The sequence below is a fragment of the Capsicum annuum genome, chromosome 1 (genome assembly GCF_002878395.1).
Source record: "Capsicum annuum cultivar UCD-10X-F1 chromosome 1, UCD10Xv1.1, whole genome shotgun sequence".
Taxonomy (NCBI): domain Eukaryota; kingdom Viridiplantae; phylum Streptophyta; class Magnoliopsida; order Solanales; family Solanaceae; genus Capsicum; species Capsicum annuum.
This window is the reverse complement of record NC_061111.1, coordinates 118,605,893-118,750,071: the sequence shown is the minus strand read 5'-3', so window position 1 is coordinate 118,750,071 and position 144,179 is coordinate 118,605,893. Positions and strand designations below refer to the sequence as shown.

General features: G+C 35.3%; 1 long non-coding RNA gene across 1 annotated transcript; it reads right to left on the bottom strand.

The window, feature by feature from the left end:
* Positions 1 to 44,200: 44,200 nt before the first annotated feature.
* LOC107878006 lies at positions 44,201 to 90,758 on the bottom strand. Its single transcript, XR_007052424.1, has 2 exons — positions 90,093 to 90,758; positions 44,201 to 44,489 (listed from the first exon to the last, which is right to left on the bottom strand). It is a non-coding gene; the product is annotated as an uncharacterized LOC107878006 (long non-coding RNA).
* Between the last annotated feature and the right edge of the window lie 53,421 nt (positions 90,759 to 144,179).

Sequence of the window (144,179 nt, the reverse complement as noted above, 5' to 3'; positions counted from 1 at the left end):
AAATCTCTCCTATGACTCACAAATATAAATAAGATGATAGAAAAAAGTTAATTATAATATTGACCCTAAGTGGGTCGGAGGGGGTAACTTTTAACCCCGAAAGTCCTTTCTAAGGCAATTTCTACCCCAAATTAGATTAAGGTACCAACTTTCTCGCTACAAGGTGCTAATTAAGTCTCATTATGTCCGAACGTAGCAATTAAACCTAAGGAATGGGTAGTTAGGTCAAATCCACCTAAATACGACTTACTAATCGGCTAAATAATATAAAAATTTTCTATATAAACAATCAAGTCATAATTTCTCAACAAATGACTAGAATAATATCAAATTCATTATGCCTAGGTACCTTACCTTGCAAACCAACCACATTTACCTTTTTTCTATAGCTGCTAAAAATTGTTTAGTGAATAGACCAATCTTAGTCTTCAGCCGTGCCACATCTTAAGCTACTAACTTATCTAATACTCTCTAATCTTTGGATTATCTAATTGCATAAATGCCTGTGGTTATTTTCGTTTCTTGAGTATACTAATATTTATTGGTTTTGGTGATTTGATCTAAAATCTTAGAAGCATGCTCCCCCATATAGACTCATGAATTCCCCACTAGTGATTGTGCTTGCTAAAACCTTGGTGTTTGAATTCAAGGCTCTATAGTAGTTTTCAAGCAAGTTTCTACCAGTCATCCTATTATTTGGAACATTCTATAGCTTCTTTTTGAACCTCAACCAAGTGTCATATCATACTTCCAAATGTACTACCTGAATTTATAAATTTCATAGTTCAACTAAAATATTTTGGAAGGTGGAAAAAATCTATCCAAGAACAAAGTCCTCAACTCATTCCAAGTGGTGAGCCTCTCCCGTCAGAGTGAAAAGGAACAGTCGTAGTCTAATCATCTCTTGGTCACTCCAAGTAGATTATAAGATGTTAAAACCTTCCCAAATTTCATCCAATGTATTTTTTCATCATAAGTAGGTAGGCCTGAGAATACCTCTTTCAAATTCAATAAGTATATCATAACACTGTGGCATCAAACTTAGTTTCAAAAGTAAATTATATTGGAATAATAACACCTATTTCAATCAGCTCCAAATAATCTCAATCAACTTTTGCATTCTTATAATGACAGAGATATTACTAAAGAGGCCACTGCCCCTATTATATTATGCCTTTCTTACTCATCAAGTTGGAAGCTTCTTTCCTAGAATTATCCTAATCCATTAATCTAGTAGTAATCTGCTTTATAGTGTCTTGACTATCATGCTGATGCACTGGCTGATCTAATATTGTTGCATCATTATGAATTCCCTAGAGAAGGGTTCCTTAATTATGAACTCTTTTGTTAACCATCCATCCTTTATTTAGCTCTCAGTGTTCTCAAATATCTCATATAAAAAGGAATTAGGGAACTATCTGGACTCTAATTATAGGCATATACCAATGTGTACCCTAGAAAATAATTAAAAAGTAAAATTATTAAAAAGAAAAATTAGGAAACAACAACCAACAAACCAAAAAACACAATCAATCAACTCCATAATCGTATTACCCGACAATGGTGCCATAATATGGTGTTGCATGAATTACACATATAAATAAATTATAATGTTTTAGCTGGTCAATTTAGAACCAATCTTGGTTGGGGCTGATCCCATAGGGAATAGGTGAAAATATCAATCAAGATGTATGTCGAGGCAATCAATAACAATCTCCAGTAAAAGAAAGGATTTTGTAAATAAAGAATTTAGTAGTAATAATTATTTATTTGTTGGATTTGAAATAAGTATTAGAGAGGCACTAGGACTATGATCCTCAGTAACTTCATAACTCAGTAGGTTTTTTGTACTTTGAAATCTCTCCCGGTGTTTGGTATGCAGAATCGATAGGTTATATATACTTAGAACTACTTTTTTCTCTTGTCAATGAAATATCCTTAACCATGTTCATTCTTCCCCTAAGTTTAAGCTACTAACCCCAATCGTGGATTCCAGATTATCTATCTCGATATCTTGGCTCAAGCTATTAAGAAGAGGTTGGTAGCTCCAAGTCTGTTCATTCCCTTATTCCTATCCATTGATCATCCTTTCGTACAAATCAAATAAAAGGTGAGTTACAATGTTGTACACCATTGAAAAGTAATTAAACCCAAGGAAACAATAATACATGTATTAACACGGTTGAAAAACACTTCATACTATGAATCCTATTACATTAATCCATCAGGGTTCTCACAACCTAGTTATGGTGTTTAGATACTTAGAATTTCAATCATACAATAAGAATTCTTGGAATAAAACACAATTATGAACTTAAAAGAATAAGATGAAAACAACTCCAAAATATCACTTTTAATTAAAACACTATAAATTGACTTTTGTAATTCCTAGACCAAGTATATGTGCCTTAGAACATTACAATAATGTGATAGAACACAACCTAATACAAAAGACCAAATAGAAGTATTTATAGAAAAAATAAAAACCTATCCTACACACACATTTTTTTGAGTTGTTTCCTAAAATGAATGAAAGGTATGATCGTGGTTTGATTCAATGATCATCCCTGGTGCTCATAGATTTGACCTGGATTTTTTCATCTTATAGATCTGGTTGGTATGAAGATTAGTATGAGCTTATGGCTTCTAGGTATGACTGTGCAATATTGTTATTTGATCCTCTTGCACTTCAACTTATGCAAACTTTAAATATAAACCTTCCTCGTACGAAACCATGCTATGATAGTGACTTTGAGGTACGGTCATAGTAGGTACTTGTCTGATTTTCTTCACATACCATCAACAACATTATTTCCATGTTATCTTCCCATGATAATGTTGTACGATCATAAGATCATTGTATGATCTTGGGAAATTCATCTATTTTTCACCTGGGAGCTCATCCTCTGGTTTATTTTACAAGTACTTGGTACGATAAAGGTCAGGTCCCTCAATTGTGGAATCGGTTTGTCTGATGCCCTCTTTTTTTTCAAAATTCAACACCTCACTTCCTTAGACTGCTTGGGCATGAAAATACCCAAAAACATATCTTATCCATATAAAAGTACCTTCGAACTTACAAATATCTATCATTTTAAGCATCTAAAGTGTCATAAGTTCATGGAGCATCAACCCTCCTTCATGTTTCTGGCATAGCCCTCACATTTCTTCCTAAAGATTTTTATTGATATTTTTGCAATTGACCTTACAAACCTTATCCTGGTTTCTATATATCTTTTGGTAACTATTTATCATGACATACACTTTCATTAGGTTATCTCTTAAGTAGTCCTGCCCATGTATTTTCGCTCATAGGTTACCTTAAACTCTTTTTAACTACTATTAATCCCCACTCCATATTTATGTTTTATTAACCTTTCTCACTGTAAGATTATCTATTCAATTCACCAAGAGCACCCTCTATCACATCGTATCTTAATACTACTCTCTTTTTAACCATACCTAACCCTCACCACACTTATGAGCCACTATATTCATTTATCTATTCAAGATTCTCATAGAGTTTGACTCATTCCATGACATGAATATCACAAAAAAAGATCCAACCAATTTACTACATTATTAATGCCTAACCAAATTTTTATCATTCTCATCCTTCTAAACACCGTGCTCGAAATCCTAATGTATGAGAACTATCGGCATTACTATTAATGCTTTATTAACTTATCCAAAGTCTAATTGCTACAATAAATAAACCATAACCTACTTCATAGAAGAAATATGATTCTATTGAGTGGAGAGAGTTGTCCCACAAGTACTATGCATCTTCCCACGCCAGGTTCCCACTTACTTTGCCTTGAAAATTCACTCATAAAGCTTTACCTTTGGAATCTCAAAACTATAGAGGTGAGGCTTTTTCTAGGCATTTTTAGGTAAAAGGGAAACTAGGGAGGGTTAAAATAAAATAAGTTTAAAATATCCCAAGCTGGTTACTTTCGGGTTCTGCTTCAACAATTATTTTACCATTGCACAGGTAGGTCATAGACCAACCCAGTTCCCTTTTTGGGCCTTTTGGCCCAATGAATTCGGGCATTATTTTTCTCCTTAAGATAATTTTCCCTGGATCCATTTGAGCATTTTATTTATTAAAAAATATTTTTAAGGTGTTTTCACATGTAACAACATTTTAAGTTGTTTCATTAGATACCAAATTACCCACAATTCATCCCTTAATAGCCATGGGTTAGAGTTAAGAGAATTCAACACAAATGTACAAGGAATTTCCAGCCTACATCACGTTAAATGAGAGACCATCTTCATTTCGCGCTAGTCCGATTAGCCACCCCCATAGCAATTATAATGGGACTAACCTACTATCTAATTCATCATGTTAATTGTTGTTTGTGTGAGTTCATTTTTTTCTTACCTTACCTCCAAAGACCATAAAAGGAATTGAAAAAATATTACATCCCAATAATTTAAAACGTTTGGATGTCATATAATACTGCAACACATAGGAAGTTAGGATGAAAACTAACACTTAGAAAGGTTACCGATGTAGTAGTAACTTACTGTAGTAGTGGTTCACAATAGTTCAAATATGGGGAACTGTTTTATTTTCCCCATTTTCACTCCCACACTCAAATTATCTCACCCCTCAAGTGCAATATCCCTCTGATGATGAAATTAAGGTAATTTTCTTTACTTCTACTACTTACTTGAGTTATTTCTCATTGTTGGATTGTAGAAACTTTTTTAAAATAAAGGATTTTTGATTGGTTTCTAGGTGCATTTTTTGAAATTTCAATTTAGTGGTGTTCTTGAACAAAATGATAAACATTTTAGGACCTCTTATTTATTCAACACTTAAATTATTTGGTAGGTAAGATTGACATAGTTCATGAATGATTTTGACCATGGGAGGGGTGAATGATAGAGGGTCATCTTCCCCAATGAGTTTGGGTGAATAAATGGCTAATTCAAGTGTTTTACACTCCTATTTTAGTGTAAAATGGTTAATAAAAACTTAATTAAGCCTGATTAACCCTTTATTTTAAAAATACATAGAGATTTCAAATGTCTTCCAAAAGAGAGAAGGTTGGAGGGTTGGGACAATAGACCATTGCATTGGTACGTTTATGTCGCAGTGGTACCACTGTAGTATTAATTAACTACTGTGGCAGTACCTAGCTGTAGCATCCTAAGGTTTTTGTTTTCTTAAAATTTCAAATTTCTTCTCCCTTCCCTTGTGGCACCTTGATATGTTTTCTACACTAGTTTTTGTGGAGTTATTGGGCTAGCCCAATAACTCCACTACCATGTACTGTCAAACATTGAATGTGTTGACCATTATAAGGAAGGACTATATAGTAAGGGTTTTCTTTTTGAGCAGGATGTGGCTATGAATAATGTGGAGGAAAAGTGGCTAGATTTTCATAACCAACTAAAACTCTTTAGGTGGGAGATGTTGACTGAGGCAATCACATAATAAAACATGGGTATTGATGGGGAGTTTTATGCTAATCTCTTAACTGTGGAACAGATGGTGCCCCTCCCTACTATTTACATACAAAGAAAGAAGGTTTTGGAGGATGGTCCCACCATCAAAGACGTTTTAGGGGTCCTGAACCCCCCTAATTCCACTTTTGAGGAAGAGATTCGGGAGTTTAACTTAGAGTGGGAAGCTATAGTCTTAGAAACGGATATCATATCCATATAAAAATACCTGCATACTTTCTAATATCAATCATTTTAAGTGTCTAAAGTTCCATAAGTTCATGACACGACAACCCTTGTTCATGTTTCCAACATAATCCTCACATTTCTTCGTAAATACTTGTATTGTGATTCTCGTATTTGACCTTACGAACCTTACCCTGGATATTTTATGCCTTTTATCAACTACCTATCATGACATATACTATCACAAGGTTCGGTCCTACCCCATTATTTATGCTCAGAGGTCACCTAAAACTCTTTTAAACTACTATTTACCCCTACTCCACATTTATGTTTGATTAACCTTCCTCATTTCAAGATGTAACTATCAATTAACCAAGAGCACCCTCTATCATATCCTAGCTTAATAATATTCCCCTTTTTACCATACCTAGCCCCTACTTCACTTACGAGCCATGCTATTTATTCAACTATTTAATATTCCCATATATTTTAACTCATTCCACGCCAAGAATATCACATCATTAGTGTGGAACCATAATTTACCACATTATTAAAGCTTAACAAATTTTTTATTCTATTTATCCTTCGAAACTCTTTGCTTGAAAGATATACCCGGACATTACTATCAATGTTATATGAATTTATACCAAGTCTAGTTTCTACAATAAATAAATAATAACCAACCTCGTAGATGAAAAATGATTCTATTGAATGAAGAGACTTGTCCCATGAGAACTAAGAAACTTCCCATGTCGGGTTCTCTCCGAGTGTGCCTAGAAACCACCCTAATAAAGCTTCGCCTTTAGAATCTCATAATTATAGAGGTGGGGTTTATTCTAAGGTTTTAAGGGGAAAGGGAAGTTTTGGAGGGTTAAAACAAAAGTGGTTTAAAATATCCTAGGCTGGTTACTATGGGGTTCTACTGCAACAGTTATTTTATTATCGTAGCAGCAGGGCGTTGCTTGCTCAGTTCCATTTTGGGATTTTGGCCCAATAAATTTGGGTCTTGTTATTCTCGATGAAATAATTTTCCTCGGATCCATTTAGAGCATTTTATTTGCCGTAAAATATTCCTGAGGTGTTTTCACATGTTATAACATTTTAGGGCATTACAAAATCCTACCCTACTAACAGATTTACATGTTTTACTATTTAATAAGCTTCGAAAAACAATTTCAATTTCAACAAGTTAATTTTGATAAACTTAAAAACCCATTGAATCACAATAAGAATACTTATCTTAAAGTTTCGTTACCTCCTACTCTAGCTAAAGGACCGGAATTTCCATTCCTTCTAGAAAGAAGAGCAAGAGATCTTTTTAGCTAAAAAAATATTTTATTCATAAACAATGTGTAAAAAATGGGGAAGACTAGAATTAATTCTAAGATTTCTTCGAACTATGACCTATCTCCCTTTATATAGGAATAGGAAACCTAATAAATACAAATCTCAAAATAAAAATAATACCTTATATGACACAACATTATAATAATAGCAATGGATTATCCTATATAAAAGAGTAAATCTCTATATGGGCATACAATTTTATCCTAAATAATACAAAGACGTGGCACATTATTTTACAAACCAATACCTGCATACGTGTGAAAAAGCCTAATAAAATAGAAGACATGTATAACTAAACAAGACCATGCATATGCAAACATTTGAAAGATACAATATTTACATGGTGAGACATATGGAAGCATGTGATTGTATGGTCCATAATTTAGCTTCTTTTAGAAAGGATGTGTGAGTAGGTGGATAAGCTATTTGTTGGCAAGTGTGTAGGCATTTTACAAGTAGGTAGGTAAGATACTTGGAAATAATTTGCAATTAGGTGTATAAGCATCTTGTATGCATGTGGGTAGGAAAACTAAGGATTTTGTCTTGGCTTGAGTGAAATTTTTTTCCAGAAAGATATTTTTTTAGTTGGGTAGTTTACATAGGTGGGTTATTGTATTGAGTCAAAGGAAGGTGATGGTGATGGTAATTTTAAAGGTAGTAGTTAACCTTTTAAACATGTCATCAATTATAATTGGATGGTATTTGATGGCGAGATTGCGTATACTTCTTCCATCAACTAATGTACTACGTGCTTCCTTTTGAAGTGCTATTTATTTTGCCAAGCTTCTCTTCAGTGATACGATAAAATAGCTCTTTTTGGCATACGATCCTATTGCATTGTTCTCATGACCCGAACCAAGGTCTGGCCGTGATGGGTATCTCAAGTCCACTGAGGACTGGAGACCACCCCAGTAAAACAGAACGCAACACACCTAGCAGAAGATGAGTTCCAAACATATAACAAGATAGATAAACAGTAATAAGAATGTAGTAAGAAATCACAATACCAATTCCCATCCACGGAATCTGAAAAGCCTCTAGACAAGGCCAACATCAATATAAGTTGGGAAATGCCCTCGATGATAGCCAAAATGAGTCCTAAAAGAAAATAGGCTATGACATAGTAAACTAGAAAGTAAAGGGACTTCTGGAAGAAAGAGACTCACCATTTCAAGATTAAACAAACAACCCTGAGATCACCCATCACTATGCAAGAAAATTAGATGATCATTCAAACCCTTTATTGCATGGGGTAAGCGCTAGCATGTTACTCAGGGAGGGAATAAAATAATGCAAAGTCAAAATTCAATTCAAAACCATGCACATATTTTCATATACATACATAAATAACATGCCGGAATAGGGAACAAGGTTTACCATGATAGTAAAACATTATCCCAGACTATGTAGATCACCCCGACCCCACGTCAATCCTAGATACAAATATATCGATAGTGTGAGTGATGCACACAGTCATTAAAAACAACCCTTATGTTGGCAAACATGAGTTTCTAGTATCAGTTATTTAGGACTTACACCTTCATGTCTTTGCTACATAACCTCCATTAAGAAGAATTAAAATAAATTTCACATAACCCATTCATTAAACAAGGAATTATACATTAAGGCATATCACAGGTCTCATCATACCATTTAACTTTTTAGCTCATAATTATGCCATCACAATTTCATTAACTTTGTGGAATCCCTCGACCCCCTTTGTTTATTAAATCAAGTTGGAGGAATGCCTCGGCCTCCTTTAATTTATCAAATTTGATTGGGGAAACGCCTCAACCCTCTTTGTTTATTAATTCAAAACATAGCCAACAAGGCTTTTAAAATCCATGTTCATTGGTTAACCATTTATGCAATTCACTAGTGTAGGAGAGTAAGTCAAACCAAGGAACAATTCCACAATTCAAAGCCATTTACATAGGTGAGTTGAGGGAACACAATCATTCAAAACCAATTCCAAGTTCAAAACATCAATTTGGGGGAATACCATGACCCCAATTCCCATCCCCACACCCATGCTCTCCATTAGTAGATGTAATTCAATTCAAAGCATGAACAACTCATAAAAACCATGGAAAAACAATTCAAGGATCATCCATTCCAAAACCCTCGACCCATATCAAAACCCATATTCAAATCCATATATATAAACATTTTAAAACACATGTTTTTCATAAAATAAAATTTGAGGAAGAGTAGCATGCTTGAGATATAAAGATTTATGGAGAAAAATCAACCTTTGAAAGATATTGAAGAAAATTTCTTAAAACCCTAGCTTGTTCTTGATCTAGGGATTTGAGAGAGTTTGAAAAGTATATTTGATGTGATAAAAAATGAGAAATAACCCCTTCTTCGTTGTTTTATGAAAGTGGGTTCTAAGTAGGGAAAAAAGGAAAATAACCAGAATTCCTCAATAAATAGACTGAAAATTAACTGTCCAGCCTCTACGGGTCACATAATGACTCGTAATGACTTTCTATGAGTCGTCCATTAGACTCATAATCTAGATAGTATCATGGGGCATTCACACTAGTCACACTATGAGTCGTACCCTACATCTCGTACTCAACCCTTACGACTCATATAGTATAGTCATTGTCAAAGCATAAATATTTGGGCACCAACCTGGTTAGGCTACAAAAATTACTTTACAATTCATTTAGAGTCTTGATGACTCGTTGAGTCTAGCCGTACTAAGAACAGACACATTGGGCAACCTCACTGGTCACCCTACTATTTGGCTTCCAATGACCCGTAATAACACCCTACGACTCATAAGGAGAGTAATAGTCATGTCAGTAAAATAAAAGGTCAAAAAATTATCAGGGACTAGAAATCTAGGGTGTTACAATTGTGTTCTATTCTTTGATGAAACTCTTGTGCTACATGTCTAACCTTTTCTTAGTTGGGATGATTGTCATGTAGTTCTATCACACCCATACTTCTTGGATTATTTATTTAGGGATGCATTGGTTTTGTTAGATGATAAATATTTGCGCTTCATAGCATTTGTCTTCTAAAGATAGAATTAAGATAGGAAATTTCTAGTATAATGAAATTTCTGACTGATCTTTGACCTTGTTGTAACACCCAAAAAGTTTCCCATGCTTAAACTCATACTTCGACTAGAATACTAGCTAAAATCATAGTTTTCAAACTTTTAAGACTAATCGTGTAAGTGTTACCATAAGATAACGAGTTGTACAAAGACTCCTGGTAAGCTTCCAGTCGCCACGATTGAAGACCATGAGTCGTGGTATAAAAGTTTGAGCCATAGAATGACACATACTAATTAGGACTTAGAGAGATAAAAATGTCTCTTAGGGATCCCAAATCTAGACTGTGATAAAGGATCAGGGGATGCACCAGTTGATAACAACCTAACAAAGGCAAGCTCCAAAAATCCTTTGAACAAACCCTGCGAATTTATTTCGGACCCCAAAGAAATAATTTGATTATGATACTAGGATAACTTGGATGTTCCAAACTCAAAAGAATCATTGGAGTTTTGAAAATAGATCAACTAGAATAAATTTGCCACTAGGACCATATTTAAGCTATTTTAACTAATTTTTGTTGAAACACTCAAAACAAAATATCACAACTCGAGACCGAACTAACTATGCTACTAACTAAAAATCGACATTCTAGATCCAATGTAACTGACAAAATCACCATCTAATGATCGAATCAAAAAATATTGACCAAAGTCAAGCGAATCACTTTTGAAATCTCTAAAAACCGTAAACTCAATCAAACCACTCCTAAATGCTCCAAGAACTATGCCAACCATCCCCTCAACTCATAAATAACATGTAGCAATCATAGGAAAGGGATAAATGGTCCAACACAACAATATTTTAAAATCTGAACAGTTGTTATTATATCATACACGACTAAAACACAAGTTTGTCCTCAAATAAGAAAATAGATAAGTATTTGAATCGATAATAATATAGGGGTATCTACACCTCATATCTAATATAACCTCCCAAGTATCCTCCTTAATAGAGTGATGTCTCTGTTGGACCATCCTTGAATCAATAATCTTAGACCTTAACATCCTCGTCTACCTATCTAGGATGACAACATGCTCCAATTCGAAGGACAAGTCATACTCTAAAGAAATCAAAATCCCACCAGATCATATGTGAATTATCTGGATGGTATCTTTTCAACATAAAAAAATGGAAAGTCGTATGAACAACTGACATGTGTGGAGGCAAAGCTAGCCTATAAGTAACAAATCCATACTTCTCAAGGATATTAAAATGGCCCATAACCTCGAGCTAATCTTTCTTTTATTTGCAAATGTCATCATACCCTTCATAGGTGATACCTTTAACAAACCCACTCTCCAATAATGAATACAAAATCATGAGCTCAAAAGTTGGTATAACTCTGCTTCCTACTTTGGGCAGCCACTATCCTCTATTGACTTATTCTCACATGATCCTTTGAATCTCTAAACAAATTCATTACCTAAGGCCTAAAATCGTATAAATCAAACTATCTGATAGGCGATCTCTACCTTTGCTCATACATATACTCAAAATGAACCATTGGAATACTAGTATGGTAATTGTTGTTATAGGGAAACTCTACTAAGGGAATGAATTATTCCCAATGACCACCAAAATACATAACACACACTCGAAGAATATCCTATATCACCTAAATATTCCTCTTCGACTAACCATCTATCTGAAGATGAAAAGTTGTGGTTAAATCAAGCGGAGTACCCAACTAACTCTACATAGAACTATAAAAATTTGAGGTAAACTAAGTACCTCTATTATAAAAAATAGAGATAGGTACACAATGCAATCAATAATCTCACAAATTTATATCTTGACCAACTTCTCCACATTATAATTTTCGCTCATAGTTACAACATGTGCTGATTTAGTTAATCTATCCATAATCACCTAAATGGATTCAACTTTCCCAAACTGAGGGTAGGTCAACTACAAAATCCATGGTGATCCACTTTCACTTCTACTCAGGAATGGACATCAGCTACATCATACCATTGGGTTGATGATGCTCATACTTCATATTCTAGAAATTCAATATTTTTTGCCATAAGATCCAAAATGTCTTTAATCATACCACCCCACCAATAGTGTTGCTTTAAGTCATGGTATATCTTAGCCACCCATGGATGAATAGAATACCTTGAACAATGAACCTTCTCCAGGACCAATCTAATCCAAGAGATACTGATTTTGCCTCACCACTCAACAATTTATCACGAATTACCCTCAATATATCATGGTCAAACTAATGATCTTGAATCTGCTCTATCAATGAAGAACTAGCCTTATACCCAAGTGTCAAAATATTGAGTCTAACCTATTGGTTAGCTGAAGAATAAACCTATAAGGTAAATTGTAACTATTGAGTAAAACCTTGAGCAGAACTCCCCATAGTCACTACCTTCTAGTTTAAGGTATCTACACCATATTAGCCTTGCCTGGATGATAAATAATACTGAGATCATAATCCTTAAGCAACTCAAGCCTTTGATGTTGTCTTAACATAAGGTGTCATTAGGTGAAGAAGTAATAAATGCTATGATGATTGGAGAAATCGCACAATGAACTCCATACTAGTATCGCCACAACTTCAATAGAAACACCACCCCGTACAAATCTAAGTCATTTGTAGGGTAGTTCTTCTTTTACGGCTTCAACTATCAAGAAACATAATTAATCACCTTTCCTTTATGTATTTATACACCATCCAAGACAACTATGATAGCATCACAAAACATGGTAAAGCCCACACCTACTTTAGGCAAAGTTAAGATAGGAACCAACATCAACAACTTTTAGATCTTTTGAAAGCTCTCCTTATAAGCATCTAACCATAAAAAAGGATATTTTTTAAGTCAACTTGGTCAAATGAGCTTTAAAAGATGAGAAGCCCCGCATAAAGCATTGATATTGGCCTTCAAACCCCATAAAACTAGAAATCTTAGTGGGAGAAGTAGGTCTAGCCTAGTCATGAATTACAGCAATCTTGGCTGGATGAACCATAATATCATCCTTTATCAGTACATGACCCAAGAAAGAGAATGAATCCAATTAATACCCATGTATGGAGAACTTGGCATACAACTTCTTATCTTGAAATATCTGAAGTATATCCCTCAAATGCCTCACATAGTCATCCTCATACTTGGAATAAACCAAGATATCATTGATGAACACAATCACAATGGAATGAAGATAAAGCTGAAATATTCAATTCATCGACTCCATGAATGCTACTGGGGCATTGGTTAGCTTAAAAGGCATAACGAAGAACTCATAATGACTATACTCTATTCAAAATGATGCTTCAAAACATTCAAAGATTTAATTAATAATTAATGATAACCAGATCTCAAGTCATCTAAGAAAACATCAAGGCACCTTAAATCTGATCAAATGATTCATAAATGCGAGGAAGAGAATAATTGTTCTTGATTGTCACTTTGTTTTATTATCAATTATCAATACATTTATTTATTGTTCCATTTTTTTCTTCATAAATAATACAAGATCACTCTAAAGAGATATACTCAGTCTAATTTAACATTTACCCAAGACATCTTACAATTACTCCTTCAATTCCTTTAACAATATTGAGGTCATTCAATAAAGAGAGATAGAAATGGGTATAATGTCCGGCACAACATCAATAGAAAAATCAATATCCATCTCTGGAGGCACACCAGGTAAGTATATCGGAAGCAAATCTTGAAAATCTCTAATAACTTGAACAAAACCCAAAGAAGGTGGTGAAGCAACACTATATCACGTACATCGCCTAAATAGGAAAGAAGCCCATTTTCTACCATGCAATGGATGTAGAAATGATATAACTCACTTCGTACCCAATATAGGAGTACCCTTCAAAGCTAACCTTGGCACACCTGGAGTAGCTAAAGTCACAATCTTGGAAACATAATCGAAAACTACATGATAAGGAGCTAACTAATCCATACCCAAATTAACAACAAAATAAACCATCCTATGGAATCAAGTCTACCTAAGTCTCATGCCCCACAAGGTCACCACAAAAAATTAGTACACCTTATTTACCACTAAAGAATCATCTAATAGGGTTGAAATATGAATAGACATACAGAAGGACTCACATGGAACATCGACATCTATAGCAAACTAAATGGTTATATAAGAGAATGTAGACCTAAGGTCTAGTACCACAAAAGTAGAATTATGGGAAACTGGGATGATACCTGTGATAACCAGATCAGAGGCCTCAGACTTAGTTTTCCCAAGAAAAGCATTACACTAACCATGGTTGGTAACACACTAAGCAACCCCGTACCCACTACTATAAGCACCTTGAGTTCCATATTTAGTACCTCTTACAACCTTATGTACTACCTCTAACTGTAGATACTAGAGTAAGACCTAGCTAAAGATGATAACTAAGGTAGGGAGGAATCATAACATGTCATGAGCAATCCCTTACTAGGTGACTGAACTCAACGCACCCATAATAACCTCTAATTGTAAAATTATGCTGAAAGGGCCCAAAAAATCATAACAACCTTTATAATCCAATAAACAATAATGGGACCCATGATCTACACAAACATAGATCTTCCTACTTAAAACCTCAAAAACTATTGACCTACTACTCAAACTCTATAAGGCTACTTGAATTGGTTGGCCATGACAACTAAACAAACTTCTACTACAGAAATCCTTACCTTAGAATAGATGACTACTGAACTTATTAGGATGATGTATCATCTTGGAACCACCACTATAGGTTCCCTGAAAAATAGTCTTAATCAATTTAGGATAATGACAAGAATCGACCAGGGGCCTTGTCTTAATGGGACCAACCCCATTACACTACCCAACATCCAGTCGCCTTTCCTGAGTTGGCTGAATTTCGAGCATATAAAAAGATAGTGTAATAGCTCACATGAAGACTCTAGGATAGTATCGCAACCATGACCGGCCTAACCGAGTCCAACTATTCCACAACAATCGCCCAACAATACCAAACCATTTCAAAGGCCATAAACTAGGCCATAACCAAATAAATTCTAAAACATAATATAATTAATACCAATTTAAAGTATGATGGATCGACCAACAATCCCATCGACTGGTGTCAGCCGTAATGTCAATATCAATACCAAGGCTGACACCAATACCGATCCCATCCATTCCCAACTATAGAAGTACCACAAATCCTTTAACCAAAAGAGTAATAAAATCCAATTGGAATATGACCCTAACCATGGAGAAAACTAATATCAAAAATAAAATTAAAGTGTCTAGAAATATCCATACTATGAAATGGAGCCTTCCAAAAGGATGATAGCTCACCACTTTAGTCCAAATTATGATCCCTGAGTTAATCACTATATAGGAGGAGTACAATGGTTAGTTCCTGCATAACCTGGGTATACAACCTCCAGTAGAAGGGTTAGCGAGTGATCGCTAGCATGAACTCAGGATAAGGATAAAATAGTGCAATTTATAAAGCCAAGTAAAACCATCCATATGCACACAACCATACACACACATATATATATAAAGATATAACCATGCTAGAAAAGGAGATCGGGTTTAGCATGCATTTAAAACCTTTACATGGGTTGTGTAACTTTACTATCCTAAACCACCTATAGGCTATATGGGTTCATCTGCCCCTACCGAAAGGCCCTAGTGCATAAAGCCGTATGACCAGGGAAGAAAATCTTTGATGACTAGTACATCCCCTAAAATATAGTTTGGCATTATACACACGGTCACCAAGACCAAACCTCACATCAACAAATATGAGTTTCCAATTTTGGCCCCCTGGGAACTCCACCTTCCATGACTTTTCTACTTATCCTGCCAATATTGCACAATTAAAACCATTACCAAGAAACCAAACAATCTATTTACCATTTATTAACTAAGGATATTTAGTTATGGTATCGTCATACCGACCATACCTGTAAGTACTATCTATTACCAACCATATATAGGTTTAAGGGGAATTCCAAGTGCCATTCCATTTACCATATTAAACAACTTGGGGAATTCCATGTATCCCAAAAGCATAACTAGTTAGCCATTTACATTTCCAAGCAATTTAAACCATGCATAATCCCTTTATTATGTTTTAAAATAGACAAGAGTTCCACTAAAAGTACTTAATGCAATGAAAACATTATTGTAGGCATTTTGTAAAACACATTAGGGGCATAATGACATGCCTCAAAATTTGGCTATGTCGTAGGGGCACCTCAAGCCCACATGAACTGAAGGTCGCCCCGATAACCCAGCCTAATCATTATCACAATAACCACAAGAGTCGAGAAATCTCGACCTTGATATAAAATAGGGAAAGCATAAGGCTAAAAGTCAAAACTTAAAAAATATCTAATATTTCATTAATGTCACAATATAGCCAATATACCAAAGTCCACAGTAATCTATGAAAACCTCTACGAATCTGATGTCTAAACGTGTCAGGACATGCCCCCGATAATAGCCAAATACCAAGTGTATACAAGTCTATGACTTAAAGTAAAAGACTATGAAATGTATGCCTCCCAAAGAATGGAAGCTCACCACTTCAACGCCAATGCCCGAACAGCTCGAACACCTGATCACTGTGTAGAAGAGGAAGAACAAGCTTCGACCTCAATGTCGCATAAAAACATAGCATCTGGAGACGATTAGTCGGTGGAGCGCTTGCATATAACTCAGGGATAAGGATTAAATAATACATTTATTAAATTCATGTCAAACCATCATATGCAATCATATTTACATTAGGATAAGCATATATGAAAACACATATACATATGTTTATAGATCACACCAAATTATGGAGGAAGTCATAGCAATCATTCTTAAAGTATTCATTCATGAGACATGGAGTTAAGGACTTTCAACTTTCCACCTTACAAATTTTTGAACCCAAAACTTCTCTGTTATATTAGTTAATGGGATTTGAACATCAAACCAACTCAACAAATTTAACTAATTTAACTAATTCATTAGTCAAGGGACATGATCCACATACACAATCAATTAGGCATGAGACTCTAACCACATTCTCACACATTCAATTTGACATAGAATTCTAATCGCATGTTCATATATTCTATTGGGCATGAAACTCTAATCACATTCTCACACATTCATCAATTCTTTGAAATCTAATCGCATGATCACACATTCAATTGGGTATTAAACTCTAATCGGATGCTCATACATTCAGTTGGTCATGGAGCTCTAATTGCATGCTCAGACATTAGGCAAGGAACTGTAACCACAAGCCATTTCATTAGGCGAGGTATTTTAACCTCAAGATATCTTTTTAAGCAATGAACTCCAACCACAAGCCATTAGACAAGGGACATTAACCACAAGTCATTAGATGAAGGACTTTAACCACAAGTCATTAGACGAGGGACTTTAACCACAACTCATCTTATGACTATCATTAGTCAACATTTGAACTCTTAACCCATTAGTTCATGCATTAGCATCCATATAATGCATTTTGACAACTAAGGGTTGAACCCATTTTCGTGATTCTTTCCACCAAGGCTACATATCAACACCATAGATGACCACATGGTCTTCTTCGACCTAATTAGCCATTAATCATATCGATAGGACCAAGGCGTTAGTTCACAACACGATGCAATTTCATTTATGGTCATTGAGACCTCCACGATCAATCATTCCTCATTACTATTCTTACACACACCTTTCATTCAAGCACAATTCCAGTTTATGTTTTTAAGGACCATGTCCTATTTAGCCTATAAACTACCAAAGACGTTCACTAACTCCTTACATGGTTAACAAGGCTTTAGGAAACCATTTACCAAACATTCACATACATTAAAAACATCTTACCTCATTCATTTTCACTAGACAAATACCATAAATACACCTTGGCCTCTGTATAATTATTTGACCACTAATTACATCAATGGACAGAATGCCTTAATTCAATTGGTCTCTAAATTCAATTTATGGTCATCAAGACCCACATAACTATTCATATTTCATTAGAAATCTTATATCGCATTATCACCACATTTTAGCTCAACACATTATTCAAATTCAATTTTGTGATTAGATACTTTAATCACTTATTAGCCAACTACGAACAAGGTCATAAATTATATAATACATGGCTCGCAATACCTTCACGATATCATTAATCAATCATTCATTTTTATTGGGCCATTCCCCTGATTCAAAACATCATCAACATATGACTAGACAATTCACTTAGACATTTTCACAAACACCTTCTGTGCATACCTTTATTAAAGCTATTTTCATGGTAGAAATCATCAAGATTAGGGTTACTCAAAACCCTCATGTTAAATCATACACAAAAATAACATAAATATAAAAATCATCATCAATAACGTTTATAAACATAAGTCTAAGCAAGAATGAACATTATTCATCATTAGGTAACAAAACCTCTTTAATTTGATTAGAAAATCACCATGTACACTTAATAATCTAAGTGTAAAATACATGGGTTTAGAGTTATTTAACAAGGGGAAGAGTTACATGCCTTATACAAGTTGATTCAATGAAGGACTTGACACCTCTCTTTTCTCTAGATGAACCCTCTTCAAACCCTAGCCAGTAATCTTGTTACAAGACATTTGAGAGAGTTTTGGTATGTTTGATCAACCACACTAGTGTTATGAAAGGATAAGATGACTTATATAGTGAGGGGACTTAGGGTTTTGGGAATAGGAAATGATCACAAGGGCCTTAGTTAAAAGATGTCAAATGAACCCGTGCATGGGTAAGACTTACCTTACGAACCGTACCCTAACTAATACCGTAGGTTTCTCCTAGGTCATCTACACTGTTAAAGGGTAAAACCACACACACTTGAGTTGTATAGAAAGGGTACTCAACCCTTAACTCGTATACACCACCTTAACCCAAAACAGTCAATTCAAGCTTGGACTTCCCTTTATACGATCATATTGGGTACGACTTGTATACTTAGGGTATGATTCAGGAGGGGGTCAATTGTACCTAGGATAGTGAGTAACCCTCACCTCACTTCCTAGGATACGATAGGGGAGTGGAAGATGGAAATGACTCATATCCTAGGGGTATGAGTGACACACCTAAGTTGTATCATAGACAGTATGTCCAAAGATTAAAAATTTTTGCAAGGCTAAGATATTGGGTGTTTCATTCTCCCCCACTTTGGATCATTCATCCACAAATGAGGGTTAACACAAGCATATACACTAGTTAAAACATAAATGCACATTAAACCAACCTTTAAAAAAGATAGAACAAACCATACTACATGGACACAACTCAACACATCTCATGATCATTATCAATCAACCACTTTATTTCATTGTCCTTGGGACTCAAACCCTTTACTTATCAAAACACCTATTCAATTAACAACTTATGGACTTAAACCTATTACTATGGGGGTACACATAATTTCAAAGCATTAGAGACTTGTACCCACGGTTTCACAATACATAAATCAATTCAAATCTTAAGGTATTAAACCCATCGACTTTCAAGTATATAGGACAACTCAAGAATTGGGAACTTTAATCCCTTTTCCAACAAAGACATGAATCAATCCTAAGCATTGGGGATTTTAAATCATCATTTTTTTAAAGTCGAAAACCAAGTTAGGCACACCAACACAAATCTCAAGCGTGAGTTTTTGAAATAAAAAAATAAATGCGGGTACTTGGACTTCATATCCTCCTCCAGCTCCTAAGTAGCTTTCTCGTACTATTGGTCACTCTATAGAACCTTTACTGAAGCCACCTCTATCATTCAAAACCAGGAAACATGCTGATCCAAGATCCTTACCGGGATACCTCTATAGGTCAAGGAGTCTGAACTACCAACACCCTCTAAGGGAACAATCAACAAAGGGTCACCTACGCATCCTTGAAATATAGAGACATGGAAAATAAGTTCAATCAAGAAGGCAACTCCACTCATAGGCAACATTGCTAATCTTTTTCTAGACCAAATAGGGACTAACATAATGGGGACTAAGCTTCTTTTGTTTATCGATTTGGATTGCTTCCTTCATGGGAGACACTTTCAAAAATACCCAATCCCCAACACTAAACTTTAAAATCCTACGCCGCAGGTCCATATAGGACTTTTGTCAACTTTGAGAGGTTTTCAATATATCATGAATCACCTTCACCTTTCCTAAGGCTTGGTGAACTATATTGGGCCAAACAACTTACCCTTGCCAATATCGTACAACCAAATAGGAGATCGACATCTCCTACCTTACAATATCTTAAAAGGTGCCATACCAAAGGTAGAGAGAGTCTAATTTAACTTAGAGTTTATCGAGACATAGCACCATGAGAGTTTGAGTCTAGCCATGCACCACTTGTATATTTGAGCCTATCCAAGACATCAAGATATATTCCTCACATCTATCCCGAACAGTACTCTGTCCCATTACCTTTATAATGTGAAAACCATGAGTAGATGACATGGAAAAACTATAACCATTCATTATAGCCAAACTCACCAACATATGCTTAAAACCCAAAACCGTAACACAACTATGCCATAAAATAATTCATACACATGTCGTCCAAAACCTTTTAGGTACCCAACATAAGATGGGTCATGGAGGAACTAAAGCACAAGAACCACTCACGCCACTCAAGAAAAGACCCTCAGTAGAGACACGAAACTATCGGTAAGTATTTCATAGCTATCACGTAGGTCATATAATACACATGCTAAAACAACACGCTAAAGGAGAAGTCCTTAGGAAAGGGAACCAAAAGACACACCATCACATGCCTTTTGGAGGACTACCATGATCCCTTCACTAGAGTTAAATAACATGACCAATAAAAGCTACAGCTTTCAACCAAAGTGCACAATTGGAGAACTTAACATACAAATGTTGTTTTTTCAAAGCTTGAAATAGCGCACGGAGGTGATCGACATGATTTGCCTGACTATTAGAATAGACTAAGATGTCATTAATGAAGACAATGACAAATATGTCCAAAAATAGATAGAAAACCTTATTAATCAAGTCCATGAATGCCGCCAGGGCATTAGTCATCCAAAAGGACATGATAAGAAACTCCTAGTGACCACACTGGAAAGATCATCGTAAAACACCTCGAGAAACTTTTTACGCACAAGAACAGATTCTAGTGAAGTATCTTCTGAGTTAGAATCTTTAACTCAAACAGAATGATACAAATACCCCTTTAAAATAAACTTTTGGGATTTTAGATAAGAAATGAACCTTTCCTTAGGCTATAAGGAACTACCTTCCCATTTAATGACCGGCTCATTAGGAAATTTAAACATGACCCTATGGGTCCAACAATCTAAGGAAGCATAATGTGAATGCAACCAATCCATATCAAGAATTATATCAAAATCAACTATGTTAAACTCTATCAAGTCTACAAGTGTTTTCTTACCACTAATAGATACCACACACACCCTATATCCACTTTTAACAACCACAAAGTTTCCTATTGGGATAGAAATACAAAAAGAAATCGATAGACTCTCGGTACCACAATCAAGATGCACAGTGACATATGGGGTTACATAAGAAAGAGTTTACCATGGGTCAAGCAAACAACACACATCATGAGAGAAAAGTTTCAAGATACCTACATCAACATTCGATGGTGCTTCTAGGTCCTGAGAGATAGTAAGAGCATTGAGATGGTCCTGACCAATGTCTGAGCATGAAGCGGCACCTTTCTGTATAAATTCTAGAGAAGTGACAACCGACACTATTTGTGCCCATGTGACAATCATTATGGGACACTCCCAGTGTATGTAACCCAATTGACTATATTTAAAACACAAATTCTTTCATTCCTCCCAACAACCACGGTGTAGCCGATAGCAAAACTAATAAGTAGGATAGGAGGGCATAGATTGGGCCCCTCTAACCTGATGTTGGGCATCTTGTGCCCTACAAGTATTACAATTTAAAAATACCCACCTCAAAATAGTTTCGGGGAGGGAGCACTAGCCACGGAATAGAGGATAAGACCCACCAAATATTTTTTCTTAAAGCGCTTCCCACCAACCTAAGCCAATAGAGCAAATGAGCAATGGAATCCAGCATTGTGAGGTAATTAAGAAGAAGTTTTGCCTATAAAAGTCAGGTTAGTAGGAACAGGTTAAACCCTTCAAGGATAGTTAGATGCCACGACCCTTGACCGGGTCTAAATCCAAAAAATTAGACGAGCTTTGTCTATATTCCGCTTAGTCAGGACATAGAGCTCACTTGTACATCCGATCTTTTTTTATACATGATCTAAAAAATGAGAAAACAAAAATTAGAGGAATCCAAGACCTTAGACTCTATATAGCTTGAGATTGAAACATATGAAAGGGAAACCTTCCTAAATGTCTTATAGCCCATCCTTTATAAGTGTGGCGCATTACACACTTATAAAAGGATTCTCTACTTTACACGACCTTATGGACTCTCAACTGACCACAAACCTAGGCTTTGATATCAACTTGACAAACCCCAAACTCAGGCCATATCATAGGGGCACCTCAAGCCCACATGAACTGGAGGTCGCGCCGATAACCCAACTTAACCTTCATCACATCAACCACAAGAGTTAGAGAATCCTAACTTATTATACTATAGCAGAAGTATAAGGCTAAAAGTCAAAACTTAAGCAACATCTAATATTTGATTAATTTTCATAGTCTAATCAATATACCCAAGTCCACAGTCATCCACGAAATCCTGTATGAATCTGTTGTTTAAATATAATGGGACATGCTCTCTACAATAGCCAAATACCAAGTCTATACAAATCTATGACTTAAAGTAAAACACGGTTAAATGTATGTCATACGGAGAATGGAAGCTCACTACTTCAATGTCAATGCTCAAACCGCTCGAACACATGGTCACTCTGTAGAAGAGCAAGAACAAGCTCTGACGCCTATGTCTCATGGGGTCATACTGTCCAGAGATGATTAATAATTGGAGCACTAGCACATAACTCAAGGATATGGATAAAATATTTCATTTATTCAATCCAAGTAAAACTATTATATGAAATTATATTTACATTAGGATAAGAATATATGAAAATAGATATACATATCTTTATAGAGCATGCCAAATTATGGAGAAAGTCATAGCAATCATTCTTAAAGTATTCATTCATGACACATGGAGTGAAGAACTTTCAATCTTCAAACTTAAAAATTTTAGAACCCAAAATTTCTCCGTTAAATTAGTCAAGGAGATCCGAACCTCAAACAAACTCAACTAATTTAACCAATTTAACCAATTCATTAGTCAAGGGACTTGATCCATACACACAATCAATTAGGCATGGGACTCTAACCATATGCTCATACTTTAAATTTGGCATGAAACTCTAATTGCATCATCACACATTATTTTAGGAATCAAACTCTAATCACTTGTTCATACATTCAATTGGGCATGGAACTTTAATCGCATGCTCACACATTTAATTAGGCATTGAACTCTAATCTCATGCTAACACATTACGCGAGGGACTAAAACCATAAGCGATTAAATATGCGAGGTATTTAACCTCAAGAGATCTCTTTAAGCAAGGAACTCCAATCATAAGCCATTAGACGTAGGACTATAACCATAAGTCATTAGATGAGGGACTTTAACCACAAGTAATTTGATGAGGGACTTAACCACAAGTCATCTTATCACCATATTAGTTGATATTTGAACTCTTAACCTATTAGTTCACGCATTAACATCAATATAGTTTATGTTAACATTTAAGGGATTGAACTCATTTAGGTAATTCTAGCCACCAAGGCTACATATCAACACCATAGATGACCACATGGTCTTTGTTGATCTAATTAGACATTAATAATATCAATAGGCCCAAGGCCTTAGTGCATAACATAATATAAGTTCATTTATGGTCATCGAGACATCTACAACCAATCATTCCTCATTGCTATTCTTACAAACACCTTTCATTCAAGCACAATTCAAGTTCATATTTCTATGGACCATATCCCATTACAAACTACCAAGGACATACACTTACTCCTTACATTACAACAAGGCCTTTAGCAACCATTTACCAAAAATTCACATACATTAACAAAATCTTACCTCTTTCATTTCCACTATACCAATACCATAGATACACATTGGCCTTCGTACAATCATTTGACCACTAATCACGTCAATGGACTAAATTCTTTAATTTAATTCATCATTTAATTCAATTTACGATCATCATGGCCGTCACAACTATTCATATTTCATTAGAAAGCTTATACTACATTCTTACCACATTTTTGTTCAACACACTATTCAAATTAAATTTTATAATTAGGAACTTTAATCCATTATTATCCATCTACCAAAATGGTTATCAATTATATAATACATGGGTTACAATACCTTCACGATATCATTTATCAATCATTCATGCATATTCGGCCATTGCTGTAATTCAAACTATCAACAACATAAAACTAGACAATTCACCTTGATATTTTCACAAACACCTTGTGTGCATACCTTTAACAAGGCTATTTTCATAGTAGAAATAATCAAGATTAGTGTTACTCAAGACCCTCATGTTAAACCATAAACAACAGCCACACACATATTCAAATCATCATCAATTAAATGTATGAACATATGTCTAAGCAAGAATAAACATTACACATTATTAGGCTACAAAATGCCTTTTATTTGATTTCAAAATCACTAAGTACACTTACTAATCAAAGTGTAAAATACACGAGTTTAGAGTTATTTAACAAGGGGAAGAGTTACATGTCTTATACAAGTTAATTCAATGAAGGACTTGATTCCTCTCTTGCCTCTAGATGAACACTCTTCAAAGCGTAGCCACTAATCTTGTTTGTAGAAACTTTTAGAGAGTTTTGTAATCTTTGATCCACCACACAAGTGTTATGAGAGGCTAGGACGACTAATATAGTAAGGGGACTTATGGGTTTAGGCATAGGAAATGACCACAAGTCCTTTAGTTTAAAGATGTAAAATAAAACTGTGCATAGGCATGACTCACCTTACGAACCAAAACCTAAGGTATCAGTGGTACCCTAACTTTCACCCTAGGCTTCTCTTAGGGCATTTATAGTATTATGTTAACAACGACACACCCTTGAGTCATATCCAAAGGGTAAGAGTCAACTCGAAACTCATATACACCACCCGTACCCAAAATAGTCTAATGAAGCTATGACTTCCCTCTATACAATCATGTTAGGTATGACTCATACACTTAGAGTAAGATTGAGGAGGGGTTCACTCATTCCAAGGGAAGTGAGTGACCCTTACCACATTGCCTAGGAAACGGTAAGGGATGGGAAGGAGGATAGGACGCGCATCCAAGGAGTACGAGTGATATTCCCAAGTTGTATCATGGATAGTATGTCCAAGATCAAAAAATTTTGCACGGCCAAGATCTTAGGTGTTTCATTCTCTCCCATTTAGGATCATTCGTCCTAGAACGAGGGGTAAGAAAAGAATATACACTAGTTAACACATCAAATAAACCTTTAAATAAGTTAGAACAAACCATACTATGAGGATACAACACAATGCATCGGATGATCATCATCAATCAACCACTTCATTTCATTGACCTTGGGGCTCAAACCTATTACTTATCAAAACACCTATTCAATTCATAAGTTAGACACTTAAACCTATTACAATGAGGGTACACATAATTTCAAAGTATTAGTGACTTGTACCCATGGTCTAACAAAAATAAATCAATTCAAACCTTTGGGGCTTAAACCCATCAACTTTCAAGGATATAAGATAACTCAAGCATTGGGAACTTTAATCCCTTGTCTAACAAAGACATGAATCAATCCTAATCATTGGGGATTTTAACTAATCATTTTTTTGAAGTTGATAACCAAGTTAGGAACACCAACACACATCTTAAGCATGAGTTTTTTGATCAGAAAAATTAATGGGAGTAGTTTGACTTCATCTCCTCCCCCGCCTCCCTAGTAGCTTCTTCAGACTATTGGTCTTTCCATAGAACCTTCACCAAAGCTATTCCTACCATGCGCAACCAGCAAACTTGCCAATCCAAGATCTTTATCGGGATACCCCCATTGGGCAAGGAGCCTAAAACATCCTCTAAGGGAACAATCAATGAAGGATTACCTACGCATCCTCGCTAATAGAGACATAGAAAACTGGGGAAAATGGAGTTCAATCAAGAAGGCAACTCCACTCATAGGCTTCATTGCAATTCCCATTCAAGACCAAATAGGGACATAATAGGGACTAAGTTTCCCTTCTTTAACAGTTTGCATCTCTCGCTTCATTGGAGACACCTTCAAGGGTACCCAATCACCAATACTAAACTCTAAACTCATACATCATATATCCAAATAGGAATTTTATCCTCTTTGAGTGGTTTTCAATCTATCACGTATCATCTTCACCTTTCCTAGGTCTTGGTGAACTAAATCAGGACCAAGAAACTTACCCTCGCCAACTTTATACCACCTAATAGGAGATTGACATCTCCTACTACACAATGCCTCAAAAGGCGCCTTGCCAAAGCTAGAGAAAAAGTTTGATTCAACTTAGAGTTTACCGAGACACAGAACCACTTAAGTTTGAGTCTAGCCAAATGCCACTTCTGTATGTGAGCATGTACAAGACTAGAAGGAGTAAACTAAAGCCATCGGGCTCTATTCCTTACATCCATTCTGAACACTACTCTGCCCTATTACCATTACAATATGAAAACCACGTGTAGGTGACATAGAAAAACTATAGCCAACCATTATAGACAAAATCATCAACATATGCTTAAATCCCCGAACCGTAACACAACTATGCCATAACATAATTCATACACATATCTTTCCAAACCTCTTAGGTACCCAACACAATATGGGTCATGGAGGAACTAAAGCACAAGAACCACTCAAGCTACTTAAGACAAGATGCTCAACAGAGAAAAAACACTATAGGTACGAAGTGTTTCATAGACAACACCTAGGTCATAAATAAGACCCATCCAACACAACACACCAAAGGAGGATTCCATAGAAATAAGCACTGAAAGGCACACCATTGCATGCCTTTTAGGGATGTACCATGATCCCTTCACTATAGATTAATAACATGACCAAGAAAAGCTATGGATTCAACCAAAACTCTTACTTGGAGAACTTAGCGTACAAATGATGATCCTTCAAAGCTTGCAACATAGCACAAAGGTGATCGACATGATCTGCCTCACTCATAGAATAGACTAAGATTTCATTAATTAAGACAAGGACAATCATGTCCAAAAATAGATAGAAGACCCTATTCATCAAGTCTACAAATGTTGCCGGGGTATTGGTCATCCCAAAGAACATGACAAGACACTCATAGTGACCACACTAGGAAGATTATTAGGAAACTTGTTACCTATGAGAATGGATTCTAGAAAAGGCTCTTCCGAGTTGGAATCTTTAACTCTAACTGAATGATACAAACACCCCTTTAAAATCAACTTTTGGGCTTTGATATAAGAAATGAACCTTCCCTGAGGATCTAAGGAACCACCTCTACAGAAAATGATCGGCTTATTAGGAAATTTAAACATAACCCTATGTGTCCAACAATCTAAAGAAGCATAATGCGAATGCAACCAATCCATCTCTAGGATGACATAAAAATCAACCAAGTTCCACTCTATCAAGTCTACAAGAGCTTCTTTACCACTAACAGATACGACACACACCCTATAGACCCTTTTAACAATTATAGAGTCTTATACCGAGATAGAATAAAAAGGAACAGATAGACTAACAGGACCAAAATCAAGATGCACAGCTATATACGGGGTTACATAAGAATGAATAAACCCTGGGTTAAGAAAATAACACACATTATGAGAGAAAAGTTTGAATATACCTACATCAGCATCTCAAGGTGCTTTGGGCTCTCAAGAGATAGTAAGAGCATTGAGACAGTCCAGGCCAATGTCATAGCTTAAAGCGGCATCCCTCGATACAAAAGCTAGAGAAGTGACAACCGACAATCTTTTTTCCCAAATAACAATTATTATGGGACACTACCATTGCTTGTGACCTAATTAACTTTATTTAACACACTGATTCTTTCCTTCCCCACAATAACCACGATGTGACTGACCGCAAAACTGATAAGAAGGATAAACGGATATAGATTGGGCCCCTCTAACCTGACATTAGGCACCTTATTCCCTATAAGCATTATCAATTTTAAAATTCCTTCTCCCGATGTATTTGGAAAGGGAGCACTAGCTGCGGAATAGAGGCTAGGACCCACCTAATACTTTCTCTTGGACCTCTTTCCACTAAATGAGCAAATATAGCAAAGGAGGGACAAAACTTGAGGTGACTAAGGAGAAGTGTCACCCCCAAAAGTAGGGTTATTGGGAACAGGTGGAACCCCTCGAGGACAATCAGATACCACGACCATTGACCAGGTGTAAATCTAAAAAATTGGTGAGCTTTGTCTATATTGCCCTTAGTCTGGTTAGAAGAGTTCGCCTGAACATTAGATCTTTTTGGATACATGATCTAAAAGATAGAGAAGCAAAAATAAGAGAAATCCAAGACCTTAGACTCTATATAGCTTGATATTAAAACACAAGAAAGGGAAACATTCCTAAATGCCTCATAGCCCCTCCATTATTAGTGTGGCACACTACACACCCATAAAGAGAGACTCTACTTGACATGTCTTTATAGACTCCCAACTGACAATGAACCAAGGCTCAGTTACCAGCTTGACACACCCCAAAAATTGGGCTATGTCGTAGGGCACCTCAAGCTCACTTGCACCGAAGGTCTCCCCAATAACCCAGCCTAATAATCATCACAACAATCATAAGGGTCGAGGAATCCTGACCTTATAATGAGATAGATGAAGCATAAGGCTAAAAGTCAAAACTTAAAATATATCAAATATTTCATTAATATCAATAATTTAGCCAATATACACAAGTCCGAAGTCATCCACAAAAGCATCTACGAATCGAATGTCTATATATGTTGGGATATTCCCCCAATAGTACCCAAATACCAAGTCTAGGACTTAAAGTAAAAGACTATGAAATGTATGCCTTCTGAAGAATGTAAGCTCACCACCTCAATGTCAATGCCCGAATCGCTTGAACACCTGGTCGCCACGTAGAAGAGGAAGAACAAGCTCTGACCCCTATGTCATATGGGGACATAGCGTCCGGAGAAGATTTTTAGTTAGAGCGCTAGCACATAACTCAAGAATAAGGATAAAATAGCGCATTTATTCAATCCAAGTCAAACAATTACATGAAATCATATTTACATTTGGATAAGCATATATGAAAACACATATCCATATGTTTACAGAGCATGCCACATTATGAAAGAAATCATATCAATCATTCTTAAAGAATTCATTCCTGAGACATTGTGCGAAAAAATTTAAACATTCCACCATACTAATTTTATAACATTAAACTTCTTTGTTACATTAATCAAGGGGATCCGAACATCAAACCAACTAAACCAATTTAACTGATTTAACCAATTTATTAGTCGAGGGACTCGATACATACACAATCAATTAGGTATGGGACTATAACCATATTCTCACATATTCAATTTGGTATGGAACTCTAATCGTATGCTGACACATTCAATTAGGAATGGAACTCTAATCGCATGCTCACATATTGAATTAAGAATGGAACCCTAATCGCATGCTCATACATTTAATTGAGAATTGAACTCTAATTGCATGATCACACATTAGGCAAGGGACTATAACCATAAACCAATTCATAAGGCGAGATATTTTAACCTCAAGAGATCTCTTAATGAAAGGGACTCCAACCACAAGTCATTAGATGAGGGACTTTAACCAAAAGTCATTAGACAAGGAACTTTAACCACAAGTCATCTTATCATCATCATTAGTCAATATTTGAACTCTTAACCCATTAGTTCATGTATTAACATCCATACAATTCATTTTGACATCTAAGGGCTTGAACCCATTTAGATAATCCTAGCCATCAAGGCTATATATCAACACCATAGAACACCACATGGTCTTTGTTGACCCAATTAGACATTAATCATATCGACAAGCCCAGGTCCTTAGTTCATAACACGATACAGGTTCTTTTATATTCATTAAGACCTCCATAACCAATGATTCCTTATTACTATTCTTATAAAACCCATTCATTCAAACATAATTTAAGTTTATGTGTTTTAGGGACCATGTCCCATTTGGCCAAAAACTACCAAGGACATCCACATACTCCCTACATGGCCAACAAGGCCTTTAGCAACCATTTACAAAACATTTACATACATTAACAACATCTTACCTCTTTTATTTTCACTAGACAAATACCATAGATAGACATTGGCTTTTGTACAATCATTTGACCACTAATCACTTCAATGGACTAAATTCCTTAATGGAATTCATCATTAAATTCAAGTCATGGTCATCATGACCCATATAACTATGCACATTTCATTAGAAGTCTTATAGCACATTCTCACCACATTTTATTTCAACATAGCATTCAAATTTAATTTCATTATTAGAAGCTTTAATCCCTTATTAACATTTACCAAAAAGGTTATCAATTATACAATACATGGTGCACAATATATTTACTATATCATTTATTAATTATTTATGCTTATTAGGCGATTGCTCTAATTTAAAACATAACCAACATGTGATTAGACAATTTATTTAGACATTTTCACAAACACCTTGTGTGCATAACTTTAACAAGGCTATTTTCATGGTAGAAATAATCAAGATTAGGGTTACTTAAGACCCTCATGTTAAACCTCATACAATAAGCATCCATATATGCAAATCATTGTCAATAACATGTATGAACATAATCTAAAAATGAATCAACATTATTCATCATCAGGCAACAAAACCGCTTCCATTTTATTTTAAAATCACTATGTACACTTACTAATCCATAAGTTTAGAGTTATTTAACAAGGTGAAGTGTTACATGACTTATACAAGTTAATTCAATGAAGAACTTGACACCTCTCTTGCATCTAAATGAACCCTATTCAAACCTTAGCCTCCAATCTTGTTTCAAGAACCTTTGAGAGAGTTTTGGAATATTTGATCCACCATACAAGTTTTATGAGAGGCTAATATGACTTATATATTAAGGTAACTTAGGTATTTAGGCAGTGTAAATGACCACAAGGACTTTAGTTAAAAGTTGTAAAATGAACCCGTGCATGGATAAGACTCACCTTAAGAACTGTACCCTAACTCATACTCTAGGCTTTTCCTAGGTCATATACACTATTAAGGGTAGGACCACACACACTTGAGTCATATCCAAAGGGTAAGACTCAACCCTAACTTATATACACCATCCGTACCTAAAATATTTTACTCAAGCTAGGACTTCCTCTATATGATCATGTTGGGTATGACTTATATACTTAGTGTACTATCAAGTAGGGGGTTAGTCATACTTAAGTTACAGATTAACCCTCACCATACTTCCTAGGATATGATAAGGGAGGAGAAAAAGGATGTCACTCATATCCAAGGGGTATGAGTGAGATGTCAAAGTCGTATCATGGACAGAATGTCCAAAGATCAAAATTTTTTGCAAGGCTAAGATCTTGGGTTCATCACATAATATAACCAAAACCAATTCCCATTACCATTAAAATATTCCCATGCAATCCAGTTATCCAAAACCACCATTAATGCATATAAAAGAACAATTAAAATCATGAGAAACCATAACCAACCATTTAATATAAAAAACCCCAAATCTTATTTGAAAACCAAAATCATACAACCAATGTAATCATGAAAACATCCATAAAAACCATGGATATAGTTAGAATTAATAATGAGGGAAGAGAACATGCCTTAAACCAAGATGATGATTGAAAGGAATCACCAAGACAAGCACCAAATTAATCCTCTTATTAAAACCCTTGGTTCCCTTTTAGAAAAGTTCCTAAGTGTTAATGAATGGAATAATAGGGTAAATAACTTTCCAAGTAGGTTATAAGTCATGGGACTTTATTAGGATAAATGGGGAAATATCCAAAATACCCCCACTTATGTTACACAAAATCCCATCATAGGGGTACGATTGACCCTCACTAGTCCTACCCTCAAATATGATTGGTACCCTCTACTCATATCCTAGCCTCAACCTTAGAATCCAAAACTATCCAAGAAAGTCATATCCAAATCATACGATCCGTACCCCTAGTAGATTAAACCCAAGAAAGATTTAGACATTGTCCACCATACGAGTTCATGGTATAACTCGTACCTTAGCTTACGGATCATAGTGAGCAAATCATACTCAAGTCCAACCTATGTATCCAAGTCTAAGATTAAGTTAAGGAACCAAATGATTTGTATCCAACCATACAACTCGTGCCACCAAGTCATACCAATTCCAGTAACCAAACTCTATCTCACCAATCAATACTGGTCAGCATACGACTGGACCATACCATCTGTACCCCAACATATGGATCATACCCATGAGTTATATTAGGTATAGAAGCCAAAATTCTAAGAAATTTTCTAAGGGTCAAACCAAGTCACCTACTGGGTTAAATATAGAAAAAGGACCAGAAGTAACTTCAAGATCAAAACCAAAAGATACAGCCATATAAAGAGTCACATAGAAGAGAGTGGACCCTAGATCAAGCAAATAATATACATCATAAGAAAAAAATTATGTCATACCAGTAACGACATTAGGTGATGCCTCAGATTCCTATCGGGACGCCAAAGCATAAAACCTATTCCGACCAATACTAGAACCAGGAGTAGTAATAGAGGTAGATGCAACACCACCAGGTGTAGGAGCAGTAGATAATGCAGAAGGAATCTTACTCACCCCCGTAACAACCATATTAATAAAACAATCTCTGAGCCAATTGACTATCTGGACATACTTAAAGCATTTTTCCTTTTCTTTATCGCAATAACCCCGATGAGGATGACAACAAAACTGACAACGAGGGCATGAAAAAATTAATTAGCCTCCACTTGCCTGAAATTGGGCACCCTATGCTCAGAAATTGTCACCACCTTTATGAAACTTGTCACTAGACTGGTAAGGAGCACAAATAAAAGAAAATGAACTAGAACTCCCCAACTTCTTTTTCTGCCATTTGTCACCATCCTGAACACCCTGAGATTAAGCACTTCCTCCTAGGTTAGATAACCTGCTCCCTTTACCTTGTCTATCTCCAAACTCTGCCAGCTTTCTCTTTTCATTCTCCACTTACTGGATATGAACAGTCAACCTAGTGACATCCCTATCTTTAATCAGAAAGGCAGTATTGCTCTCCAAAATCAAATCTCAATTCAATCCAAAAGAGAACTTCCTCATTCTTGCCCGCATGTCATCCACTAAATAGGAGCATCCTTAGATATTGGTAAAACTTTAAGGCATATTCCTTGGCAGACATCCTCCCCTGCTTGAGGTTCAAAAACTCCTCCTTTTTTTTTCCTCAACTCTTGGGGAAAGAAACTATCTAAGAAGGACTTAGAAAAAGTATCCTAGAAGACTTATTCTTCCATATCACCCCAATCTCTGTCCTACTGTTCATACCACTGATATGCAATATCATTAAGATGATAAGATGCAAAGTTTAACCCCTCCACCTTGGTAGCCTACATTACCTAAAATATCTTTGCCATTACATCTAAGAAGCCCTGTGGATCCTCTTCTATCTCCACTCTAAAAAAGTGGAAGGACCCATCTTCATAAATTGGCTAGCCTTTGTAGCCTCAAATACCAAAAAACCTGTTGTACCCTGCTTAGCATGAGTAGCGACCATTTGAGTAATACAATGAATAGACTGACAGAATTCTACATTAGTCACCTTACCTTGAGAGGTACTAGTAGCAACTGCTGGAACTCCAAAACTATCAGGGATAGGACCATAAGATCGAAGATGAACACTTGAAGTAGGATGCACCCCTTCAATATTACCCCAAGATGGGATAGAAAAATTTTGTTGTGTTCCATATCTACGAGGCATGATCTAAAAGATGAACAAACAAGGATTAGAGAAGATTCTAGGACTGAGATACAAGATTGAAAATTGAATACCAAGAAAGTGAGATATTCCTAAATGCTTTGTAGCCTCTCCCTTATGAGTGTGTTGCACTACATACAACTAAAAGAGACTACTCGACATGGCTTTATGTGCTCCCAATTGACCATGAACCTAGGCTTTGATAATAACTTGACCCAACCCCACTAGGGGCCTTGTCATAAAAGGTGCCCAAGTTTGACCGGGACAAGAGACAACCCCAGTTACCTTACCCAACCTCCAACTGCATACTCTGAGTTGGTTGAATTTCGAGCATATAAAAAAATAATATAATAGCTCACAATTATGATCGGCCCAACCGAGTCTAACCATACCACACCAACCATACCAAACCATTCCAAAGGGCATATACCAGGACATAACTAAATAAATTCCAAAATATATTATAATTACTCCCAAAATAAAATACAATGGAACAACCAACAATCTCGTTAACTAGTGTCATACCAATACCAAGGCTCACACTAATATCGATCTCGCCTATTCTAACCCATAGCAGTGCCACAAAGCCTCCAACCAAAAGAGTAATAAAATCCAATTGGGACATGCACTCAACTATGGCAAAAACCAATATCTTAAATAAAATCAAAGTTTCTAGAAATATCTATAACATGAAATAAAGTCTTTCAAAAGGATGGAAGCTTACTCTTCAGTCCAAATATTGATCTCTGAGTTAATCGCGATATAGGAGGAGTAGAACAGCTGGTTCCTACATAGTATGGGTATACAATCGCCAGTAGAAGGATTAGCGTGTTATTGCTAGCATGAATTCTAGATATAGATAAAATAATACCACCTATAAAGCCAAGTAAAACCATCCATATACACATAACCATATATGTATATAACCATGCGAGGAAAAGATTATGGGTTTTTCATGTATTTATAATCTTTACCTGGACTATTTAGCTTTGCCATCCTAAACCACCCACGGGTTATATGGGTTTAGTTCCCTATGCAGAAAAGGCCCCAACGCATGATGTTGTGTTACCAGGAAAGAGAACATAGGATGACTAGTACATCCCCTATAATATAGTATGGCATCATGCACATGGTCAGTAAAAACAAACCTTATATCGGTAAGTATGAGTTTCCATTTTTGGCCCCTACATGACCTCCACCTTCCATAGCTTTGCTGCGCATCTCGCCATTATTGCCCAATTAAAAGCATTAAAAAGAAACAAACCAATACATTTACCATTTATTAACCAAGGCCATTTAGTAGTAGTATCATCATACTGACCATACTTGAAAGTAATATCCATAGCCAACTATATATAGGTGTAAGGGGACTTCCAAGTGCCCTTCCATTTACCATATTAAATAACTTGGGTAATTCCATATACCCCATAAGCATAAGCATTTAACCATTTTCCTTTCCAAGATATTTGAACCATGCCTAATCCCTTTATCAAGTTTTAAAACAAGCAAGAGTTCCATTAAAAGTACTCAATGCAATGAAAACATTATTATAGGTATTTTGTCAAACATATTAAGGGCATAATATAACCAAAACCAATTCTAATTACTATTAAACCATTCCAATGCAATCCAATTATCCAAAACCACCATTAATGCATATAAAAGCATAATTAAAACCATAGGAAACCATACAAAACCATTTAATATCAAAACACCCAAATCATATGTGAAAACCAAAATCCTACAACCAATGTAATCTTGAAAATATTCATAAAAACCATGCCTTCAATTAGAATTAATAATGAAGTAAGAGAAAATGCCTCAAAATAAGATGATGATCTAAAGGAATAACCAAGACAAGCCCCGAATTAATCCTCTAGTTGAAACCATTCTCCCCTTGCCCAAAATCCCATCAAATATGTACGACTTACCATCATGAGTTATATCCTCTAATAGCATTTGTACCTTTCACTTATATCCTTGTGTCAACCTTTTGATCCAACACCATCCAGCATATAACTCATCCAACCAACTCCTATCCCAAGCATACGATCCATACCCTTCATCCATACCCCCAAAAAATTAAAACCAAGGAATATTTAGTCACTTTCAACCATATAAGTCCACTGTATGACTCATACCCTAGCTTACGAATCATGGTGAACCATTCGTACTCAGATCCAACCAAAGTAACCAAGTCTAAGATTAAGTTAAGGAACCAAACAATCTTTGTCCAACCATAAGACTTATACCACCAAGTCGTACCCATTTCAGTGACCAAAATCTATACCACCAACAAATACTGGTCAGTATACGACTGGACCATACCATTTGTACCCAAACATATGACTCGTAACCATGAGTCCTATTGGGTCCAAAGGCCAAAATTCCAGGAAATTTTCTAAGGGTCAAAACCCAGAGTGTTATACATAATCAATGATACTTTGAAAAAGACCACCTAAGGCCACTAGTGAACTATTTCCAATTAGTAATGGCCATTCAAACCCTTAGAAAACTTCCAAATCCTCTCAGGATCTATGGAGATACTAGGAGCGACATATCAGGAAATAATGGATGAAATGAACATTAATCATTGTAGTATTCAGGGAGTCATGCTGCAAATGATAAAAATCTTCCCTTAACTGGTCCCTCAATCTATACGGCATAAACTTCTCTAAGAAGTCCTTAAGAAATTAGGTCCATATTATCTAAGGGGAACCCACCATCTATGATTGATAAGTGATCTTCATTACTACCTAGTTATATTAGTCATCTGGTAGATAGTGTTAGCAACACCATGGGACTCAAGCCAACTAAAGTTATGATACCTATCCTAGCAATCTATCAAATACCCATATGCATTCTCGCCAATGAAACCATTGAACTTGGGATGATCCAATTACATAAATCTCTCAAATGTCTTCTACTCCTTGATAGACATATCATGAATAGGAATTACAAGAGGAAAAATATTTCTAGTTGGTAAAATCATAATATATAGGGCTATCACAGTAATTGGGTATTCCTCAGGGGTATGAAAACAAACAACAGGAAGATACCTTTATGGTTGAATACCTTCTGTACACTATGAACCATCTGGTATACTCGACAAGATACCTACCAAGGGAATTCTATCCAAGTGACCTAAAACGTTAATCAACAAATCTTGTAGCACTAAAGTAACAACAAAATCTTAAAGAGACTGACCTAGTCCAACCTTTTATATTTTATATGGTGCCTCGTCATGTTTAATCTGAATCTTTAGAAAGTCCAAATCTAGTTTGTTCTCTAGTTGAAGTTGCTCCCCATGCCTAACCTATACCTCTGACCGGGCTGCTACCCATGACTATTCTTATGATTGGGGCTCTAATAGATGGTGTTGGCTCATTATCATTAACAAATCATGATCTATTCCTTAACATTATCATAAAAAATGGAATATTGTTTTACAATATTGGCAATGAATAACACACACGATAGTTAATCAAATAAAAAAAGTTTCTTCTAAAGGATGTATTATAGCCTCTCGATAAAAGATATGGATTTCAACATATCAATGTATGAGACTCTATTATACATCCTACTCTATTACTTATAACATTAATGGACCTAGTACTATTATACTAATTTATCACAACCCAAAATCCAAGGTCATGATGGCACCTATACCGACCCATCTTTGGTAGGTATCCAAAAAGCCACAATGAATATGAAATATGAAAGATCAAGGAAATAAAGATAATAGAAGACTTCTAGAATGAAGTTAGTCCATAATAATCATAAATCCAAAATATTTTAATGAAATACGACCAAATCCCAAAACTTGGTGTCATAAGTCTAAAGAGCATCTACGATAATATTAACATTCGATAATACATTAATATCTCCAAATATAAGTAAGGATATAAAAGATAGATGGAGTTTGAAAAAATCTCCGATTGGGAGCTCACCGAAACTCCAAATCAACTATCAATTCATACAAATAAGCTACCATGGGTCAAACTCTTACTGTGCTATGCATAAAAAGGGAACAAATGTACAAGTTAGTATGGTCCACTTGTACTCAATATGTATAATAGGATGATTAAGCAAACTAAAAAAATAAATAAGGTAACGATACTATGAGCATGCTTCTAACTGCATATAAAAAAGTTCCCAATCATTGATCAACTTATATCTACTAATAGTTCTATTATTATAATATAAGTATGTCTACATATAAGTATATATAGTAAAGAAAGCTAAACACAAGATATCAAACACATAAAATAATGCAAGTGATACAATAAGATGCAATGGACATGATATAATATCTTAGTATCACCTTATACACATCTTTTGAGTGAAATCATATGAGATAGGTTGGGGGTTTATAACTGATATACATTCACAATATCATATCTCAATCAATCTTGCCAATACATTCATTGGTCAAGTGTTTCATAAAGTGTTTTTTTCATTCAGAATGAACACCTCTATGTTGTTCCAATACCATGTATATAGATAATTAAAATGAGGATGCATGCTTATAATTAGCAATATTATATAATGACTCAATTCATAATGATATTAAATAAGCTCAAATATCCTTAATATGCCAATAATTTATGATGTAAACCTTTACATGGCATCACAATAATGAATAAACATGTAAGGCACCTAAATTATATCAAGTCAAGCCCTTACTCAGGCATAATAATATTAATGAAGGGAATGAATTCTTAATCAAGACCAATAACAACCCCACTCATGTATACAAGAGAAATTATATCTTAAGTCAAATAGGAATCATAAAAATTATTGTACCTCAAGCCAACAAGAGTAATCATATAGACCCCCGCATAGCAACATGATAAAATAACTAACTCAAAATATGAATATGTAATGAACCTTCAGGTCATTTTCTATATTTTTACTGATTCTCATCAATTAGAGCTTTCTCCTAGCTTTTATAAGTCAATTATAACTTTTTGGAATTGACTATTTAGTTACCTAGGAATTCATTTTGTTTTTAGAGCCAATTCCATATTTTAAAGCCTTTGTTGGTTCAAATTGGCTACAGGGAGAAAACATTAATCAAATGACTTTGTATGCTAATTTTAACTATTCCAAGAACTCTGGAATATTAATTTTAGGTTGGGTGGACCCTCGGATTAAGTGTCAAGGGTCTTAGACTTATTTTGAGTTATTGGCTGAAATATAAGAAAATGGTAATTGGGTGTGAGACCTACTTTTTATCAAAACAACTTCATTTGAAAATTTCAACTACACCATTAAGTCCAAACCATAAAATTCAATAGGGTATCATAGTTCATTAGAGAATAAATAAATACTAAAGGGTTGACGGAGACACTAAAAAATTTTAAGTCTCCAGCTGGTACCTGATATCTGGTATGAGTGCTAAAGTGACCCTTTGGAAACTATAGCAGAGGGAACTTTAGCAACCCATTGGGAACTTTATTAGCCCTACCTCATCTTATAGGTATTACTTTACTGGCACCTGGATGCTTTAGCGGCTGCACAAAAGGGGCCCAAGGCCTTCTTTAGTGTCCTGCATTGTGGGACTGCTTTAGTGGTAATCTGGGTGCTTTAGCATCAATTTCTAAAGTGATCCAATGTATTTTTTAGAGGTACCTATGTGCTTGGGAAGGGTATGTATAACCACTTAGCCTAATTTTTCACCATTTTCATCTATTCTCTAGAATCATAAACCCTAAAATATGAGAGTTCTTGGGAGAACCAATTGTGGGTGATATTAGAGATTGAGGAAGGTTTATTTACGTGGTTCCTCATTTAATTTGTGGTAGGTTTCCATTAATATTATGCTTAAGTTTCCATTCTTATATAAAACACCTAAACGCTTGGTGACTTAATTTTAGCACCATTATAGCTCAGAACCCACCCATTTTTTAGGATAAATGTTTCTTGAGCATAGTGGGACGTTGTGTTGGTTTTGAAAGTGAAACTACATGAATAGGCCTCCATGAGGTTTTTAAGTAATATTTGTCTCGAAGCTTAATAGTGAAATATGGGTATCATTGTTCTCATTTTGATGAGTAAATCGTGATTTTTGATAGCGTGGCACCTTGCAGAATCTTCTCAAGAAGGAAAATAATTTAGAAGATTATTCAAGCATTTCTTTAACATAAAAGTAGGATAGGTTTACCTTCTTCATAAATTGACCTATCTCATAGTATGATTATTATATTATGCTAGATATTGGGTGGGATTTAGGTGTTGGAAGTGTGAATAAAGATATTTTATTTAGTTGGACCATTTAGGCTATCTTGAAAATGCAAACTTGGAGTAATTAGCATAGTTATTCATGTCATAGGTGAATTGGGCTTCATGTCGCATGTTTCTAATGGAATGCCATAGTTACTCAAGGTGGGTGAAATTTCCTTAGTCATTCATGTTTAGTGTGGAATTGTCCATAGTTTCTTAAGTTAAGGAAAATTACCTGAGTTGTACATGTTGGGAAGAATTACTATCTTGGGGCTATACATGGATTACGTGACATATAGAAATTAACTTAGATACCACAGCTTAGTTTGGGGTAGAATTTGTCTAAAATGGATTTTAAGAATTAGAAATAGGCCTCTTTGGCCCACGTTGGGCCAAGACTTGTGATAGCCTTATTTTAAGACCCTTAGAATATTGATCAAATTATTTTTGGCCTTATCGTATTTGTAATATATATTTTTGACTTGAATTATGTTTATGATATTAAAAGTGTTATTTGGTAATGTTTTGGAATTTGTGAAAAAGTTTTGGGGCTATTTTGGAACTTCAATACAGCAAGCCTTCGTGTTATTGCCATGTCATGATGGTTATCCTCTGTGATAATGGTGTACCATGAAAAAGTATAATTTTCATACAGTTTTGTTTTCTTCCACTTAGGGGTGATGGGCCTTTTGTCTTTTCACCTTTTTCTATAACTTACAAACATAAAAAAGACCATTTTCCTTTAGTTTTCATAGATCAAAATCTACTTTACTCATCTTTAACTATCAAACCAAGAAAGCTTAAGGGTTTCACTGGGCATTCATCATCTGGGATCCAAACATCAAATTAACTTTGAATTCTTGTATGTTTCAGGCATGTGTCTTTTTCCTAAACTTCAATTTTAAATAATATCACAAATTTGATGAATTTTCAAGTGATTTAAGTAGTGGGTTTTGAAATTGGGTTGAGGGGTTTTTCTATTTATTGATTTAATTACTTGTCCTATTATTTAAATTGATTATTCATGTTTAAAATTGGTATTTTAGGACTGAATTGGTACTTTAATTAAATGGTTGGAATAGGGAACATGGATTTCCCCAAATTGGATTAATTTTGGTTTGGAATTGCATGAAGTTCAAACCACTTTGTTAATTTGATTTTATTATGAAAAATGGCATGTTTTAACTTTCTTTTGAACTCAATTCATTTCAATAATGGATAAATGGTTATTTAAATGAATTTGGATGGCCTTGGTGGCTATGATTTTGATTTTAATGGAATTTGGAACTCAATGTGGATTGTGTGAATTTGTTTATCATGTTTAAATTTAACTTTTAAGTTTATTAGTATGATGATACCAAGTGGTTTATGCCTTAATGAATGAATCCCAAGTTAATGGTTAGAGTTATGTGCTAAATGGTTTTAATTTGGGGTAAAAGGGGGTTGTATAGCTCTCCATAAAGTTCGAGGTTTTGAGGGTATTAATAATGGACCCCATGTTTTCTGGCATGAGGGTCTTTATGACCGTGTGCATAGTTCACACATTTATATATATATATATTGTGGAATGGTTGGATCTTTAGTTGATTTGGACCTTCCTCGAATTTTACTAGTTCGTGCGGTTAACACGCATTGGGACCCTTTCAGAAGCTAAAGCTATTTAGCTGTGGGTTCCCTTAGGATTAATAGAGATACATAGTCCAGGTTAATGGTAGTCCAAGTTAATGGTTTTTAAAACTCTCATGTTTATGACCCTTACCCTACCTCGACATCTTATCTATATGTTAATATGAATGTGCGCATATGGTTTTTGATTGATTTTAGACCTTTAATTATGTTATCATTTTACCTGAGTTAAATTCTAGCGCTTATCCCACTGACCATCCTAGAATGATACATTATTTCATAATGTATGGTCAGAAGACACTTCTGTTGCTCCTGTGCAGCACTAGGTGGATTAGAAAATTCATTTAGTTGATGTGAAGTGGTGAGCCTTCATCCTCTGGAAGTCCTTATCATTTCATTTCTCTTTTATTACTTACTTAGTGTTTTGGATTATTTTGGTAATAGTGAGGGGCTTGTCACAACTTTATTTGGTATTCTAGTTTTAGAGGCTATTGAGGACATACGTGGGCCATTTGGCTATTGTCCTCAGTCTTAGATTTCATAGATCTATATATTCATCTTTAATTTTATTTTATTAGCTTCTGCATTGTTATTATTAATTATTATTATGCACTTAAGGTTGGGTTAAGGGGGTGGTTTCTGGTCCATGGTGGACTTGAGATGCCATCATGGCCAGACCCTAGTTTGGGTTATGACAATCATGGCATTAGAGCATGGTTTAGAGTTGTTTAGGGTATGCACTCTCTCGTGTACACCCTCTCTTTATAGAAGAATACTATCTATTCTTATCCATATATTACCTTTTATTAACAATCCATGTATAGTAGATTCCTTTTTATGGGTGTGTTGTGTGCCACAGTTATAAGGAGAAGGCTACAAGGCATTAGGAATTTTTCTCATTTTTGTGTTCTATTTTTGGGCTGTAGAGTCTAGTGTTATGAAACTTCTTTAACTCCTAGCTTCTTCATATTTTAGATCATGCCTCCCCAAAGATCTGATGTTCTTGGAAACTCTAATGTGAACTCTATCCTACCTAAGGACAATGTGGAGGGGACTGACCCTGTGTTTGAAGTTTAGACCCGGTCTAGGGTCCCTGCTCCTAGTAGTGCCGCTCTATGTGGAGTTCCACCTATCCCTAACAGTTCTTCTAGTGCTTCTTAGGGTTGTGATGCTTATGATCAACTACCTTAGGTGGACATCTCTAGTGCATACTTTTGCTGGTCTATTCACTTACTCAGTTGGTGATATCTCAGTCTCGTCATTCTGATCATGTTAATTTTGTTGCTCCTTTAGATGAGGTTACTCGAGTTGGCTAGTTCATGACGTTTAATCCCCCAAACTTTATAGGATCTAACATTAAGAAGGATCCATAGGGGTTTGTGGATGAGATGGAGAAGATTTTCAGAGTGATGCATGCTACTGATTCTTTAGGTGAAGATTTTACAACATATTAGATGAAAGATGTTGCTTATTAGTGGTATGAGGAGTGAGAGTAGTTGGGTTGTGATGATGATGTAGAGCAGGAAGTGTACGATAAATTTTTAGGTGCCTTTATTGATCAATTTTTTCCTTAGGAGCCGAGAAAAGCTAAGGCTGAGGTGTTTGTGAATCTGAAGCAGGGTAAGATGAGTGTGAAAGTGTATGCCTTGAAATTTTTGCAGCTGTCTCGTTATGCTCCAGAGTTGGTTTCTAGACAGAGATCTAAGATGAGGAAGTTTTCTTCTGGTTGTCTCGTGACTTGGTATTGGAGTTTAAAGTGGCAATGTTGGAAAATGATATGGACATCTCTATACTTGTGGCTTATATGTAGCAGGTTAATGATAAAAGAAGAAACATGCAAAGATTGTAGAGAGCCAGAATAAGAAGTTTAGGTATTCAGAGTAGGCTGGGGGTTAGTAGATTAGTGTGAAAGATGGTAGATAGTGGACCAAGGACAAGAACTGGGGTACTTATTATTCGTCTACCAGTGCTTCTTATCCTAAGCCTTCGAACAATCGTCCCTCTAGGGCTAGTGGTGGTCCTAAGATACAAGTTGCCCATTCCCAAGCTAGTGTATCTCAGTCTACCTATCACGACCCAAACCAGGTCCTGACCATGACCATTATCTCAAGTCTACCGAGGACCAGAGACCACCCTTATACCCTAAACAATTGGGACACAATAAAACTAGTATAGGATGACTTCCAAACATATAACAAGATAGAGCTAAGTTCCAAACATATAACAATATAGGCAATTCAAATAACTCATAAACAAATCCAAGAACTTTAATATCCATCACAATCCACTGTAATCCACAAATCCTCTAAAATACAAGAACAACCTAAGTCGGGACATGCCCCCTACCATAGCCAAAAGTTTTCAAAAAGAGTGGTCCAAAAAAATATGAAACCAAAACATAATATGAGGGTCTTCTAAGATAGGAAAGCTCGCCACTTCAAGCTGACTCACGGTTGATCCAAGAATCTCTTATTCACTATGCAGGAAAAGAAGAAGTGTCTTTGTTCCCTGCATCGAATGGGGATAAAAGATTTGAAGATGGTTAGTGGGGCGAGCGCTAGTATGTAACTCAAGGTAGGGATAAAATAATGCCAACCCAAAATTCAATCCAAACTCAGTGTACATGTTCACACAAACACACACACACATATATATAAGATGTTGGGAAAGGGAACAAAGTTTAACAGAAAATTTAAAATAATTAACCTGGGTTGTGTAGCTCCAACCATCTTAAGGGCACCCACGGGCAATATGGGTTTAGATAGTCATGTTGAAATTTTCCTTACTTCGTGTTAGCCGCATGAACTAGGAAAATCCAAGGAGGATCTAGGGAATACCTCGACTCTATCCAATCAAATATATATGTGTTAACCATGCACACAGTCATAAAGACCCCTATACAATCAAATTTGGTTTGTGGTATCAGCCCCTCCCTCCCCCTGAGATCTTTACCTTCCATGGTGAGCTACCAACCCCCTTTAAGCCCAATTAAAATAAGTTTCACATAACTTATCCATTTATCTAAGGAATTATCCGTTAAGGCATCAACCACAGGTATCTTCATATTATTTTGCTTGCAAGCTTATAATTACGCCATACCAATTCCATCAACCTAGGGAAATACCATGACCCCTTTTGTTTATTAAATTCAGTTGGGGGAATGCCACGACCCCCTTTTGTTCATTAAATCTAGTTTAAAATAAAAAACATGGACAATAAGCCCTTCAAAACCCTTTATATCCATTTAACCAAATATGTAATGAAAATTTTAGGGAAGTAAGTCAAATCATGTTATTAACCATATTTTTAAATCCAATTATACAAATCAAAATCATCAATTTTGGGGAAAACCTCGACCCCCCATCCCATTCAACATATCGATGCACCCCAACGAGTTTCAAAATACATAAATAAAACGTAAACACTTGCATTAAAACCATCATAATTTAAATCAAGTAACAATCCTTCCAAAAATCTCAACCCAATTCAAACTCCATATATAAATCCGTATGAATAACCATTTAAACACATGCTTTAAGTTGAAAAAATTTTAATAGAAAAGGTACATGCCTTAAAGTATCACAATTATGGAGAGAAATAACCACTTGGAATCTCTAAATGAACAACCTTAAGAAACCTTAACTTGTTCTTCACTCAGGGATTTGTGAGTGTTTAAGACTCGTTTGATTTGATAAATGATGAAAATAAACCCTTTTTGGTGTTTTATAGACGTGGGTTCTAAGTGGGGAAAGAAGGAATTGACCAAAGTGCCCTTCATATAAATACTAAAAAATTATCACTTAGTCATTACGAGTCACCTTACGACTCATAACGACTGACTGTGAGTCGGCCTCTTGACTCATAGTCTGGGTAGTATCTCAAGGAACCCCGACTATTTACCCTATGAGTTGTACCATAGACTCGTAGTACAACATTATGACTCATAGGGTTCAGTCTTAGACACAAAAGAATCAAGGGAATACAACACTAGTGGGACTATGAATCCCACATTATGAATAGTAATATCTCACCACAATTCGTACGGTAAAAATTTTACCAAGGACAAAAACTTTTGTAGCTACACTGGTCACCCTACGATTGGGGCACTACAACTCACATAGAGTCTTCACAACTCGTTGGGTTATTCATAGCTGGGGCAGTAAGCTAAAACCTTGGAAATTTTCAGAGGCAAAAATATAGGGTGTTACATTACCACCCTGGGATCAGTCATCCCTGAATGTTGAGTCAAGGCATCCCTTAGCATGATTGTAAGACCCAAATATAACCACAATTTTCCTTACCAAACTTAGAAAACAAAGAATATAGGAAAGACATATACCTTAAGCTCAATTATCTAATTTGAGAAACAAGAACAGATATCTGAACTTCGTGTCCTCTTTAGCTTCCAAGTAGCATCTTCAATCTTTTGATTCCTCCATAGAACCTTTATCGAAGTCACATCCTTAGTCCTCAAATGATGGACTTGTTTATCCAAAATCTTCAATGGAATTTTCTCATTAGACAAGGAATCTAAAATACCAACACTCTCAATAGGCACATCCAAAGAAGAATAACCCACAAAATTTTTCAACATTGAAACATGAAAAACTAGATAAACCGGACCCAAACTCAAAGGTAAATCTAACTGATATGCAACATTACCCACTCTCCTTAAAATCAAGTATGGACCCACATATCGGGGGATGAGCTTCTCTTTTCCCTAAATTTTATCACTCCCTTTATAGGAGATATCTTCAAGAACACCCAGTGACGAACATCAAACTCTACCTCTCTTCTCCTTATATCTGTATAGGAATTTTTGCAAGTCTGAGTGATCTAAGTCTATTTCTAATCACCTTCACCTTCCGTATAGCTTGGTAAACCAAATCTAAACCAAAAACCTAGTTTCACTAGACTCAAACCATCTAATAATATATCTACAGGTCTTACCGTAAAGATCCTCAAAAAGAGACATACAATTACTTGAGTGATAAATGTTCTTATGTGCGAACTCGATGAGAGGTGAATGATTCATAAAATTACCACCAAAGTCAATGAAATAGACCCTTAGCATATCTTCCAATGTTTGAATAATCCTTTCCACTTGTCCATCTGTTTAAGGGTGAAATGCGGTGTTAAGGTTCACCCGTGTTCCTAAGCCTTGCTGAAATAAATGCCAAAAGCAAGAAGAGAATTGCGTACCTCAATTCGAAATAATAGAAATGTGTATACAATGAAACTTGATGATCTGCTATATGAACAACCTCACATAATTCTATCCAATGTAAGTAGTCCTCACAGGCAAGAAGTGAGCTGACTTAGCCATCCTGTCCACGATGACCCAAATCTAATCATACTAATTTCAAGACTGCGGAGAACTAGTAACAAAGTCCATATGGATCACCTACCACTTCCAGATAGTCAACATAACCTTTTGGAATATTCCTCTAGGCCTCAAGTGCTCAACCTACGATTGCTGGCATACTATACAATCAGCCACGAAGTTAAACACATCCTTATTTATGTTGTTCCCCAAATAAATTTCCTCCAGGTCATGATTGATCTTTGTCGATCCCAAATGAAATTTATACCTTGACTCATGAGTCTCATACAAAACTCTTTCCCACAGTCCATCAATATCAGGAACACATAATCTACCTTGATATCATAAGATAACATCTCAACCAATCGCAAATTCTATGACCTGTTGTTTACACATATTAGCTTTAATCTCCATTAAGATAGGGTCAAAAGCTTTTTTTTCCTTCACCTCTGCACAAAGATATGACTTTACTACATATTGTACAACCAAACCTAAATCCTCATAATATAAAAGATGAACTCCAAAATTAACCAACAATTGAATGTCCTTCACTAATCCATACTTCTCCACATCTACATGGGATAAGCTATTTTTGGAAAACCTGCTAAGAGTAACAACAACCACATTAGCTTTACCGAGATGGTAATGAAGACTTATGTCATTGTCCTTGGGCAACTCAAGCCATCTCATTTGCCTTAGATTCAAATCATTCTTAGTTAACACATGTTGTAAGCTTTAATGATCGGAATAGGCATAAAGATGAACCCCATAAAATGAATGATGCCAAATCTGTAAAGAAAACACAACAACCGCCAATTCTAAATCATGTGTCGGGTAATACTTTTCATGAAATTTGAACTGCCTAGAATCATAGGCCATAAACTAACCAGGCTACATCAAGGCACAACCTAGTACCATATATGTTGCATCATAATAGATTAAAAAAATCCATCAGTACCTTCGAGCAGGGTCATAAACAAAGATGTCAACTTATCCTCCAGTTTCTTAAAGCTATCCTCAAAAGCATTGGACCATAAAAACTTTACCTTTTTCTAAGTCAACTTAGTCAGCAGAGCAGCAATAGATGAAAAACTATCCATAAATCTCCAATAATACCTGGCTAAAACCAAGAAGCTTAAAATATTGGTTGGAGTCGCGGGTCTAGGACACTTCTTAACCGCTTCAACTTCCTATGGATCCACCATAATCCCCTCACTAGAAATAATATGACCAATAGAGGTCATTAAATTCAACCAGAACCAACACTTAGAATACACTAAGATGTCATCGATTAATACCATTATGAATAAATGCAAGAACTTTCTGAATACTCGATTCATAAGATCCATAAATACAGCTGGAACATTAGACAACCCAAATGACTTCACCAGAAAGTTGTAATGACCATATCGGGTCTGGAAGGCCATACTAAGGATATCCGCCTCCCTAATCTTCAACTGATGATAACCCGATTGAAGATCATCTTAGAAAAGTACGTAGCACTTTGAAGTTGGACAAAGAGATCATCATTTTTAGAAAGTGGGTACATATTCTTCATCGTCACCTTATTTAGTTGCCAATAATCTATACACATCTGAAGAGAACCCTCCCTCTTATGCATAAAGAGAATAGGAGCACCCTACAGAGAATCAATAGGATGGATAAAACCCTTATCTAGAATATCCTTTATTTCTTCTTAAGTTCTTTCAACTCACTCGGAGCAATTTTATAAGGAAGAATAGAGATAGGATGAGTGTCTTGTAGAAGATAAATCCCAAAGTCTATTTTGCAATCAAGAAAAATAGTAGGAAGATCATTAGAAAATGTATGAGGAAATTAATTTACAATAGGGATAGATTATAGAGAGGGAACCTCAAACCTAGAATCTCTAACCCAAACTAGATGGTACAAACGGCCCTGGGAAATCAACTTTGTATTTTTAATATATGAAATGAACCTTACCATAGGAACTAAGGAACATTCCTCTTATTCCCTTACCGGTTCATTTGGGAATTAGAAATTGACCTTATCGGTCCAACAATCTTGAGAAGCCAAGCACGAATAAAGTTAATCCATCTCTAAGATCACATCATAGTCTACCATATCAAATTTAGTCAGATTCACTAATGTCTCCTATCACCAATAGATAACATACAACCCTTATAGCCTTTTCTAGTAATAAAAAAATCACCTACTAGTGTAGACACAAAGAAGGGATCAAGAATACTTTTAGGACTAAAACCAAAATGAACAACCACATAAGGGGTGAAATAGGAAAGGGTAGACTATTGACGAAATAAATATTATACACCACGAAAAAAATGTAACATATTAGTAAAAACATCAGGAGATACTTCAGATTCCTAATGCATGGAAAGATCATAAAGATCTTTCGACCAGTGGCGTTATGAGAAATCCCTTTAGCGTAAGAGCTAAAAAAGTAGAAACCTAAACCTTATTAGCTCCAATAGCAACACTTTCTGCAAAAAAATTCCGCTGAAAATAACTAGGCTGGCCACATATAAAATATTTATTTCTCCCCTAATCATAGAAACAATGGTGCAACTATCCATAGAATATAAAAGAAGGATATGATAGACCTGACTACGCTTCATTAGCCTGGATCTGGGCACCCTGGATCTTAAACCCACTATCAGCATAAAAGCAATGAGTGCCCGACGGCTTAGGATATGAAGCACTAGTTGTAGAATAGGAACCAAAATTTCCTTAAATCTTTTTCTTGCCCAACTGCCTACTATCTCTACAACTGTATTGCTGACCTCCACCCTACTCAAAATACCTAAACTTTTTATTTTGCCTCTCTCCTATTTTTGCTTGCTTTTTTTTATCTTTAACCTACTGCATATACACCACGAGTCAAGAGGTATTCATATCATTGTTCAACATCACCGCCTTACACTCTAGTGCCAGGTTAGGAGACAAAATTGAAACAAAATTCCTTATTCTTTCCCTCATGCTAGACACCAACTCTAGAGCATAGTAAGACAACTGATAAAACTTCAAGGAATATTCCTTTATAGTCATCCTTCCCTTCTACAAGTTCACAAATTGCTAAGTTTTAGCCTTCCTTAATTCTTGCAGAAAGAAGCAATCAAGAAAGGCACAAAAAAATTCCTCTCACATAGCCTACTTGACCCAGGATTAGAGGTCATCAAATCCCAGGATGAGTACATCCCAGACCTCAAAGATCTCGAGGTCCTCTGGTACGTTCTAAAAGATGCAATAAAAAGAAAATGGTACACTAGTACCTATTCTAAAGAGCAGCAAAAAGAGTTTGGCAAACTCTGGATAGCTGATATGAAAAGACTTCGATGCGACATCGAATTCTTTAGGTGGTTTGAATTCACTAGAAGAACAGAAAACCAAAATGAATCCCTTCAAGTTATCATTAATAAATGGTATACTCAGAGTAACAAAGTAATTGAATCAGTTACTCCTCCCCTTGAAGGAATAAAAATTCCCCATTCCAATGAAATTCTCAATGCTTCTCCCTTCAAGAAGAAGCACGATAGACCCCTATCAGCCCCTGTCAACAGAGACCTAGATCGGATAGTTGAACAAAACAACTATACGAATCAGGTCCTTCATACTATCTCACATCAAATTGATAATGCTAAAAGCACAAAAATTCCTTTTAGCTCTCCCACTCCTGAGAAAAGTATTCCAGGTCCTAGTCTAACTACCAATCCTAGCTTTAAAATCCCTGAATTTCAAAAGGAGAAATTCCCTACTCTCAGCGACGACTTTAAGGTTTCTGGGAAAATCTTAGAACAAATCAATGAGAAGCTCTCCAAATTCAAAATTTCTAAAAAGGGGAAAACTGAGTCCAGCAACCAAAAGGAAAAGAACTCTCTTTCCAAACTCACCAATGAACATTTTTCCACTAAGAAAAACTATTACAAAAGACCCTCTCCTCCAGACATCCTGTTTGAAGAAAACCCTTACCTCTTCACTTCCAACCATGATGGTAGAGGAATAACTAAATGGAATGTTGATGGTTTGGATGAACACCAAATCTATAACAAACTCCATGAAATAGGCATTGCCATCAAAACTTATAAGATTAGAGGAGCTTCTGATAAAGAGGTAGCTACAATGATTATAATAGGATTTAGTGGTATGATAAAACACTGGTGGGACAATTACTTCACAGATGACATTAAGAGCCTTATTTATGAGGCCACGTCTATGGAAACAGTCGTTGTCAAAAGTGAAAATGGAAAAGAAAGTCTCAAACAGGTCTCAAAAGAAGACACCTGTGCCACTCTCTTATATCATATAGCTAGACATTTTATAGAAGAACCCAAATTATTTCAAGATAAGAGTTTAGAAATCCTTAACAATCTCACCTGCAAGGACTTGGCTGACTTTAGATGGTACAAAGACATCTTTTTGGTCAAAATCATAATTTGACCTGACTGTAACAATGACTTCTGGAAAGAATGTTTTATTAATGGTCTCCCTCCTTTGTTCGCAATAAGGTTAGGACCAAAATCAAAGATAGATTCGAGGGAAAAATCCCTTATGGAATTTTAACTTATGGGGATATAATAAGCTTCATTACCACCGTGGGGGATAGACCTCTGCACCGACCTTAAGCTTAAAAAGTAACTTAAGAAGGACTGAACTTCCAAATATGGGCTAGGAACCTTCTGCCAAGATTTTGGTTTCATGAATCTATCCTCTCCATTCTTAACAGAGTCGCCCTCTTTGATACTGGAGCCGATAGCAATTGCATTGTCAAGGGACTTATACCCACCAAGTATCTACAAAAAAACACATCTCATCTATACTCCGCCACAGGAGAAAAGATGAAAATCGATTATAAGCTTTCTAAAGCTCATGTCTGTAATAATGGCACTTGTCTTGTTAATGATTTAATCACCACTAAAGGTATCATCGAAGATATCATTCTAGGAATGCCTTTTGTCAATCAAATTCGACCTTACATTAGTGATTTTGATGTAATTTGCACAACGATTTTAAATCAAAATCTGTTCTTGCCCTTATTAAGGACCCTCTCACAAGAAGAAGGCAACCTTATTAAAGAAAGAATTGTTCTTAAAATTAACAGACTTTGTTCACACATTTATTTTCTTAAACAAGAAATTCAAATAAAGAAAATTGAACAAATTTTGAAAACCCTAGAGATGGTAAATAAAATTGCCAATCTTTAAAAGACTTTCGAAGAAGAAATTTGTTCTGAATTTCCTAATGCCTTTTGGGAAAGAAAAAGACATTTAGTAGAACTTCCATACATTACTGGTTTTAACGAACAGGCTATTCTTACTAAGGCTAGGCCCATTCAAATAAACCAAGAAATAATAGAGATCTGCAAAAATGAGATAAACCATTTATGAAAAAATGGAATTATCAAAACCTCTAACTCTTCTTGGAGTTGCTCTGCCTTTTATGTAAATAACAGTGTAGAAAAGGAGCGAGGAACTCCCAGGATCGTAATAAATTACAAGCCTTTGAATGCAGTTTTAAAATGGATCAGACATCCGATTCCTAACAAAAGGGATCTCTTAAAAAGAAATTTAAAAGCCAACCTTTACAGTAAGTTCGATATGAAGTCAGGATTCTGGCAGATTCAAATTGCTGAAAAGGTTAAATACAAGACAGCCTTCAATGTCCCTTTTGGACATTATGAATGGAATGTCTTACCATTCGGTCATAAAAATGCTCCATCAGAGTTTCAAAACATCATAAATAATATCTTCAATCCTTATAGTCATATGTCGATTGTATATATTGATAATGTTCTTATTTTCTCAGAGAATATTGATTCTCATTTTAAACATCTCAACACTTTCTTTAAGATTATTAAGCTTAATGATTTAGTTATAAGTACAAAGAAAATGAAGCTCTTTCAGACTTCTATAAGATTCTTAGGGCATGATCTTTATCAAGGTAGTTATAAACACCAAATTCCCTAATGAAATTAGTGATAAAACCCAACTTCAAAGGTTTTTAGGAAGTCTTAACTATGTAGCAGACTTCATCCCTAACATTAGACAAGTCTGTGAACCTCTTTACAAAAGACTTAAAAAGACCCCAGTTCCTTGGAGCTCTGATCAAACTAATGATGTCATTAAGATAAAGGAATTAGTCAAAAGCCTTCCTTGCTTAGGAATTCCCCACCCTGGAGCCTTTATGATTGTTGAAACTAATACTTCTGATATCGGATATGAAGGTATCTTGAAATAAAAGGTTGATGCTAGTTCTTCTGAACAATTAGTCAGATTTATGTCTGGAATATGGAATTCCGCTCAAAGAAATTACAGCACTGTTAAAAAGGATGTTTTATCTATAGTGCTATGTATCACCAAATTCCGAGATGATCTTATTAATAAAGAATTTTTACTATGAGTGGATTGCAAATCTGCTAAAGAGATTTTACCAAAGGATGTTAAAAATCTGGTTTCAAACCAAATATTTGCTAGATGGCAAGCTGTCCTATCTAGCTTTGATTTTCAAATTGAATTTATCAAAGGAGAAAATAATTCCCTTCTTGATTTTCTAACAAGAGAATTCTTACAGGACCAAAATAAGACCCACCATACTGGGGAAAATCCCAGTAGGAAGTAAACAGGAACAAACCAAAATGGCTAGACCATTTGATCTTCCGTCCGCATCATCAAACCCCTTGAGACCATCCGTCCCTCAGAGAACTACATTGAAAACAAAACTACAGTCATAGTTTCAGAACAAATACGCAGCTTTGGCAGAATATCCAAAGCTCCCTCCACCAATGCCAACTAGATTGGTAGATTTGAAGACAAACAAGCCTTTTGATAAAGGGCAATCATCGAGGTCATCTGTTCAGTCAAAGTAGAGTTACGCTATGAAGGTTCCTAAAACCTTCACACAAGCTGTAGACCCCACAGCGGCCAAGACAACACCAACTCCTCCCATCAAGAAAGAATTCAAATTCATTACCACTTAGGTAATGCCAATTTTTGCTTTAGACAAAGAGTATGAAGGATACCCATTAGATCAGCTAATCAAGCCGGTCTATAATGATAAAAATTTTGTGGATACTGAGAATCCACTCTAAACAAGGAGATATTACGAAGCCATCCTTGTAGACACCAATTCGATTGAAGTCGAGCTTTCTATGAATGAAAGGAATTCGAAATACATTGATTATTCTAGGTTAACTATCAAGAGGGTATTAACCCCTTTCAACTAGTTTACAGATCACCTGCATTCTCCAATTGCATTATCCATGCCTCATAAGCCGCAAAATTATAATTGGTACGACTACAAGTCGGGATGGTTCAATTTTTTATATGTCAGACCAGGACACACCTAGTTTATTAAATATTGTTCAGCTATGGTAGATGCCATTATTTCTAGATGGTTATATGAATGGTGGATATGTTTTGGAGGAATCAAAGAAATCCTTCCCCAATAGTTCATTAATCGATTCTTCGATTTCTGTTCAAATGAAGGGTGTGTAACCTACCTAGAGCATATTCAGATGTGCAAGTTCTTCATCAAGAAGCGAGTTTCTTACATTATCTCTTGGAATTTCACTAAAGGAGAACAAGACCGTATCAAATATTTATTCAAAGAGATAAAGGTCAAAGGCTGGACTTCCAAGCCAGTAGCACCAAAAACTCCAGACAAAGGGAAAACGAAGTCTTCCTCAACCAGTGCTTTACAGAATAAGAAGACACTAAAAGAAAAATTAAAGAAGCCTTTGCAGGATATGGAAAGCCAGGAAACGAATGAAGAAAAAGTGTTACAACTTCTAGAAGAGGCTTTCTCCATGGGAAGTAGTGATGATAACGATGATATGCTAAATCCTAAAGGAATAGCTATGACCTATCTGGACCCCTATTAAAAATAGGGAAATGACCCTTCAAAGAGGTAGAGGTTCAAAGAACCGGAATTACTTTTTTGAAAGGGCATTCTACTGTTCCTAATTGGAATCTCTAGGACCAACGATTTTCCAAAAGCAAAAGGATAAAGCATTCAACAACCAGCTTTTAAAAAAAGCATCATCCAGCTTTTCTAAAAGCGAAAGCATCAGCACTTGAAGACTGTCGGCAGCTAAGGATTAATCTTAGCTTTACACTTGTACACTTTAGATGTATTTTCTCTAAGGATTAATCTTAGCCTTACACTTGTACACTTTAGATGTATTTTCTCTTTCACTCTTGTCAATATAAGACTTGTTGTAATACTAGAGAAGGCATCAGAAAAATTTTGCACACTAGAAATATTTCGCCTGCCTAATCTCTCTTGTAATGTTTTCAGTTAAAGTTTGAATAAAATCTTGTGAGTTGTTTTACTCTTTTCTCATTGTTTTCTTTCTTAATTCCTCATTAATTCTTAAGATCCTTTTATTGGTTCCTCATAATCTAAAAGACGAACTCCAAAATTAACCAACAATTGAATGTCCTTCACTAATCCATACTTCTCCTCGTCCAAATAGGATAATCTACCTTTGGAAAACCTGCTAAGAGTAACAACAACCACATTAGCTTTACTGAGATGGTAATGAAGACTTATGTGATAGTCCTTGAGCAACTCCAGCCATCTCATTTGCCTTAGATTCAAATCATTCCGAGTTAACACATGTGTAAGCTTTAATGATCTAAATAGGTATAAAGATGAACCCCATAAAATGAATGACGCCAAATCTGTAAAGAAAACACAACAACCACCAATTCTAAATCATGTGTTGGGTAATACTTTTCATGAAATTTCAACTACCTAGAAGCATAGGCCATAAACTAACCATGCTACATCAAGACATAACCTAGTACAATATATGTTGCATCATAATAGATAAGAAAATCCATCAGTACCCTCGAGCAAGGTCATAACTAAAGATGTCAACTTATCCTCCAGTTTCTTAAAGCTATCCTCAAAAGCATTGGACCATAAAAACTTTACCTTTTTCTAAGTCAACTTAGTCAGCAGAGCAGCAATAGATGAAAAACTATCCATAAATCCCCAATAATACCTGGCTAAAACCAAGAAGCTCAAAATGTTGGTTGGAGTCGCGGGCCTAGGACACTTCTTAACCGCTTCAACTTCCTATGGATCAACCATAATCCCCTCACTAGAAATAATATGACCAATAGAGGTTTATTACATTCAACCAGAACCAATACTTAGAATACACTAAGATGTCATCGATAAATACCATCATGAATAAATGTAAGAACTTTCTGAATACCCGATTCATAAGATCCATAAATACAGCTGGAACATTAGTCTACCTAAATGACTACACTAGAAAGTTATAATGACCATTTCGAGTCTGGAAGGCCATACTAAGGATATCCACCTCCCTAATCTTCAACTGATGATAACCCGATTGAAGATCATCTTAGAAAAGTACGAAGCACTTTGAAGTTGGACAAAGAGATCATCATTTTTAGAAAGTGGGTACATATTCTTCATCGTCACTTTATTTAGTTGCCGATAATCTAGACACATCTGAAGGGAACCCTCCCTTTTATGCAGATAGAAAATAGAAGCACCCTACAGAGAATCAATAGGATGGATAAAACCCTTACCAAGAATATCCTTTACTTCTTCTTAAGTTCTTTCAACTCACTCGAAGCCATTCTATATGGAAGAATAGAGATAGGATAAGTATCTAGTAGAAGATCAATCCCAAAGTCTATTTCGCTATCAAGAGAAATATCAGGAAGATCATTAGAAAACATATCAGGAAATTCATTTACAATAGGGATAGATTATAGAGAGGGAACCTCAAACCTTAAATCTCTAACTTAAACTAGATGGTACAAACAGCCTTGGGAAATCAACTTTGTATCTTTATTATATGAAATGAACCTTACCATAGGAACTAAGGAACATTCGTCTTATTCCCTTATCGATTTATTTGGGAATTAGAAGTTGACCTTAGCGGTCCGACAATCTCGAGAAGCCTAGCATGAATAAAGTTAATCCATCTCTAAGATCACATCATAGTCTACCATATCAAATTTAGTCAAATTCACTAATGTCTCCTATTACCAATAGATAACATACAACCCTTATAGCCCTTTCTAGTAATAAAAAAATCATCTACTAGGGTAGACACAAAGAAGGGATCAAGAATAATCTTAGGACTAAAACCAAAATGAACAGCCACATAATAGGTGACATAGGAAAGGGTAGACTATTAACGAAATAAATAGTATACACCACGAAAAAACTGTAACATACTAATAAAAACATCAGGAGATACTTCAGATTCCTAATACGTGGAAAGATCATAAAGAGCTTTCGACCAGTGGCGTTATGAGAAATCCCTTTAGCACAAGAGCTGAAAAAGTAGAAACCAAAACCTTATTAGCTCCAATAGCAACACTTTCTACAAAATTCCTCTGAAAATAACTAGGCTGGCCAGATATAAAATATTTATTTCTCCCCTAATCATAGAAACAATGGTGCAACTTCCCATAGAATCTAAAAGAAGGATATGATAGACCTGACTATACTTCATTAGCCTAGATCTGGGCACCCTGGATCTTAAACCCACTGTCAGCATAAAAGCAATGAGTTCCTGACAGCTTAGGATATGAAGCACTAGTTGTAGAATAGGAACCAAAATTTCCTTAAATCTTTTTCTTGCCCAACTACCTACTATCTCTACCACTGTATTGCTGACCTCCACCCTACTCAAAATACCTAAACTTTCTATTCTGCCTCTCTCCCATTTTTGCTTGCTTTTTTTCATCTTTAACCTACTGTATATACACCACGAGTCAAGAGGTATTTGTATCATTATTCAACATCACCGCCTTACACTCTAATGCCAGGTCAGGAGACAAAATTGAAAAAAAATTCCTTATTCTTTCCCTCATGCTTGACACCAACTCTAGAGCATAATAAGACAACTGATAAAACTTCAAGGCATATTCCTTTACAGTCATCCTTCCCTACTACAAGTTCACAAATTACTAAGTTTTAGCCTTCCTTAACTCTTGCAGAAAGAAGCAATCAAGAAAGGCACAAAAAATTTCCTCCCACATAGCCTACTCAGGATTGTCACCCTGACTGTTGAAATCCTCATACCACTAGTATACCACATCCTTTAAATAATATGCAGAAAACTCTACACACTCCATATTAAAAGCATGCATCACTATGAATATTATCTTTATTTCATCAATAAAACCCTGAGTATCCTCCTTAACCCAAGAGACTATAAAGGCTAGATAATTAAACATCATAAACTGGCCAACTCTAGTAATCTCAGAAGCTTGAGCAATAAAAGTAACATGATTAGGCTGAAAGAATTAGAAATCACCATTTGAGTCCATATATGAATAGATAAATGAAATTCAATATTAGAATTATTCTCTTGGTGTGGTGGGGCATGCATATCAACCCAAGAATCCTGAGGAGGACTGGTAGGGACTGGTGAAACTCTACATGGATAGTCATGAGCATGGCCCCTAGACCAAGTTTGTACTTCAAAATTAGGAAAAGTTCCATCCATATTATTCTTAGGTGGGATAAAAGAGTTTCCATGAGCATCAGATCTTCAAGGAGGCATAATCTAAAAAGGAAACAAATAGAATTAAAGGAGATTTCAAGACTTTAGAAACTATAGCCCAAAAATAGATTACAAGAAAGAGGAAACATTTCTAAATGCCCCAAGCCTATCTTTTATAAATGTGGCATATTACACACACGTAAAAGTAACTCTACTTGACACCAACTTATTGATACCTAATTGTCCTTGAACCTAGGCTATGATACCATCTTTTTTATGACCCAGCCGGGGCTTGGCCATTTTAGGTATATCAAGTCCACCAAGGACCAAAGAACACCCTCTGTACCCTAGCCAATAACAGCACAATACAGCTAGTAAAGAATGAATTCTAATCATATAAACAGATAAAGCTAAGTTCCAAACATATAATAAGATATGGAACTCAATTAACTCATAAAGAAATCTAAGAATTTTAACATCCATCCCAATCCACAATAATCCCCAAAGCCTCAAAAATCCAATAACAACCTATGTCGGGACATGCCCCCGACCATAACCAAAAGTATCCAAAAGGAATAATCTAAAACAAAATAAAACTACAACATAAAATGAGGGTTCTGAGGTATGGAAGCTCACCACTTCAAGATAACAAACAATTGATCCTTGAATTACCTAATCACTACATAAGAAAGGTAGAAGTGTCTCCGTTCCCTATTTTATATAGGGATACAACATCCGAAGATGATTATTATGGTGAGTGCTAGAATGTAACTCAGGGTAGGGATAAAATAATGCCAACTAAAAATTGAGTCCAAAATCAGTGTACATGTTCACATACATACATAAATACATATATATATATATAAGATTCTATGATAAGGAATAAGGTTTAGCATGAAATATAAAATTATTAACCTGGGTTATGTAGCTCTAACCGTCCTAAGGGCATTCATGGCTATATGAGTTCAACTCCCTCTTCTAAAATTGTCCTAGTGCATGTTAGCTGCATGAACTAGGAAAATCCATTGTTGAAATAAGGAATACCTCAACCCCAGCCAATCTAAAATATATATCTATAAGTATGAACCATGCATATGGTCATAAAGACCCCTACACTAGTGAACGTGGTTTCTAGTATCGATCCCTTCAGGTCCTCCACCTTCCACAACAAGCTACATAACACCCTTTAAGCCTAATTTTAAAAAGATCCACATAAGCTATCCATCTAACCTAAGGCATAAACCACAGCTATCATCATATTGTTATGCTTGCAAGTTTATAATTATTCCATACTAATTCTATCAACCTAGGGGAATACCACAACCTTCTTCATTAATTAAATTCAATTGGGGGAATCCCATAACCCCCTTTGTTAATTAAATCTAGTTTAAAATAAAATACATGGCCAACAAAGCCTTTAAAACCCCTTTTTATTGATTTAATTAGTTATGCAATGCAATAGTTTAGGGAAATATGCCAAATTATGTGATTAACCATATTCTTAAATACAATTATGCAAGTGGGGAGATGGAACACAATTTCCAAACCAAATTTCTAAACCACATTCATCCATATGGGGGAATACATCAACCCCCATCCCATTTACCCTACCCATGCACTCTAATAGGTTTTAAAATATATAAATAAAAAATTAATACCTACATTATAAATATGTGAATTTAAATCAAGTAACTATCCTTCAAAAACCCTCAACCCAATTTAAAATCCATATAAATAACTATTTAAAGACATGCTTCAAGTATTACAAGTTTAATAGAAGAGGTACATGCCTGAAAGTATCACAAGTAAAGATAAAAATCACAACTTGGAATCTCTAAATGATCAACCTTGAAAAAACTTAGCTTGTTCATCACATAGGTATTTATGACTACTAATGAATTTTTTGCTATGATAAAGGATGAAAATAACCTTTTTTTAGTGTTTTATAGATGTGGGATCTAAGTGGGGAAGAGGGAATTGGCCAAAGTTCCCTTAATAGAAACACAAAAAATTTATCACCCAGTAGTATGGGTCATCTTACGACTCATAATGACTGAGTATGAGTCTTCCCCTTGACTAGAGTCTGGGCAGTGTCCCCAAGCACCCCTTCTATTGGCCCTATAAGGTGTACCATACACCTCATAGTCCAATATTATGACTCAAAGGGTACAGTCATAGCCACAACAAAAATAAGTGACCACTATACTAGTGAGACTATGAATCCCATATTATAACTCGTAATACCTCACTATGACTCATTTAGCCTTAATCATACCCAGGATATAAACTTTGGTACCTACACTGGTCACCCAATGATTAGGGAAATACAACTCGTATAGAGTTTTCATGACTTGTTAGGTACGTCAAAGCTGGGGCAATAATCTCAAAACTTAAAATTTTCAAAGGCAAAAATCTGGGGTGTCACACAGCCCTACATTATCCTCCTTCTAATTTTATAGGAAACTTTACTATGGTTATTATCAGAAGGGGAGAAATCAGTGTTATAATTTTGGTTAGTTGCATTACATACAATGACATTTTCTTTTAGCTAGAGTTGCCACTCGGTCTAAAAAATTTTGATTTCCACATCTTCAGATCCTGCATTAAAGGATACTAATTCTTGTACTAGCACTGGCTGGAATTTCTTTTATACACTTGCTACTCATCAGGAATTTGAGGCATCTCTTGATATTATTGCCAATATGTTACATCTCTTTTCCCATAATGTTTATTATTTCTTTGAAATAGGTTCTACCCTTTTATGTGTGACACCTTATGTCGCTATGTATTTTGGTTTTGGTCCTAAAAATATTTCTCATCCCTTTTTAGTGTCTACTCCGGTAGGTCATTCTATAGTTTCTAGAAAAATCTTTGAGGGTTTTGTATTATCTATCTTCCATAGAGAGATATTGGTGGACTTGGTAGAGTTGGATATGGTGGATTTCAATTTTATCTTAGGGATGGATTGGATTTACTCATGCTATACTTCTCTGGATTGTAGGACACAAAAGGTTACTTTTTACTTTCCTAATTAACTGGTATTAGAATTGGAAAAAAGTATCTGATTACCCAAAGAAAGGTTTATTTCCTATCTTAGAGTGCAAAAATTAATTTAAAAAGGGTATCTATATCATCTAATTTGGGTTAAGGATTCTGCTCAAAAATTTCTTTATTAGAATATATTCCTATGGTTAATGAATTTCCTGAAGTTTTTCCCATGATCTTTCTAGGAATTCTCCCGATAGGAAAATAGATTTTGGGATTAATCTTCTGCTAGATACTCATCCTATTTCTATTCCTCCTTATAGAATAGCTCTGGTGGAATGAAAAGATTTAAAGGATTAATTAAAGGATCTTGTTGATAAAGTGTTCATTTATTCTAGTGTTTCTCTATGGGGTTCTTCTACACTTTTTATGTGAAATAAAGATGGGTCTTTTCAGATGTGTTTTAACTATCGTTAGCTGAACAAGGTGGCTATGAAGAATAAGTACCCTCTTCCTAGGATTAGTGACCTTTTTTATTAGCTTCAAGGTGCTAGATGTTCCTCTAAAATTAATCTACGTTAGGGCTATCATCAGTTTAAAATTAGGGAGGTTGATATCCCCAAGACTACTTCCAAACCTGGTATGGTCAATATTAGTTTTTGGTGACATCATTTGGGTTGACTAATGCTTTGGCTAATTTTATGGATCTTATGAATTGGGTTTTCGTACAATTTTTGAGCTTGTTTGTGATATTTTTCTTAATTTACATCATGGTGTATTATAAGAGTAAGGAGGATCATGGCAATCACTTCCAAAATGTATTACAGACCTTTAAGAAAAAAAGTTGTATACAAAAATTTTTAAGTATGAGTTTTGGTTGAATTTTTTGACTTTTTTTAGACATGTTTTTTCTAGTCAAGGAATCAAGGTGGATCTAAAAAAAGTTGAAGTGTTGAAGAGATGGCCTAGACCCACAACTTCGATCAACATTTGGAGTTTCTTGGGCTTGGTCGGGTATAATAAGAGGTTTGTGGAGAGTTTCTCTTCTATTGCTACTCCGTTGATAAGGTTTGACTCATAAGAAGGCTAAGTTTTTAAGGTTTGATGCTTGTGAGGTTTGTTTTGATAAGTTAAAGGATAAGCTAATTTCTTCAACATTGTTGACCTTACCTGAGAGTACTGATGGTTTTGTTGTGTTTTGTGATGCGGCCCGTGTGGGACTGGGTTGTATGTTGATGCAGCATAGTAAGGTTGTGTCCTATGTTTCTAGGCAGCTTAAAATTCATGAGATGATCTATCTGACTCTTAATGTAGAGTTGGCAGCTATAGTTTTTGCTTTGAAGATTTGGCACCATTATCTGTGTGGGTTAATATGGATATCTATTTGGATTATATGAGCTTATAGTATGCGTGTACTTTGAAAGAGTTGAATCTCTAACAAAGAAGGTGGCTTGAATTGCTCTAGTATTATGATATGAGTATTAAATACCATTTAGGTAAAGATAACATTATTATTAATGGTCTTAGCATGTTATTTATGGAGAGCTTATCACTTATGGATAAGAAGAAAAGAGGGTTAGAGAATGACATTAATAGATTTACTAATTTGGGATTTTGTCTTTTGGATTTTGAGGATGGGGGAGTCATTGTACAAAAAGTCTTTAAATCATCTCTTGGTTCTAGGGTAAAGGAGAAGCATGATTTAGACCCTATAATTATGTAGATTAGGGATGATGTGGGTCAACAAAAGGTTATGACATTCAATATTAAGGAAGATAGTATTCTAAGGTACCAAGATAGGTTGTATGTTCCAAATATTGGCGGGTTGAAGAAAAGGATTCTGACTGAGGCTCATGAGCCAAGGTATATTATTTATTTGGGTTTAACTGAAATGTACCACGACTTGAAGGAGATCTATAAGTGGAACAATAGGAAGAGGGATATAGAAAATTTTGTGGCTAAGTGTATAGTTTGTCAGCAAGTTAAGGTTCAGCAATTGAGGCTAGGTGGCATATCTATAGAGATAGAGTTGACCATGTCAAAGTGTGAGATGATTAATATAAATTTCATGGTAGGTCTTCCATGGTTTTGCAATGAGTATGATTAAATTTGGGTTATTATCCATAGAATGACCAAGTCCTCTCATATGTTACTTGTAAGCTAACTACTCAAGAGAAGATTATGGAAAGTTGTTCATTCAGGAGATTGAAAAGTTGCATGGTATGCTATTGTCCATCATTTCAGACCGAGGTACGTAATTTTTATCATACTTTTGGCATTTTCTTTAGAAAGGTTTAGGTACATAAGTGAACCTTAACACCATTTTCCACTCTCAAACTAATCAACAAGTGGTGCATACAATTCAAACTTTGTTGGATATTCTAAAGGCCTGCGTGATTGATGTTAAGGGAGGTTGAGTTGATCACATGCCTCTTATTGATTTTGTATACAACAATAGTTATCACTCACACATTAAGATGGCTCCTTTTAATGCTCTTTATGGTAGGAGGTGTAGGTGTCCTATTGGATGGTTGATGTTGGTGAGACCAGGTTATTTGGCCATGAAGAAGGTAAAGGTGACTAAAAAAAGACTTAAGATTTCTCAAAGTCACCAAAAGTATTATACAGATGTGAGGCAAAGAGAATTAGAGTTCAAGGTTAATGATTGGGTATTCTTGAAGATATCTTCTATGAAAGGAGTCATGAGGTTTTGGAAGAACGAGAAATTAAGTCCTTTTGCTGGTATGTATCTAATTTTGAGGAAAATTGTGAATGTTTCTTATGAGTTAGACTTTTTTATGAGTTTGGGTTTTATTCATCTCGTGTTTCATGCGTTCATAAGGAAAATGAGTATGGGTGATCCTTCCTTGGTAGTGCCTGTTGAGGATATTAGTGTTACAGATTCATTATTTTATGAGAAAGTCTCGATTGAGATATTTGATAGGGAAGTTCATAGATTGACGACTAAGATGTAGCTTTAGTGAAGCTTATTTGGAAAAACCAAAATGTAGAATAGGCCACACCGGAAGCTAGGAAAATATGAAGGCCAAATATACATTCTTGTTCCTCGAGTTGGATGAAAGTGCTTCAAGTATGAGTATCATTTTCCTATTGATATTATCCAAGTTTGTCATTTGATTTTGGTGTATTCTTTCTATTCCCATGCAAAAAGTTTCCTAAGTCATCATTCGGGGATGAATAATCCTAAGGGGAGAGAGATAAGGTAAGGGCCTTAAAATTTTGATCAACTTATTTTTGACCTTCTCATGTTCATAATATCGATTGTTAACTTGAGTTATGTTTAGGGATGCTAAAAGGGTAATTTGGGATGGTTTTGGAATTTTTGAAAAGGGTTCAGGGCTATTTGGAATTTCATGGCAATAAACCTCCTCGTTATCACTGTGTTAGAGGAGTTACCCTCCGTAATATTAGAGGGGCATTGAAGATAACCTCTACAATAATGGCATGCCACGCCAAGGTGTAATTTTCGTCCAATTTTTTCACTTAGAGGTCAGGAGATTTTGGATTTTTACCTTTTCCACGACTTTATAAACATAAAAGTGACTATTTTCCTTTAGCTTTCAAAGAAAAAACTCTATTTTATTCTTCTTTAACTCTCCAACCAGGAAAGCTTAAGGGTTTCACTGTGTTTTCATCATTTGGGCTCCAAAATTTAAAGTAACTTTGAATTCTATGTGTTTCAAGAATGTCTCTCTTCCCCAAACTTTAATTTTTTTTACTATGGCATTGATTTAATGGATTTTCATGTGATTTAAGTGGTGAGTTTTGAAATTAGGTTTAGGGGTTTTGGTTGTTATTGATTTAATTACTTGTCTCGGGCTTTGAATTAATTATCCCTATTTTATATTGGTGTTTTTGGTACTGAATTGGTACTTTAATTAAATGGTTGGAATGAGGAACATGGGTTTCCCCAAATAGTATGAATTTTGGCTTGGAATTGCATGAACCTCAACTCAAATTGGGTGAATTGGTACCCTTTTTCATTCTATTTATTCATGTATTGTCTTTCATCTTCAATTAAAATTTTAGTTAATTATTTTGTACTCATAGTTCATTTATTGTAGCTCTTGCATCAATATTACTGAGTCTTTGGATGGTTGTTGTTTTCTTGTCTATCTATTAGACCTTATGACTGTATTATTTCTATTCGTCTGTAGTAGTGGATTTCTAGATTTTTGGCTATTTTCCACTAATGTAGCCTATTACATCTAGCTTAGGACTATGGTTCCACCTATCTACTGGTAGGATAGAGTAGGTGCCACCATGACTCATTACTTAGGCCATGACAAATTGTACCAGAGCCTAGGTTTTATCTTTTTTATTGGTATAAGAGAAAATGTCTAGTAGATTCCAAAAGATCAAAATTATGACGTCTGTTTCTTATCTTTGGGAGGCTATAGGACATACTTCAGAGTTCTTCACTTCTCTCACTCCGTTTATGCTAAGAGTTTGAGTTGGTTTCTAAGGTATTCATTTGGGCTTAATGTTTTGCAGGTTGCTAGGGAATGTGCTACTGCTACATGAGATGAGGGTCCCAAGACTGAGCCTAGGAATCTTATCATTGTTTGTGGATGACTTAGAGGTCATGGACAACCATTAGATGTGTCCCTATCTAGGGTCCAAGATAGGGGCCTTCCCTAGACCATATTCCCTCTCCTAAGCCCGAGATTCTACCACCACAACCAATGGTAGGCTAGGGACTAGCCCAGATTCCATCGAGATTTATTTATTCTTTAGTTTGTAGGGATTCTTTTGTTTAGCTTTTAGGATTAGTTAGTGGTGCATTGTTTTATAGTGCACATTCTATAGATCAAAGTGGTGTTGAGGTGGAGGCACAACCTATAGCTGCAGCTCTCACAGTTCAGGTCCCTCCTATGCCAGTATTTGCTCACCCAACAGTTGTCCAACCTGTAATGTCAGGTGCAGAAAATATTGGGAAGATTCTTAAGATTCGCTCCGCCTAGGTTTTCTGGTGCACCAAGCAAGGATGAATATGTGTTTGTGATTGCTTGTGAGGATATAATCCAGAATTTGGGACTTATTGAGACTCATTTTTTGGATTACGCTACTTTTCAATTAGACTTTGTAGCTCGATATTGGTGTAGACACACCATCTGGATTCCATGACAACTGGATCTCCCCCTTTGACATGCACCCAGTTCTCTAAGATATTCTCAGAGAAGTACATGCCTCACAACTTTAGGGATCATTTGAGAGATTAGTTCTCTAGGTGAGAGAAGGGATCCATGAACGTTTTATTGTATGAGGCTTGATTTAATAAGTTATCTAGGCATGCTACTTTTGTTCTGACAACTGAGTATGGGAGGGTTTATTGATTTGTTTAAGGATTGTGACATCCTCTGTACATGTCTACACAGAGTTTGGTTATTGTGGTTAGGTAATTTTCTAAGATTTTTTATCATTCTCAGCTTATGGAGGAGAGGCGTTGTGAGGTCAATAGGAAAAGTGATAATAGGCTGTATATTAGGGCAAGTTTAGTGGGAGTCATAATAGGTCTCGGTTCAATCGTAGTGATTCTAAGGGTAGGTACCCTCTACATCAGTCGTATAAGTATCAGGGTTAGTCTAGTAGACCCATTCAGGATGTGCTTTAGATTTCCGAGGGAGGTCAGTCAAGTTCTAGCGACCGTCCTAGCTATAGTCATAGTCGGTGTTCGAGGCATTTGTCTTCTGGCTATTCTAGTCGCGGTTGATGTGCTACAGTTTCACAGAACTTTCAAAGCTTAAAATAATGAAAATATGCAAGTTACTTAGTTTTTTTAATAAGATATGATGTGTTTTGTGTTGTGTTTTGTAAGAAACTAGGTTTTTGAGTTGAACAGGAAAAACCTAAAAATTGAAGTTTTTGGACTACCTATGTGGGTACCTATTCCTCTTAATTACTACTTACATGGAGTAGGTGTCACAATATGTGTCAGAAAGTTGAAGTCCAGAGATCTAAAAGCTGAAGATTTGAGACTATCACCTATGGGGGACTGCCTACGGGTCATAGGTAGTACCTATACCCCATAGGCATCAGACTTCATGGATTTCTTGAGATATTTTTGTAGTTTTTGAACATGGTCACCTACATGGGGCTACCTACGGTCCGTAGCTTCCATCTGCATCCCATAAGTGGACACCATCTTTGAATTTCCTCTTTTGTTTAGGATTGGTTTCCTAGGTTTTCCATGTATTCTATAAATACCCTTTTGACCTTTCTTAGTTAGTTTACGCACTCTTTTCATTCACAAACACATATTTTGAGTTCAAGATTTGATTTTGATTTTTTAATTGTTTTGTTCTTGATTTTGGTTGATTAGTTAATACAAGACCTTGGGTTTTTGTTGTATGTTATTGTGAGATTGATTTAATGCTTTCAATTATGAAACAACTGGCAGTTAATTCCCTCATCTAAGGCTATGGAACCATAGTGGATTAACAATCGAGGGAAGTGTCCGATCCTTATAGATATTATTGATTCATGTATTGTGGTTTTGTTCACTCTTATTGATTTTTTAATAGTTGGAAACATTAGGATACAACCTTTATTGACCAAAAACTTAAGAGGGAGGTACAGATTAGGAAAAAGACATCACCATAGTAATTTGAAGTTTATTTTCTATATAAGAAAATCAGGTTCATCTACTTAAGCTAATTACCTTTATCTAATCAAATTGAGATCGAGATTAGATAGATGAACTGGGGTCCAAGGCAAAGGAAATAAATGGTACACTTTGAGACCAAGAGAACATGAGTGAAATTCACCAAATTGTGTCGAGAGGTTATTGGTTATACATAACTTGCAAGATTCTATATATGATAGTTGGATTGAGCACGATAAACTGCAGAGTTAGAATCCTTGGGGAACACAAGCCTAGTGTTTGTTTCTGATTGATTACAACCAAAAGCATTTGAGCTTTGTTACTAATTCGTGTTAAAGAAAAATTCCTCCCATTTACTATATGTACTACCAGTGATTTTAGCAAGATTGAGAGATAGTTCCATGTATTCCCCATGGGTTCGACCCCAACTTAGTTGGATTATTATATTTTGACATCGATCGCTTGATAATTCTAAGAAGGTGTACTTTTAGGCGACGCAAAAATTTTGGCACTCTGGATGGGGATTACGGTTATGGAGTTGCTTATGCTTTACTAAAAGGGTTGAGCTTTAATATCTCTCTTCTCAAGGATCTTAAGTAGATGCCTGGGTATGCTATGTTTATAAAGGATTTTGTAACAAAGAATAGAGCTATTAGTTTTTTGGATATTAGTGGGTTGTATCACTGTAGTGTGATCATCTCAAGATCTCTGGCACAAAAAGGGTGATCCCAGAGCGTTCACGATCCCATGCACCATCGGGACATCTATGTTTTCTAGAGAGCTATGTGACTTTGGTACCAACATTAACTTAATATCAATGGAAACATTCAAATAGATGGGCTTGATCCTTCTAGAAGCAACAAAAATGCGGTTATTGATGGCATACCATACCACAAAGATGCCTATGGGTATATCATATGATCTTTTGGTCAAAGTAGACAACTTTATCTTTCTGGCCAACTATGTTGTTTTGTATTGCGAAGTTAAATTTAAGATGCCCATAATCTTATGGAGACTATTTTTTGACATGGGCAGAGCTTTAGTGGTCATTAAGAAGAAAAAGCTTAAGTTCAGACTAAACGATGAGGAGGTCACATTCAGTGTTTGTAGAATGTTGAGGCAGGTGACTGACATGAGGGTGGTTTCAGTAATAGATTGTGTTGATGACCCTTGAGGTCATTTTTATGGTTACCTTGATGATGTATGAGTAATCAAGGTAGCTGCATCATTTCATGATGTTAAATCAATCTCTGCATCAAAGGAAACCATGGGCTTATTGTTGAAGCCTCAAGAACCAACATTGCCACAATATTAAATCAAGCACTGAGTGGCAGGCAACCCACTATTTTAGTGTTTACATTTTTTTTGTTTGTTTATAGCATGAAGAATAACTTGGAACATGGTAAATCATTGATTAATTTAGACTATTCTAGGTGAGGGGACTTATTGAGCCACTCATGATGGTCATAAGTCCCATTCGGGCCAGATAAGTTGTGCAATTAATGTTAGATGGAAATTTGGAAGATTTTTTTGGAATCTCTAAACTTTAAACTACGAACCTACTTATGGTGTCATAAGTACCACTTATGACTTTAAAAGTAGTGTAATAAGTATTAGAACAAAGAGTTTAGAGAGCAAGGATAGCGCAAAAAATTTTGGTCACCTATGGTAGGGCACCTACTGGGCGTAGCCTCAACCTATACCTCGTAGGTGGTGCCGTAAGTGACCTCCTAAAATTTTAGGCCTAGTTTTTAAAAAAATTGGGCCTACCCTGATCCTACCTGTACCAAAGCTGCCCTACTATAAATTTGTAAAGATTATAAACCAGTTTATTTACTCTATAATCCGCAAATATCAAACTCCCTCTGAAATTAAAACTTTTTAACTTTCTCTTAAATCCTATAAAAGTCAAGACCCATTCGCCAGTCCATCACTTATGCACATATTAGCTAATTAAGGCTAGGGTTAGTTCCTTTATTCAAGTTTCTGCTTCCTTCTTTCAAAATCAAGGTAAACCTTTTGCCTCCTATAAGTACTAGAATGTAATATTAATAAAGAATCATGAGTTAATGCTTGAATATGCTTTACAAAAATTGAAATTGAATAATGTCATTGGTAGGACCCTAGAATAATCAAAACACTAAAATTCGTGCATTGATCTTTTATCAAAACACTAAGATCTTCCCCTGAATGAAAGTAGAAGTTGAAAAGGTTATGGATACCCAAACGTCTTGTATGACATATCTATGATTTTAGTTTTATATGCAAAAAGTGGATTGTAATTGGCGACTATGGTATGCCCAGAGGTTATACCTTATCGATTATTATTGTTGTTGATCTGGTAGAAACATAGGTTAAAGCATTGATATCAGTGTTGCAGAAGTTCAAGAGGGCCATTGGATGGAACATAACAGACATTACAAGAATTACACTCGGTATTTGTAATGATAAGACACAGCTTGAACTGAATTGTATTCCCAGCATTGAGCATCATCAACGATTGAATCCTCCTATTTAGGAGGTCATGAAGAAATGAAACATCAATTGGTTAGATGCTAGACTTGTTTAACCTATTATAGACAGCAAATGGGTTATCCTATTTTAATATGGTTCAAAGAAGGGTGGAATCATAGTGGTTCCTAATGATAAGAATGAAAGAATGGTGGAATCATAGTGGTTCCTAATGATAAGAATGAGCTTTTGCCCATGAGACCGGTTACTAGTTGAAGAGTTTGTATGGATTACAGAAAGTTCAATACTTGGACCTAAAAGGACCATTTCTATTTTCCATTCATGGATCAGATTCTAGATAGACTAGCAGGCTGGGGTTGGTATTATTTTGTTGACGGGTACTCGGGATACAGTCAAATTACTATTGCTCCCAAGGACCAAGAAAAAATCACTTTTACATACCCTTAGAGAGCTTTTGCATTCAAGAGAATATCATTTGGACTATGCAATGTTCTTTCCACTTTTAAGCAATGCATGATGTCTATATTTTCTAACATGGTGGAGGACACTATGGTATTCATGGATGAATATTTTCAGTTGTTGGAAACTCCTTTGATGATTGTTTGGCCCATTTACCCGACGCACTACATAGATATAAAGAGTGTAATATGGTATTAAATTGGGAGAAGTGCTATTTTCTGGTAAAAGAAGGTATTGAACTCAGGCACAAAATCTCTAAATGGGGTATTGAGGTGGACAAAGCGAAGATTGAGTTAATTGAAAAGTTACCACCACCAGTCTCAGTTAAGATGATACAAAGCTTTTTGAGCCATGCAAATATAAAGTTTATCCAGGACTTCTAAAAAATTGCAAACCTCTATGCAAACTTTTAGAGAAGAAGGTGAAATTTGTATTTGATGATGTATGCCTTAAGGAGCACTTAATCTTGATTTCTATCATTGTGTCCCCGGATTGGTTTATACTATTTGAGGTTATTTGAGATGCTAGTGGAGTGGCCTTAGGTGCTTTCCTTGGCCAAAGATTAGAGAAAATCCTTCATCTGATTTATTATGCCCATAAGCATTAAACCCCATATAGAAGAACTATACAATCACTAAGCAGGAGTTTCTTTCAGTATTTTTTTCTTTAAGAAATGCCCATCCTATTTAATAGGGACAAAAGTCATAGTTTACATAGACCATGAAGCCTTGAGGTACCTAATGTAAAAATAAATATGTAAAACCAAAGTTGATATATTGGGTCCTCCTATTGCAAAAAAATTACTTTGTGTCGAAAGACTGAAAGAACATAAAGAACCAGGTTGTTCATCACTTGTATTGCCTTGAAGAAGAGGCAATGAAGAAGTTAGGGTATGAGCCTAACATTGATGATACATTTCTAGATGAGCTGGTCTTGGCAGTATCTCAAAACTTAATCCCCTTGTTTGCTGATTTTGCCAACTATTTGGCAAGTGTTCTTGTTCTGAAAGTCCTAACCTCCAGCAGCGCAAGCGACTTATGCATGAGGTGAGGAAGTTCTTCTGGGATGAACCATGTCTTTTCTTAATTTGTATAGATGGTGTTATTCAGAGGTGTATCCTTGAGGTGGAGATGATGAGCATTCTTGAAGCTTGTCATTCATCACCAGTTGGGGGTTATCATAATAGTACCTGCACAACCCATAAAATTCTGTAGTGCAGATATTATTGACCTATTATATATAGGGATGCACATGATTTTTCTCAAGCCTATGACCAATGTCAGTGTCAAGAAAATATTTACAGAGACATAAACTCCCCGTGACACCTATCTTAGAGCTGGAGTTGTTTGATGTATAGAGGATTGATTTTATGGGTCCATTCATGAGCTCTAATGGGATGAAGTATATTCTGGTAGAAGTTGACTATGTTTTAAAATGGGTAAAACTGTTGTTCTTCAAAAGAATAAAGGTAGAAGTGTCACCAAATTTTTGAAAAAAAAAACATCTTTTATTAATATGCCACTCCACATGTGATTATTAGTGATTATAGGTCTCAATTTTGCAATCTTCTATTTAAGATGCTTCTTGATAAATATGTTGTAAAGTATAAGGTGGCAACACCTTTTCATACTTAGACAAGTGGGAAGGTTGAGGTCTCTACTAATGAGAGCAAATCTATATTGACAAAAACTATGAATGTCAACAGGACTGACTGGTCAAGAAAGTTAGATAATGCTTTGTGGTCCTATCAAACAACTTTTATACCCCTATAGGCTACTTTCCATATCTTCTTATGTATGACAAGTACTGCCACTTGCCAGTCGAACTTGAGTATAAGGCACATAAGCATTGAAAAAGCTAAATTTTGACTGGCGTGATACATTAAAGTTGATATTAAGAAATATAATGAGTTGGATGAATTTTTTCTCCATGCTTATGAGAGTTCTGCTATATGCAAAGAAAGAATAAAAATCATGCCATGAAAATTGTAAAAAGTATGTTTAAGCCTAGTAATTAGTCCTATTGTAATTTATGACTTTTCTTGTTTCTCAGCAAGTTGAGGTCTAGGTTGTCTGTTCTATTTATCGTGGTTATGGTACTCCCTCAAGTTGCTATAAGGATAAAGAGGGAAGGTGAATCCCTATTAAAAATGAATAGGTATTGTTTGAAGCACTATTTGGGTAATCTTAATGTGGTGAAGATTTTTAATAAGGTCAGCCTTGGCTAAGTCTGAGTAGCCAAGGAAATTGAGTTTTGCTACGATGATAAATTAGGCGTTGCTTGGGATGCAACCCAAGGTATCTTGGTATTTTTACATCGGTGAATTTTATACTCCTAGTACATCCCAGGTATGTCCTCATTCCCTTGCTTTATATTATTATCACGCACAGGGGGTAGTGCATAGTATTTTAGTTTGGGTGGGGTATACCATATTCTCCACAGTTTTTTGTTGCCATGCTTCTTTTCCTTTCGATTGTGGCATGGTTCTAGAACTTACATATATAGGGAAATAATGTTTTGTATTGCATTTTGTTTTGTATTATGTTGTGATTTTGTGTAACTAGGAGATTTTTTTTAAGTATCTAGGCAAATTGATGCCTTTTTTTATTTTTTAGAAAAATGATACCCCCCTAAAAAAATTTATATTTTGAGCTGTGTGATGTTCATGTATATGTGTGACCATTTTGAATCTAATTAAGGCATTAGAATTAGGGATAGAATAATCATAGCTAACAATTATATGAACCAAATTGGTAGTAGCTTGTGATTCAACCCTGTGCCATGTGTGCATCAGATACTACTCTGTGGCCTTTGTATGTTAAATCTATAACTTTTCTAGTTGATCTTTCCTAGGTTGTAGGATAGTCGGTTAGGAAAAGATCACAGGCCATTCTTGAAATTTGTCCAGTTTTAGCCTAAATGACCAACTAGATGTGAATATGTATCCCTTGATCCCTATTTTGATCCTGTATAGACTATTTTTTTTATTCCACCTTTCACCTTCCCATTGTTGTTACAATGAACATATTTTGGCCCTGGTCCTTCTTGGACATTATGTACCTTAACTCAGCCAAATCACCTAAGTTGAGGGTGTCTAACACAGGGGTTCATAATATGAAGTGGTTATGAAGGAGGGTAAATAAGAGAAAAAAAAGTAGGGATACATATGGTAGAAAAAGAAAAAAAACAGGAAAAGAAAAGCAAAAGCAAAATGAAAAGACAAAGAAAAAGAATGAATAAAAGAAACCACACCCAACCTAAATGTGCAATAAAAGAATAAAAAGGGAGAAATAGAGGTTTAGTTAAAGAATGTTGGTTGTTAAGTGGATCCCCTAAGTAAGTGTAGTTCCAAGGAGGCTTAGTCACTAAAATGTCCATATAGACCATACTAGCCCCAATGCCTACATTACAAGCCAAGTAAAGTCCTATAATGAACCTAACCTGACTATTTGAAAACTGAGGTAAAGAACATAAAGGCAAGCCTGTGGTATTTGATGCATATTTTTGGAACTTCTTTGTAAGTGTAAGTGTCTCTGAATTCATCCCCTGCATTGACATGCATGATTTCATATGAGTTGTTGGGAATTTCTTGACGTGAGGGCATATGGGTTACGTTACTAGCGGCTTACTTATTTAGGTAGTGTAATTTGTACATATGCATGATTGTTTGTTTCTAATGTAATGTCATATCATTATTCCATTGTGTCAAAATGTTGTGCTCCATAAATACACATGGTTGGTGTTGAAGTATTAAAATATGAGGGAGTAATGTTTTAAACTTAAAGTTGATGATTTTTTGTTGTAGATAGCTTAGGTTTCTCCTAGTTAAGCGTTGTTGTGTTATTGAGTTCAGATTTATTTCCTTAGAAAATGCAATTATAGGTTGAGGGTGTTGATGTTCTATGATTTTATTGCACTTTTGATGCTTAAAACAATAAATATAAGCAAGTTATTGAGGTCTTTTAGTTAAATATGACGTGTTTTGTGTTATGTTTTGCAAGAAACTAGGTTTTAGAGCTGAACATGAGCAAAGATGTGAAAATTAAAGTGTTTGGACTACCTATGTGTGTACCTATGCCACATAGGTACTACCTACATGGAGTAAGTGGAAAAACATGTGTCAGAAAGTTGAATTCTAGAGATCCAAAAGCTAAAGATTTGGGACTATCATCTATGGGGACTACCTATAGGCTGTAGGTAGTACCTATGCCCCATAGGTCTTAGAATTCATGGATTCCCTAAGAGATTTTTGTAGTGTTTGGACAGTTACACTATGTGTCTCAACCTACGGTCCATAGGTTCCACCTATGGCCCTTAAGTAGCCCTATAGGTGGCCACCAACTTCGATTTTCCTCTTTTGTTTAGGATTTGTTTACTAGGTTTCCATGTATTCAATAAATACCCTTTTGACATTTTTAATTAGTTTATACACTCTTATCATTCATAAATGTATATTTTAATTCTGAGATTTGATTTTGATCTGGGGATTGCTTTGTTCTTGATTTGGTTGATTATTTAATTCAAAAAATTGGGTTTTTGTTGTAACTTATTGTTAGATTGATTTAATGCTTTTAATTAGGAATTCCATTGATTGTTTCACAATGATGAGTGACTAAGTCCCTTAGTAAGGGTTGTGGGAACCTTGGTGAATTAATGAAGTAGGGAAGTGTTCAATACTTCTAGATTATTATTGCTTTATGTATTGTGGTTTTCTTCGCTCTTATTGATTTCTTAACAGTTGCAAACATAAGATATCTTCTATATCTATTACAAACCTGAGAGGTGGGTAGATATAGAGAATAGAAGATCACAATAGTAATTTGAAGTTAATTATCGATATAAGCTATTTAGGTTTATCTTGTATTTAATAAACTTGAGATCGAGAGCAGATAGTTGAACTGGGGTCCAAGGTAATGGTAAGTAATGTGATACTTTGAGACCGAGAGGCGATAAGTGAGATTCACAAATGTGTTTAGAGAGGCTTTTGGTGATACATAAATTGCCAGATTCTCCATATAATAGCTGGATTAAGCATGATAAGCTTACGAAGTTAAAAGCTAGGGGGAACATAAGCCTAGTGTTCATTTATGATTTATTAAAACTAAATGTATTAAAGTTTTGGTCCTACTTACTGTTCAGAGAAAAATTCCCCCCATTTACATTTTATATTGCCCAGTGATTTGAAAAAGTTAGAGATATAGTTCCACATATTCCTTATGCGTTCAACCCCAACCTAGTTGGATTACTATATTTTGACATCGACCGCTTGATAATTCTAAGGAGGTGTACTTCTGGGAGACATCAGTGGTGGTTCTTCCTAGTCATCGAATCTTCTGGTTTTCGCTCAACGTTTGGGCATATTATGGTTGCGGAGCTTTTCATCATTTCTTAAGAGTTTGACCTAGCTGTGGTGCTATTGTTCCTTTAAATTAGATTTTTCCACCTATCAGGGAAGTTCATCCTCCAGCTAGAGGTGCTATGCATGGTCACAGGGGTAGTCCCCAAGGTGTTTATAGACTTTCTCAAGAAGGTAGGATAAAACGTCAGTTAAGAGCCTAACAAGGTGGCGGGTGTGATCAGTTGTATGAAGTACTTGCTAGGCCCTAGGATTAGTCTTTAGATGCTATTATTACAAGTATGATTTTGGTATGCGGTCAGTTGGTTTTTGTTTTGTTTGATCTAGGATCCATTTATTCTTATGTTTCTTATTATTATGCTCCACGGTTAGAGTTATCTTGGGATTTATTTTCTATGCCATTATGTGTATCTACTCTCATGGGTGATTCTTTAGCGATGGATTAGGCTTTTAAATTATATTTTGTGACTGTTCGAGAGATTGATAGTCTTATTAATCTTATTATTTTAGACATGGTGGATTTTGATGTTATTCTGGGCATGGATTGGTTATCCCACTATCATTCGATCCTGGATTATTTTTACAAGACCATCACTTTAGCCATGCCAGGTATACCCCCGATCGCGTTATTGGGAACTGTTAACCATGGACAACATGAATTATTTCTTATATTTATGCTTGGAGGGTTATCTTGAAGGTACGAGTCTTATATCACTTATATTCATTATTTTAGTATCAAAATCTATTACTTGACTCTGCTCCTATAGTTTGTGAGTTTCCTGATATCTTCCTTAGCAATTTACCTAGCTATCATCCAGAGCATAGTATTGAGTTTGTTATTGATCTTGAGTTAGGAACCCGACCTATTTGAATGGTACCTTATCATATGGCTACTACCGAGCTTATAGAGTTGAATTCTCAACTTCAGGATCTTTTTGGTAAGGGTTTTATTAGACTGAGTGTGTCTCAATGGGGATCTTCTATGTTGTTTGTAAAGAAGAAAGATGGCTCCATGCATCTGTGTATTGATTATAAGTAATTGAATAAGGTGACAGTGAAGAACCTTTACTCTATGCCTTATATTGATGATTTGTTTGACCAACTTTAGGGAGAAAGAATGTTCTCTAAGATTTACTTGAGGTCCAAAACCATCAATTTTGGATTCGGGTTGAGGACATCCCAAAGATAGCCGTTAAGACCCATTATGGTCATTATGAGTTCCTAGTGATGTTTTTTGAGTTAACTAACTCCCCGGCTGCCTTTATGGATTTGATGAACAATATATTCAGGCCTTATTTGGATTTCTTTGTCATTGTGTTCTTCGATGACATCCTTATATATTTGATGAGTAAAAAGGAGCATTGCAGTATTTGTGGATTGTACTCTAGACTTTGAGTGATCATATGCTTTTTGCCAAGTTCTCTAAATGTGATTTTTGGCTTAATTCGATGATATTTCTTGGGTATGTGGTGTCTAAGAATGGGATTATGGTAGAACTGACAAAGATTAATGCTATTCATGATTTGGAAAGACCTATATCTTTGATTAAGATTTGTATCTTCATCAGTTTAGCAAGTTATTATAGATGGTTCACTGAGAGTTTTGCTACTATTGCACCACCAAAGGCCAGGTTGACTCAGAAATAATTTTCTTTTTGATGGTTTAAGGATTGTGAGTCGAGCATTGGGAAACCTAAGAGATTTCTCACTTTAGCTCCTATGTTAGCTCTCTTTGTTGAGGGTGAGGATTAACCTTTTATTGTGATGTTTCTGGTGTTGGTTTGGGTTTGTATTGATGAACAAGGTAGTGTTATCGCTTATACATCAAGGTAGTTGTAGGTGCACAAACGCAACTACACCACTGATGATTTAGAGTTAGTGGCGGTACATTTTACGCTTAAGATTTGGAGGCATTATCTTTATGGTTAGCATTGTGAGATCTTCATGGATCATCATAGTATTCAATATCTTATCACCTAGAGAGAATTTAATACTAGGCAACATAGATGGATGGAGTTGCTTAAGGATTATGATATCCTTATTTCATATCATCCATGCAAGGCGAATATGGTAGAATATGCCTTGAGCTAGAGGCGGTGAGTATAGATATCTTCACTTGTGTTTTAGTTTTCCAGAGTTCGTTGGCATGGGACATTCAGTCCTTAGCCATCTTGAGGGTTCAACTTGATATATCAGACCTTAGGAGGATTCTTCGTATGTTGAGTCAAGATCCTTACTAGTTGACCATATTTAGGATTACCAGTTTGAGGATAAGAGACTTTCCATCATCTGTGATAAGGTGTTGAGTGGTGAGGCCAAGATGGCTACTACAGATTCTAAGGGCGTTTTGAGATTTGATAGTCGCATTTTAGTTCCAAGGGTTAATGACGTGATTTAGTTGATTTTGATTAATGCTCATAGCTCAAGGTACTCTATTCATTTGAGTACAACAAAGATGTTTAGAAATTTGAGATAATATTATTAGGGGAGAGGTATGAAGAGAGAGTGGCAGACTTTGTTACTCATTGCCTATGTTATCAGTAGGTGAACGCCGAGTATCAAAGACCTGGTGGTTTGATTCAGAGATTTCCTATTCTGAGTTAAAATAGGAGTGGATTATCGTGGAATTTCTTAGTAGATTATCTTGTTCCTCCCATGGTTATAATGGTATTTGGGTCATTGTGGATTGGTTGACCAAGTCGGTATATTTCATTTCTATTCATATGTCTTTTAACACCGAGATAGTATCCCTTATCTATGTTTATGAGATTATCTATATGCATACTAGACCTATATCTATCATTTCAAACTGGGGTTCGGTGTTAACTTCTAGATTTTAGAGAGAATCAAGAGGAGTTAGGTACTAAGGTGGGTGTTAGTATAACTTTTCATTCCTAGACAATTGGATAGTCAGAGCGGACTATTAATGTTCTTGAGGACATGCTATGAGTATGTGTTATGGAATTTAGAGGTTAGTAGGAGTAGCACTTATCCTTTACAGAGTTCACTTATTGTAGTTGTTACCTTTCGAGTATTATGATGGCACCTTCTAAGTCTTTTTATGGCAGGCGATGTCAATCTCTAATCGGATGGTTTGAGACTTCTAAGATTAGGTCTTGTGGTACTGACTTGCTTTAGGAGTCATTGGATAGAGTTAGGGGTATCAGTATAGGTTGTGGGCCACTCAAAGTAGGCAAAAGGTTTATGCAGATCATTGACATAATGCCTTGAGATTTAGAGTCAATGACCGAGTATTTCTACATTATCCCATAAAGGGGGAGATTAGGTTCGGAAGGAAAGACAAACTCAGCCCCAGACATGTTGTACTCTTTGAAATTCTTTGCAAAGTTGGTAAGATGGATTATTAGTTAGCCTAACCCCAGATTTTTAGATGTTCCTCAGATTTTCCATGCTTCTATGTTGCGGCTATAAATTCCTGACCCATCCTACGTGCTTATATAGGACTCGGTCCAATTGGATGAACATTCAACCTCCGTGGAAGAGCCTGTGCTTATTTTGGCTAGTAATGTATGCTGGTTGTGCACTAAAGAGATTACAGTAGTTAAGGTTCATTGGAGGCACCGCCGTATAAAGAAGGCTACTTGGGAGATTGAGAGCTAGATGCAGACCCAGTATCCTCACTTGTTCTAGACTTTAGGTATATGCTAATCCTTTTATTAGAAGATGAAAGTTCTTTTAGTAGTGGATATTGTAATGACCCTTCAGGTCATTTTTTGTATTTTTCTCATTTTCTTTGATTAAAGCTTTCCCATAGCTTCTCCATGTCTTTTATGACTTTCTGGATTTGAGAATCTAATTACCAAGTAATTCGTTTGGTTTTTAAAGCCAATTCCCTATTTTGAAGATTTCACTAGTTCCAATTATCTACTGAGAAAAAATATTAATAAAATTACCTCGTATGCCTATTCTGACTGTTCCAACAAATTTATAATGTCTATTTTAGGTTTGGAGGACTCTTAGTTTGGGTCTCGAGGTCCTCAGAATCATTTTGGGCTATCGAGTGGAAGTTAAGAAAATGGCAAGTGGATTTAGGACCTAAATTTTTTCAAAACGACCTCGGATGGAAATTTTAATTATGCCATTGATTTTGGAACGTTGAATTTGATGGTGTAGTATAATTCATTTGCACTTACTAGATTCTGAATAAATCCTGAGGGGTTGGTAGAGACTCGAAAAATTTTAAATTCTCCAGCTGGTGCCTAATATCTGGTGTAACTGCTAAAGCACCCCTTTTGGAGCTTTAGTGGCCCGTTGAGAACTTTAGTGGACCTAGCTCAACTGAAAGGTCCTCTTTATTACCGCCTGGACCCTTTAACAACTAGCGCTAAAAAGGCCCAAGGTCAACTTTAGCGGCCTACCTTGTTAGCATAGGATAAATTTAACGGTCATCTGGGAACTTTCGTGTCGACAGCTAAAGCCATCCAGTATACGCTAGCGGCACCGTGTGCCTGGGAAGGGTATAAATGCCCAATTAGCCCAATTTTTCAACATTTTCATCCATTCTCTAAAATCTTAAAACCTAAAAAGTGGGAGTTCTTGAGAGAACTAATTATGGATGATATTGGATCTTGGGAAAAGTTGATTTACGTGATTCTTCATCGAATTTGTGGTAGGTTTCCATTAATTTTATGCTTAAATTCTCCATTATTATCTAAAATCCCTAAAAGCTTGGTGACTTAAATTTAGCACCATTATACTTAGAAACCCACCCATTTTTTAGGGTAATTGGTCCTTGAGCATAGAGAGAAGTTGTGTTGGTTTTTAAGGTTCAATTCTGTAAATAGGCCCCATATGGAATTTGTATGTAGTTTTGGACCCAAATCATAATAGTGAAATAAGGGTGTCATTGTTCAAGTTTTGATAAGTAGATTGTGATTTTTATAGCATGGCAGCTTGCAGAAGCTTCTCGGAAAGGGAAAATTGAGATTTGGTAGATTATTTGGGCTTTTTTCTCAGCATCCAAGTAGGCTAGATTTACCTTCTTCATAGATTGAGCTATCTCATAGTATGATTATGATAATATGCTAGATATGGTGTGGAATTGTGTGTTGGAAGTATTAATAAGGATATTTGGTTTAGTTGGACAGTTTAGGCCATCTTGAAATTGTAAACTTAGAGTAATTAGCATAGTTATTTATATCTCTGGTGAATTAGGCTTCATGGCTCATGTTTAGAATGCAATGTCGTAGTAACTTAAGCTAGGTGAAATAGTCTTAGTCATTCATGTTTATGGTGGAATTCTCCTTAGTCACTTAAGTTAAGAGAAATTGCTTTAGTTGTTCATGTTGGGAAGAATTACAATCTTGGTGTTATTCATGGATTACGTGACATCTTCAAATAAACTTAGATACCTTAGCCTAGTCCAGGGTAGAATTTCCTAAAAATGGATTTCGGAGATTAAAAGTAGGCCCTTTCCCCACTTTAGGCCAAGACTTGTGATAGCCTTGTAGACTTATTTACGTACGACATACTCTTATTAATGGTTGACTTGACACTTGAGGAGAGTGAATATATTTATTGAGTATTATAGTTGGATATTGAAGGATTGAAGCTAATTTCGGGTATCGCTACTGATATTGCTTATATATATGATTAAGGATATGATTTATAAATATGGCTAATGATGTGGCTTATATAGATGATTATTGATATGTCTTTGGTATATGTTTAATGATTTATACATGTGATTATTGGTATGGCTTCCAGATATGATTAATTATATGGACTACACATGCTTAATAATATAGACATTGACGTGATTAACTATATGGCTTATAGATATAATATGACTTATAGATATGATATGGCTTATAGACATGATTAATGGCTCATTGATATGATATGGATTAAATATATGATATGGCTTAAAGATATCATATGGTTTATAAACATGATTAATCGATCCTATATAAGATATGGATTATAAATATGATATGGCTTATTGTCATATTATGGATAATAGATATGAGATGGCTTGGAGGTATGATTAATAACTTATTGACACAATTAATGGCTTATATATATGATGTGGATTATAGACATAATTAATGGCGTAAAAATATAATATGGCTCATAGATACAATATGTCTTATAGATACAATTAATGGCTTATAGATATGATTGGTGGCTTATAGATTCGATTATTAACATAAATTATGATTATGACTACTGACCTGGCCTATAAGCATGGCTATTGGTATGACTTATTAGTTGCCGTATTGGTATAGTCTATTAGGTTAGTTTATTGTTATGGCTTGGTGATATGGTTCATTGATATGATTTATATATATGAGTTTCGATTCGAGTTTGATAGTTGATAATGATCTTGATAATATGTGTTCTAGTTCAAGCCAGACAAATAATGATAATAATATTATTAATAAGTTCTGATTCATGTCCTACATTGGGAATTATGTATGAGACGATGCAGTTCGGATGGATTCTTGATTATGGCATGATTAATTGGTGATTTATGACTATTTGGTTGGTTAGTTTCCTTGATTGAACCCTCCAGGCTTATGGAGGCCTACGTTGGGTTATTTACTTTTCCACAATTATTGCTTATGGGGGCAAATCTTGTCGATATAAGGGCATGATCTTTATGTTATTATATCGTTTGCATTCATTTATTTTGTACAAAAATGTCGAAGCCTATTTTCAGGTATGCCTCTTTTGCCTTGACTCAGCTTATTCTATCTTATACCTTATTGTATTTAAATCATAGCTCTGTCGGCCAATGATTCCTACTGAGTACCCATGGTTTTGGTACTTATACTACACTTCTATACCTTTTGGGTGTAGATTAGAGTAATAGTATCGCCACTGATTCTATGTTCATGGAGGGTTGATCACAGAGATTGGGTGAGCTCTTGGGGTCGGAGTTACCCTTTTTCCTTCTATTTAATTATGTCAAATCTTTTATCTTTGAGAGGGACTGTAGTTGACTATTCTGTACTCATTGTTCATTTGTAGTAGCTCTTGTACCGACATTACTGAGTCTTTGGATGGTTATTGTTTATGTATCTATCTATTAGACCTTATGACTGTATTATTGCAATTTTAGTCTTTAATTGTTAATTTTCAGCTTTTAGGCCATTTTCCAACATGTTAGCCCATTGCATATAGATTCAGACTATGATTTGGATAACCTACTGGTGGGACAGAGTAGGTTCTATCATGACTCATAAATAGGGTAGTGCCAAAATCTCATGATGAAATACCCAACCCATAACATACTTTACATGAATAGTTAACTAACTAATTCTGAAGAATGTTAAGTCATAAGCTACCTCGAATCGTCAAATCTCTAGCCTGGACCCTTCAACATAGAGCCTTTCCTTTACAAAGAACTTTGAATTGCACCAAATCATTCAAGAATGCAATCTACACATCAAAAGGAGTCTAATGATTCCTATATTAGGTAAATTTAATTTGAGTCCAAAATAGATCAAAAATCGATCTAAAGAAAAGAGGGTAAAAACAATTTTTTATTTAAGAATCAAGTTTCTCATACCTCAAGGATCCTAAATATGAATATCCATTGAAAAGCAAGTTGAAATCATCAAAAAGTTATTTTTTGATCCTACTGGATAAAACCCCAAAATTTCTAGCTTAAAATCCAAATTTTGAAGTTATTTTTTAGGTAAAAAAGTGGATCACGATTGAAATCAAGTTTAGAAGCTTACCCAAACATTTTTCTTTGAAAATCCCTCTTTAAAATCATCTTTCCTGAGATTTAAATGTCGAAAATAGTGAAAATCTAGAAAACAGAAAATTTATAATGTTTAAGTGAATAGTACCTCACAAACACAATTCCAACCTTGCAAATGCAAAGGTCAACATTGACCAAAAGTAAATTGTTCATCATAATCGTTGGAGGTGAGCCCCATGACCGTGATGAAGACTTGACTTGGTTCACTAAAAATGTTTGTACGCGATTGCAATCCCACCATGCAATTGGTATGAACAACTTGGCCAAGCCCTATGATTGGGACACCAGGCCACCCGACTACAAGGAAGGATCAAGGGCTGCACCATCTAACAATAAAACAGTTAAGGAAAGGTCTAAACATCCTCTGAATGGACTCTCCGAATTTGTTTGAGATCCCACAAAAAATAATTTGATATACTAGGTTAACTTTGATGTTTCAGACTCAATGCAACCATCAGATTTTTACAAAATCAGTTACAACAAATTAGCCCCTGAGATCCTTTTAAGCTATTTTAACTAATTTTTATCTAATTACTTAATTACGCTACTAATACAAATTTGACATTGTGGATCCAATGAAACTGATTGAACCACCAACTGATGCTCGAAGCATCAAATATTGACCAAAGTTAAACTAACTACTTCTAAAACTTCTAAATATCTCAAACTCACTCAAACCACTCCCACACACTTCAGGAATCATTCCAACCATCCACACAACTTATAAATAGCATATAACAACAATGAGGGAGAGTAAAATGATCAAAACATAACAAAATCTAAACATCACAACTATAGTTGTTACACTTACGATTGTGAGGTTGTTGAACCCTTGATATTGAAAGTGAGGATCAATACACTATTAATTTAATGGTTTACAATGCTTGAAAGAAGAGAACTAATATCTCACATTCTTAAACCATAATCGGGTGATGACTTAGAGGCAAGGCCATTTAAGCACCAATGTTATTGGTATTTGCATATGAGGAATTATTGATTTTCTCTCTTAAAAGACATCTGGAGAGCATGTTTGAACATCCCCAAAAACATTTTTCATTTTGAATGCGAGAGAAATTATTTTTAAATAGTAAAGATATTGAAACTTTATAAAGGGTTCCCTACGTATCTTGTCATGACAAGAATGAGGTCAAATGTTATTCATACAAATACATAGTTATTGGCGGTTTGTATGATTATAAAAAATTGTTGATTATATTAAAAAATAGTATGTCATGAATGAGAGCTTGAATCTAAATAATATATTCCAAGAATGAAAAGAACGTACATGTATGTGTTAATAATTCTTAAAAGAGATGAGAAAGTCCAAAAGAATGATAGCAAAGAACAAAAATAGATGTTAAAATTATATGACGGTGAAGGGAGGTTTTAAGGAAAAAAAATGGGCATGAGAAAATGGAAATGTTGTAAGGTTAACACAATTCAACCAAAATTATCATAGAGAGTGGACAATATTGATCATGACATAACCTTGAGGTCACGGGTTCAAATCCTGTCTCCTTTAGGTCAAGTAATATCCTATGGTTCCCTCTTAGCCCTTTTCTCAGCTGTTCACGGCCTAGCTGTACCTACCGTCTTTTTTTGGGGATCAATATCAGCAGTTCATCCAACGATAAAGAACATCCGAATTATAGACACATCAGCTTACCGTTTCCTTAATAAGCATTCATTCCTGGACTTTACAAGTTACAAGTTATCCCCATATGGAGTCCACCCAAGGGAGAAATCCAATCCAATGGGTCACTGGGCAAAATTTCTCCACCTATTCCTTCTAGTCGAGCGTCTCGGTCTGTCATTATACCTCAAGAAGTAGAAAGAATTACAATCCCCTTCGATGGTTATACGGGTATCCAAAGAACGAACGAGATGGATGTTTGTTGTCCCAACTAAATCAATTCGTTATGTATGGATGATGCGATTCCATTGATACAGAGCCAATTCCAATAGACTTATTGGAGGGTCCCATTCGCGTGCATCCAGTAGGAATTGAACCTACAAATTCGCCAATTATGAGTTGGGCGCTTTAACCATTCAACCATGGATGCTTAGCGGGGATCCTCGTACATGGTGAATAACCAAACTCCAATTGAAATGAAATCTTTTGGATAAATCAATGCAATTTAGGAGGAATCAATACAATGCAATTTAGGAAAAGAACAGGTTCAAGGTCACGATCAATTCCTTTTTCAAATCCTACTGCAGCTGCACGAGCCCTTCCCGCGTGCCACAAATGACCTACGAAGAAGAAGAATCCTAGAACAAAATGAGAGGTAGCTAACCAACTTCTAGGAGCTTTTGCTAATTCGAATTGAAGGGTGATATAAAATCGGTCTATTTCCGGCATCATATCCACAGTTAGCCCATTCATCCTAGTTAGCAGTTCCAGCTCCGTATCAAGGGATAGGCGGCATAGGTCTTCTCTTTTTGAAGGATCACGAGACGTTTCGAATAAAAGAAGACCCCATTTATTTATTATCCTTTATTTAGAATTTAGATATTTGTTATAATTAATTGTTTGTTGGACTCATCAGATCAGTTAACTAAAAAACGGATCATGATGCATCAACCTGCTAGTGGTTTTTATATGGCACAAGTAACCGAATGTGTCGTGGAAGCGGAAGAACTGCTGAAACTGCGTGAAACCCTCACAGGGGTTTATGTACAACAAACGGACAAACCCAATGGGAACCAAAAAATGGGGGATACCGCATTGGGCAGAAGACGATCCAAAAAGCGAAGGCTCACCCAGCTGAAGAAAGGGGGTGAGATAGGCAAGAGGTAGCTTGCTTCCAAGCCCTAAAAGTTGTCCAGTCCTAAACAAGACAGGCAAACCTTTAGGCTTCTTCAGAAAAGGAACATCAAACGTCTAGGAAGATATCAACCATGGATGGAAGGTCTCCTGTAAGTCAGAAGGTCCTACTAAAGTATATATGTACAACTAAAGAATGTGTAGTAAATATTCAAAAAAGATAATATATAGCAAATAAGGAACTTGTGTCAACTATATAACAAATAAATTAGAAATAATTCTGCAAGTTCCGATCAAAATCATGTATAAAATGACATAAGGATAGAAAGAGTAGATTCACCTAGGCTGGAAAAGAATATTCGGACAACTGTGAAACGGTGCATTGTAATCTAAATGCACCAACTGCAAACTAAAGAATTCAAGTAAGTTTTGGAGGAGTGTGAGACACCACTCTCATGAACCATAGTGTGTGAAGTAGATGACGAAGACTTGATAAAATCATGATTATAATTTTAATAGAGTGAAAATAAATAAATATATAAATAATATGTAGTAGTTTTCAGAATATACAAATACAATATATTAAGTAGATAATGAATCAAGGAATTGATATATTAAAAATCGTAAAGCTCATGTTCGCAAATAGTGCAAAAAATTTATGAACAAAACATAGATAATCTATGTAATTTGCAGCATTTGAAACTAATAAAGAACCAAAAAATTAAATAATTAGCATCTAAAAATATCTTCCTTAATTGAAATATAGAGCTTGTCATGGTTAGAACCTGTTTAGTCTCCAGAAGAGTCGTCATTCTGTCATGTCCTATTTTTACCACAGTTAAAAAAGCATCAACTTATGGACACTAACATAATAAATTTTGTATAGAGTGCCACCTAATTTTAAATAAAAAAATAGAAAACCTATTTAATTATTTACATGTATGACATGTTTTCTAATCTACAAAAAATAGTTTAATTTTTGGTAAGGGATCAAATTATTTCAAAGGAAAGGGGTTAGGTATCCTTTAGATCTAACAATTATGATACCAAATACACTAAATTTTTCAAAAAAGAAAAAAGTAAAAATTATTTTTGAAAGTATAAATATATAAAATATGAACTATAAATAACAAGGTGAGTTTGCACACTAAACCTTTTAGGTTGTATGTATCAGTCATGTAGCATCAATAGTTTTAGACTATTATGCAACAGGTTTGGCATAGTCCAAAAAGAGGTGATCCTATGACAATATTATGGGAAAGTTTGAAGAAACTAAAAGTGGATGTTAAGGAACTCAATACTTGCATGGCATAATATGATCAGAAATTATCCTATGCTAGAAAACAACTGAAAATTATATAGACTCATATTGCCTCATCTAAATAATTAGTCTATTTTATCAGGAAAAGGCAATACTATCAGATATTCAGAGATGGATATTAGTGGAAGAGAAGGTTCTTGGGCAAAAATCTAGAGCTTTCTAAATTTATAGTGTAGAAACCAATACAAAATATTTTCATGCTCAATTTAAACTCAACTTTGCACAGAATACAATCTCATCAATCTATACTGATAATAGAGTAAAACTTATAGATCCTCAAGATGTATAGAATGGATTTATTGCTGCTTTTACTTTATTCATGGGAGATTGTGTTGTTGAAATTCCATATCCTCACCTAGAAGTAATAAGGAAAGGGCCATGCCTTTATAGAGACCAACAAATTCAACTAGTGCAGATACTGAGCTAGAGGAAATAGACCAAGTTGTGAAAGAAATGCCTAAAGATAAGAGTCCAGGGATTGATGGATACCCTATTAAGTCCTTTTAAAATTATTGGACCATTGTTAAAGAAGAGGTTTATTCAGATGTGCCATTGTTTTTCTCTAATGGTAAGGTGAAGAAAACATAGAATTGTACAACCATCACTTTAATTCCTATGGTTCCTTCACCAACTAAGGTGAAATACTTTAGACCAATTGTCTATTGTTCCACTATGTATAAAATTGTTGCAATGAAACTTACTAATAGGATAAAGCAAGTCTTGAATGGTCTTATTGGTTGATTACATTCAACTTTCATTAAATTTAAAGCTACTACAGATAATATCTTACGCAATCATATGCTTTTCAAGGGATACACTAGGAAACTTATTTCTCCTAGATTTGTTCTTAAGACAGATCTTAGAAAAACCTATGATACTCTTGAGTGGCCTTTCCTAAAAGATATGCGGATTGAGCTGGGTTATCCTTACAAATTTGTAGGTTGGGTCATGAAATATGTATCTACAGTTTCTTAATCCCTGATAATTAAAGGTAGACTTAGAAAGCCCTTCTAGGTTATAAAGGGCTTGACCGTATCTCGTTATCTCTTTGTGATAGTTATAGAATATCTACAAAGAAAAATGCAACAGCTAGAACAACAGAAATAGTTTTATTTTTATCCAAGATACAAGAGACTTAATTTGATTCATAGGTGTTTTACAGATGATTTGCTAATGTCTTGCAGGTATGATATGGACTCTATTACTTTTCTTTAACAGACTTTCCATAAGTCCTCAAGTTAGTCTAGGTTGGAGTCTAATGTTGACAAGATCTCTATTTACATGGCATGTATTAGTAAAAACTTGGAAACTGAGATCTCACAAACCTTGGGATATGTAGAAGGATCTTTACCATTCAAAAATCAGGGTGTCCCTCTCTATACAAAGAAGTTAACTATTGCACAATTTATGTCTTTGGTTGAAAAGTTTTCTACAAAAATTAGGTGTTGGGTATCTAGATTACTATCATACTCTAGTAGACTTCAACTCGTCAAAACAGTATTATTTGGTATGCAAATTTCTTGGGCATGGATCATAATCCTACCTAAAACAGTGGCTAAATTGTTGAAAGCTACTTACAGAACCTTCTTGTGGACTGGCCAAGATGAATTATGAAAGAAGACATTGATTTCTTCGGACAAAATATGCCAAACAAGTTTTGTAGGTAGCTTAGGTGTTATTTACTTGAAGATTTGGAATAAAGCAGTCATATTGAAGCATTTGTGGGTTGTTTCAAAAAAGAAGGATACTATGTTGATCAAATGGGTGCATTACTACTATGTTAAGCACAGAAACTTGGAGTAGATGCCCGTACAAGAAAATACAGCATGGGTGGTGAGGAAAATAATTGATAGAAGGTGATGTGCCCATAACTTTAGGCTCAGGGATTACTGATACAAGTTTTAGATAAGATGGTACATAGAGGAAAGTTTTCTATGAAGCAATCTTATCTGAATTTGCAACCACAATACTCTAAAGTTTGATGGAAGATTACACATTTCAAAAACAAATTCATGGTCCCCCACAACACTCTATGGCTGGCAATGCAACAAAGATTAACAACAGTAGATAAACTTTATAAAATTGGTATCCATGGTCCCCCCTGAATGCATCTTTTGTTATCAAGTTGTGGAAATATTTGATCATCTTTTCTTTATATGTGATTATAGTAATCCGGTGTGGATTAAATTATTTATTTGGTTAGTCATCACCAAGAAAATTAGGACCTAGATTCAGGAACGTGACTGGTTTTGTAAAGTTGCGAAAAGAAAACTGGACATGCTGCAATTGTTTGCTCTACTTTTGTTATGGCTCTGTATTGTACTTGGAGATACAAAAATGTGATGTTATCTATTTAAGGACAGATCATCATAGTAAGAACTTGCAAGGACATTAAAATGCCCATGCACATGCAGGGGAGGAACATAGCTCCTTGGCAGAAAGCCTTGAGGATGACTGATCATTTCCCATAAGCCATGAAAGTCTCTTGTGTTTTGTTCTTTTTAGTTTCCTTATTTAATCAAGAAGTTACATGTTATTATGGTACTATATTACCTTTTGATGATAGAATTATTGGAGGTAGATGGTCAATTGCTACCTTGTTATGTAATGGCACATTTTTTACTAATAAAGAGCAATCTGTTTAATCCAAAAAAACATAAAAAAAATATATAGTAGAATGTGGATGCCAAGTAAATATGTTAACTCTATTTTTTTAAAATGTATCTATAGAAATAAGTAGAGATATATAAATAATATGTAAAAATATATGAAACGAAAAGATACTCCTTATAAAAAAGAAAGCACATTTTATAATGTATGAAAAGAAAAATATTTTTTGTAATATAAAAAAAAAATTCCTGGATATTATTTTCTTTACTTGACAAATAAAAATGAAGATTTATTTTAAAATAAAATACCGCACAATATTTTCTAATGAAGATTGGTGAATTAAATTTTTAAATACCTAAATCAATTTAATTATTTATATAATAATTAAATACCAATGTTTTGTCTAAGCGCATGTTAATAAATATGTAAATAACAGATATTCTCACCTGACACCCCGAAATAATATTTTCACTATGATTAATATTTGTACAATTATAATAATATAAAAAATCAAAAACATGGAGTTCGAATACCTTTTTTTAATGTTATTTTCAGAAATTGTCTTCAAGAACCTATAAAACACTTAGTAGAAAATTTAGTAATGGAAAAATAACTATCAAAATAAAATATGCGTGTTTCTATAAATAAAATAGATTTTTATTATATAGTGGAGTCAGATTATGTTTTAGCTGCGAAGTGATTGCTCGAATTATTGACCGTCCTAAATCGCCTTGTGAAGATACGAATCGTAAAATTTCTCTTGTCTTGATAATATAATAATTTTTTGGGGTCCTACTTAAAAAGGTTAGTATTATTGCAAATAATATTTTAAATTAACTTCGGGCGATGCCCCTTTTATTAATAAATAAATAAATAATAAATTTATACAAATAGACTCAATTGAGCCTAAAACTAGTCTAAAACAAAGCAATACAAAAGTATGTCCAATAACTATGTGAGTCAGGACACAAGTCTATGTTAATTTCATCATTGCTATAAATTTTTTTGTTAGATATTTTTAAGTATATTCATCTTTTTATTTGTGGAGGCCTAAAAAATCATCAAAAAAAATTTCATTTGACCAGTTGAATTAATACTTGACATCAAATAATTTAACTTAAGAATAAAATTCATCTTCAGTTATGGTTATGGAGGGGAGGGGGGGTCTCAAAAACCGAAAAAGATATTTCTTCTTTGGCCAAGCAATGTTGTATTTGCACATAATTAATTTATAACATTTAAAGAAAAGAGTGGTCCAAAAATTACACTAATAGCCAAACAGCCTAACATAAAAAATAAGACAAAAAAGCATCGTTAGAGTTGTCAAAAAACTCACTCAGCACTAAAGTTGGCAACTTAAATAAAGTCATAGAAAAATTCATGATCTTGCTAAAAAAGATGAGCAAGATTAATAAGAAATATCGACCATTGGAAACCTGCACAAACTAGGATAAATATTGCAGTATGACTAGAAAAATAATAACAAGTAAGAATCATCAAAATATGTATATATAAAAATATTAACATTTTGAGGAGGTTAAAGAAGGACATTAGATTGTCTAATGCTGATATCATTGGTTCCACAACTTTGTACGCATAAGATCAAACTAGAGCCCAATTTTATAGATAGTATTGAGCATTAACGGAGGTTGAATCCATTTATGTAAGAGGTGGTAAAGAAAGAAATAATCAAGTGGTTGGACTGTGTATGGTTTATCCAATTTGATATAGTAAGTGGGTAAGCCCAAACCACTGTGTTCCAAAAAAAAGGTGGAATTACCATTGTTCTAAATAAAAAGAATGAGCTTATTTTGATGAGGCCAGTCATGGTTGTTGTGTTTGTATGTATTATGGGAACATAAAATCTTGGATCGAGAAGAATCACTTTTCTATGGCCTTCATGGATCAAATATTAGATCGACTTACTGGTAGAGGTTGGTATTATTTTCTTGATGGATAATTTGGTTATAATCTGATTTATATTGCTCCTAAGGCAACGAGAAGATTACATCAACTTTTCCATATAGGACGTGCGCATTTAGGAGAAAGTCATTTGTTTTGTGTAATGCACCTGCTACTTTAGCATTGTATGATGGCTATATTTTTTGATCTAGTTGAGGACACCATTGAGGTGTTCATGGATGATTTCTTAGTTGTGGATGACTAGTTTGATGATTATTTGGCAAATATTTCCAGCATATTGAGGAAATATGAGGAATGTACTTTGTGTTAAAATAGGACGAGAGCTACTTCATAGTTAAACAAGAATTCCAAGAAAGGGATTGAATTTTACAAGGATAGATTAAGGTAATTGAAAAGCTACCTCCACTAATTTGTATGAAGGGTATTCATAGCTTTTTAGGGTGTGTGGGCTTCTATAGGAGATTCATCAACGACTTCTCAAAGATTGCCAATTCATTGCATAAGATTTTGGAGAAAAAGGCAAAATTGGTATTTAACGATGCATGTCTGAAATCATTTGAATGCTTGAAAGAGAAGTTTATTTCAACCCCTATTATTGTTTTGCGATTGGCATATTTCATTTGAGGTTATATGTAATTCTAGTGATTAGCCCTAGGTGCAGTCCTAGGACAAAGCTGAGATAAGATCCTACATCCCATATACTATGCTAGAAAAATGCTTAACCTTATTCAAACAATTATAATGTGACTGAAAAATAGTTTCTTGCTGTGGTTCTAGTATTTGGGAAATTTTAATCAATTTGCTTCGCATAAAAATTATTATGCATACTGACCACCCAACTCTTAGGTACCTTATGGCAAAGAAGGATGCAAAGTTGAGGTTTATTCATTGGGTACTTTTGTTGTGTGAGTTTGACTTTGTCGTCAAGGACCAAAAATGAACATAAAATCAAGTGGTCAACCACTTATCACGCTTGATATTAGAGGCCATGTTTAAACTAAAGAACGAGCTTCAGATTGAACATACTTTTCTTGATGAGTAAGAGTTTCATCACACGATCTTATTCCTCATTTGCAGACTCTACAAATCATTTGGTTTGTGATGTGGTTCCTATAGGCCTATCATTTCAACAATGTAAGAAGTTAATGCATGATATCAAAAAGATTTTTTGGAACAAGCCATTTTATTCCGAGTTTGTTAATATAGAGTGATTCAACAATGTATCCTTGAAAGTTGAGCTGATGAGTCTACTAGAGGCATGTCATTCATCCATAGTTGGGGGTCATCATAGCGGTGCATGGACAACACACAAGATCTTACAATGAGGATATTATTGACCTACTATTTTCAATGATGTACATGATTATGAAGGGGCTTGTGACCAATGTCAAAGGCAAAGAAACACATCACAAAGGCAAGAGCTTCTAGTTACCACTATTCTAGAACTTGAATTGTTTGACGTATATTATTGACTTCATGGGCCCCTTTGTGAGTTCAAATGGTATGAAGTATATCTGGAAGACTGTTGACTATGTTTCATAATGGGTGGAGGCTATTGTACATCTGAACAATAAAGGTAAGAGTGTTACAACCTTTTAGAAAAAAACATCTTCTCTAGATTTGGGACACCGTAAGCGATCATTAGTTATTAAGTCTTGCACTTTTACAATTATCTTTTCAAGACCTTTCTTGAAAAATATGATGTGAAACACAAGGTGGAAACAACATACAATTCATAGACAAGTGGGAAATTTGAGGTCTTAGATCGAGAGATCAAGTCTATGTTGACAAAGAATATGAATACCAATAGGAGAGATAGGGCTAGAAAGTTGTATGATGCATTATGGGCCTACCAAGCAACATTCAAGACCCACATAGAAACTTCTTCATATCAGCTCATGTATAGAAAATCATGAATTTAAGGCATTGTCGACATTAAATAACATAAATATCAAATGGAATGATGCGTCAAAATTGAGAATTGAATAATTGAACGAAATAGATGAATTTTCTCTCAGCACTTATGAGAGCTCAACCTTATACAAAGAATTTATGAGATTTTACCGTGATTAGAATATTAAACGTAGAGAATTTTACCCAGAACACTTATTCGTGTATAATTTGAGGCTTTGCTTGTTTACTGGCAAACTGAGGTCCAAATGGTCTGGACTATTCAATGTGGTAAGGGAATTTCTGCATAAGACAATTGAGATGAAAGGGAATGAAGATCTCACACTCAATGTAAATGGTCAGTATGTGAAGCATAATATGGGAAATACAAAATAGATTAGGTCATGTGAGACAATCAAACCTAATGATGTCTGAGTAATCAAGGGATTTACGTCGTGCTGAGATGTTAAATCAGGCGCTACTTAGGAGGGAACCCAAGAATTGTAATAGTAATGGATAGGATGTTTTTTATAGTTTCATTATTTTTTTGTTGCAGGGTGTTGGGAAATAAAAAAAACTAGAAAATGGGCAAACACAGGACCTATATCTATGCCGACAGCTCAAATAGGCCCACTATAGCTAGTGGAACATATTATGTCATAGAAGCAAGTTTAATAGTAAAAAGGTCCATGACCACACTAACAAACTGTGGAACATCCTCCCGGCCCGTGGGGTGCATCATAGGCCCTAGGTAAGTCCCCTCACTTGACGAACATTTCTATAGAACGTGATACTATCTCAAGGCCCCTCAACTAGGTCGTGGTACTTAGGGTAGAAAAAATTAAAAAAGGCCCGAGCTGGTTTGACCTATTATCCTATTTTTAAATGTGTAAAAGGGTTTCCACCCTATTTCCCCATATTTTGGTACCCAAAATCCATTACTACAGGATCTAAAACTCTATCACATTACAACTCCAAAAGAAATAGATAAATCAAATCCATAACCACAATTTTCTCCACTACTTTCATAATTGTTTTAATCCCTTCCATTTTATGAATATTTTTCCTTTAAAATTTCATTCCTTGGTGTTTGAGGCATAGAAGTTGGTTCTATGAAACTTTACACTCTCCATGTCTTTCCTAACTTGATCTTTAATGTTATGGAAGTAAGTAAAGTAAATTTATTTTTCTTTAATAGTGCTAGCATGATCTATGAATTAGGGCGAGTAGTTTATGCAAATGATGAATAATTAGTGAAATTGAAGAGGATTACACTCTATGATCTATTTTTTCTATCCTCTATGTTTGTGTATTGGGTATTGGGTAGTGAAGTTTGTCGTATGTTTTAATGAAGATAGGAGGGAGTTTTGACTTTGATATGCTGATTTTTATTAAAACTTATGAAAAACTCACTGATTGTTTGCCGGAGTACTGTTCATCTCTGAGGCTGCGGGCGTTATGATTTCACAAAAATTCAAAAATAAAATTAAAGTTTTTTCGCCCGCCAACCTCCCAACATGTCTTATGAATTGATACTGGGTGACGTCTGAGTAACCCATCTTAGTCTTTCCATATAAATAGGACTAAGTATATCATGCAAAGTCCAATGACCATATTGATATGATTTGATGCTACTAGAACTTGAAGTTATTTAGTTCACTTTACATTGGGATTTTTGATCCTACGATTCACTCCATTACATTCAAAATCCAAGTTAAAGTGATTTTAACAACTCCAACTCAAAAAATAATGTGATAGTATATGTGAAATGTCAAGCCTAAAAAAATGTCAAAGGAGATGTGCTCTGATGGACCGTAGGATTTCCCCACCACCCGTAGGCGAGATTTTTGGTGAAAAGTCATGACTATTTCAATAAGTTTGGGTTGAGAATAGACCCCAAGGGTTTTTGTCCTGCCTCACAGGCCGTTGGTTGGGACGTTGCTTCAGACTTTGTGAATTTTCTAGGAAAATTGCATCTTTACAAAACTCTCCATGGGTCGTGAACCTTTATCATGAGTTGTGGCCGCTAGCGTCACTGAAGATACTAAAATTTTTATTATCTTATTGAATATTTTGTTTTGATTTGGGTCTAACAACTCCTCCATAGGTACCATGGAGAAAGTCAACAAGCCCCAGCCTTGAGGTTTCACCCACCAACTCCTTTGATAATAATCAAGATGAAAGAAATCCCTCTGAATCTGACAATACTTCATATAGTGGTTATAAGTACTATTCATAGGAGCCATTGAGCAACATACACCTTGTAAGATAAGGTCTAAGTCTTTAAAATAAGATGATTAATGAAACGTGGAGGGGGTGCACCCGTTATAATGGCCTATGTCCCTCAGAGTTAGATAAGGCAATAAAGTAATAAAATAGTAAGGAAATAAATATTTCCAGGAAATTAGAAAAACACAATGATTTAACATGGAAAACTCCTTGGTCATGGGAGGAGAAACCATGACTTACCCTCACAAGCACAGAAGAATCCACTTTAATGAAACTCATGCTTTTAGACTCCATTGGAACTTAAATCTAAGCTCTACTTATTTGTAATAACTCTATTAGAAACTCTCCTTGACAACTTTGTGAAGATCTCTTCTCTGTATTGATGAACTCTAACCAATATGAACTTAGTTGACTCTACCCAAGAACACTGCAGACACAGGAAAAACATTACTCTTACAAGATGAGTAATTTGATTAAAGTCCAAGACTTGAACCAAGAATAATTACTCTCTCAGCACACTGAAACTTGGAACTTGAGGAATATTAAGTTTTTGCCATTTTCTTCTAGAGTAATCTAATTGCAAAACCTATCAAATTAAGAAGCATTATTTTCTATTTTTAGTAAGATAATGATTAGGATAGAATTTTTATTAGGACTGGTGTCATTTCTGGTGCACAGGTCAACTGCATAGTTTATGACCCTAATAGACAAAAATGCGCAGAGATATGACAACTGTATGTTCTCATGAAGGCCCAGGAACCTGGTCCCTTGTTGTCAACTAATTATCATCAAAACAAGATATATCAATTTCTCCTTTTTTTAATCATGACAAACCATAGATTTGGGAGTATTAAAATTCACTCACTTATTCTATCAAAATGGTCACCAATACTGTTCCCTATCACTATGCACCATGCTTCCCCTGTCAATATACAAACATGCTTTCCTTTGTCAACATACCAGCGTAATTCTCCGTCAATATAACTACACTTCAATATATCTTCAACACATGTGTAACACTTGGTACTTGGTCCCTACCATATGAATTCAGTATTCCACCTTTTGGAATTATTAAAAAGCAAGAACAATAAATCAAGAATAAAATAAGTCCAAGTCAGTTAACTTATGGCCATTGGGGAAAAACTAAAATGAAGAACAACTTTTAATGTAAAGAATAGATAGATGAAACACACATACAAGGACTCATTAATAGTTAAGGATCATTGCAGTGAAAGATTTAAATTTTCTGTCCTATATAAAAAGCCATAGGCATCACGAAACTAAAAAAGTAAAGGAGTTGGGAAGAGAGATTAGATAAGTAGATCCATCTTATTGTTTTCTATAGACCAACAGTGTAACATTTCCTTGGTTAGATGTTTTATCTATGCGTTCAATCTAAGAACTTCATTAAATACCTAGGGAATGGGTCCTTATATAAGATGGAGGCCATGTTTAATGTTTAAAAAGCTTAACTTCTTCCACATGCCTGGTTTTATAAATATAATTGAGTCAAAATACTTCCAGCTAGTAATTTTTTATTTCTCACAAACCTGTTTCTAATTTCCTTAGGCACACATTTTCTTTATTAATTCAATTTTTTTCTTTTAGAAGTACTGATAGGTTCCCTTTTTAGTAATTTTCCTCTTCTTGAGACCAGGTCACTCTGAATTCTATTACATTTTCAGTAGGACTTATTTATTTTACTCTAAAACTTTTTGTTTTCACCCTGACATCTCATTTCTTAGGACCAAACAAACTCCCTTTAGGGTTATTTGATAGCGAAATGAGATTTTCAGCAACCCAAGCATCACTTGTTATTATACTCCCAGATAGATTATATGCTTTCAAGGATAGATCTTTGTCAACGAGTAGAGTGAGGAAGGAGTCTGGCTTCGAAGGCACAAGAAAATTAACTTGGTTGATTCTTTGGAGGAAAGAAAATTTTCAAACAACATGACATCGGGAAAAAGATCGAACTTTTTACTATCCTCTAGTTTAGAATTAGGCTTATAAAAAGGCTCTATTTTCATAGAGATCTTATTAATTTGAGGTTCATTAAGGGAATTGGTTGTGAAGGCTGGTTGAGTCAAGTATTAGTCTTACAGGGATAAGAAGGATGAAGCAAGCTTGGTATTTTGAAGAAGGATTAAGAGTGGATTTTTATCTAGACTAAATTTTGAGGCATGACTCTTTCAATAAAGGAATTTTCTTAAAGGATTGGAGAATTTGTTGGGGAATAAATATGCCCAAGGATGAACTTTTTAAAAGAATGAGATGTGAGTAATTTCCATTTTTGGGTGGATCATCTTTATTTTTAGGATAAAATAATTTTTTAAGACAGATAGAGAAGATACAACTTTTTCTTTCAAAATTAAAAAATGCACATTCACGATACTAACATGAGAGATGGGACCAGGTCCCTCTTTTTCTTTTGTGAATCCTCAAATTTATGTATGTCTCAATTGTTATCTTCTAAAGTTATTCCCATGCAAGTATACCTACAAAGGTGTGGTACTGAGTTACACCAATAAGTACATACTTTATTAAGGATACCTGTCTCCTGATCATTGCCAATTTAAAGGAGAAAAACTATATCATCTTAGTAGGTCAAGTTATTTTGATCAACCCCAGCCTAAACCAGTTATTCATAAATTGTTCCTTGTGAAGAGCCTTAGTAAAGATGTCTTCTATCTTATCCTCAGTCTTGTAAAACTTTACTCAAATAACTCTTTTCTAAAGATTGTCTCTCATAAAATTATGCCTTATATCAATATGCTTTTTCCTCTTATGTTGCACTGGATTCTTAGCCATGTTAAGAGCATTTGTATTGTCACATATCAGAGGGATAGTGTCTGGGATAATCCCAAAATCCTTCAATTGCTCTTTGATTCATAATATTTGAGCACAACAAGAAGCTACAACCACATACTCAGCTTCAGCAGTAGATAAAAAAACTGAATTTTACTTCTTAGAACCCAGGAGACTAAGGAAGAACCCAAAAAATAATCCATTCCTCAGGTGCTTTTTCTATCCACCAAATATATAACATAATTAACATCATCATATCCTATTCTATAAAATTGTCTCAAGATGGATAGTACAATACCAGGTCCACAATTTCTTTTAAATACCTAAGAATTCTATTTGCAACTTTCAAATGAGACTCTTTTAGGCATGCCTGAAATCAGACACACCTTTCCACACTGAATACAATATCTAGCTTATTTCTAGTGAGATATAGTAAGGATCTAAAAATCACTCTATACATGGTCTCATTAAGTGGAGGACTATGTTCATCATTATACTTCTTTGAACTAGTTCCAATTAAAGATTAAATTTGCTTGCCATCTTCCATATTATATTTACTCATTAGCTGCCTGATATACACTCCTTGACAAATCATTATCCCTTAAGAAGTTTTCTTGATCTGCAGGCCTATGAAAAAACTCAAATCACCTATCATGCTCATTTCAAATTCACTCCCCATTAGCTTTACAAACTCTTCACATAGAGATTCAGAATGAACTCCAAAGATTGTGTCATCAACCTATATTTGAACAATTAGTAAGTTGCTACCTCTGGACTTTAAAAAGAGAGTATTATCAATTTTCCCTCTTTTAATGCCATTTTCCATAAGAAGCTTTTAAAAGTTTGTCATACTAAGCCCTTGATTCTTTCTTCAAACCATTAAAAGCTTTTTCATATTTAAGAACATAATGAGGAAAATTTGTATCTTCAATACCTGGAGGTTGGTTGACATAAATTCTTTCTTCAAGTTTCTATTCTGAAAAGCACTTTTGACATCTATTTGGAAGAGTTTAAACCCCATGTAGGCAACAAATGAAATAAGAATTCTGATAGCCTCTATCCTTTCTATAGGGGCTAATGTCTCTTCATAGTTGATTTCTTCCTCCTAGTTATAAACTTGAACAAACAGCCTTGCTTTATTTTTGTTGATAGATCTATGATTATCCTACATATTTCTACACACCAATTTGGTCCCAATAATTATTCTATCAATAGGTCTGTGGACCATGTGCTAAACTTTTTTCACATTATTGAAACACGTCCTACATTGAATTGATCTAGTCAGTATCTTTCAGAACTTCTTTTACATTTTGGGCTTAATTTGGGACAAGAATGTTAAGAATTCCATGATATTTTTGGCTTGATCTCTTCTTTAGAGTCCATGTTCCAAAGTTGAAGTTAGATTTTCAAGTAGGTGAGAAGATTTGTTCCTCTAGTTTTACCGTATGAGATGAGTTCCACTGGGACTAGGTCTTTAAAGATTTTCACTAGACCCTTCTTGATGTTCTTCAACTAGAGCAAGGGTCTATATTTGAGGTCCTAGATCACCATCAACTTCATTATTCCCAACTGCATCATTTAAAAATATCATCCATTTGAACATGAATTAATTCTCTAATATCAGAATCTTCATCACCACCTCGATTCACTAGCTTTCTTAACTTATCAATGACCACTTGTATACTTTCTTCCACATAAAAAGTTCTTTTATTGGAAACTCTCTACATTTGTTTATTGAGAAGTAGCCCACAAATTTTGCTTCTTCACATTTGGAATCAAACTTTCCTAGTTCATTCTTCCTATTATTTAGAACAAAGTACTTATGTCCAAAAGGTATAAAGTAGTCAAGCTTAGGCTTTCAACTGAACCCAAGCTCATATGGGGTTTTGTTTAGGAGATATCTGATCAAATATCTATTTGTTACATAATAAGCAGTATTAAAAGATTCATCCCAAAAGTTTTTTATAAGCCCACTATCAATCAACATGGTCTTGACAATCTCTATGTGGGTTCTGTTCATTCTTTCAACAAATCTATTTTGTTGAGGAGTCCTTAGAGCAGAGAAGTTGTGACTCATTCCAAGTTTAACACAAAATCTTACAACTTTGGAGTTCTCAAATTCATTTCCATGATCAGATTTGAATTTAACAATCTTATAATTTAGCTTCATTTGAATTTTCTTGGAGAAAGTTACCAGGACCTCAAAGGTTTCATTTTAGGTTCTCAAGAACATTGTCTAGGTGAACCTGAAATGACATCCACAATGAAAAATACGTACTTCTTTCCTCCTCTATTTTGGACTTTAATTGGTCCACATTGATCCATGTGCAACAACTAAAGATGTCTAGAAGCACTCACCTGCTTCTTTAGCTTGAAGGAATACCTTCTTTGTTTACCCTTAACAAAAGCATCATAAACCTTGCTGTCTAGAAATTTCAGCTTTGGCATGCCATGTACAAGGTCCTTTGAAATCAACTTATTTAGAAAAGAGGAACTTATATGTCTCGGCCTTATGTTTCATATATCAACATATTCACTTTGAACACTTAAGAAAGTAAATTCCTCACCAGCTATAGAATCTAAATTAGTCACTTACATATTTTTGAACCTTTTGGCTTTGAGAATACTCTCTAAGACTTCAAGATTGACACAGTACATCCATCAGATGAGAACTTCACATTATTACCTTTACCACAGATTTGAGAAACACTTAGCACAGTATACATGAAGTTATTCACATAGTACATATTTTCTATAGCTTGATCAAGTGATTTTCTAATCTTTTGGACATCATGGATATAAACCTTTTTAGCCTTTCCGAAAGAGACACATCTACCTTGACGTTTCTTAAGAGAGAGAAAATAGTTAATCCTCCCAGTCATATGCTTTGAGCGTCCACTAACCATTAACTAGTTCTTGCGACATTCTCTTTCTCTTACCTTCAATCAAAGTTATTTGATAGATTTGGGAACCCACTTGATTTTGAGTTTTCAGAAGGAAGATAAAGGTGTGATCAAATCTTTCTTGGCCCATCTAGGTAGACATTTCTTCATATTTTTCAAGGGTATGGAACCATTAGGGTAATAATTCTCCTACTGGATGTATCTATAATTTCTCATTCTAGATCGAATACAATATTAACAGTTTTTCTTTAAGTGCCCATCTTTTCTACAATGAGTGCATAGAGGTTTGTCGAACTTGTCCTAACACCATAAACAACTTTTATTTGAGGCCCAATTAATTGGGTTTTATACTAATATCCACGGCCTTTACCATTATTGACACCTTGACCAGCTAAATTAACAAGGATTTGTAAGGATCTGGTCTATTCGAGTAATTTGCTAAGTTCTTCTCATACACGGACCAGGTCCTTTTCTAGTTCCTCATTCTATGAGAGAATTCATGTGATGCTTTTGAGACTCCATCAATTATTCTTCAAGATCAATTTGAAGACTAAAGGCTTCTTACTTCCCTTTACCATATGAATTATCCACTTTCTTCAGTTGATTTATTAAACTTAAATTTTCAAATTTCAGATTAGTGAATTGTTCCTCTATTTTAGATAACTGGAGAGTTAAGAAAATTAATTCAAGCTCTTGATTTTCTATTTTTTCTTCTAGACATTTTTCTTAGCAGTCAGTTCACAAACAAAATCAATAAACACATTTGCAAGCTTCTTTATCTTTCTACTAGAGTAGTTATGTATATTTTCCTTAATGTTAGAATAAGTTACCTAATTTTCTTCCTCATCTTAAAAGTCTTCCATAACAGAAAACAAAGAGTAAAAGGTGACATTCTCATTCTCTACTGCCAGCATAGATACATCTTCAAGCTTTTCATCCATCTAAGATACACTAAAGGAATCTCCCCAAACAGCTAAAATGTGTTTCACTACATAATCAGCCGCATGCTTTATTCTTGAATTTTTAGGGACCTGGTCCTTCTTCTTTCCTTTGTCTCCTCCAGACTAAAGATATTATTTATAATCCATTTTGTGAATTGGGCAATCTTTGATCAAATACCTATGTTTTCCACGTTCGTGGAAAAATTCAATTGTACCTCCCTTTTTTCTGCTACTTCTTCTTCTTTGAAATTGACCATTTTTCTTTTTTTTGCTAACAATATTTTTTGCCAAACAGGCAACATCAGTGTTCTCCTTACTTGAATCAAACTTTGAATTCTTCAACTTCTGATTTTTTTTCTTTTTTATTCATTCTTCTCTTGCACTTGTTTCTTTTGAGTTCATGAGTCTTCAGATTACCAATGAGTTCATCCATATTGAGATTCTTCAGGTTTCTTGCCTCACTAATAGCATCCACTTTGCTTCCCATGTCTTAGGAAGAGCACCTAGAATTTTCCTCACTTTTCTGTATGGGGGAATCACTTCTCATACACAGTGTAACTCATTTTTGATAATAGTGCATCTAGTATGCATTTATTGTATTATTTTGCCTTCTTTCATGGAAAAGTTTCATATTGAGTAGTCAGCCTGTCAACTTTTGAATCCTTCTCATTAGTTATTCCTTCATAAGAAATATATAGAAAGTCCTAAATTCCCTTAGCACTTTCAAAAGAAAAAATCTTGTTGTACTCATCTGGTTTTATACCACACGTAATAAATTTCTTAGCCTTGTAATTCTATTGAACTTTCTTGCAATCTTCATCATTAAATTCTCTCTTAGCTTTGACATCAATTCTAGGTATGTCTCTTTCTTTAACCTCTCTAACTAGCACGTGAGGACAATAAAGTATTACACCATCATCTCATTGTACTAAGCCATAATAAAATGTAAATCCTAGTTTTCCACCATCCATCGTACTACCCATTAAAAAGGGTAGTCTAGTGATAGATTTCCCTTTTTTTCAGATCAGGTAGAGCTACCATGATCAATAAATCACTCTAGGTATGAAAATTTTAAAGTGTAATTGCTCTATTACCAATTGATGAATCGTAGAGGGGGTGCACTACCTTATAAGGGACCATGTCCCTTAGAGTCAGATAAAGGCAATAAAGTAGTAAAGCAATAAGGAAATAAAACATTGCAGGAAATTAATGAAACACAATGGCTTAATGTGGAAACCTCCTTCATCAAGGGATTATAAAACCATGGCTTTCCATCACAATCACTCAAGAATCCACTATAATCAAACTCATTATTACAAACTCTATTGGAACTTAACTCGATGCTCCACTAATTTGTAATAACTATACTATAAATTCTCTTTGACAACTCTATCAAGATCGCTTCCCAGTATTGATTAATTCTAACCAATATAAACTCAGGTAAATCTACCTAAGCACTCTATAAACATAAGAAAAGCATTATTCATATAAGATAAGTAGTTCGGTTACAGAACAAGATGTGACCTAAGAACAATTACTCTCTCAGCTCAAAGAAACTTGGAACTTGAGCAATATTGATCTTTTATCATTCTATTATCGAATAATAAAATTGCAAAAAATACTGAATTGAGAAACATTCTTTTTATTTATAGTAAGATAATGATTAGGGTAGAATTTTTATCGAGCTAAGTGTCCTGTTGGTACACAACTCACTTGCAAGTTTGTTACACTAACAGAAAAAATTGTGCAGAGATGTTACAGTTGTATGTTTTCGTGAAGACCAGGAACCTGGTCCCTTGATTTCAACTAATCATGATCAAAAGAAGATATAGCAATGGTCAATCCTCATTCCAATATGAAGAGGATAGGGATGGTTTAAGAGATTAGAAGGAGTTTAAGGAGCAAGAATCAGACAAAAAAAATAAAGATGATTCTAATGAGTATGATGATATTGATGAGAAAAAGGCAGGATTTGATAAAAAGGGTGATCTTGAAAGCAACCCAAATAGGTTAGTGAGACAAATAGTGTATGAGTTTTCTATGTATAGGGAATTAGCTGCACTGGTCAGAAGTAGATGAAAGGTGACTAGTGTAAACAATATCTTTACTGATGGCATAAAAAAGAAGGAGAATATTTTTTATAGAGGGCCATTACTAAAGAATCATGTATTTTCATACATAATCTAATGGTGGTTCTCAATATTCATTCACTACTTAAAAGACCATTTTAGTGGAGGACCAAAAGCTGGGATATTATGGTGCCTTTATTATTCATGATATCTCTATGTCGCATAAGTTGCTATATTACCAAATTCAGCGGTCCACCTGTTAGACAAAAAAAAGATTAAAGCTGTTCAGGTATCACCGTTTGCTAGTTTCAATGTATGAAGACAGGATGTGAATATTTAAGAGCTAACTATGTTACAGTTCTATATAAGCCTATAAATATACCTCCTACATAGATAGGATTGTTCAAACACCACATTGACCTGGTGACTTATGCATCTAGGATGAACGATCTAGGTCATACGGACATTATGTGTTGGATTAAAAATACTAATATTGTATCTTTATGATGTTCTATAAAATTTTGGTGGTCAATTATGAGAGGTAGGTTGGGTCAAATAGATAATGACAACACACTAAGTATAGAGTAGACATCACAGGTCCCGTGTATTATTTCAAGATGTGCACTGACTATGGTAAGATTTATAGCGATAGAGATACCGGATGAAGTTATAAATGAGGTTATTATCTTGGCATTCTTGTGTTTGGTTTTTATTATTTTTTGAAGAGGAAAGGGTAACTACCAACCACCATATAGATAAATGCACTAAGGTGATAAAGATGACCAACATTGCACAAATAAATCATATAGTAAACAATCTTAGACCATTCAAGCCATACTTGGAGTTAAGTTAGTTGCAAGGACACATAGCTTAGCCAAACTAGATGAGATCCTCGCGGTACTCATTCCTACTAATGTTACCATATAAAATATTAATATTGACTATGTTGAAGGTAAGGGATCACCTTTTATATTTACATCTTCTAGTCTTGCACCTATTGGTGGTCTTATTACTATACCCTATTAGTTCTTTGTAAAACTCTTAGATTAGTAGCGTTAGATGGCTAAAAATCTAGAGAAAGTGTTAGAATAGATAGGCCTAGCATTGTAAGGTAAGGTAGATGCAGGCAAGAAAAGACTCCATGAAAAAATTAGAGGTTAGTCAAGAAGTTGCAAGTAATAATTTATGGTTTGAGGGTGCATATTACTTTTAGGATAAATGATTTGAAACTTCCATAGTTTGAATGTTAAATAGCATAGCTAGATGCTTTAAAAAAAGGTAGCTAAGTTGAATTCCAAGACAATCCCTATGATTTTTATCCTGATTGCTCTGGATCTTAGATGAAGTTTTCTGAGAGGCAGATTATGATTGGAAATATTATTAATCGATGGTCTACTATTGCTCATCCCAATTCAGATATTAAGATAAAATGGATTTCATTATTAGTTTGAGGACCCTAGTGCACCCAAGGACACTAAGGCTATGAAGTTCAGATGGGTTGTGTGGGAGTCTGGAGTTGAGGACTATGAATGGGAAGAGAAAGATAGAAAACCGATCAAGGAAGAGAGAGTGGGGGCATCCAAATAAGACCCAAGCTACTATGGTACTTAAAGGTACCTTTCTTATTGAGAGACTAACAATGGAATGTTGGAGTTCCACCGCTACTACAAGTAAGACCATTCTAGAAAACCCAGGCCATTAAGTGTGCTGACCACTGGCGGTGCGAACTTGGATACTTTAGGAGTTCTTCTAGTGTTACTCCCTACATAGAAATTAGACACTAGCGCCTAGATCACCACGGGTATGTTCTACTCTATGGTTCTTTCGATTCCTATGCATTAGGAACATTGCGCGGCTGTTTTGATGGGCTAGGGCCTATTTACACTTGAGTGTTTTTGTTTTCCCTCAATGTATGGTTTATCTTAGTAGAATTAATATTTAAGATCTTTATTTTAACATTTTGGTGTTTTTGTGTAAAGATAGAATGCCTTAGGAGAACTACATGAAGTGTTAGTTTTAAAAATAATGAACAACATAGATTGATACTGTTTTGATTAAAATTTGACCCATCAAAAAAGTTTTGGGGTACTTTATGTACTTTTGTGTTGTGATTGATTTTCCTCATTAGGGATATTGAGGAAATGATCAATGCTTAAACTAGGGCATGAATTTTGCTAGTTGGTGGTATGTAGTACGATTCTATGCTACATGTTTTAGCTGCTTATTTAGTTTAGCCTTGTGTGTGCAATCCAAATATTTCTTAGTTAGATTGTCCTAGGCTATAGGATGGGTGGTTAGGAAAGGATAATAGGCCATTCTTGATTAATCCACTCTTAGCCTAAATTTCCTAACCAAATGCAATAAGTATCCCTTGATCCTGAATTTGAGCCTTAATTGACCCTTTTTTTCTTAACCTATTCACCTTCCTGTTTCTACTTATAATAAAACTTTCTTATCTTTATTCCCTCCTTGGATATTATGTTCCTCAAGCTTAGGAAACACCAAGGTTGAGGGTGGCTAGGATAAGGGTGTGTGGTTTGATATAGGTATAAAGAAAAAGTTATTAAAAGAAAATCAAATAGATTTTGGGTGTTCTAAAAAAATAATTTTATATATTAAGTTTAGAGAGAAAACCACACCCAAGATATGAAAAGAAGCAAAGGAGAATAGGGGAGAATAAAATAAGTAAGGTCATAACTGAAGCCAAAAATAGTATTGATCTAAGGAAGGTCGAGTCACTAGATCCATATCTAACATAACCATCCCCAAGCCTAATTTACAAGCCAATGAATGTCCCATAGTGATCATAAACGAACGTCCAAAAACTAAGAAATACAAAATAAGGGCAACCCTATTGTATTTCACGTACAACGTTTGAGCTTTTTTGTGAAAGTGAGCGCATTTGGCATAGTCCTAATTGTCATTGAGATATGGTCTGAAGAACTTCTTGGTTGTGATGGAACTAGTATTGGATTATTTGACTACTAATAAACTAAAGGATTGTCATCTGTGTATGCATGATTATTCATAGATCCTCTTGAGCTAGCTTGAACAGTTTGGGTAAGATTGGTTGTTTTGATTTAATATTGAGGGGTATAATGAGAGTTGTGCATTGAGGTAGAAGTTATTGATGTACATTTCTTAAAAGTTCTTCTTACTTAAGCATTATTGCATGTTGTTTAGATTTTTATTTCTTATGGACAAAAAAATTCTAAGTTGAGGGTGTTGATGCGTCGTGGGTTTATGTCACTATCGATGCTTAAAACAAGAGATTTTATGGGTCCTTAAGCACATTTATGTAGATATGATGTGTTTTTGTGTTTATTTTTGTAGGAGAAAATATATGGACGCACTTGAGCTGAAAATATACAAATTATAGGTTCAAGAGATACCTTACAAGCCATAATACTATCTGACGGGTCATTCCATCAATCGTGTAAAAAAAGTCCAAGTTGGAAAGTCCAAAGTTACAAACCATGGTTGCCTTAATGGGCTATTGGATAGGCCTATGAATAGTGGTATGGATCATGAGATAGGACAGATAGAGAGTAGAAGAATTATAAGGAAAATCTAATGGGTTGGTGTATAGATTGTAAGGAAGACCCATGAGCAATGGCATGGCTTGTGGGAAAAATTCATCAAAGTGACAAATGATTGCTCCCACGGACCATGGCCTACACCATGGAGTAGTGCTAACTCTATTTTCTTGATTTATTTAGGATAAGATTTCTATGTCTATAACTACATTATGAAGGGTTTTATTTTGAGGGACCTACTTTTGTATGTATGTTTTAGGAGTGTGATCACATACATTGAACATGTTTACATATTTTTGTAACTCAAATCCATCAGTCAATCCATTACCGTTCTTCAAAAAGTTGTTAAATTAGGGTAAGTGCTTTTATCATGTATTATATAGAAGTTCATGCTATTATTATTATGATCATGAGCAGGTAAATACTATGACTAGGGTTATGGGATTCATGATAATTTAATAAAATAGATTAACTGCGAGGCAATGTTAGATCGATGTGCTCGTATTTATTGTTATTTTCCTTGTTATGATTATTATATAATGGTTGCAAATTTTAAGAACTTTCTGGTATTATTTCTTGAGAGAGAAGTAGATATTAGATAAACAAAATAACAATAGAGATTTAAAGCTACTAACTTTCATATAATAACTCAAGCTGTAACAAGAAGAGTTAATCAATGATCAAAAACAAAGTTTAAAAGTAAAATAGTTGGAGACCGAGAGGAGAAAAGTGAAATTTTATCCAACCAAGGTCGAAAGATGTTTAGATAAACCTATCTTGTTATATTTTGCATGCAACACAGAGGAATAGCTTGCTAGCACAAACAACCTGTGTATTTATGAATTCATGAGGACCATAATCCTAGTGTGTCTTTAATATTGATAACAAATCTAATTAACTAACAAGCTTTTACGGCTGAGTTCTTTGACTATAAAACCCCTTTATTACTAGAAATTGTCATTAATTGACTTTATATACATACTAATTTAGATTTAAAACAATTCCTTGTGAATTCGACCCCAACCTTAGTTGGTGTACTATATTCGATAACGAGCATATTATAATTTGCTTAAAGGTGTAATTTAGGCTACATCATTGGTTATTTATTATCATTTGTTTGTGAAAGGGTTCATCACCATTGGTTTGCATATGGATTGCTTGTAATTAGGTTATAAATATGAGTAGAGCTTTTAAAGGTTTAAGAACTTGCTAAATTCAACTCCTAGTCTTACATTGACTATTAAAGGTAAGGATTTCATTGTGTATTATGATGCTTCATGGAATGGTTTAGGTGTTTTTTTGATGCTGGGATAGAATGTAATTAATTATTTTTAGAGGCATTTGAAATCATATAAGAAAAAAATATCCCACACATGATTTGAAATTGGCAGTAGTGGCCTTTCCTTTCAAAATTGGGCGACACTACCTATATTGGATAATGTGTGAAGTGTTTGCAAACCATCGTACTTTGTAGAATTTTTTTACTTAATACCAATTTGAGTTAGAGAATGTGTATGGAGTTGATCAAAGTTTATGACATCTCTAATTTGTATCATTCGGGCAAGGCCAATTGTCACGACCCGAACCAGGGCCTAGTCGTTATTGGTATCTCAATCCCACTATGGACTGGAGACCACCTCTTTAGCCTAACCTCAAAAGAACAATAATAATAAATAATACCTCGGAACCAAATCAATCCAATGAATGATATGTATATAAAACAAATGGAGAGAAAGCAAGTCAAATGAAATGACCAAACAACCCTACACTTATCTATAAAACCTCTAAAAGTAGAATACTAAATTAGGTCGGGACATGCTTCTAACCATGAAAATGGAACTCTTTAATTCCCAAATATGAAAAAAAACCTAATGAAATGGCAAATCTTTCTAGAAAATTGAGCCTCACCACTTTACAACAACTCAACGGACAACTGCACCACCTAATGTTGCATACGGGTAAAAAAATATCTTTAGACCCTTCCTCATGAAATGATGTAGGGTCCTAGGACAATAAGTGGTATATGCATTGGCATGTAACTCAAGGAAAGTGATAAAATAATGCCATGTCCAAAACCAGTCAAACCAGATGCATACTTTCATATATCAAATATATGAGATGTCAGGATACGGTTAAGGGTCATGAACATGAGAGTTTAAAATCCTTAACCTAGATTGTGTAGCTCTATCCATCATAAGGGAACCCACAGGCTATATGGGTTCATCTCTCTTGCTGAAAGGGCCCTAGTACGTGTTAGCCATACGAACTGAGGAAATCCAAGAAAGGTACAGAGACACTATGGTTCCAACCATCCCAATTTATATATAATGTGTGAACCAAGAAAATGGTCATATAGACCCCCATGCCGGCATAAAATTTCAAGTATTGGTCCCATCGGGACCTCCAACTTTACAGTTAGCTAGATAACCCCTTTTAAGTTCAAATTTAAACCTTTACACATAATCTCAACCATCAACCGAAGAGTCATTTACAATAAGGTATTTAACTTTTGGTATCGTCATGCTACTTATGCTTGCAAGCTAAGTACAATTATGTCATTCCAATCCCAATAAAACCATTGACACCCATGTTCTATTTTAAAACTAAACCAAGGCCACCAAGGCCTTTCAAATCAATATTTAATATGATTTTCAATCAGTATACTGCAATAGTTCCTACAATGGGTTAAACCATCTAAATTCCACATTTCAAAACCAAAGTTGATGAAGGTGGGTTGAGGATATAACAATTATCAAGCAAAAATCTAATAATTTAGGGAAACCCATCTTCCCCATTTAAAATTCACATAACAATGTGACTATTCTATTCAAAAACCACAATTTAAAGCATGAATATCATTTTCAAAACATGGGAAAGCAATTCCAATAGTAAACAATCCAAAATTCTCAACCTAATTTCAAACCCACAATTATATTCACATGAACAATGATGAAACATTTGTATTTAGATAAAATAAAGTTAGGGATGAGAGACATGGCTGATCACCAATGAAATTTGAAGAAAAATCAGAAGTCTGGAGCTTGGATGATTAACCCTAGAAAACCCTAATTTTTCTTGCTTAGAAGTTTTAGAGAAGAGAATGATTTTTATGATTTGATAATTGATGTTAAAAGGGTCCCTTAGACATTTTAAGGTTGTCGGTAAAGTTTAAAGGAAAGAAAAGACCAAAATACCCTTAATGAAAACATATAGGAAATTGCTCCAGTCATTACGAGTCAGGTAACGGCTTATAGTGACTGGTCACGAGTCATTGCCTTGACATTGTGGCAGGGCAGAAACCTTGGGAACCTTCACTGCTATGGTTATGAGTCCCTCCCTATAACTCGTAACCTTACCCTACGACTCATGAGGACTAAGTAGTGATCATGATAGTAACCTATGAACACTTAGCTAGTGAGACTACGAGTCTCACCCTACGACTTGTGATAAGTGACAACGATTCGTCGCTTGAGTTGTAGTCCGCACAATGTCATCAACACTCAAAATTGTTTTCAAAGTTCAAAATTTAGGTATAATATTACCCCTCGTAGGATCATTTGTCCTCGAGTTAGGAGTTAGGACATACCTTGGCACAAAAACAAGAAAGAAAACACACACAACCAAATGAAAATTCAAAATTCCACAAGAAGGAGAATGAAAATCATACCTCAATAATTTCCATCCAACATTAGGAAAAAGAACTAATACAGGATCTTTATATCTATCTCGTCCTCCTATGTAGAATCTTCTACCTTTCAGTTCGTTTGATGAACTTTCATCGAAGCCACATCTTTAGCGATTAATTAATGGACTGGCATACCAAAATCTTCACCTGGACTTCCTCATAAGATAAAAAACTCGAAATACCAACATCCTCCACAAGAACAATCAATGAAGGATTCCCATACACTTTTTTAGCATCTATACATGGAACACAAGATTAATAGAAGTCCTACTCGTAGGCAACTCCAATTCATAAGCAACATTCCTAGCTCTCCTTACAATCTGATACAGACAACATAATGGGGATTGAGCTTCCCCTTCTTTCAAAACCTTATCACTCTCTTCATAGAAGAGACCTTCAAGATCCCCAACTTGTTAACCTCAAACTCCAACTCCCTTTTCCTCACATCCAAATAATACTTTTGATGACTTTGAGCAGTCTTAAGACTTTCTATAATAACCTTTACCTTCTTCATGGCTTTGTGAACCAAGTAAGGACCAAACAACCTATTCTCACCAATATCATACCACCTAATAGGAGATCTACACCTTCTACCATATAGAGCCTCAAAAGGAGCCATTTGTATACTCGAATGATTCCTATTATTATACGCAAACTCGTTAAGAAGTAAGTGATCTACCTAACTATATCTATAATTAATCACATAAGACCTCAACATATCTTTAAAGGTTTGAATAGTTTACTCAACTTTTCCATATGTTTTAGGGTGGAACAGGTTAACATTAGTCCCCAAATATTTCTAAAATAAATGAAAAAAGTGAGAATAAAATTATATACCTTGATCTAAAATGATAAACACTAGCGCTCCACGCAATTTAAATATCTTCTCAATTAACAACTTGCCATATTCCTCTCAAGAGGAGTTATTACTTATAGACAAAACATAAGAAAACGTAGTAATCCTATCCACCATCACCCAAATAAAATCGTACTGGTTGCGAGACCACATAAGACCCATGATGAAATCCATGTTGATCATCTCCCACTTTTACATGGGTAACTCATCTCTTAAGACATGAAACCAGGCCTCAAGTATTCAACCTTAACTTGCTGACAAACCATACATATAGCAACAAAATTCACTACATCGCTCTTCATATTGTTACACTAATAGATCTCCTTAAATTCATGGTATATCTTAGTCAAACCTGGATGAACTGTATATCTAGACTCATGGGCATCAGTCAAAATACTTTCCCATATCCCATAAACAGCAGGAATACATAGCCTACCTTGATACCTTAAGATGCTATCTCCTCCAATCTAGAAAGTCATAAACTTGGATTCTCTCACATCATCCTTAATAAGCATAAGTATAGGATCCAAAGTTTGCTTCTCCTTCACCTTACCAGCGAGAGATAATTTAACCATTTTTTGATCAATCACTCCTCCATCCCAAAGTGAAAGAAACGAACTTCCAAATTAGCCAACCAGTAAATGTCCTTCACCAATCATCTCTACTCTTCATCCATATGAGATAAACTTCACATAGACAATCTTCTAAGAGTATCAACAATAATATTTGCTTTACGCAGATGATAATGAAGGCTCATATCATAATCTATAAGCAACTTAAATCGTTTCCTCGGCGTAAGATTCAACTCCTTCTAAGTTAACATATACTGGAAGCTCTTATATTCAAAATAACTATCCATATGAAGCGTATACAGATAATGGCGCCATATCTTCAAGGCAAACACCAAAGCTACCAACTATAAGTCATGAGTGGGATAATTTCTCTCTCGAAACTTAAGCTACCTGGAAGCAGAAGGTATAGCCCTACCATAATGAATCAAGACACAACCCAGTCCCATATTAAATATATCAAAGTACACCATAAAGTAATCAAAAACCTCGAGTAAGGTCAAAATTAGTGTTGACGTCAACTTATCCTTCAACTTCATAATACTACCTTACAAGCATCAGACCATAAACACTTATCTTTTTCTGGGTCAACCTAATCAATGGAGCAGCAATAGACAAAAAACTCTCCACAAAGCTTATATAGTACCCAACCAAGCCTAAAGATCCTAATGTCAATTGGAGTCATGGGTCTAGGCCATATCTTAAATGCCTTAACCTTCTGCAGACCCACCTTGATCCCCTCAATAGAAACAACATGCCCAAGAAAAGTCACAACATTCAGCTAGAACTCACACTTAGAAAATTTGGCATACAAATTATGATCCTTAAGAGTCTGCAATACAATTTAGAGGTGATTGGCATAATCCTTCTTATTGTTAAAATAAACCAAGATGTCATCTGTAAAGAATATGACAAAAAAATCCATAAACTGCCTAAACACCTGGTTCATAATATCCATAAAAGTAGTCGAGCATTCATCAACCCAAATGACATAAACAAAAACTCATAATGACCATATCAGGTATAGAAAGCAGTCTTGGGAACCCAAATGAAGATCAATCTTAGAGAAACACCTATCACCCTAAAGCTTGTCGAAAAAATCATCAATCATAGGACGACAATACTTACTCTTCACTATCACCTTATTCAACTAATTATAGCCTATACGCACCCAAAGTGAGCCATTTTTAGTTTGCACAAAAACCACAGAAGAACCCCACAGAGAGGCACTCAGATAGATAAAACCCTTTGTAACAAGATCCTTTAACTACTACTTAAGTACCTTTAGTTCATCCAGAGCTATTCAATTAGAAGGAATAGAAATATGATGGGTATCTGGTAAAAGATCAATCCCAAAGTCTATTTCCCTATCGAGAGGAATTCTTAGAAGATCATCGAGAAAACTTTAGGAAACTCATTAACCATAGGAACATATTGCAATAAAGGACTTTCAAAGTTTGAATCCTTAAATAGAACTAGATGATACTGAAAAACTTTGGAAATTAACTTTTAGGCACTAAGATAGGAAATGAACCTCCCTTTGGGTACTAAGGAACTCCCCTCCCATTCTACTACCGGTTCGTTAAGAAAGTGAAAATTGACTCTTCGGGTCCTATAAGCCATAGAAGCATAGCACGAATGAAGCCAATATATCCATAAAATAATATCAAAATCCACCATATCAAGCTCTATCAAATCTACCAATATCTCCCCAAGAAAGATAGACACCATACAACCCTTATCGATATTTCTAGCAACTATAGACTCACCCACTTGGGAGACATAGAAGAAGCCTTAGAAATACTTTTAGTACCAAAACCAAATTGTACAAAAACATAAGGGGTCATATAAGAAAGATTATAAACCAAATTAAGAAAGTAGTATACATCACAAGAGAGGAGTTGTAACATACCAGTGAAAACATCAAGTGACAACTCATTTATTCTGATGGGTAGGTAGAGCATAGAAACAATTTCAGCCAGTGTCAGTACCAGAAGTGGTGCCCTTTGGTGCTGAGGCTAAAAAAGTAGCAATTGGAACCTTATTAACTCAAGTGGTTACTTTTGCAGAAGGACAATATCTCTTTAGATGACCAAGATTAGAAAATTTAACGCATAAATTTCTCCTCTTCTCACAAAAACCATGATGAAGTTGTCCATAAAATTTACCAGCCTAAGATTAGGCACCCTGTGTCGTAGGACCAGTACTAGTATAAAAATGATACTATATGGCTTAGGATAAGAAGCACTCGCTGATGAATATGAACTAGAATTTCCCCCAAGTCTTCTTCTTAATCCACTGCTTATCATATTTCCCACTGTTCTACTGATTTGCACCCTGGTCTGAATGCCTAAATTTTTTATTCTACTTTTCTCCTATATCTACCTTTCTATTTTTTTCACTCTAGTGGCTATATATAATGCACAAGTATAGAGTGTCCATGTTATTGTTCAACATTACAACCTTACACTTTAATACTCTGTCACAGAACAAATTAGAGGCAAGCTTTCATTTTGGATCTCATGCTAGAAACTAACTCTAGAGCATAATGAGACAATTGATGAAATTCTAAATAATACTTCTTTACACTCATCTTACCATGCTTCAAGTTCACAAACTCTTTTGCCTTAGCTTTTCTCAGTTCCTGAGGAAAGAAATGATCAAGAAAAGCACCTAAAATTGCATCCCACTCTATTCGCTCTACATCATCATGTCATAGTTATTCCCATTCCTCATACCATTAATAAGATTCATCTTTAAACTAATAAGCAACAAAATCCTCACCCCTTACATTAGTCGCATGTAATACCCTATAGTTTTTATCTATCTCATTAATAAACTCCTAAGGATCCTTCTTAAATTAGAGACTATAAAGGTTATTAATTCAACCTCATAAACTGGCCAAAATGAGGGAGCTTATAAGAATGAGAAACATAACCAATACGATTAGACTAACGAGGCTACGAGGCCACAAACTGTGTAATAAAATAGAAAAAATTGCATAACTCCGCATTAGGAATATCTCCCTAGGGTGTTTGGGTGTGAATAAATTCAGCCTGGGAAGCCTAAAAAAGACTAGTAGGAACTAATAGAACCCTACGTGAGGTAGTACAATCAAGAGGAAGGACCCTAGACCTAGTTTATACTTCATAAGCAGGATGAGTTCCCTCCATATTATCATTAGGTAGAATAGATGGTCCTACAGAGTTTCTACGAATATCAGATCTTTGAGAAGGCATGATAAAAAAACATGAGTAAGCCAAGAGTTAGAGAAGTTCATGACACCAGACTTTATAGCCCAAAGTTGCATAATACCCTGTAAAAAACTTAAGCTTAATTCAATCCTTTAAGCCTGTTAAGAGGGTCACAAACTTAGAAAATTATAGCTAGGTGTCTAGACTTAGCTTTATTTTGGCCTTTAAAAGTTGGAAAATTCATTTTTCCACCTTAACGTCCATTAATAGTCTATATTCTTGTTAATTCATGATCAGATAGGTCAATAGATGTTCCCAAAAGAGTTTTTGAATATTTGGAACTCGTTTCAAGAAAGTTTGGAAGTCTAAAATTGTGGACCAATGCGATCTTGGCACACTACTTAGCCAATCACGTTGGTCACCAGTTGTGCAGACTGTCAGAGTCAAAACAACTGAGGCTGGATGCATTTACAGCACATCATATCGGGTATAGCATTGAAACGCTTGATGCACTATGACACTCTTAGCATTAGTGCCCAATTATTTAGTCATTAAATGTTCATATTTTTAAGGGTAAAGGGATAATTCTCCCAACACTACATAAGTAAAACCCACGGGATTAAGCCCTATTTCAACCAAAATATAGCCACTTTCCTCAAGATCCTCCCAAGAACAATTAGGGTTTTCAATTATAGATCAAAGTCCAAGAAAATTTCTCCGTGAATCATCAAGAATTTTCCATCTAAGGTATGCATAGTGTTCATTCATGGAATCCTTTCATCCATAAATGCCAAGAACCAAGTTTAAAAATATAAATTGTGATATTGATTCTATGAACTAAATTATGTTCATTTGCTGTTATTGTATAAATTTCAAGATAGAAACTTTATTAAGTCTTTATGAAATTACGCTAATATGTGGACTGAAATCATGAAATTGGGTTGAATTTCAAAGTAAGGTTGTATTAATTTCATGCTTATGCCTAAGCCTTAAATCATGCAATCTAAGTGTTTGATAAAATGCCTAGGAGAATAGAAATTATGCTTGTTAGTTAAACTGTGACCCAAGTTATGAATGTACGTGTTCACCTATGTTTAAAATGATTTCCATGAGGATTTTTGTGTAATACAATCTTGTGATGATATAATTATGTTATTAAAATGATGAAGTTAGATCATGTTCATTCTAAGTATATACAAGATTAAGATAACCATGTGCTCTATGAAATATCCCCTACTATCGTAGTATGAAATATTAATATTGGCTATGTATTAAAGAAAGTCATGCTTTGTCAGTTTCCTTCTATCGAGTCCTGGAGGTACTCCCAAAAATATAGCTGTGTACCTAGAGCCAATGTCATGTTTCATGATCTCCTCAGTCAAGCCATGATCCATAGAACTTAGTCAGTCACGTGACTCAGGAAATCTCAGTAAATTTAGAAATCTTAGTAGTATTCCATTAATCAACGAAACTCCATGAAATCAGTCTAGTCCAATTCAGTTATTTATGTTCAGTGTCTATTTAGGTAGGAGTAAGAATTAGCACTGAGCAAATCCAAGGATGGGAACTTACCTATTATATGAGGATGTAATTCTTAGAAGCAATCTTTATGTTCCTGAACTATGTAGCAAGAGAAGGTTGAGATATCATAGCCTGTTATATGAGGGTATATAAGATGGCTTAACCTATTATATGAGGGTTCCCTTCATTCTCACTAGAGTTCCCTATTATATGAGGGTTACTCACAGATTATCCTTACAAGTGGCATGATATTGACACCCTTCTGATTGGGGTATAGATTGGACCCCAACCCAGCTATATTGCAATTATTTAGGGCATGTCTGTTAGATAAATACTTCTCATAGTTTTAGTTACATGATCAGGACTATCAGATACATTCATAAAGTTTTAGTAAAAGAACTCAAATAGCTCTTCAAAATTCAAGGCTATCAGAAATAGTAAATTTAGAACAGTACGAAACTCAGCTAGTTCCACCAGAAAATAGGCTATCAGATACAGTTGCTCATTATCAGTTATTTAAGTTATATAGATATCAGTATCTCATGTTATCAGCACTCAGGCTCAGTAATCATATCATCACGATCACAGTATAGTTATTACGTATTTATGCATGTATTCTCATATTCATGCTATCTAGCCAATTAGTAATTTTCATACATGTGAACCCTTTGCATTTGGCCTACCTTACATGTATACCAGTACATTCAATCGTACTGACGCATTTGCACTATGGTGTTTTTATACCATAGGTTCAGAAGCATGAGCTCCAGAGCATTAGTAGAATCTAGGTTTAGCAGTGAGTCCTCATCACTCGAGGATGATATTATGACTTATTTCATTACTTAAGTTTTAGATTTTAGTAGATGAAGTTAGTTGGGGATATATCCTATCAACTCCTTATTTAGACAGTCAGAGGCTTTTCAAACTAGCATGTTCAGATAGTTATTTCAGTTATTTTGGGTATTTCATACCCCACCCAGATATTATATTTTAATAGTTATTATGTCTCAGCTCTGAAACTTATGGCCTTAGAGCCTTTATTTTTTCATTTATATAGTATATTATTCAGTGTTTAGGTACAGATATCAGTCATGGGTTAGCTTGTGGTCCTTCAGGGTCATGAGCACCGTGTAGCATTCCGGGTAGCAGATTTGGGGTGTTATAAAATTGATATTAGAGCCTAAGGTTGAATAGTGTCCTAGGAAGTCTAAAAGCCACATCTAGTAGAGTCTTGTACATGGGTATGTTGTGTTCCACATTTATGTACAGTAGGTTATGAGATGTTTTAGGAACAGTTTCCCTTCTTTCAGTATTCATGTCATGCCAGTGAGCATAATCTCAAGTTAATCTCTTAGTATGAGCTATTTCTCCCATTCTTCTATAGAATATGCCTCCTAAAAGAAGAAATGGGAATTAGTTAGCCCCTCATCCTGAAGATCTTATGGGTGAACATGTTTCTCAAGCAATGTTCAGAGTTGCATTCACTACTCTTGATCAGTCAATTGCTACTTAGAATGAACAACCAACTATTGTTCCATCCAACTAAGTGGCTAGTTTAGCTACAGCCAGTATTTGAGACATCACCCGAATAAATCCTACATCCTTTCTAGGGTCTAAGTCAGATGAAAACCCTCAGAAATTTATCAATTAGGTTCAAAAAATTACAGACGTCATGGGGGTTACTTCTAGTGAGAGCATTGATCTAGTTCCATAGCAGTTTCAAGACATTGCTCATACTTGTTTTAAATAGTGAAAGTTAGAAAGGCCAGATGATATAGGGCCTATTGAGTGGAAGGAGTTCGTCACTGTATTCTTAGATAAATTCATTCTCCAATAGCTAAGGGAGGCTAAGCTGTTAGAGTTTATCAACCTCAAGTAGGGTAAAAAATGGTGAAGGATTATTCTTTTAAGTTTATTCAATTAGCAAGATATGCCCCTCATGTGATTGCAAACAGCAGGGCCGAGATGAGTAAGTTTGTTTTGGGGGTGAATGATAGTATAGTCAATAAGTATAGGTCTGTAATGATGAATAGTGAGATGACTTTAGCCAGGCTTATGAATTATGCCCAATAGATACAAGAGAAAAATATTACAATGAGGGAGAAGCAAAATAAGAAAGCAAAGATAGGTAGTTTTAACTAAGCTCAGCCCAAATGAGAAGGAGGAAACCGTTCTTAATTTTGTCCTATGTCATCAGTTCCAGCTCTTTTTTAATCTAGTTCTCCAGCTCCTAGATTCAAAGATGGTAGCAAAGATTGAACGCTAGGCTCTAATTCTTAGGGCAGTATTAGCAGTGCCCCTACCTATCCTCTTTTCTAGACTTATGGCAAGCACCATCAGGGTATATGCAGAGCTAGCAGTGGTATTTGATTCGAATGTGGCAAGCCTAGCCATCTATTCAAGACTATCCTTACCCAAGTCCTCAGGGTCAAAAGAACCATTCCTTAGCTCAGTCCGGTCTCCCAAACTCGTAGTGTGCCACCTCCAGTGCTACTAGTGAGTAGTGCTCAAATAAAATTTATGCTATCCACTCTCTGCGAGATCAAGAAAATTCTCCTAATGTGGTTACTGGAACGTTGTAGATCTTTTATGTGCATGTTTATGCTTTGCTAGATCCAGGTGCTTTCGTGCCTTTTGTTACTCTCTATATAGTAGTTTATTTTAGAACCAATTCCAAAATTCTAGTAGAACCCTTTTTAGTCTCTACCCTAGTAGGTAAAACCATCATAGCCCGATAGGTATACAGGAACTGCTCGGTTATGATATTTTGGAAAGTCACTTTAGCAGACTTAGTAAAATTAGAGATGACTGGATTTGATGTAATTCTCATCATGGATTGGCTTCATTCCTTCTATTCCATCGTCGACTATAGAAATAGAATAGTCCATTTCCAGTTTCCAAATAAACTTGTCCTAGAATAGAGGGGTAGTACTTCAGCTTTAAGAAGTCATCTTGTTTCCTACCTTCGTGCAAGAAAAATGATATCTAGAGGATGTGTCTATCATCTTGTTCATGTTAAGAACTCTAGATCAAAAACTCCCAGCCTTGCATCAGTCATGGTACTTTAGCACATCGCGGAGGCAGTCCAAATGGCAATTATCATTTTCCAGTGATCCAACGCGATAACACCGCATTGCATCACCAGCCAATTTCTTAATTGTCACTTTTCTAATATTGCTCCGCAATAATGGTGTATAGAGCCAAAGCCCATTTCAGAATCCAGTGATGCGCCGCAACGGTACCGCATCGCACCATCAACCTTGTCCCAGTTCTCTACTTTCCAATAAGCCAGTACGATTGTACTGCATTGGATCAGGGTGAATAATTAGGATTTCCAGCTTTCTTTATTTAATTTTTGGGGTTTTTTGGCCAATTTTCAAAACCCCTAATCATCCTAAACATGAGAGTTATACCTAAAATAGCCTAATATCTCATTATTCACTCACTTTTTCCATGATTTAAAACATTCTCTCATGAGGCAAAATCCCTAGCTTCAAGAATCAAGGTCAATCCTCAAGAAATCCTCCAAGAACCTTCAATAACTCTACTTATTAGGTATGTTAGGTGTTCATTCATGGGTTTCATTCACCGATGAAGTCCAAGAACCCTTTTTAAACATACAAGATCTTAGATTCATGATTTCCATGTTTGTTTTAGATTGAATTCATGTTTATGTTTTTAGTTGGGTTTCAATCCATAATTTAATTGTAAGCTTCATGAACATTAATTGCATGTGTGTTGAATATGTGATTATCTTGATAAATCCTTGAATTTACAAATTAAGTAATGTATCATGATGTTCATGTGTTGGCCATTAAGATGTAAATAATCCATGCTCCCTAAGTGTTTTCTAAAATGCCTATGTTAAGTAAATAGTGGAATCATGACATATTATTATGTGGTCCCAATCATGTACAAGCTTATGCCTTACATGTGTTTGATGAAATGCTTATACGAATTGAAAAGTGAAAGCATGACATGTTATTATGTATCCCATTCATGCAGAAGTTCATGTATATCAAGTGTTTGACAAAATGTCTAACTAAGTGCATTGTTAGCAAGTAAGTATTGTTATACCTTTATGATCATGTTATGTCTTTCCTTTTATGCTATCGAGTCCTGGGGGTATTTAATACCCGATAATCTAGTGTTTTAACTAGAGCCAATATTAGTATAGAATAGTATCAGTCATGCCATGATCAGTAGAATTCAGTCAACTACAAAACTCAGCAGTACTCTCAGTCAGCTACTATCAGTAATTTAGTTATCAGTAGAATTTAGTATAGTATATATATGTACAGTATTACATACTCAGTATTTACGATATTTTTAGTTATCTATGTACTTTCATATTTAGTTACACTATATCATTTAGTTAGTTACTATTTATGCATCTGAACTCTTGCATTCAGCCTTACATAATTTAGCATAACAGTACATTCCACACACTAATGGATACTCTTTCTTTGAGCTATTATGTCTCATATCATAGGTTCGGATGCTCAGGTTCTCGATCGCGCTTAGACAAATCTAGTCAGAAGTTGTAGATTTAGTAGTGAGTCCTCATTTATCGAGGTTGTGCTTTTATTTTAGTATTTCAGTTTATTAGTAGTTCAGTAGTTGGAGTTAGTTAGGGGCTTGTCCCATCAACTCCATATTCAGACAGTTTAGTTAGAAGCTTTTATACTAGACTATTTCAGAAAATGTTTAGTTTTCAGATATTTTTACCAAATGTTATTATTTATGAGTATTTAGATTTTGAACCTTATGGAAATTCATCCTAATTCCATATTTGTTTCACTATTACTATGTAGTGCTTATAGAAAATACCAGTAATGGGTTAGCTTGTGGTCCTTAGGGGTTGTAAGTACGATGTGGAGTCCAGGGTTTACTCTTGAGGCATTATAATTACCTGATAAACCCAAGGTTGAGTCTTTGGATGCTATTATTACGTATAAAATTTAGGTGTGTCGTCAGTCATCCCCTGCTTTATTTGATCAAGGATACACTTATTCTAATATTTCTACTTAGTATGCACCGTAGTTAGAGTTATCTTGGGATTTATTATTCGTGCCCTAGTCTGTATCTATGCCCCTGGGTGATTTTGTAGCAGTCGATAAAGTTTTTAGATCATTTGTTGCGAATTGTTAAAGATGTGGATACGTATGCTAATAATATTATTCTCAATATGGTGGATTTTATATAATTAAAACCATGGATTGGTTATCCCACTATCATGCAATCATAGATTGTTTTTCCAAGACCGTTACCTTATCCATGCATGGTATACCCCTTATCGTGTCGCTGAGAAAGGTTTGCCTGGAGCCGATAATAATTATTTCTTATATTTATGGTAAGAGGATGATTTTGAGGGGTTGCGAGTCTTATCTAGCTTATATTTGTGATATTATTCTCAATAGTCTATTGCTTGACTCTATTTCTATAATTTATGAGTTTCCTGATTTATTTCCAATAGACCAACCTTGTATTCCCATTGTCCATGAGTTTTAGGTTTCTATTAATCTAGAGCCTGGCACCCAACTTATTTCTATGACACCTTACCATATGACTCTTGTCAATCTTAAGAAGATAAATTCTTAACTCCAGAATCTTCTCGATAAGGGTGTTATTAGGCTAAGTATTTCTCCTTAGGGAGCTCCTGTATTGTTTCTGAACAAGAAAGATGGCTCCATGTGTATGTGTATTGATTATAGGTAACCAATATGGTGACAGTAATGAACCCTTATCCTATGTCTCAAATTGATGATTTGCTTGACCAACTTCAGGGTACAGTAGTATTTTCTAAGATTGATTTGAGATTTGGTTACCATCAGTTGAGTATTTGGGTTCAGAATATCCCAAAGATAGCCATTAGGACCCGTTATGGTCATTTAGAGTTCCTTATGATGTTTTTTGGGTTGACTAATTGCCCCAAATGCATTTATGGATTTGATAAAATAAGTGTTAAGACCTAATTTGGATTCCATTGTGATTTTGTTCACTGATGACAACTTGTGTATTTAAGGAATGGATAGAAGCATGCATAATCTTTGAGGATTAAGCTCTAGACTTTGACAGATTATATGCTTTTTGCCAAGTTCTCTAAGTGTGAATTTTTTATTGCATCGGTGATATTCCTTGTGCATGTGGTTTCTATAGATGGTATCATCATAGATCCAGCTAAGATTGAGGGGATTTGTGATTGGGCTAGACCTACATCTCCGACTGAGGTTCGTATCTTTATTTTGTTGGATCGTTATTATAGATGATTTGTTAAGAGTTTTGCTACTATTTTAGTGCCTATAACAAAATTAACTCAAAAGAAGGATCTTTTTCAATAGTTTGAGGAGTATGAGCTGAGTTTTTTAAATCTGAATGATTTTCTTTCTTCAGCTCTTATTCTAACTCTTCCTATTAAGAGTGAGGGATTTAGCTTGTATACTGATTCTTCTAGTGTTGTTCTAGGTTTTGTTTTAATGCAGAAGGGTCATGTTTTTTATTTTTTTGTGAGATAACTTAACATCTATGAGCGCAGCTACCCCACACATAATTTTGAGTTGGTAGGTGTAGTTGTTACGTGTACGATTTAAGGGTATTATGTCTATGTTGTGCATTGTATGATTTTCATCGATCATCATAGTTTTTAGCATCTTATGATCCAGAGAGAGCTTACTGCTAGATAGCATAGAAGGATGGAATTTCTTAAGAATTATGATATCTCTATCTTTAATCATCCAGGTAAGAAAAATATGGTAGAAGATACATTAAATAAGAAGACCAAGAGTATAGGTATCTTGGATTGTGTTTCTTTTTCTATGAGGTTGTTGACATGGGACATTCACTCCTTAGGAAACCTAATGGTTTTCTTTGATATTTTAGACCCTAGGAGGATTCTTGCTAGCGTTGAGGTTAGGTCTTCACTTTTTGAGTAGATTTGGGATCATTAGTTTGACGATAGTAAGTTTTACTTACTTCATGATTAGATGTTGAGTACTCAGTCTAAGAGAAACACTATAGACATCGAGGGCTTTTTAAATTTGATGGGAGCATTTTTGTTTCAAAGATTGATGAATTCATTCATTTGTTTTTGTATGAGGCTCATAGCTTTAGATATTCTATTCATCCTCGCATAGCTAGGTGAATACAAATTTGAGTCAACATTGTTGGTGGGGTAGCATGTAGAGTGATGTGGCCGATATTGTAGCTCATTGCCTTTGTTGTCAGCAGGTAAAGGCTAAGCATTAATACCCAGGTGGTTTGATTTAGAGATTGCCCATTCCCGAGTGGAAATGGGAGCAGATTGCCATAGATTTTGTTAGTGGTTTACCTCATACTTCCTGTGGTTCTAATGGTATTTGAATAATCATAGATCGATTACCAAGTCAACATATTTCCTTCATATTTAGATATCCTTCAGTGCCAAGAGGTTAGCCTGCATCTATGTGCATGAGGTAGTCCATTTTCATAGTATGCCCATATCTATTATTTAAGACCGAGGTTTTGTGTTTACTTCTAGATGTTAGATGGATTTTCAGGAGGAGTTGGGTACTCAGGTAGATCTTAGTACAACCTTCCATCTATAAATCGATGGCCAGTCCAAGTGGACTATTTCGGTTCTTTAGGATATATTTTGAGCCCGTGTTATGGGTTTTGGAGGCTAATAGGAGGATCACCTAGCCTTGGCAGAGTTTTCTAATAACAAGTGTTATCACTCGAGTATTGAGGTGGAGCCTTTTGAGGCTTTGTATGGAAGTAGATGTTGATCTTCAATAGGATGGTTTAAGATAGTTGATATTTGACCCCATTTTACATTTGTCTTATGAGTCATTGGATAGAGTTGGGGTTATTCAGGATAGGTTAAGAAGAGCTTAGAGTAGCTAGAAGTCCTATGCAGACCATATAATCCATGCCTTGAGATTTGGAGTTAGTGACCGAGTATTTCTCCAAGTATCGCCTATGAAGGGTGCGATAAGGTTCAGGATGAAGGGCAAGCTCAATCTTAGATATATTAGGCCTTTAAGATTCATTGCATAGTTGGTAAGGTGTCTTATGAGTAAGATTTACCTCAATTTATTACTATTGTCCATTAATTTTTTCATGTTTCTATGTTGCGGCAATATATTCCTGATCTATCTCATGTCCTTAGATAGGACTCTGTGCAGTTGGACTAGTGTTTGACCTTTGTGGAGGATTCGGTACTTATTTTGGCTAGTGATGTTAGGCGGTTGGGCTCTAGGGAAATATTTGTATTTATCATTCAGTCGAGGCACCGCCCGACGGAGGATGCAATTTAGGAGATCAAGCGCAAAATATGGATGCAACATCCTGACCTATTTGAGAATTCAGGTATATCCTAATCTTTATCTTTCATGAATAAAAGTTCCTTTTCAGGTATATCCCAATCCTTATATTTCGCGGATGGAAGTTTCTTTAGTATTGCATATTGTAATGACTCTTTAGGTAATTTTCCATATTTCTGCTCATTTTTGCCGTTGGAGCTTCTCTATAGCTGCCTCAAGTCATTTATGACCTGATGGAACTGACCGTTTAATTACCAAGTTGTTTATTTGGTTTTTAAAGCCATTTTTGTTGTTTTGAAGTCTTCACTAGTTCCAAATAACCACTAGGTATAAAATTAAGTGAAACGACCTCGAATATATATTTTTACTATCCCAGCAACTCTGGAATATTGATTTTAGGCAAGGTGGACTCTTAGTTTAGGTCCTGAGGCACCTAGGCTCATTTTAACCTAATAGTAGGAGAGATAAGAAATTGGAAATAGGGTGTGGGAACCATATTTCATTGAAACAACCTCGAATGGAAAATCCAATTGTTCCATTGAGTACAAAACATTGAATTTGATATGGTTACATAGTTTGTTTGCATAAATGGGAATTGGAATAAATCTCGAGTGCTTGGCAGAGACTTTGAAAATTTTTACGTCTCAGTTATCAACAGGTGCATCGCTATTGTGGCAAAAATGATTGTGATCACGATACCTTGACAGTCACTAGGTACCACGATTGTGGAGCATTTGTCAGGATCATGATTCTCCATGATAGGCTCGAGGTATCATGATCGCGGTAGCTCAGGTCATAATAGCGGCTCTCTAAGGCGTAGATAGGGTATAAATAGACCCTTAGTCCACGATTCTATCAATTTTCCATCCATTTCTTTAGATCTTAAACTCTAAAGAGTGAGATTAATTGGGAGTTAGTCTTATGGGTGATTTGAAATCTTGATTAACACTTGTTTCTTTGATTATCTTCCTATTTAAGGTAAGAATTCACCTTTTGTTTGGTAGATTTTCTTTATTCCTTATTCAAAAACACCCAATAGCTTGAGGGCTTGATTTTAGACCCAATTTATCTTGCATTTAACTCATTATTGAGGATGGTAATTCCTTGAGCATGTAGGAATGTTAGGTTTGTCTCAAAAACGCAAATTTTATGCATGGTACCCATATGGGTTTTTTGATGTAATTTTTGGACTGAAGCACAATGGTACAATATGGGTATCGTTATTCTCGTATTGATAAATAAAATATGATCTTGATATCTTAACATCTTATAGAAGCTTCTCGGAAGGGAAACTCGGTGATTTAGCAGATCATTGGACTTTCTTCGGCGTCCAGGTGGGCTAGGTTTTACCCCTTGTTAGAGTGAGATACTTCATAGTATTTTTATGATATTGAGTTAGATAAGGGATAATTTTTAGGTATTGGTGTGATAAATTGGAATATTTGGGATTAGTTGGATCATTTAGGCTATCTTGGATATCACTTTACTTATAAGTAGTCTAGTTAACCATATCTTTGGTGAAGTTGACCTTTTAGGCTTATGCTTAGGTCGGAAATGCTTTAGATACTAAATTAATGAGAAGATTTCCTTAGTCACTTGAGTTTAGGGTGAAACTTCTTCAAATTGCCTTACCATTGGTGAAATAGATCTAGTTTATCTATTTAGGAGGAATTGTTATCCTAGGGCTAGTTGTTCTTTGTTCTACCTCAAATAATGGATTTAGATACCTTAGCCTAGTCCTGGGTAGACTTTTCTTAATAAATAATTTCGAGGATTTAGAAGTGGGCTCTTCGACCCTCCTTAGGCTGACTTATGATAGTTATTAAAGACACTTTGGTACACTCATGTACATCTAGGTAGATGTTTATTTCAGCGATATTTGGACACCTTGGTAATTGTTGGTTAGAAAGAATGACATTGGTAGAAATTCTTAATGAGTAGCTATAAAAGAGTATTTATTATGCTTATGATCATTGATGAGCTATTCAATATGCTATTGATTTGGCTATTGTTTGGGCTACCAAATATACTAGTGAATAGTCCCATGATTATCGTGTTGGTTAAGCCATAAATTATTCTATTGATTGATTCAACAAATGAGCTATTAAATACACTAGTAATTATTCTTATTCGATAAATTAGCATTTAGCCTTTTGTTTATTCTAGGGGACATCCTTATTGACTTTATTGGTGATTAAGCTATTGATTATGCTATGAATAAGTTATAGATTATGCCTTGGATTAAATATTAAACAAATAAAAGATACGTTATCTATTATGCTAATGATAAGAACTTTAGTAGGCCATTGATAAGTAATTGCCTATGTTTTGATAATGCATGTTAATTATGTTATTGATCATGCTTATCAACTATATTGGTGGATATGCAATGTATTATACTAGCATGCTAATTGATAATATTAATGATTATCCCGATGATTGTGCTTATTTTCTATATTGGCCATCATGTTATTGGTTATGCTAGAACTCAAGACTTTGACTATGATTATTGATCATGTTAACATAATATATTAATGGTTATGCTATTAAAATATCTAATGATTATGCTATTAGTTGTATTGATGACGTTATTGATTATTATATCCGGTAGAAATCCGGAGGATGGATTTGATATTGATGATATTAAGAATGACATTGATGATGATATATACCCGGCAAGGCTGGAGGATAATTATGATAATATATATTCGACAAGTATGAAGGATGACTATGATAAGATATACCTACCAAGGCCAAAGGATGATTGTGATGATAAATACCCAATAAGGACAAAAGATGATTATGATGGTATATGTTTGGCAAGACCAAAAGTTGATTACAGTTATATTTTTGAGTATATTGTTCAATATACATACTAGCTCGAGTCCGGCTATATGTAATACTATGATGATATACCAATTATGATATGAAGTCATTGGGGTGTGAGATTGACAAACTAGCTAAGTGGAAAATGAATAAATAGTTATAATGTGGTATGATATCAATACATTTTAGTGATAAACATTGGCTAGTGGCTAAATATTGGTTAATTGATAAATATAAGACTATTGATAAATATATGTCAGTTCATAAATATTGGCTACCTGCTAAATATTGATTAGTTGATAAATATCGATTAGTTGCTAAATATGGGTTAGTTGATAACCAATGATTAGTAGATAAGTGCTGTTTAATTGATGAAGGATGATTTATTGATAAATGAGGATTAGTTGGTACATGATGGATAGTTGGTAAGTGTCGACTTATTTACAAATAACGAATATGGACTTGATGGTTATAGTGTGGTATGACTTGGATAATTTCAAAGTATATTATGAGAGTTAATAAATGACGGTAGCGGGTTATGCTATCTTGTTTGTACCTACCAGGCTTATAGGGTCTTACGATGGATTATTTACTTTTCTACACAAATTTACGTATGGGAGCCAATTCTATAGTTATGATTGCATGTGTTGATGTTTTTATTATTTTATGATGATATTCTGGTTACCTATTTATTCTTGTATAGCGGTGTTTGAGATATTTCATCTTTATTTCATTACATTGACATAGTTATGTTATCTTTCATTCTATCATTCTTATGTTATGATTTATCCCAGCCAAATGAAGTTGCTTATCGAGTACCCATTATTTTGGTACTCATATAAACTTTTGTTCCTTTTTAGTGCAGATTTGAGTACTAGTTCTTGCCGTTGATTCGTGTTTGTAAAGTTTTGATATCCAATGATAGGTAAGCTCTTGGATTTCGAGTGACCCATTTCCTTCTATATTTATGTATTCAATCTTTAGTTTTGAGATTGATGTATTAACTATTTTAGATATGTAACGACCCTAAATCATCGCCCGAGATGTCACATGGTGCTTAAGGCTACAAGTAGCCCCAAGCTAACCCTTTGAGCCTATTTCTACTAGTAACACTCATTTTAAGATGAAATAATTCAAACACTAGCATAGTCATATCATATGAAGGGAGATAAGGAGAAAATACTCGATCCAAATGACCACAATACTGGAATTCTCAACACAATCACAATTTGATACTAGTCTGACAAAGCCTTTGCTAATCCATGAACTGGAGAGTCGTAGGGACAGGTCCCCAACTGACTCAAAATAAACTAAAAGTAATAATGTAGTCTCTTAACTGGGGAAATGTCTGAAGATAGGTCCTCAAACCATGAGGACTCACCACTATAAAAATGTCGACAGGGGTACTCGAAAGTCACTAGCGAGGCTGGGATGGAGCACCTGAACCTACATTATAAGACAATGTAGCACATAGACATATACATGGATCAGCACTTGGGAATGTACTGAGTATGTGGGGGTGCATGCATTTATATAAAACAATATCAATACTTTTTTATCAAATCATGCATACAACAAGTAATGACTCATATGGCTCGAATAAGTATAAAATGTAAAGCTCATGAATCATGTAGAATGGAGAATGTAACATGAATCTCGTGAGTCATCATAGTTTAACTTTGAAATCTATAATCTTCCCTTATTATCATTACCCATAGGCTAAATGAAACTTTAAACAATACTTTCAACTCATTCATATGTCTCATGGAGAATAAAACTACTTTATGCTCAAGAACTTATGACTCTTTTGAACTCAAGTACTTGGAATTCGGAATCATATAACTTTGAAAAATACTTGAAGGTATTTCATTCACTTTAGTAAAATATCTCGTTTCAAGTTTTAGGGAAAAATACTTATATCAGGGAAAAATACTTTAGTCTTAGGGAGCAAATCTGCAACTTTACTATTAGGAAAATAACTTGTATCAAGGAAGGTTCTCTTAACCGACATAAACAATGCGAGCTACATGGAGTCCAATGTTTTGTCCTCCTAAGGAAGAGACCCTACATTGGAGAGGAGCTTCATACACTTGCCAGGGAGTATAACCTCAATTCAGTGATCACTTATCTCGGCCTCAGGTCCAATATCTCGGCCTTAGGCCCAAAATCTCAAACCTACGGTTGCACGTAGTTCTGGGGTAAGAAACCATAGTAACTTACCCAACTCAGTGCTAAGTACTACTCCCTTTAGGTTATCTCGCTCATATTATGGAAATCCACTTTAAAATAATCTCATGGTTTATCAAGAACCCAATAATCAAATCTGTAATCTCATGTAGTGAAGTGGATTTCAAAACTCCATGACCATTAGGCCAAAACATTTATCAATAATCTCAGAATACTAAAATCATGGGTGCTTATAGCATAAGAGTTCATAAAATTGCGAATCTCAAGTAGGGCTCAATAACCTATAATTAAATCTCAAGTTAAAACTTATCAAAAGCTTAATAGATAGCATATAGATTCATAACTCATGTAGAAATCTGGAAATTTCAGCAATTTATCTTAAAATGTCAACATGCTCATATACTTCAATATATCAAACATTTCAACTATTAATTTCTCAAGGATTTTAAAATCATGGGGTATAGACCCAGCTGTAATTTCTCAAGAAAACATGTGAAAATCATGCCATTAGACTCTCCATTCATGGGAAACATCAAAATATTGCAATTAATAATAATAGGTGAAAAGCCCTAATTCAAATTCATGTAAAATCTCATAGATTACAGAAAATTATATTTTAAAAAAGCCGTTGGGCACAAGGATGAAAGGATTACCCTTGTTCAAAACCCCACATACATTAGATGAAATTGGATAAATGAGCTTGCTCTAAACTTTTCTTATTTCTCTTGAGAGAGGGTTCTTAAAACCTTTGAACTTGGGGAACTCAAATCTCAACTCAATTGGTAGAATCCATGGGAAGTTCTTGGATTTCTTGGAGTAGGGTTTTAGATTTGCTCTTGAGGGAGAAACCCTAGACTTTGGATATTTTGGGAAACAATGAGGCTATCAAGTTCATTTTAAATATATCTAAGGGTTAAAAGAGAAAAGACCCAAAAAACGCTTTTAAAAAGGACTTAAAAGTACTAAATGGGGCTGCAACGGTCAAAACGACGGTCCATTGCAAGCCTGACGGTCCGTCGATCGTCCGTTGCACGTTTGCCAGAAAATGAAAACCTACCTCTATGCGACGGTCTCAGCGATGGTCTGTCGCATACCCAAAGGTCCATCGGATCATCCATCGTACGTTGGCCAGGATGAGGCCACTCTGCCTGAGCGCGATGGTCCGTCACATCTTTGACGGTCCGTCAGTTTAGCCGTTGAACTTGGGCCAAAATAAAGGTGTTACAGCCTTGGTTACAAAGGACCGAGCAATGGTTCATCGCAAACTCGACGGTCCATCAGATTGTCCGTCGCACCTGGGCAGTTCCGACAACTCTCAGTAAAATAGCCATAAATTCTCACCCCATTACCGGATTTGGATGAAATGGGTATAGTTTGAAAGATCATTCAATTCTCTACATGCCAAAAGTCAAATGTAATAAAATTCTATATGGTATAAATACCAATCACTTGGAAAGTCACTTCTCAATCTTTTAGGACCGGAATTACACTTCATTTGACACGTTCTAATGCTTAGACTACGAGGGAAATTTATGGGGTCATACAATATATACCCTTTGGAAACATTTGTCCTCAAATCTCGCTAGTTAGACTAGGAACACAAGAAAAAATAGAGTACACATAGATGAAGAAATTTTTGTTAAATGGCACAAAATCTCTCTAAACTCTTGAATACCTCAAAAAATGCAAGAACTCATGCAAGAATAGATACATAGCAGAACTTTAGATTAGAAGGGATGTATTAAGGAAGAATAATTCCTTCAGACTAATCGAAACTCTCAGAAAAGAGGTGCGGGTACTTGACTCGCATTTCCTCTTCTGCCTCACAAGTAGCACCCTCAACTGACAGGTTCCACCACAAAACTTTGACTAAAGGAACCTTTTTGTTCCTCAGCCTATAGATCAAAAAATCTAGGATTTCAACAGGAATTTCATCAAATCAAAGACTGTTCTGAATATCCCCACTCTCAGAGGAATCTACTATAAAAGAATTACCAATATGCTTTTTAAGCATGGAGACATGAAAAATAGGATGAACAACTGACAACTCTACGGGCAACTCAACCTCATAGACTACTTTACCAACACGGCTCAAGACTCTATACGGGCCAACATAACATGGACTAAGCTTTGCGTTTTTACCAAACCCCTTCACCCCTTTCATAGGTGAAATATTCAAGTATACCAAATCACCCACCTTAAACTCAAGATCTCCTCTCCTCACATCGGCATAAGACTTTTGACGACTCTAAGTTGTCTTCAACCTTTGTCTAATCAACTTAATTTTGCCATAGCTTTAAACACTACATCAGGCCCAATCACGGCAGCTTCACCCACTTGAAACCAACCTATGGGTGATCTATATCGTCTACCATACAAGGCCTCAAATGGTGCCATCCCGATGCTAGCCTGGTAACTATTGTAATAGGCAAATTCTATCAGTGGAAAATACTCATCCCAACTACCTCTGAAATTAAGAGAACATGCCCTCAAGATATCTTCCAGGGTCTGAATGGTCCTCTCAGCCTGACCATCTGTCTGTGGATGAAAAGCGTAACTCAAAAGAACATGGGTACCAAGACCTTGCTGAAATGCCCTCCAAAAATTAAGAAGTAAATTGAGTGCCCCTATCCAAAATAATGGATGAGGGAACTCCATACAGCCTAACTAACTCCCAGATATACAATCTAGCATAATCCTTAGCTGTATAAGATGTGTGCATGGGCAAGAAATGCGCAGACTTAATCAACTTATCCATAACCACCCAAATAGAATCATGATGACAACACAAAAGAGGTAACCCGATCACGAAGTCCATATTCACCACCTCCCACTTCCAATTGGGTATACCAAACTCTTACATCAGACTACTAGGTCTTTGGTGCTTTACCTTAACCTATTGTCACAATGCACACTTTGCTACAAACTCTGCTATATCCTTCTTCATACCATTCCACTAATAGATTTCTCGCAAGTCGCGGTACATCTTGGCAGTGCCGGGATGAATAGAATACCACGCGCCATGCACTTCATCCATAATTCTCTGCCTTAGATCATCAACACACGGAACACACAATCTACCCTGCAATCTCAATATGCCATCTCCTCTTTGGTAGAAAACCTCTACCTTTTGGTCCTTAACTGCCTCCTTCAATTTAGCCAAACTAGGATCTCTATCTTGCTTCTCCTTCACTTCTAAAACTAAAGAGGATTCTAAACTACTTTGCACCAAAGTACTTCTCTTAGCCAAATCAAGTAACCTAACACCCAATCTAGGCAGACAATGCATATCACGAGCTTACTCTTTCTTACCTTCCCCTATATGAGCAACACTACCCATAGACAATTTGCTAAGGGCATCCGCCACTATATTGGCCTTGCCCGGGTAATACAACAAACTTATATCATAGTCTTTTAACAACTCTAACCACCTCCTCTGCCTAAGATTCAACTCCCTCTGAGTAAACACATATTGCAGTCTCTTATGATAAGTAAACACATCAACAATGACACCATAAAAATAGTGTCTCTAGATTTTCAAAGCAATGACCACAATAGCTAACTCAAGATCATGGGTTGGATAATTTTTCTCATGCAGCTTTAATTGTCTAGAGGCATAATCTATAATCTTACCTTTTTGTATTAACACACAACCCAACCTAACTCTAGAGGCATCAAAAAACACCACAAAATCATCTGTACCATCAGGCAAAGTCAACATAGAGGCTGAAGTAAGTCTAGTCTTCAACTCCTGAAAACTCTTCTCATAGGAATCTAACCACTGGAACTTAACTTTCTTTTGGGTCAAACGGTTTATGGGAGACGCAATAGAAGAGAAACCTTCAACAAAATGATGACAGTAGCCCGCTAGACGTAAGAAACTTCTAATGTCAGATGGAGAGATAGGTCTAGGCAAATTTCTTACAGCTTCTATCTTTTTGGATCAACTCCAATGCATTCGACTGAAATAATATGACCCAGAAAGGCTACAGACCTTTGCCAAAATTCACACTTACTAAATATGGCAAATAACTGGTGATCTCTAAGAGTTTGCAAGATAACTCTAAGGTGCTTCGCATGGTCATTCTAATTACGGGACTATACAAGGATATCATCTATGATGACAATGACAAACATATGAAAACATGGCTTGAACACTCGATTTATGAGATCCATGAAGGCTGTTGGGGCATTGGTTAGCCCAAATGACTTGACTAGAAATTTAAAGTGACCATAGCGGGTTCAGAAAAATGTCTTAGAATATCACATTCCCTCACTTTAAGTTGATGATAGCCGAATATAAGGTCTATCTTGGAGAAATAACTTGCACCTTGTAACTGATCAAATAGGTCATCAATTATTATAAGAGGATACTTATTTTTTACTGTCCCCTTGTTACGCTGACGATAGTCAATGCATATACGTAAAGAACCATCTTTCTTTCGCATGAATAAAATAGGTGCACCCCAAGGAGAAATACTGTGCCTAATAAAACCTTCGTCTAAAAGATTTTTGATTTGCTCTCTCAACTCCTTAAGCTCTGTAGGTGTTATACGATATGGCGGAATAGAAATAGGCCGAGTATCAGGATAAAGGTCAATCTTGAATTTTATCTCTCTATCGAAAGGTATCCCTGGGAGATCTTCTGGAAAAACATCTGGAAACTCATTAACAATATCGACTGGCTGAATAGTTGGAGCCTCGAACTTAGTGTCTTTGCCTTTACCTAGGTTATAGATGTAACCCTTGGATATTAACTATTTGACCTTGAGATAGGAGATAAAATAACTCTTGGGAGATACCGAACTCCCGGACCACTCAAAAGCTGGATCATCAGGAAACTAAAACTTGACCACATGGGTGCGAAAGTCTATAGACTCATAACAAGAATGAAGCCAATCCATACCCAAAATAAGGTCAAAATCCACCATGTCTAAATCTATCAAATTCATAAATATGACTCTATAAAAAATAGTAACCGAACAATCGCTAAACACTTGTTTGGAAACAACTGACTCCCCTACTAGTATAGAAACTGGGAATGGCTCAAAAATCTTTTCATGACTTATTTTAAAATTCAAAGCTACAAGTGGGGTCACATACGAGAGACTTTACCCGGGGTCCAACAACACATAGACATTAAACCAAAAGACACAGATCATACCAGTAACAATATCGAGAGAGTCCTCCTGCTCCTCATAGGATGGTAAGGCATATAATCTATTCTGGCGCTGACCTCCAGCTGTGCTAGATTAAGTGCCCTGAGAAGGGGTGGGATGGGGTACAAGAGTTAGTGCACTAGTAGCCTGTGCCTGAGGTCGGGCATCTCTGTTCCCCTATCTAGCATGAGGATAATCTCTAAGTCTCTGCACCTGCATGCCACAGCCAAAACATCTCCTCAAATCTACGAAACACACACTGGGATGATCCCTACCACACTTAGCACAAAAAGGATAATGCGGCTGTTACTGACACTATTCTGCGACCTAGACATAAAAGACCTTCCTTCTTGATCCTGCCTACCTCTAGACACAACAACACTAGCTGATAAATGCACTAGTATAGACGAACGTCTCTGAAACTAAGGGAGGTTCCCTTGATGGAACCTAGGCTCGCTAAACTCATGCTGCTCAAATCTAGCCCTTTTGTTACCTCTCTCTCTATATCTCTCTAATCTTATCTGCCTCTATCTGCTAGTCTTGCATCATCAACCTAGCTAGATCCATATCCCAATGCATCATCACAGTCCTACACTCCTTCAGTACCCACCCAGAAACACCGATCAAGAACTTGCTCATACTAGCCCAGGTGTCAGAAATCAAATCATTAGCATACTTGGCCAACTAGTTGAACTTCAAGTAGTACTCTTTAAAAGTCATGGAGCCCTGCCTCAAGTTCATAAACTCCTCAATATTTTCCTCCCTCATCTCAAGCGGAAAGAATTTGTCCAAGAATGCATCTTGGAATACCTTTGAAGTTATAGGAGCAGCATTATCACCTCTACCCTTCTTCCATGATACAACCCAATCATAAGCAATGTTCTTCAGTCTGTAGGATTCCAACTCAATACTTTCTTCCTCAAAAATATGCATCACTCGTGTGATCTTTCTCAATTCCTAAAGGTACAACTGTGGGTCCTCATCTACCTTAGACCCATAAAACTCTGGCAGATTCATCCATATAAAATCATGAATCGTAGCCGTAGCTACATCATATCCTAGCTGATTAGCAACTGTAGCCTGGTTATTGGCCTAAACATTAGCGATGACTTCTTGGGCTAACGTCTAAAAGACATCCTGAAACTCAGCATGAGACACAGTCTCATTTAAAGGATTAATAGGTGAGGGTTCCTCATCATCGTTCCTACAGGAATTCGCTCTTCGGAGAGGCATTTTCTAAAATAGAAGAGCATATGTTATTAGATTAGAGGTAAAACTATAGGGATGGTAGAATTCGAAAGAAAAAACAACTTTTCCTAAAATGTTTTGTAGCCACTTGCTCATAGATGTGGCGCGTTACACACCAATGGTCAAGACTCTACTCAACACCACTTCTTAGACTCATAGAACTCCTTAAAACCTTAGGCTTAGATACCAAGTTTGTAACGACACAAAATTGCCTCCCGGGATGTCACACAGGGCTTAAGGCAACAAGTAGCCCAATCTAACTCTTTCAGCCTATTTCTACTACTAATACTCATTTTAAGATGAAATAATTCAAATAATAGCATAGTCATATCATATGAAGGAAGATACAGAGAAAATACTTGATCCAAACAACCACAATACTGGAATTCTCAACACAATCACAATCTGATAACTAGTCTGACAAAGCCTCTACTAATCCATGAACTAGAGAACCATTGGGATAAGTCCTCAACTGACTCGAAATGAGCTGAAAGTAATAACATAGTCTTTAAAATGCAGAAAAGTCTGAAGATAGGTCCTCAAACCATAAGGAATCACCACTATAGAAATGTAGACAGAGGTACTCGAAAGTCACTGACGAAGCTGGGACTGAGCACCTGAACCTACATTATAAGACAATGCAACACATAGACGTATATGTGGATCAACACTTCTGAATGTACTAAGTATATGGGGGTGCATGCATTTATATAAAATAACATCAAGACCTTTTAATCAAATCAAGCATGCAACAAGTAATAACTCACATGGCTCGAATAAGTATAAAATGTAAAGCACATGAATCATGTAGAATGGAGCATGTAACAAAAATCTCGTGAGTCAACATAGTTTAACTTTGAAATCGGTAATATTCTCTTATTCTTATTACCCATAGGCTAAACAAAACTTTAAACAATACTTTTAACTCATTCATATGTCTCATGGAGAGTAAAACTTCTTTAATGCTCAAGAACTCATAACTCTTTTGAACTCAAGTACTTGGAATTCAGAATCATATAACTTTGAAACACACTTGAAGGCTTTTCATTTAGTTTAGGAAAGTATCTCGTTTCAAGCTTTGGGAAAAAATACCTATATCAAGGAAAAATACTTTAGTCTTAGGCAGAAAATCTGCAATTTTACTATTAGGAAATTAACTTGTATCAAGGGAGGTTCTCTTAACCAACATAAACTATGCAAGCTACATCGAGTCCAATGTTTTGTCCTTCGAAGGAAGAAACCCCACATTTGTGAGGAGCGTCATACTCTTGCCATGGAGTATAACCTCAATTCAGTGATCACTGATCACGGCCTCGGGCCTAATATCTAATCCTTAGGCCTAAAATATCAAACCTATGGTGGCACGTAGTTCTGGGGTAAGAAACTATAGTAACTTACCCAACTCGGTGCTAAATACTACTCCCTTTATTTTATCTCGCTCAACTCATGGAAATCCACTTTAAAATAATTTCAAGGTTCATCAAGAACCCAATAATCAATTTTGTAATCTCATGTAGTGAAGTGGATTTCAAAACTCCAAGACCATTAGGTCAAAACATTTCTCAATAATCTCAGAATACTCAAATCATGGGTGCTTATAGCATTAGAAGTCATAAAATTGAAAATCTCAAGTAGGGCTCAATAACCCATAGTTAAATCTCAAGTTAAAACTAATCAAAAGCATAATAGATAGCATATAGATTCATAACTCATGTACAAATCTGGAAATTTCAGCAATTTATCTCAAAATATCTATATGCTCATATACTTCAATATCTCAAACATTTCAACTATTAATTTCTAAAGGATTAAATCATATGGTATAGACCCAGCTACAATTTCTCAAGAAAACATGTGACAATCATGTCATTAGACTCTAAATTCATGCGAAACATCAAAATATTGCAATCAATAATAATGGGTGAAAAGCCCTAATTCAAATTCATGTAAAATCTCATAGATTGCAGAAAATCATGGTTTAAATAAGCCTTTGTGCACAAGGATGAAAGGATTACCCTAGTTCAAAACCCCATATAACTTAGATTATGATATTAGATGAACGACCTTGCTCTAAACTCTTCTTTGTACTATTGAGAGAGAGTTCTTGCAACCTTTGAACTTGGGCAACTCAAATCTCAACTCAATTGTAGAATCCATGGTGAGTTCTTGGATTTCCTGGAGAAGGGTTTTAGATTTGCTCTTGAGGGAGAAACCCTAGCCTTTGGATGTTTTAGGAGATAATGAGGCTATCAGGTTCGTTTTGAATATATATCTGAGGGTTAAAAGGGGAAAGACACAAAGCCCCTTTTTAAAAGAAATTAAAAATACTGAACGGGGCCTACAACGATCGAAGCGACGGTCCATCTCAAGTTTGACGGTCCGTCGGATCGTCTATCGCGGTTTGCTGGAAAATAAAAACACTGCCTTGATGTGATAGTCTCAACGACGGTCCGTGGCATACTCGATGGTCCATCAGATCGTCCGTCGTATCTTGGCCAGGATGAGGCCACACTGCCTGAGCGCGAAGGTCCCAGCGAAGGTCTATCACATCTTGGACGGTCCGCCATTTTAGCCGTCGCACTTCGGCAAAAAAAGAAAGTTACTGCCTTGGTTACGATGGACCAAGTGATGGTCTCTTACAGACTTGACGGTCTGTTGGATTGTCCATCCCACCTGGACGGTTCCGATAACTCTCAGTAAAATGGCCATAACTTCTCACACCGATACTGGATTTCGACGAAATTGGTATCATTCAAAAGCTAATTCAATTCTCTACTTGACTAAATTTAAATTTAAGAAAATTCTATGTGGTTTAAACACCAATCACTTGGGAAGTCACTTCTCAATATTTTAGGGTCAGAATTACACTTCACTTGACAGCTCTAAGGCTCATACTACGAGGGAACTTTACGGGCTCTTACAAGATACTTCATTTGTATTTCTAGTTTTTGATGTTCTTATACTGGCTCTACCACGTTGTTGGATGGTATTTATGTAGATACTACTATTTAAATATTTCTATTGTCATGCTTATTTATTGTGTTGGATGGCCTTCTTCCCCCTTTTAGGGCATTTTAACTAGGTTAACCTATTGTCTTTAACTCCGAGTTACAGTTTCACTTACCAACTAGCGGGATAGAGTAGGCACTATCAAGACTCATAAATCAAGTATGATAGCTACAAAATTTAACATTTGAAACTAAACGATGCCATCAAAATTTACATTTGAGGTCCTTTCAACTAAACATAGATCCCATATCTAAAAGGACATTTTAATCAAATTCTACCGAATAGCCTAAAATGAGTTCAGAAGCCTCGATACCTAAAACAAGGGTCTAGTAGCCCAAAATTTATATTTTGGAGCTAATAGAACCATAAAAATTGGAATTTTAGAATGTTTGACATGAGTTAAGGTCTAATACCTATTTCTTTATTGAAAAAGCTCCAAAATAGAGAATTGGTTCTAAGTGTCAGTACCAACAAGTCATAAACTACTTGGTGTAGTTGTAGGAAAACTCTAAACGTCAAAAAGGTATGAAAAGTCGGAAATAACCTAAAGGATTATTAAAATATCCACTGCTAAAAAAACATTCATCCATAAAAGTAAAGGATCAAGTGTACCTGAAGGCTCAAACTTGAGGGGATAATGTGCCTATATCTCACTCTCGATCTCCCAGGTAGCCTCCTGGAGTTGATAGTGTCTTCACTGAATCTTAACCACTAGAATCATTCTGGAGTGAAACCGTCTAACATCACTGGCTAACATAAAAATAGGATCGTCCAAAAAGCCTAACCTCTCATCTAACTAAACTGAGTCCTAACAAAGTAGGTAGACTCATCCAAATATAGCACTGTAATATGGATACATGAAAAATAGGATGAATAGCTGAAAAGTCATAGGGCAAGGAAAACCTACAAGCCACCTCTCCAACTGTCTGAAGTATCTCAAATGGCCTGATATAGCTGGGTGTAAGCTTGACCCTCTTCTCAAACCTCATCACACCTATGATGGCCTATACTTAAAGTAAAACTTGATCACCAACTCCAAACTTCAAAACACAACACATATAGTTAGCATAACTCTTCTGCCTACTTTTAGCTACCCTTAGCCTATCCTGATCACCCAAAACTCTCCAAAGACTCATGAAACAAGTCTAAAGCATAGGGCTAACCTCAAAAGTTTCAAACAAACTAAATAGAGATCAACAATGGCTACTATAAAGTGCCTCAAATTATGCCTTATCAATACTCGAATGGTACCTATTATAATGAGCAAGCTCCACCAAATATAAATGTTTCTCCAACTAACCTTCAAATTCCATAACATCGGCACAAAGAATATCCTCCAAAACCTGAATAGTTTGCTCATAGTATTCATTTTCCTGGAGGTGAAAAGCAGTGCTAAGGTCAACCTGAGTACCTAATTCCTCCTAAAAAGTCCTACAAAAGATAGAGGTATACGCTGAAACTCTATCTAAAATAATAAACATAGGTACACCATGTAGACAAACCATTTCCCAAACATAGATACGTGCTAACCTCTGGAACTGAAGAAAATATAAATAGGCATAAAATGAGTAAATTTTGTCAATCGATCAACAATGGCCCAAATATTGTTGGAATTGCAAGAAGTGTGAGGCAAACCACTCACAAAGTCTATATAATCCACTCCAACTTCCACTCAAGAATAGGTAGTCTCTTAAGCAATCCACCCGATCTCAGATGCTCAACCATTACCTACTGATAAAACAAACATCAAGCTACAAAGTTTGCTACATCCTTCTTCATACCCTCCACCAATAATATCATATCATAACTGTATACGTATTAGTTCTCCCAAGGTGAATAAAATATCTAGAGTTATGAACCTCATAAAGTATCAACTAAATTAAGTCTCAAACCCTTAAAACACAAATACAACCATTAAATCTTAGAATACCTTCTGAATCTAAGGTATCCCTCCAGGACTTACCTCTCCACACCTGATTATGAATTCTAAAAGTCTTCGATTCTCAAATTTAAGATCCCAAATATGCTCCAACAAGGTAGACAACCTCAGCGCTGGTAAGAATCCTCCACGGTTCTCAACTATCAAGTTAAAGCATCAAGTTGGAAAAGACTGAGAGTCCAAAGTGAATGACTTCTGTAAAATAAAATTGAAGGCCAAGCTACCCATACCCACCACCTTCCAGATCAAGGCTTCTTCTACCA